The sequence below is a fragment of the Vitis riparia genome, chromosome 6 (assembly GCF_004353265.1).
Source record: "Vitis riparia cultivar Riparia Gloire de Montpellier isolate 1030 chromosome 6, EGFV_Vit.rip_1.0, whole genome shotgun sequence".
NCBI lineage: Eukaryota > Viridiplantae > Streptophyta > Magnoliopsida > Vitales > Vitaceae > Vitis > Vitis riparia.
Genome location: NC_048436.1, coordinates 4,207,901 through 4,352,079, shown reverse-complemented (window position 1 = coordinate 4,352,079; position 144,179 = coordinate 4,207,901). Strand labels below are relative to the sequence as shown.

General features: G+C 31.9%; 7 protein-coding genes and 1 long non-coding RNA gene across 10 annotated transcripts; 5 read left to right on the top strand and 3 right to left on the bottom strand.

Annotated features, from left to right (window-relative positions):
- Positions 1–992: 992 nt before the first annotated feature.
- Positions 993–6,782, bottom strand: LOC117915663. The gene is made up of 10 exons (XM_034831292.1): positions 5,792–6,782; positions 5,174–5,304; positions 4,963–5,025; positions 4,725–4,814; positions 4,481–4,646; positions 3,909–4,098; positions 2,791–3,626; positions 1,793–2,404; positions 1,634–1,699; positions 993–1,328 (listed from the first exon to the last, which is right to left on the bottom strand). The coding sequence occupies exons 1-10, from the start codon at positions 6,383–6,385 to the stop codon at positions 1,221–1,223; spliced, it is 2,856 nt and encodes a 951-aa protein (XP_034687183.1). The 5' UTR covers positions 6,386–6,782; the 3' UTR covers positions 993–1,220.
- Positions 6,783–37,150: 30,368 nt separating this feature from the next.
- LOC117916817 (transcription initiation factor IIB-like) lies at positions 37,151–48,133 on the bottom strand. The gene is made up of 7 exons (XM_034832998.1): positions 47,568–48,133; positions 44,319–44,343; positions 39,082–39,211; positions 38,867–38,997; positions 38,636–38,724; positions 37,672–37,748; positions 37,151–37,601 (listed from the first exon to the last, which is right to left on the bottom strand). Exons 1-7 carry the CDS (start codon positions 47,924–47,926, stop codon positions 37,468–37,470), a joined length of 945 nt encoding a protein of 314 aa, XP_034688889.1. The 5' UTR covers positions 47,927–48,133; the 3' UTR covers positions 37,151–37,467.
- Positions 44,750–47,439, bottom strand: LOC117916818. Its single transcript, XR_004651607.1, has 2 exons — positions 46,541–47,439; positions 44,750–46,424 (listed from the first exon to the last, which is right to left on the bottom strand). It is a non-coding gene; the product is annotated as an uncharacterized LOC117916818 (long non-coding RNA).
- Positions 48,134–54,414: 6,281 nt separating the features above from the next.
- LOC117916553 (ABC transporter G family member 15-like) lies at positions 54,415–60,005 on the top strand. The gene is made up of 9 exons (XM_034832642.1): positions 54,415–54,846; positions 55,475–55,554; positions 56,214–56,675; positions 56,845–56,967; positions 57,447–57,578; positions 57,799–58,083; positions 58,472–58,744; positions 58,842–58,949; positions 59,366–60,005. The coding sequence occupies exons 1-9, from the start codon at positions 54,591–54,593 to the stop codon at positions 59,723–59,725; spliced, it is 2,079 nt and encodes a 692-aa protein (XP_034688533.1). The 5' UTR covers positions 54,415–54,590; the 3' UTR covers positions 59,726–60,005.
- Positions 60,006–68,977: 8,972 nt separating this feature from the next.
- On the top strand, positions 68,978–79,662 carry LOC117916465 (ABC transporter G family member 12-like). Of its 2 annotated transcripts, XM_034832520.1 has the most exons (9): positions 68,979–69,296; positions 69,649–69,722; positions 75,583–76,044; positions 76,296–76,418; positions 76,609–76,746; positions 77,934–78,224; positions 78,331–78,603; positions 78,710–78,817; positions 78,987–79,662. In XM_034832520.1, exons 1-9 carry the CDS (start codon positions 68,984–68,986, stop codon positions 79,341–79,343), a joined length of 2,139 nt encoding a protein of 712 aa, XP_034688411.1. In that variant the 5' UTR covers positions 68,979–68,983; the 3' UTR covers positions 79,344–79,662. The 2 variants fall into 2 exon arrangements, with proteins under 2 accessions (XP_034688412.1, XP_034688411.1); XM_034832521.1 differs by lacking the exon at positions 78,331–78,603 and having other exon boundaries at positions 68,978–69,296.
- Positions 79,663–101,205: 21,543 nt separating this feature from the next.
- LOC117915993 (ABC transporter G family member 15-like) lies at positions 101,206–110,502 on the top strand. The gene is made up of 9 exons (XM_034831783.1): positions 101,206–101,535; positions 101,769–101,848; positions 106,395–106,856; positions 107,009–107,131; positions 107,267–107,398; positions 108,924–109,214; positions 109,341–109,613; positions 109,752–109,859; positions 110,069–110,502. Exons 1-9 carry the CDS (start codon positions 101,211–101,213, stop codon positions 110,411–110,413), a joined length of 2,139 nt encoding a protein of 712 aa, XP_034687674.1. The 5' UTR covers positions 101,206–101,210; the 3' UTR covers positions 110,414–110,502.
- Positions 110,503–112,186: 1,684 nt separating this feature from the next.
- On the top strand, positions 112,187–117,293 carry LOC117915732 (ABC transporter G family member 15-like). Of its 2 annotated transcripts, XM_034831399.1 has the most exons (9): positions 112,187–112,643; positions 113,203–113,282; positions 113,990–114,451; positions 114,557–114,679; positions 114,888–115,016; positions 115,252–115,536; positions 115,626–115,898; positions 115,986–116,093; positions 116,748–117,293. In XM_034831399.1, the coding sequence occupies exons 1-9, from the start codon at positions 112,412–112,414 to the stop codon at positions 117,102–117,104; spliced, it is 2,049 nt and encodes a 682-aa protein (XP_034687290.1). In that variant the 5' UTR covers positions 112,187–112,411; the 3' UTR covers positions 117,105–117,293. The 2 variants fall into 2 exon arrangements, with proteins under 2 accessions (XP_034687290.1, XP_034687292.1); XM_034831401.1 differs by lacking the exon at positions 113,203–113,282 and having other exon boundaries at positions 112,432–112,643.
- Positions 117,294–139,629: 22,336 nt separating this feature from the next.
- Positions 139,630–143,538, top strand: LOC117916344 (ruBisCO large subunit-binding protein subunit alpha). Its single transcript, XM_034832296.1, has 8 exons — positions 139,630–139,775; positions 140,211–140,394; positions 140,750–140,871; positions 141,017–141,224; positions 141,331–141,476; positions 141,570–141,876; positions 142,338–142,789; positions 143,017–143,538. Exons 1-8 carry the CDS (start codon positions 139,722–139,724, stop codon positions 143,302–143,304), a joined length of 1,761 nt encoding a protein of 586 aa, XP_034688187.1. The 5' UTR covers positions 139,630–139,721; the 3' UTR covers positions 143,305–143,538.
- The last annotated feature ends 641 nt before the right edge of the window (positions 143,539–144,179 follow it).

The window sequence follows — 144,179 nt, the reverse complement described above, 5'->3', positions numbered from 1 at the left end:
AAACAAGAAGAGTTCCCGTTACCACCTTGACTAACAGTTGAGACTGAGGGTCTCCCTTTGTTTTAGGCTTAATAAAAAGGCAAGACAGGGAAAGGGTGGGAAAAGTTCTCGTCCTCTACCTAGTAGGAGATGTACCATGCAGGCATCCTTCTCATTCTGGAGGAGTTCATAGTTGGACTCTTTCCTTGAAGCCCGCCCTGCTTGTCAATTAGTGCCTATTTCATAGGATTTTATATGTCAAGCTAGCATGATTATCAATTCCTCATTGCTTCATAATCTATATCTCTATCTGAATGGTTAGCCAGAGCCCTGGCCTGGCTGAGCTCTGCAGCAGCCTGAACTTGGGCATTACATGGATTTGAACTGGATGATTTTCATTAACTTTTCTGTCATATGCATGCATAAATCCCTAAATGGTTATTTCCAACTATTTTCTTTCCCCCTTTTTCAGGGATGAGTATGACATAGCACCTAGTGTTTAGACAGCTCGTGGCAGTCAATACGTTCTGTCTTCTGTCCAATAATTTGACGCACAAATCGACTGTGTAGAATGTTCAATTCTAACTGAGTGTCAACAACCACAGCAATAAAGATAATGAAATTATTAAGCATAACCTATAACTGTATGTTGACAACGTGTCACATGTTATGAACAGTAATACAGAATTGTGGCATAAGCTACATCAAATAAAGTTCGACAATATCATTCCTAAGTATTACCTATGCTCCACATAACTCTAATGTCATGCAACTCAAAAATGATAATCACTTTGCAGGCCCAGCTAACAAACATCTTTTCTGAAATTGAATTACAGTTGATCCACTCAACTACTTTCATAACTTTTCTATGGCAAAGTCATTGGCTGAATTGAAAAGTAAGGATACGATTTTATTAACAGAATCACATAATGAAGTGGGTTATCAGGATTCATATGCTCAATGAAAGGGCAGATAACGATTTGTGGCTTTTCCACACACACACAAAAAAAAACTTCATCATCATCATGTGGACGACCTTGTGTATTGGATGATAATTTATTCAGCTATGGTTCTACAATTGTTGTGATTTCTACATCAAAATCTTGTATGGTACAAGCATCTGAGGTTTAGATTTGCCTACATGGCTCTTTTCATGAACTGTACAAAATTTTTATTGATAAGCAGTGTGTACATTGTAGCTTTCCTAACTTGTGCTTTGTATTTGAGAAGTTGTATTTAGTTTATGATGCCACAGCTGTCCAATAATTTGCTATGCATAAGCTTGTTGGAGTGCCAATAATACGCGACCATACCCATTGTGTCTCCTCTATCCTTAGCATTTCTGCCAACTGCCATGAAGTAGAGGTATTTCGATATCAGAAATATTCTATCTATTACTTTCACAGTGTTACTTCAAATGCTTCTTTACACTAAATATTTCTGTAGATTTTATTTCTGTTAGAGCATGATATATATTGTTGGTCCAAATTCTAACAGCCTAAGCTTTTAGTAAAATTAGTAACTGAAGTTCTTGAATGTCTAAGTACCAAATCTCCTATCTAGGAATTGAATTAAATTGGAGATTCAGCTTTTCTTTTTTGTGACTACTAGGAAAATGAAAGAACCATAAGGGATTGGGTTTGTAATTGCTTACCCTGCCATCTCTTAGCTCGAAAATCACTGAATCTTCAGAAAATGGAATTGGCCGAATTGATGCTACCTGCATATGATGATTTTTTCAGTGTTTATCTCTGTATGAGGTTATATCCTCCATTGTTTCAGATGATACAGATTAATCCATACATAGACTAACCTTTGGGTTGCAATTTCTGTTGTGGTTGTTTAGGTTTTCATCCTCCTCCAAGCTGGCTGCAAAATCTTCATCAACACAGATTTCTTCATCACCATTGTTTCGTCCTACCTTTTCTTGTTTTTCAGCAGCCATATTTTCCATATATGGGAAACCACAGTTTTTCCATTTCCATGTTGTTTGATCCAAATGCCTAAGGTAGACTTTTCCATCTGAACCTATCAAAAACAGTTGATTACCTTCAAAGCATGGGCCGGGTGAGCCTACCAGGGTCACACTTTTGAATGGTGTTCCATGTTCAATCCAGTTCCACCCATCCACTGCACTCCAGTGATATTCGACTAGCCCACCATCTTCTGAAACCATGAAAAGAGAGCCTGTTAATGATACTGATGATGACCTCATAGCAGTTCCGGGCAAGCATGACAGAACCAAATGCTGAGACTGGTAATGCTCATGCCACAATTCAGTCACTTTGTTATACTGATATAACCGCCCATCCCTTCCAATAACAAACACTATGTTTTCCCTGAACACTTCCTTATCTACTATACTAGCAATTTTAGTATTTGGAGGGTTTCGACAATCTTTCCACTTGAACTTCCTCAGGGCAACCTGCACAACAGTATTTTTCTCATCAGTCGGTATCTATTTGTTCCACTAAGCTGAAAAAAATGACAGGAAGTGTTATACCTTGCTCTCTCATTTTGGCTACTGCTCTTAAGAGCGTAAATATTCATATCTAATTCACATTTTTGTCCTACATAACCGCATTCTTATTTGCTCCTATTTCCTACAAAATCTTATATGAATGATGATGATGATGATGATTTCTTAATTTTTCAAAAAAAAAAAAAAAGAAAGACAATCCAATTCTCCAAAATGATGGTAAACATAACACTTCTGTCTTTTTTTTTTCCACCTAAATATGTTTTCTAGTTCAATACTCGATGTAATTGATCCTGAACATAAGCTTAATGAATATCTATTTTTCAACTTACCGTGAACTGTAGTAATTTTCCATTTTTGCTCACAAAGAAGAGCGCATCTTCTGTTGTAGCTTTCATAGCTCTACCTGGAATTCCATCCCATGGCGGGCCTGCAATAACCTGCCTTCCTTTCCTCATAGAAGTGCAATTTGTCCATGTTAGGTCATTGCTGCTCCTTTCTCTGATAAGTAAACTCCCATGAGCATCAACTAAGAATAAACTACCATTGTAGTTTCCTAGTGCACCTTTCATTGCAGTTGGGTGTTCATGCCTGAGCCAGAGCCATACATTTTCAGCATAAACATATTCAAAGATCAGGCCGCTGTCTGTTATGAGGAAAAACGATTTCCCTCCATGCATTACTCGCAGACGGAAATTAGTATTGATCCAACTATCTGGGTAACTATATTCTTCCCAAGATTTTGCATGGCTGCTTCCTGATGCTCCTAGAGATAAGTAATTTTGCTGTTCTTGGCTCCCTTTTCGCCTTCTTGTGATTGACCTTGAGGCTCCCACATCATTTGTCTCATCTCTGACACCTGTGATACAATTTGATGGCCCTCGTTCTTCTGTGCAGTACTCTGAATTCCATCCTTCAGTCTCTGGGGCATCTAGAATTGACCATACATACTTAACTGATGCTTTTCTCCGGAGATTAACCTGAGCCAGGCCTAAACTTTCACCCCCAAGACCTGATAGATGCAGTTCTGCAAGCCTACCATCATCAAGCACAAACATGATCCTGCCAACTTGAAACTGTAAACCTGCTATACCTCTTGCAACTTTTGCATCCAGGGGATGCATATGTCTCACCCACGTTTGTTCAATTTGATTCTCTTGAGTACTACCTGTCTTCACATGAAGGTTTTTCATTCAAACCATTGTTTTTTCAGTTTTTAATTGTAAAACAGAAAACTGTAACCCTGGATGTGAACCGGTCACTATTTTAAGGTGCAAAAAGAAAAATTTAAATTCATGGTCAGTGATATCTTCTTTTGTATATTGTAGTCATAAAGAATTCATTGAAAAGCTTGCCTTAGTGAGGTGTGTCTATGAAAACTCAGCATTCTGAGTATAGAACTAAGAAATAATGGATAAGTATTTGCTGCATAACGCCGACTTTAACTCACCTGGATGCTTCAGTATTTGATACTCAAAAACATATCCCACAGATGAAGTGAAAAACAAAGAGAGGACTTTCTCATTGAACTGATCTTGGAAAACTGGTGTGACAGATGTGAGGTGATGATCTTTTGGACTTCCATGGACTATCCATTTCCACTTCCTTTGGTGCAGTCGTCTTTCAACCAAATTGCCACCCTGGTAAGAAATCTAGTGAGTAAAAGTGCAGATCATGTTGATATGAAAGATAGTCATGACTATAGATATCTGCATACCCTATATCATGATTCTTGATTGAATGAGTATAACCAAATTTTACCCTGTATAATTACAGAGTCTGATTTCTGAATTTCGTTCTAGGACATTACTCAAATTGTACACAAATGTTTCCCAATCATACTCATCTTTGTGATGATGTTTTGTCATTAAAACTGGCTTCCCAACCATTTCTTCCTCTTCTTCTAACAATGTTGTTTCAGAGTCATCCTTACAATCTTATTCTTTGCATCACCTCCAATGCTAATCAATTTCCAATCCTAAAACTAAATTTGTAATGAGTTGAGTAGTACTTCTGTGGTACCTTGGTTAAAAGATAGAGCGATAAGGAATTAAGTCCAATCTGGCCTTGAAAAGTACTGGCCATAGATGGCATCAGGGAAGCATCTTGTGCCAATTTTTCCTTCCATATATGCTTCTTCCATGATGGCTTTGAGCTCCTATCATATTCATAAAGATCTCCGGTAGAGCTGCAGTTGACAGAGGGTAATGTTTAGCTCATTATAGAACTTCCAAGTTGCTTCATAAATGTATCTCAGAGAGATTACCTTATTGTAAAGACAACTTCTGGTCGGATGTTAGCAGCATCGGCTATTGCTGCAACATCTGCCCCAGGTGGCCGGCCATGATGTACCCACCTGTTCTATGTTTACATTAGAAACATCAAAGTGAATATTAGTGTCTTCCCATTCAGAATCTACATGGTAAAATGATACTAGAAATCAAAATTTAAAGGCATTAGCATAAGCTATAACGCCATTTTCTGTTTGTCTACGTGAGTCTTACCTTGGAGGCTCAATCTCACTAAGTTCTAACAGTGATCCATTCTTTGTGCAGAAATAAACTCTCCTGGTCGGCGATCCAGCAAAATAAAGGAGGTCTTGTCAGGGGATATTCAACTGGATAAGCTTCTGCAGTATTGGAATTTGACTATTCTCTCCGAGTAAATATAACCCACTACTAAAACAAAATACTAAAGCTAATATGATTTACTCACACCCCATCATGTGAAACAACACCGGACTTTATATGGATAGCAGAACCTTGTTCTGTTTTTTTACTCGTGCTGTCATTGCCAGTAGGTGTGAAATCAACCCAAATCGGGTGTGAGCTTTCACTCAGCTGCATCTGCAAAAGAAAAGACCGTAGAATGGATCATTATAAGTGTAGAACTAATGATCTGTAAAGTTAAATGGGGTCAGTGAATTGGGATTATTTTTCATCCTTGGGGGTCCATATCAAACAGATTCCGAACATGGGTCCTTCTTTGAATTGTCCATCTAAGGTGCTTGGCGGATCAGTAGGTCATTAAAAACTATCATTTACCACCTTCCTAACACCCACCTATTAAATGAACAAAATTGACTTGTAGAATGGATCTAATTGAAATTTAGCAAGTCAACCAAAGCAAAGTAACAAGAACAACAGACCCAGAAAATTTTTGACATCAATTCAGGCTAACTTTAGACTAATGTATCAGTAAAAGGAGATAAATCAATCTGGGGTGTATGAAGGATTCTTTTCTCGCTGCTTTTATCGGTATCTATGAGACTTCGAATGAAGCTTTTATCTGATATACTAACTCCAATTTGAAGCAACTGCTGCAGACTAGTACCTGATATAGATTCCCAGATTCAGATAGAGCAAGAATCGTCTGATTGATGATGAAAACAGATACTGCATGACCAGCTGATATTGGTAAGTCATGGGGGGCAATCACCCACTGCAATCCATTCCAGAACCTTTCGTAGATTGCCCCACTTTCTCCGGTGACCCAAATCGATGTCTCAGACATTTTGGTCAAAGAAAGTCTCTTCCTCCGAGGCAAAACCACATCAGGATTCTCCTCTGGCCCTCCCCCATGACCATCCTTCTTCTTCAGTCTTCCCCTTTCCTCCTCCCCACCAAATTCTCTTCCCAACCTCTCTTCTTCGTCTTCTTCCTTCTTTTTTGTCCCATGAATGGATCCCACCTTGGTGCAATTGCCATCAACACAAGAAACCAAATCAAAGGGGAGTTTCACCTCAACCCAACTGTTGGATTGCTCCTCAAACTCCCAGAACCGATCAGTTTTCTGCAGAAATTCTCGATTCCTCTGCTGAACAAAGCCATGTGGGCACCATGAAGAGGAAGATGAACCAAAAGCAACAGACCAACAACTCTTCGACAGAAACACCCACATGAACCACATAAAAAGGAACCTACACATGATTACTAGAGAACCCAGATAGAAAAAGCCACATATAAAGCTGAATACAACAACAAGCTCATCAGCAACTAAAACACATGAATGATTTTCAATTTTTCATATTAAAAAAGAAAGGAAAAAACACCTCCTTGTTCTGTATCTTTTGGGTGACCCCATATATCAAATAAGCCAAGATGGAAAAACACCAATATAAAATTTCACTCAAAGGACCAACTGCCATTTTTGGAAAAGAAAACAAGAGCTTTGGCGTCTGCCTCTTCCGTCCAAGAGAGAAAAGAGAGAGAGATAGATTGAGTGGTCCATGGTGGGGAAGAGGGTGGTGGCAGTTATTGCAGATACAAATTTCTTTGATCATAACTACCTCTACGGCAGAGCCTCTGTTGTTTTTTATTGTCAACTCTTACGGTAATTATGGCATTTGCAGTCAAGCCTGTTGATGGGTCTTCCATTTTTTGCCTTGTTTTTCAGTGGGTATTACCTTGGTCACGGCCCTGATTACCTTTTTCTTACCTAATTGTCATGACCTTTGAGTAAGGTTCTTATATTTCTTCCATAATCCAATCAACAAAGTGGAAAAAAAGGGGTACTTTGGGTGAAGTATTTGTACCCGTTGCTTTCTAAAGTAAAAGTAATACCCTTTTCTCTACCTACACCCAAAAAAAAAAAGGATCCACTGTTCCATAAGATGTAGACAGATTACAATCACATCAACTCTTTGATTTTTTTTTTTAAAGAAAAAAAGGAAATATTTTTAACCTATTTTTTATATTTTTAAAAATAATTTATGTTTAGATACTTTTATTTTTAATTATTCTTTATATTTTTATAATTATTTTTTAGACCAATTATTAAAAAGCAAGCAAAAATAACTTAAAGATGTTGTTTATAAACATCGTATTTTCTCTTTTAAGAGTAAAAAAATATTTTTTTATTTTATATCATTAAATATGTTTTTCATTTTTTTAAAAGAAAAAAATGCTTTAAAAAATAATTACCAAATAAAATCTAATATTCTTTTAATAAATTTACCATTTAAGTTACTTGAATGCAATTTAGTTATATTTGGTTATTAAAAAATTACTAATAGGAAATATAAAAGAAAAGATTTTTTTTTTTTAAAAATAATACAAAATTTTTCTTTAATAGATTCTCCAAGGAAAAAATAATTAAATTTCTAAAAAAGTACTATTTTTATTTCCCTTGATATTTTTCTATAGCAAATCAAATTCTAAACATCTTTCTTTGACATTTTCCTATTTTTAATTTTACATTCTTATATATGTGCATAAAAACACATTTTTCCCTTTCATTGGCGCTTTCCTTTATATATATATATATATACACCTTGTTTTTCATATCATCCAAACATTAATAATAATACTAATAATAAAATTTTCCTTTATTTTTCTAAAAATAATAATATTTTTTTATTGTCTAAAATAATTTTATTTTAAAAACAATTTTCTATATCTGAAAAAGTACTTTTACCCTTAATTTTTGCATTTTCAGTCCTTTTCATCTTACATTAATTAATTAATAATTAGGTGACATATTAAAACCCATTTTAACAGTGAAAATTTAGGTTCTGCATAATGAAAAAGCAATCTAATCAAGGTATTTTATTGTGAAAGTCATATTAACAAAGCCTAAATGATGGGTAATTAAAACTTAAAGTCAACAAGATACGTTGAACTTGGAAGCATTGGAGTTGGTTTGTGGGGTATAATCGTCAACTGAGGTGAGACATCACTAATTTTCTTCAAAAGACATTAGAATTTGAAAGTGACACATCACAAATGGGATTTGATGTGGCATTTTCTTCTAATATTTATTTATTTATTTATTATTATTATCATCATTATATGCTGCATCTCACACCCATCATATTCCATGGACCCACATTTGATCATCCCTTTCAAGGGTCCTTTGATTTGATGTATTGTTCCCACCTTTAGTGATGATGATTCATGGTGTTGTGGATGAACTATTGGTGGGACCCTACTCTTTTGATTTTTCTTCTTGGACCAATGGAATCTTGAGGCTTAAAGATTCTCTCCATTTAAATATGTGGCTCAAAAGATTCTTGATTCTTTTTCTATTGATAAGGAGGTGGCTTGACTTTCTTTCCTTTTGTATTTGATTATGAATCTTGATTACTTGTGTGCTTTAGATTTGATTGTGAATGAACTTGTCTTATTCTCACCAATCAATGATTCTTTTATTTTTCAAATGGAAGTCTTTGTAATACACCTCAACTTTTTTATATTCAAATAATTTAAAAATATTTAAACCTTTTTTAATTTAATTTAACAAAGCACGTGATCAAAATACGGTCTAATGTTAATTAGAAAGTTTATATAACTAATCTCAATTTGGTTTAGAGTTTATTAAAATGGATATAAAAATATTATTCAAATTTTAAATTTTAGATAGAAGTTCAAAAAAATTAAGGTTTTGTTTGATAGCTATTTTGAACGTGGTTTTTTTTTGTTTTTTGAAACAAAAAAATTGAAAAACATTTTTGATAATTAGAAAATTATTTTATATTTTTTTCCTAAAAATAAAGAACATTTTTTTTAGTTATTTTTATATTTTTTAGGTTTGTTTTAAAAAATAATTATATAAATATATAAAATGATTAAAAATAAAATACTAGATATAAAAATATATATAAAAATATTAAAAATAAGTTAAAAACATTTTACTCTCTTAAACTAATTATAAAAGATTAAAAACAATTTTCATAAATTGTTTTTACAAACCCTTTTTCACAATTATTTTTAAAAACGGGAATAGGGCCTAAAGTTTTTTTGTTGAGAAAAACATTTGAAAACAAAATTTAACTTAAAAAAACAAATAACACTTTTCAAAAATACCATAAATTGTCTATAAAATTTTCATAATAGAATTAAAGGGATAATACCATAAAAGCATAAACCATCAATGTCATCAAAAGTAGGTGTCCAACTTGCATGTCAATGTAAGAAAATTTCATGGGGAAAAGGACATATGTCCTTAGAGCAAGGGACCATGGAATTTGGACATTATGTTATGTGGGTTTGATCCTTTTGCCTACATGGGCATTGGTCTCTAATTGATACAAGTGACCAACTTGTGATGAATGGCAGCTTGAAAGGTTTATTTGTTCAATTATTTCATCATGGAGATTAGAGAAAAGTTACATCATCTATTTGCTTTTGGAGCTTGTGGTTGGCATACGTTTATATCATATTAAAAAAGTTTCAAATTCAAATTGATTACTTTTTTTTTTTTCTTTTTCATTTTTTTATTTTTTTTATTGATGTATGTTGTGATTGACTTTGATGGGAAAAGGATGATAAAAATATGATTCTTATAAATTACTAAACAACAAAAAATACATTAGGTAATAAATAAATGTACAAATATGTGCATGACATAATTGACCTTGCAAATCCAACACCAAAAAAGGAGATATGAAATTGTAAAAATTGTAGTAAAACTCGAAAGTTTGTACATCTTACTTATGGAATACCTAGTAGGGATGAATAACTTAAGATCCAATAAGATAACATTAAGAGGGGTGAGTAAGTGATTTTTAAAAATTATAATATAAGGATTAAAAATCCTGAAGTAATTAAGTATGATCAAAGAATAATCCAACATGCATAGAAGACAGATTTTTACATGAAAACCCTTCACACTAACTGTGGAGATAAAAAATCATGAGACCTAAAACGTATAATATGCTAATCCACTATATGACATCAGGATATATAAATTTACTTGACCACTTTATCCTAAAAACTTGTTTTCCAATACCTATATCGTCATCTATGTCTGCAACGCAATACCTATAATGCTCTAGTGGATTCGCTTTAAACGTTAAGGGGATGTAAGTCCTTCCAACAACCTGATATTAAGGAATTATAGAGTAAGTTAGGATTTTCTCTCATAGAAGCATCCAACCCAAAAACATATTTGGTAGGGTACATATGGGCCTCAAAGCCTATAGAGTTGGAAACAAAATTTTATTAAGAAATAAAATATCAATTTCTAAAGATTAATTAAGAAAAGAATTTTCTTAAAAAATAAAAATAAAATATCAACTTTTTAAAAGTTAATTACGATTTTTTTTTCTTAAAAATAAAATCTCAAACTAGTAAAAAATTAATAAAGACATTTATCACAATTCTAAAACTTTTGATCCAATCCTTCTTTATTACAAAAACTAACTTTTCTTTAATAAACATTTTCAGACTTACCCATGACAACTTGGTTGAATGTGCAATAAAATTAAATCTTCAATGGAGAGTAAGTTACTATCTAAAAAGGTCCGTATCCTAGAATGAAAATGAACAAAATTGTCAATACATAAAACTAGAGAAATTGAAATCCTTACTAATAAGGTAAGTAAAAAGTGATATTAAAAAAAAAAAAAAATCTCTTAAGAAGAAATGAGATAAACAAAAGGAAGAGATAAGAATCAAAATAAACACAAAACATTAGGTCTATACCTTTTGACCTTTAAGAAGGAAGAACTCCCCCTACGAGTCACAAAAAAAAGATATTATAAGGAAATTCTAAGAGAATAAAGGATTTTTGAATAAAACATAGCTTTAAGACAAAAGATAAAATGATAAGCAAGCCTCCTAGGCTATGGAGTAGTGAGCTAAGTAGAGATAGAAGCTCCAAAAGATTTTCTAGGATTTGGATTCCTAAGAGAATCTAAGGGAACATCTTAGACATTTTTAAACCCTTATTTTAAAGTGAAGGGCAATCTTCTTTCTTTACCCAAATTTGCTTCACTTCAGGACATGTGTTACGGGTGTTTTTATTTATTTATTTATTCTTAGGCTTATTGTTTGTTATTCTTCCTTTTCCTTTATTTAAGATCCGATTTTTTAAAAAGTTAGACTCAACACTAGGCTATTCAAATGAAACTCATATATCTCAAAGAGTCTATTATAACATCTATTGTGAGTGAGTCCAAATTTCTTATAATATGTGCATAATGAGAAAGTGTTAGATGAGATTGTTTCTTAGCTTTAACAAATACTATGCCTCTACTAGTGGGAGTCTCAATTTTACTAATATAGCCTAGACCTCGTTTATCTTTATGGGACTTACATTCATCAAGAATATAATTTAAAACTTTAGTCCTAGGATGAATAACCTCATTGGAAGAAAATGAAGATTTTTTATTTTCAATTTCTCGAGTTAGAATAGTCTCAAGGAGAGATTAAACTTAGACGTAAGAAATTTAATTTTCTCAAGATAATTAATCTTTTCTTCACTAAGTAAATCAATTTGAGATTGTTGTGAGTCAAAAACACGAGTTTTCAAATATTTTTCAATCGGATTTTGATAATCAACAATAATATTCTTGAGAAAACTTACATTCTATTCATCAATATACTCATGCTCACTGTTAGTCTCATGTACAAAATTAATAGATGCAACAAAAGCAAGATAATCATTTTAATTATTCTTATTTTCATTCGATGATTTACTCTCACTTGACTTTGAATCAGTCCAAAATCATTTCCTTCACCTTTTTATTTTTCTTGGGACTAAATTTTTCCTAACTAGATGATTCTTACGTTCATGAAACTCATAATTTTCTTTTTTCCAAGAGAGCAACTTTATTAGAAAGTAATAATTTTCTTCAATTAAATTAGCAATTACTTTTTATCACCTTTTTAATAAAGGGAGAAAGATTCACACAAAGATTCTTGTTTTTTAAGTTTTTTTATTCAACCACTTAATATCTTTATGCAATTTTCCCCTGAAAAACTTTTTCACAAGCCAACTTTAAATTCCATGAAAATAAGATCAATGACATGAATCTTGAGAACTTGTCCTCTTCTCCTCAATCCAAAATTCTTTTATATTTGAAATGGTAGTCTTTCATTAATACATGCACTTCAAATTTTTTATATTCAAATGAGATAAAAATGTTTAAGCCTTTTTTTTTTTTTTTTTTTATTTATAAATTTAACTAATCTTAAATTATCTGGTTTAGAGTTTTACCAAAATTGATACAAAAATATTATTAAAATTTTAAATTTTAGATAAAAGTTCAATAACGTAAGGTCTTATTTGACAACTGTTTTTAAAAATAGTTTTCTATTTTCCTAAACAAAAAATTATAAAATACTTTTAGCAACTAGAAAATTATTTTATATTTTCTATTCTTAAAAATAGAAAACATGATGTTTTTAGAGAACATATTTTAGTTGGTTTTAGTTGTTGTCACTTTTTTAAGGTTGTTTTTTTAAAAAATAATTATATAAATATGGAGAATAATTAAAAATAAAATACTAAATATAAAAATAATTTTAAAATATATGTAAAAAATATTAAAAATAGATTAAAAATATTGTAGATTTTGAACAAACTTTTATTTTACAAAAACAATACAGAACAATTTTTATAAATTGTTCTCAAAAAGTATTTTTCAAAATTATTTAAAAAACAATTATCAAACAGGATTTAAAACAATTACCAAATATGGCCTAAAGTTCTTTATTGAGAAGAACATTTGAAAAAAAGATTGAACTTGAAAAACAAATAACACTTCTCAAAACTACCATAAAATGTCTATAAAATTTTCATAATAGACTTAAAAGGGATAGTACCATTAAACCATGGACCATCAATGTCATGAAAAGTAGGTGTCCAACCTGCATGTCAATTAAGAAAAATTAATGGGGAAAAGGGCATATGCCTAGGGGGCCATGGAATTTGCTTTTGGACATTATGGTTTTGCCTACATGTGCATTATTGGTCTCTAATTGGTACACGTGACCAACTTGTGATGAGTGGAAGCTTGAAAGGTTTATTTGCTCCAATATTTCACCATGGACCTTAGAGAAAGGTCACTCATCATCTATTTGTTTTTGAGAGGTTTTGGAGCTTATGGTTTATGACATGTAATTGTAAGTTGAGATCATATAAAAAAAGTTTCAAATTCAAATTGATTTCCTAAACTTTTTTTTTTTTTGAAATTTTTTTATTGATGTGTGTTGTAGTTGATTTTGATGGTAAAAAGATGATAAAAATATATCATTTTTATAAATTACTAAACAACAAAAAATACATTAAACAATAAATAAATGTATAAATATATAAGCATAGGGCAATTGACCTTATGTCACATCTTTTTTAGATCACTCTCTTATCCATGGGATATAATAACCCTAAATTGAAAGTGATAAATTCACTTTTCTTTTCTTTTTTTATTTTCTTAATTTTCTACATTGCTAATTTCATAAAACAAAAAATTTTGATTAGCAAATTAAATTTATAATTAAAAAATATGTATAAAATATACATAAAATAATACAAATATATGTATTATTTAATATAATATTTAATATACACAAATGTTTTATATATTTAACAAAAATATAATATCTTTTATTTATAAATTTCAAAAAATATTTTAATAATGAGTATTATTAATAAAAATAACAATTATTTACTAAATTATAAATTATAAAATAATTTTTAAATAATATTAAGCATGTGAAGATTTTCATACTTTTCAATAGCAAATATTGGAATGGAATATAATTTTTATTTTAAAGAAATATCAAACTTTGAAAAATAATATGTTTCAATTTTATTTTATATTTATTCTTTTTATAAATCAAATATAAGTATCAGGTTATGATATTTTAGGATATTATATCTCCCAGATATAATATGCAATAGTTTCGTATTATTAAAAATGATATCTTAAGATTACATATCATATCTAGAAAGATATAATATCCTAATATATATATATATATATATATATATATTATCTTATATGGTTAACCAAATATAAGCTAATATCAACTAAATAATAAGAAGAAAAAGGTGGATTAAGTAATAGAAACACCTCCACCTAAGTAACTGTTACTTAACTCTTAACTCTTACCCTCTAGTCAACTAAGTAAGAAGAAAAAATACCTCCAACAAAGTAAAAAATAAAAGGTCAACTAAGTAACAAAAACACCTCGAACTAAGTAACTATTACCCTCAAACTATATTTGATTGATCAGATAAAATATGTGATAAGATAAGAGATGAGATTACATATTATATCTCATGGTTGGCTAATCATATGATATGATAAGTTATCATATCACTAATTATATTTCATGTTTAACCAAACATAAGATAAGATAGGATAAGTGAGGTATATTGTCCAACCTCTTAGTTATATCCCATATATTGATAGGTAATAATCGTAAGTTGAGATATGAGATATAAGCTATTTTTCCATTACATTTGCTATTTCTTATACAAACCAAAAATAAACATTTATGACATATCTTGTACATATTTTCCAAGGATAACGAGATATGATATTTTTGGATGTGCATATCTATCCAATTAGACATGATATCTTAGGACATGCATATCTATCCTATTTGGAAATGAAATCCTAAGATATCCATATCCTATATATCTATTAGAAATGATATTTTAAAATATATATATCCCATTGAAAATGATATTTTAAAATATGCATATCTTATCCTATCCTACTAATTAAACATAGTCTAAAAGTCATGTTTGAGGGGATATATCATGAAATTAATAAGATTTGATGAAAATTGGAATTTTTTATTCATGTATGAGTTATCTGTAATATATACATATAACAGGGGAGTGGAAATGGTATTCTGCACTGATTACGAGTGATTACGAGTTATGAATTTCAGTAGAATATATTCCAAAAATATATAAGGAATTACAATAAGAAGGCAAATCTGCTTGCTGAATACCTACTTGTTGAATGTGTTAATTGGGTGGGAAGGTGTTGACTGGAAGGATTCTTTTCTTTCATTTCATGCCCCCGCAAGATTGGGGTTTCGTTGAGAACTTCAAGCTTGGAATGATGAGAGGTAAATGATGTTCGAGTTAAAGGTTTCGTAAGGGAATCAACAAGTTGATAAGAGGTGTGCACATGTACAACACGTAACTCCTTCTTGGCAACTTGATATTTAACAAAGTGAAAGTTTATAGCTATGTGCTTCATTCTAGAATGAAAAACATGATTTGCACAAAGGTAGGTGATTACTACTCAAAAAGAGCATATTTTAGATAATAATTCTCATGAGTTTCACGTCTTTTGAGTAGTAATTATGCCTAAAACACTCAATTAACATGGTGTTGCCCTTGCAAGAGTTACTAACTAGTTTTATGAAGTTTTGGAGTCATTTCAAGGTATGTTTTTGATAAATTTGTGACAAAAGAAATGAATCAAATTGAAGAAAACAAATAAAGTTGATGATGATCCAAATGCATAATGAAAGAAGCAATGAAATGCACTTGGACCAAGCTTTGGAGCTTAATTGAAGGTGGTGAAGATGGATTAAACATGAAGAAATGAGAGAAATTGTAAAGAGGAGCCGAAATAGCATGATTTTTTTATTTCGCATGACCATGCGAAATTTTCGCATGACCATGCGAAATTTTTGCACAGTCATGCGAAATGAAACAAAAAGGAGGTGGCTGCAGCACATAAGGAAATTGTGAAAAAGTGATTTCGCATGACCATGCGAAATTTTCGCACAGTCATGCGAATCGCTCCAGAATAACGAAATTGAAGTTGTTGGATTTTCCACTTCGTACCATCATGCGAGATTGCTAGGGGCTTGTGCGAAAATGCATTTTCTCCAGATTCCTTGATGAAGAAGCATCTGGAAGACCTCTAAAAAGTTGCCAAGTGTCCTTTTTACCTTGGCCTATAAATAGAAACGAGATAGACTCATTTAAGAACTTTTACTTTTGATACATTTTCTAATTGTAGAACTTTTTAGATTTCTTTTCTCTATATAATTCTCTACTTTCTTTCATTTTCTCTCATTTTCTCGGTAGCCAAACATGTCTTGTGAGATCAAATCTCCAAGCATGAGTGGCTAAATCTCGTTTTTCTCGGAGGAAAGAAGATCTAAAGACAAGATCTATGGTGAATTAGAGAATTGAGCTTGATTTACAAAGGTAATTTGATCCAATTGATTGATTAATTGAAATTTGGGGATTTTTCTCTTCAAATTATCTTGGATGATTACTACAATGCAAGCTAGGTAGATTCATCAAATTCTTAATGCTAGATTTGATGAGATTGAATAGTTGCATTGTGTGAATCATTGGAAGATAATTTAAGATGAATTGAATATATGATTTGAATTGATCTCTTGGATTAGATTATCTAATTTGAAGAGAAATTAGATCTAGACCTAAAGCTAAATCAAAAATCGGTTTAGATGAAAATTTAGGTTTTCAATCTAACTTGATGAAAATTAGATCTCAACATCTATTCACCATTTGCTTTCTAGAAAATCCTAACTCCGAGAATCTCACATCTTATTAATTTTCTTCTCTTTTACACTTCATTTTCCTCTCAATTTGAATACATTGTTATTTTGGAATTTTATCATGCAATTTCAAGTCAATTTCACTTGATCACAATCATTTCTTATCATCTCATTCAAGCCTTAATTTCCGAGAATAATCCATACTTGTGGACGATACCTAAATACCACTATACTACAGTAGTTTGTACTAAAACCTCTTTTTGATCGGGTACAAATTGCTATAGAATAGTGAATTAGGTTATAAATTTTGTTTTGATCCAATAAACGACAAAATCCGAGCGATCAGTAGGTAGCACTGATATTGTTGCAATAGATGACTGGAGGTGTAGTGAATGACAAATGAGCTTCTCGAAGTAGATTTTGTACCCAATTCAATTCTGCAGCAGTGGATGCAACTGACCTATATTCAGCCTCTGTTGATGATCAAGCAACAATTTTTTTGTTTCTTTGAACTCCAACTGATAGGATTAGGTCTAAGGTAAACAATGTAAGCAAATGTTAAGCTTCTATCATCTAGATTCCCAACCCAAATTTAAGTCTAAGATAGAGTGGATGAAGAGTGACGACGAATAAATAACCCATGAAAAAATGTATGTTTGAGATATCGAAGAACTCTCTTCACTGTTGTCCAATGAGATAAAGTAGGGTGATGCATCAATTATGATAGGTGATTAATAGTAAAGGAAATATCCGACCTCGTCAAGGATATATATGTAAGGAACAATACAATCCAAAATGGATGAAAACAAACCATAAGAATCAAAACTGAAAAGTTTAGGATCAAGTATTACCTCCATCCATTGGGGTTTGATTTTATGATACTCACTATTTGCTACAAGTCTTGGCTCTTCCAAACTTTGATCTCTCACGAAAGATGGTGTAGCACTGAAGAAGAGAACAATTGAGAAACGAGTTCAAGGACCAAAACAATATATTTAGAGGTGTGGCTTCCCATCAAAACCACGCCGTTGCCTTTGTCACCATTATAGAGCAGTTGTGGGTCACGTTCCTAGACTGTAGGGAATATGGAAGATGTGTGGAAGACTTGGTCAAAGGTGTTGGACCACTTTAGAGGTGTTGTGGGCGTGTAACAGAAATAACATTCTCCCACTTGGTCCATGCCTTTAACCAATGTCTCATCTTAGTCCATCAATTATCCGCATTAAGTAACAAATACATAAACCATGACGATAAGTCCTCTATATAACGAATGTTACTTTCTTTGTATTACATTATATTTATTTCTTAACATTATACTTTATGTGGCAATATTACTTAATGAATAAATCCTATGTTCATTCTTGGTCCAATGAAGATACATTTTCTCAAAATTAAATAAAGGTGCACATCAATATGAGAAAAACATCATAATAAGAGTTTGTACAATATAAACTATTAAAGGGAACTAAGTCCCATGTTCACTACATGATCCTTGAATTTCAACGGTGGCACCCCCTTAGTCAAAGGATCAACAATCATCAATTTAGTGCTAATGTGCTCAATAACCACTTGCTTTTCTTTAACACATTCTCTTATGACTAGATACTTAATGTTGATTTGTTTGCTTCGACTTCCACTTTTATTGTTCTTTGTCAGAAAGACAACAGTTGAATTGTCGCAATATATACTCAATGGCCTAGATATAGAATCCATAATTCTAAGCTCGAAAATGAAACTCTTAAGCCATACACCATGTGAAGTAGCCTCAACACAAGATATAAACTCAGTTTCCATAGTAGAAGTAGCATTCAAGGTCTGCTTAACACTTCTCCAAGATATAGCTCCACTGACCAATATATAAATGTATCCGGATGTTGATTTACACAAATCAACACAACCAACAAAGTCTGAATCTGAGTAGCCAACAACCTCTAAATTGCTTGTCTGTCTGTACATAAGCTAGTAGTCTTTGGTTCTCTGAAGATATCTCATCACTTTCTTTGCAGCTCTCCGGTGGTCCAAACCTGGGTTACTCTGATATCGTCCTAACATTCTAACAACAAATGCAATGTTAGGCCTTGTGCAGACCTGAGCATATATCAGACTTCCGACTGCAGAAGCATATGGAATGTTCTTCATCCGTTCCCTCTCAAGATCGTTTTTCGGGCATTGGTTCAGATTGAACTTATCACCCTTCACTATAGGAGAAACACTAGGTGAACAATCCTTCATCTGAAATCTCTCTAAAACTTTATTGATATAGGTTTCCTAAGACAGACCTAAGATACCTTGAATCTGTCTCTATGAATCTTAATGTCAATGACATAAGATGCCTCACCCATATCTTTCATGTCAAAATTTTTAGAGAGGAATTGTTTCACCTCATGAAGTAAACCCTTATCATTGGTTGCAAGTAAGATGTCATCCACATATAAAACAAGAAAACATACTTTACTTCCACTGACCTTAAGGTATATGCATTGATCCATAACATTTTCTACAAAACCAAATGAAGAAATTATGTTATGGAATTTTAAATACCATTGGCGAGAAACTTGTTTTAAACTGTATATGGATTTTTTAAGCTTGCAAAACAATTGCTCACCATCACTAGAGGGGAATCCTTCAGGTTGTTTCATGTAAACCTCCTCATCTAGCTTCCATTAAGAAATGCAGTTTTCACATCCATTTGTTGCAACTCCAAATTAAAGTGGGCTACTAAAGCCAATATAATGCGTAAGGAATCTTTCTTAGATACAGGAGAAAAGGTCTTCGTGTAATCGATTCATTCTTTCTAAGTGAACCCCTTTGCAACAAGTTTGGCCTTGTATCTCTCTATGTTGCCTAATAAGTCTTTCTTTGTCTTAAAGACCCATTTACAACCAATGGCTTTTGCACCATTAGGCAACTCAACAAGGTCTTAAACATCGTTGCACCTCATGGAACTCATCTCATCTTTCATGGCATTGTACCACAATTCTGATTCTTTGCAACTTATGGCTTGTGAAAAAAATTCGAGATCATTTTCGGCTCATATATTGTTGTCAGATTCTTGTAGATACACTACATAATCACTAGGAATTGTTGACCTCTTAGTTCGAGTAGACTTTCTTAAGGTTGCACCATTATGTTCTAGGGAAGTATGAGGTTCAACTTGTTGTTCAGAAGTGTCAAGCAACTCTTGATCAACTTGATCTACTGAAATGTTGTCAACAACTTGTGGAACTTCAATGACTAGTTGGTCTTCAATGATTGGTTGAACTTCAGCGGTGGTTTGTTCTACACCCGTTTGAACTTGAAAAGTGTTATGAACAACAAACAATTTATCATCCGAAGTGGAAGGTTGGGACTTTGTATGATTAATATCAGAAACTATGTTTCTGAATTGATTGCTCCCACTGACCAAGTCATATTCAAGAAATTTAGCATTTCTTGATTCCACACTTCTAGTGCTATGAGATGGACAATAAAATTTGTACTCCTTAAACTTTTCAGCATATCTAATGAAATACCCACTTATAGTCCTTGGGTTCAGTTTCTTTTCTTGTGGATTATAAATTCTCACTTCAGATGAGCATTCTCAAATGAGCATATGTCTCAAACTTGGTTTCCAATTTTTCCATAACTCAAATGGCGTCTTCGGGACAACCTTGATTGGAACTCGGTTTAATATATACACTGTTGTCTTAAGTGCTTTAGTCTACAAGAATCTAGGAAGTTTTGAGCTGCTTAGCATACTCCTCACCATGTCCAATAAAGTTCGGTTTCTTATCTCTGCTACACCATTTTGATATGGAGAACTAGGCATGGTGTATTAGGCAACAATCCTATGCTCTTGAAGAAACTTCGCAAATGGCCTTGGTACTTGTCCATCTTCCATATATCTACCTGTAGACCCTCAATTTTGTCCCTTTAGCACATGTCTTTAAAATTCCTTTTCAATGCTCCACAATAGTTCCTTGGTGGCCCATGGCTACTCATACCACTTACCTTTTTCTGAGTCACCTCGGAGATTTTGGTTGAGGGATTATTTGATCTCTTATTATGACCCTTGGCAGCCCTAACTTAGACTTAGGTTTTTCTTGTTTTTTTTTAGGATAGCTTTTAGACACACTTGGCCCATTAGGCACCACCCTAGGCTCACTTAGTCTCATCATAGGCCGTTTAGGCACACTTGGCCCATTTGGACATTTTTAGCGTGACTTGTATGACTTGCATGGTTACATGGCTTTTGGGTTCGACTTTTGTTTATTGGTTTATTTTTATTTTATTTTATTTTATTTTTTAGTTTTAGTTTTATGATTATCATTCACTTTTTATTGGTTATCTTCCTCTTTATATTATTTTCCTTAACTTATTTATTTATTTATTATTTATTTTCATTTATTTATTTATTTATTTTTACCGTTTCCTAATTTATTTACTTGCTTATCTATTCATTCAATTATTTAACTTAAAAAATTTCATGTTTTTGCAAGGAAACTTACCATTGGAGTTTAAGGAAGGTGGGACTCTCGTTGGAAGGTTTTGGAGGGGAATTTGAAATTGGGAAGATTGCTTTTGATTGGAAGATTTTTTTTAAAAAAAAAAGACAAGAAGAAAGGAAATAGGAGAATTTTCCTTTTTGGAAACAAATTTAGGTCTTGAGGGGTGATATATATAGGTGAGAAAAGGAAAAGAATAGAGGGTGGAAGCACGCATTGGAGGATTGGGAGAAATTTTGAGGATTGATTTTTTTTAGAGAACAAGCAAGAGAGAATTTTCGGAGCAAAGGGTCATGATATTCTTTTTGAAATAGAGAGGAACAGAGGATTTTCTAGGAGGAGCTACTTTAACGCATCAAAGACGGATTTTTTCCATAACACAGGTTAGTTTTTGAAAGAGTTTTCATTTTTTTTTATTAGATATCTTTTTTTTCTTTTTAATTCCAATTTAATTTAGTATTAATTTATTTGTTAGTTTGGCTTGAATGAGTTTGTGTGTTTTAATTTTGATTCATTATATTAGAAAAAAAAGAATGATTTGATCCCTATTTAATTTTGATTGATTGCATCAAATTGAAAACATTTGAGTTTTATTTATTCATTTATTCATGCCTTTGCTACTCTTTTAATTACTTGTATTTCATTTATTTATTTATTGATAAAGTTGATCCCATATTTGAAAGTTCATATTTTTAGTATTCTTTGATTTAATGTGATTCATTTTAATTAGTTTAGATACTTGTGTAATTTTAGTTCGTTAATAAAATTGATTCTATATTAAAAGTTCATGTCTTTAGTTTACTTTTGATCTAGTTTAATTCATCTATTTAATTCAAATATATTTATAGTTTTAGTTCATTGATAAAATTGATTTTATGTTTGAAAGTTTGCGTTTTTAGGTTGCTTTAATTTAATTTGATTCATTATAGTTAGTTTAGATATTTTTTATAGTTTAGTTCATTAATAGAATTGTTCCCATGTTTGAAAGTTTCAGTTTTTTTTTAGTTCGCTTTGATTTAATAATTTGTATTCATTATTTTAGGTGTTTTTATAGTTTTAGTTTATTAATAAAATTGATCCCATGTTTGGAAGTTCATATTTTTAGTATTCTTTGATTTAATGTGATTCATTTTAATTAGTTTAGATACTTTTATAATTTTAGTTCGTTAATAAAATTGATTCTATATTAAAAGTTCATGTCTTTAGTTTACTTTTGATTTAGTTTAATTCATCTATTTAATTCAAATACATTTATAGTTTTAGTTCATTGATAAAATTGATTTTATGTTTGAAAGTTTGCGTTTTTAGGTTGCTTTAATTTAATTTGATTCATTATAGTTAGTTTAGATATTTTTTATAGTTTAGTTCATTAATAGAATTGTTCCCATGTTTGAAAGTTTCAGTTTTTTTTTAGTTTGCTTTGATTTAATAATTTGTATTCATTATTTTAGGTGTTTTTATAGTTTTAGTTTATTAATAAAATTGATCCCATGTTTGAAAGTTCATATTTTTAGTATTATTTGATTTAATGTGATTCATTTTAATTAGTTTAGATACTTTTATAATTTTAGTTCGTTAATAAAATTGATTCTATATTAAAAGTTCATGTCTTTAGTTTACTTTTGATTTAGTTTAATTCATCTATTTAGTTCAAATACATTTATAGTTTTAGTTCATTGATAAAATTGATTCTATGTTTGAAAGTTTGCGTTTTTAGGTTACTTTAATTTAATTTGATTCATTATAGTTAGTTTAGATATTTTTTATAGTTTAGTTCATTAATAAAATTGATCCCATGTTTGAAAGTTTCAGTTTTTTTTTAGTTTGCTTTGATTTAATAATTTATATTCATTATTTTAGGTGTTTTCATAGTATTAGTTTATTAATAAGATTGATCCCATGTTTGGAAGTTCATATTTTTAGTATTCTTTGATTTAATTTGGTTCATTTTAATTAGTTTATGTGTTTTTATAGTTTTATTTATTTATTGATAAAATTGATTCTTTATTTAAAAGTTCATGTCTTTAGTTTACTTTTGATTTAGTTTAATTCATCTATTTAGTTCAAATACATTTATAGTTTTAGTTCATTGATAAAATTGATTTTATGTTTGAAAGTTTGCGTTTTTAGGTTGCTTTAATTTAATTTGATTCATTATAGTTAGTTTAGATATTTTTATAGTTTAGTTCATTAATAAAATTGATCCCATGTTTGAAAGTTTCAGTTTTTTTTTTAGTTTGCTTTGATTTAATAATTTATATTCATTATTTTAGGTGTTTTTATAGTTTTAGTTTATTAATAAAATTGATTTCATGTTTGGAAGTTCATATTTTTAGTATTCTTTGATTTATTTTCGTTCCTTTTAATTAGTTTATGTGTTTTTATAGTTTTATTTATTTATTGATAAAATTGATTCTTTATTTAAAAGTTCATGTTTTTAGTGTACTTTGATTTAATTTAATTCATCTATTTAGTTTAGACACTTTTATAATTTTTTGGTTCATCAATAAAATTAATTCTATGCTTGAAAGTACATATCTTTAATTTGCTTTAATTTAGTTTGGCTCATTTTAATTAGCTTAAGCACTTTTATAATTGTAGTTCATTAGTAAAATTAATTCTATGTTTGAAAGTTCACGTTTTTAGTTTAATTTAGTCAAACTCGTTTTAATTAGTTTAGGTACTTCTATAATTTTAGTTCCTTACCTGAATTGATCCAGTTTTAGTTTTTGTTTCAAAATCATTAATGTTAGATCCTGATCACCCTTATCTAAATTTATATGCTTTTAAAATCCTAGCGGTTAGTTCATGAATCGATACCTTGTTAGTTTGTCTAATCTAGAATGCCTTGCCCGTTGCTTTAGTGATCCTTCATTTAATTTGATTTTCTTTCTAAGGCTTTTGGAAACTCATGAAGATTAGCCTCTATTTTCACCTTCAATTTTCTTGGTTGTCAAAAATTCTACTTTGTGATTTTGTTCTCTTTTGTTTTGCTTGGTATTTTGATTCATACACTTTATTGCTTTCAAATTAATTTCTTTTTATATAACACTATTCTCAAAATCTTATTTCCTTAAAAATCCATTTCAAAAATTCATTTAGAGTTCTTAGAATCAAAATCTCATCTTTTTTAAAATAATGTGCAACCATGTTTTGATCGGTTCACGTCTTTCAAATAAAATTACAGTTTGGAACAAAAACACGAATCAAAGCTTGTGGTCCCAAATAATGGGATAATTCTGGGCTAAATTTGTGTATATTAATTTGGGGAATTGGTGAAACCCCTACATAAGAAAATCTTTTCAAAAATGATTTTTGTTGCCACATTTGTCACTTGTTGAAATTATGTCTATCTTTTTTAGGAATTATATATAAGATGTGTGTGATAATTAATGTTTTCATATACTTTGATAATTTTTGTTATGCTAATTAGATAACAAGCATGCTAGGGTTTCTTTATTTTATTATTATCTAATCCCTCATGTCTTATGGAAGCGCATTGTAAGTTATCTATGCTATCCAGGTACGCCTCCCTATCACCTACTTTCTAAATTTTGTAAACAATCATGTCATTGTAAAATAATACTTATGTCTAATAATGCTTGAGTGTTCTGCTATATATGTTTCATTGTTTGATTATTTCTAATAAAATACATGCTGGATGATATATTGTTTAAATTAACTATCGATGTTTTATGATAGCGCTTAAGAAGCGGTCCAGGTACGCATCCTAACCTTTCTTTATTATGATTTGATCTTATTTGGCATGCTATTTTTTTTTTTAACCACCTAGCCTACTTAGGTATCCATAATTAACCGATTAATTGCCACGTTTCCCTCAACTTAGTCAGTAGAGACCTTTTTTGGGGCTTAGAGGGGTGCTACCTCATAGAGGTATCTTCCCAATAAGTAACCTGATCCCCAGACCAAGACTCGGGTTTTTCAAAGACATGTATTTTTTCCGAAAATTATGGAGTCACATTTTAGGGTTTTTCTTTCTTGTTTTATTTTCCCTTTAAAATAAAAATAAAATAAGTGGCGACTCCAATTTCTCTAAAAATTAATTTTTCACAAATAAAAAGCGAGTCTCGCCGATCGAGTGGGAACGCACGTGAAAAATGCGGGTCCACACTACCATAATACTCTTCACCTCTATCTGATCTCACGATCTTAATTTGTTTACCGTATTATTTCTCTACTTCTGCCTTGAAAACCTTAAAGGCATCTAATGCTTCGTTTTTGTTATGAAACATGTAGAGATACATGTGTCATGAGTAATCATCTATGAAAGAGATGAAGTATTTCTGACCATGAGAGTTCATGTCTAGACTACATATATTAGTATGTATGATCTCTAATATGGCAGAACTCCTAGTAGCACATTTTTTTGACTTGTTGGTCTGCTTTCCTTTAATGCAATCCACACAAATCTCAAAGTCAGTAAAATCTAGAGTACTTAGTACCCCATCATTTACCAACCTTTTGATTATATCTATGAAGAAATGACCTAATCTCTGGTGCCATAATGTAGAGGAATCCTCATTTATAACACATGTCTTAATGCCAGTTTGAACATGTAATGAATTATAAGTGGTATCATTTTGTAAGAATATGCGATAAAGACCATCAAACAAAATACCATTCCCAACACAATCAGATTTATAAGTCATACTGGAAGATGTTTTTGAAAAATGAAAGAAATATCTAAAAGGTACAAGTCTAAAAACTGAAATCAAGTTTCGTGAGAAACTTGGTACATAAAAGGTCCTTTGCAATTCTAAAACGAAACCACTATCTAAAGTTAAATAACACATCCCTATTGTTTCCACATGAGAGCCCATCTTATTTCCTGATAAGATGAATTGCTCACTACTCACTAGCTTCCTTAGGGTTTGCATACCCTACAAGGAATTTGAAATGTGGATTGTAGATCCAGAATCAATCCACCATGTATTGGTATTTACGTTAACCATATTAGATTCATAACAAACAAACAAGGTAGGGTTACCTTTCTTCTCAAGCCATTTCTGGAATTTTAGACATTTCTTCTTTACATGTCTTTTCTTTTTACATAAGAAACACTTTTTGTCTTTCTTAATGTCAGCTTTGGGAGGAATTTGATGCTTCTCTTTTTGTCTGGCTTGAGATTTTCCTTTCTTTCATTTCTTTTGCGTTACCGACATAACACTTTCTCCTTGCTCCATCATTAACCATCCTTCCTATTGAACACACATGGTCATCAATTCATTGATAGACCACTTATCCTTATGTGTGTTGTAAGAGATTTTGAAAGGTCCATACTGAGGCGGAAGAGTGTTGAGAATAAAGTGCACCAAGAAGGATTCAGACATTTCTACCTCAAGCTTCTTCAGTTGAGCCACTATGTCCCTCATTTCCATGATATGTTTGCGTACACCTTTTATACTGATGAGCTTCAGGGATGTGAACTTCATAATTAGGGTGCTTGTAAAGGCTTTATTTGAAGTAACGAATTGCTCGTCAATAACCTTTAGCAATTCGCGGACATTCTTGTGCTGCTCAATTGAACCACATATACCAACACTAATCTTAGTCTTAATATACATCACGTTGAGGTGATTAGATTTCTCCCAACATTCATACAGTATAATTTGATCAGGCGTGGTGGTATCAGTGATCTTAGGTGGTTCATCTTTCCTGATGACATAGTCTATGTCCATAACTTAAAGTTATCTCCCCTGAGTTCGGGAACCTCACAACGAATATCAGAAATGCTAGGTAAAACTACACAAAAAGATTACAAGCTTATTAATATTTGAGGCTTTAAATAAATTCATGTTTTACTAAAGTAAAACATGCTTAAAAATGAATCTAATTTATTAAAAATTGTCTGTGGGCTAAATCTATAATTCAATCAAATTCATTATCTTTATGACAATTTTTATCAAACTATTTTTACTAAATTCATAATTTTAATTTTTATTATGATAATAGTTTGATGTCTTATATCTTTAAGGTATATGATAAACTATTAAATTAATTCTTCCTAATTCCTGTGAGTAAATTAGGAAAAACTAATTTTAATTTTTTATCCTAATTAATTATATAAACATAATGAAATCTCTGTGGGGTAAAATCGTTATATTTATATAATTAATTACAATTAATGTTCATTATGTGATCATTATCCACTTAATATATAATTAAAGATGTTGTGGCTATTCCTTAATTATTTAAAATTATATGGTTTACTAGACATTAAAACTATATTTTAGGCTCTACTTAAAACCTAAGAATAATTATGAAGTAACATAATAAGCAACCACAAAAAGTTTATGAATTATTCATAACTTAATTGTTCACACTAAATAATTATTTTAATTAATTTGTGAACATTTTATGAATCTTAATGTGCTAAATAATTTTAACTAAATGTAACTAAAATTATATGTTATAACGATAATTTATCTAGCACAATTTAGGCAATATTGCATGCATATAAAGCTATAAATTTACACATACAATAACTTATACTAACATAATATTGGCATGAGTGATACAAACATACAAATTAGCACAAAATAACCATATTTGCATGTATAAAAAATACCACATAATAATTTTTTTTTTATTTGTAAAGGTGGATGTTTGATTGTGATTGGACGCCCAAGCTCATACAGTAACACAATCTAGGTCCATTGAGGCTAGATACCTAGGTCCATGCCTAACAATATTATTGCAAAACAGGTCATAAAGGCTTGAACTGGCCTACACAACCTCATTGAGCCCCATGGCCCAACAACTTACTAAAACTAGAAAGAAACCCATAAATAATTGCGCCGTCGAGAAATGAAACTGAGTCTCCGTTCTTCCATCGACGAGAGCGGGAAGTGGATGTTGCTGTATGAAGCCAGCCTCATATCTCCACCACTATAGGAGCCACGCCACCCAAGCCTTTGCTTGAGTGCCGAGACTCATCTCTCACCTTGGCACGGGTAGGCCAACTAGTTAACCCTCCACCGATGGGAGTGAAAGGAAATGGTGCATTGTGAAAACAGTCTCACGGGGTGCCCTCCCCGCTCTTGGAACCTAGACACCCAAGCCTTCTTACCCGGATCTCAAGACTCGATTTCCCACTTGGAACGGGTGAACCAGTGTCTCAACCCCAACGTACCCTACTTTTCCAACCAAACTAACCTTCAACCACCTCCATACTCCTACCATTCTACTTAGTCTCAACCCAAAGTGCAGGCCCAACCCCACTACCAAACTACAAAAATTCTTTGGTTTCCGTTATCTATTGCCATATAAGTTCATGTAGATGTGGTATTTGTTTTTATGTACCAGATGTGTGGTTTGAATGTTTGGTAATGGGTCGAGACAAGTTTGACGTTCTCGGCAGCAAACAAAGGTATTTTATTTTAAGCAGTGATTTTAAGATATCAAAAAAATGATGTTTATCATGACTGTATCTCATAACCACATCATCAGTTTAATGTTTTAGAAGAAATGGACCACTAACTAAGTTTTTGGTGCAAAATAATACCAAGGCAGAAGCAAAATTCGATGCTCTGATACCAAATGTAAGGAATAGATACAATCCAAAATGGATGAAAACAAACCATAAGAATTAAAACTGAAAATTTTAGGATCAACTATTACCTCCAACCATTGGTGTTTGATTTTATGATACTCACTATTTGCTGCAAGTCTTGGCTCTTCCAAACTCTAATATCTCACGGAAGATGGTGTAGCACTGAAGAAGAAATCAGCTAAGAGACAAGTTCAAGGACCAAACCAATATATTTAGAGTTGTGGTTTCCCATCAAAACCACGTCGCTGTCTTTGCCACCATTACAGAGCAATTGTGGGTCACGTTCCTAGACTGTAGGAAATGTGGAAAATATGTGGAAGACTTGGTAAGAGATGTTGGACCACTTCAGAGGTGTTGTGGGCATATAACAAAAATGACAAGATATTGTAGGGCACCAATGGTTTGTCGATAAAGAGTTGGATTAGTAGAATGAGACCCATCATTATGTTTGAGAGATTCACAAGAAGATAAAGGTGTGGTCACCTCTTTAGCACCTGCCATATTGATTTTGTGATGGAAATCTCTAATATATTTGTGTTTTGATAGAAATAGGCCTTCTGTGGTAGAAATTGCTTTAACTCCAAGAAAGTAGCTTAAAGCACCGAGATCTTTCAATGAGAATCGATTGGCTAAGGTAGTGACAAATTGATTAATGAAGCCATGAGAGGTGCTTGTAAGAATTATATCATCCACATATACTAACAACAAAATAGTTAAGTTGCTACGATGAAATATGAAGAGAGGTATCCGATCGAAGATTAATGAACCCAAAATCAAGTAAGAACCTGCACAATTCATTATACCATGCTCGAGGAGCCTGACATAAACCATAGATTGTTTCTCTCAATTTACATACATAGGAAGGCTTTTGGGGCTCAATAAAACCATGTGGTTGCTCCATGAAGAGTTCATCTTCAAGTGTACCTTGAAGAAATTATTAATGTCAAGTTGATGTAAGTGCCACCCTTTTGAGACAGTAATGGTGAGAATCACACGAATGGTTGTGGGTTTCACAATTGGGCTAAATGTGTCATGAAAATCGACACCTAGGCATTGATTGAAACCTTTGGCAACTAATCGTGCTTTATATCGAGCAACTGAACGATCGAGATTTCTCTTTACTTGAAATATCTATTTACATCCAATGATGTTCTATGTGGGTTGATGAGGTACAAGGGTCTAAGTGGAATTTCTCAAGAGCGCATCAAATTCTTCACTCATGGCTTTACACCACTGAGGAATATTTTTTGTTTCTAAGAATGATCTTTGTTCAAATGTATCAAGTGTTTATGAGGTGGTAGCATGGTAGGTGTAAAAATCGTCCATGTTTTTTGGCTTGAAAATATTGTTATAAGAATGGGTAATAATGCGAGTAGGACTATTGGATTCTGGTGGAAGAGAATATGGAGATGAGAGTTGAGTTACCTGAGGATGAGAGTCATCATTCTACGAGCACGGGGATGAGGTTAGTGCATGAGGTATGCTAGATGGTTGCATGGTTTCTTGGTTTGCAAAGGAAGAAGGTGACTAGTGGGATGATGATAGATTAGGAATGAGAATCTCTTAGTTTAGAGGGAGTGAAGAATATGTGGAAAAATTAATCTAAACTCTTTCAGAGTACCCATTTTCAATTACCCTTAACTCATGGGAGTGAATTTTTGAAAAAGAAAACTCATTCTCAATAAATACTACATGTCTAGATGTGAAATTTTTTTTTTGGTGTGAGGATCAAGACAATGATAGGCATTATGGGATCTAACTTATGAGTAGTGTAGGGTTTTAACCAGGGATAACACAATGAGCCAAAAATCTTGAACTTGAGATAATTAGGGTTAGTGAAAAATAACTTGAAGAATGGATATTGGTGTTGAAGGATTGGAGTTGGGAGACGGTTGATGAGGTAAACTGTAGTGGAAAAGACAACAAACCAATAACTAAGAGGGATAGAGGCTTGATGTAGAAGTGTGAGATCAATCTCAACAATGTGCCGATGTTTACATTCCACGATCCCAACAAATTATGAAGTATGGGGGGTTGAAGTGAGATGTTGAATACCATGATCTACTAAGAGAGAATGTAGAGCTTGATATTCACTCCCTCCATTAGAATAAACTATGGTCATCTTGATATTAAAAAAACGTTTAACCAATTTTTGAAAATTATCAAAGATTTTGGGAACTTCGGATTTAAATTTAAGGTTGTAATACCAAATATATTTGGTGCAATGGTCGATAAAAATCACCTAATAGCGATAATTATCAAATGAAATAACTGGTGTAGGACCTCATACATCAGTGTAGATTAATTCAAGAGGTCAAGAACTAGTCAAAGAAGAAATCTCAAAAGGAAGTCAATGGCTTTTATTACATAAGCAAGAATTACAAAAATCAAATGTGGTTTCAAATACATGTAATGAATGACTTGACACAACATTTTTTAAAATTTTGAGAGCAGAATGACCTAAACGTCGATGCCAATGGTTAAAAGATACTTTGGTAGTGATGAAAACATGTGGAGAAGATTTTGATGAGATGGTTGGTGATGGCCATTCATACACATTGCCTCGATTCCGTCCGCGCACGATTGATGCCCCTGTGCTCAAGTCTTTCACAAGAAAATGAGTAGGAAAAAATTCAATAGAAGCTTGATTATGTTTACAAAATTGAGAAACAAATAAAAGATTTTTATGAATGGATGGTGCACACGAAACATCATTCAATGTAAAATTGCGAGTAGGTGTAGAAAGAGTAGTAGAACCCATATGAGTTATGGGTATATCATTACCATCACCTATGGTTATGTCTTCATTGCCACCATATTCTAAATGAATAACCAAATTCTAAAGATCCAAAGTAATGTGATGAGAGTCACCCGAGTCAACAACCCAATTGTTGTTAAGGTTTTGACTATTATTATTGGCATAATATGCTTGGGCTTCATAGAAATTGGCGGGAGGCTTGAACGATAGGTTTTGGCACTATGACCCAAATGATACATAATTGGCATTGCACTCGTGGTTAATTGAAGGAGTGACAATTGGCTTGTGGGTTGTAGTTCCTGTTAGAGTTACTTTCTTGATTGAAGTTTTTTGTTGTTTATTTGAAGTTGATTGGAGTTCTGAAACTTAAAACTTGATGAATTCCCTTTATTGTTGTGCAAATTGCTATTATGTGATCTGTTATTCGATGTCCTCTGATTGTATTGGGCAGTGGCATTGAAATTTTCTTTCATTTCCATATCTCGCTTGAGATAGATTTCATGTTCAATCAACTTGTCATGTAATTCCTCAAATGAAATAGGAATATCCCTTGCACGCATGGCAACACCAAGTTCTTTGTATTCTTTGGACTAAGGCCATTAAGGACATGCAACAAGATTTCATCTTCACTTAAGAAAACACTAATCAAGGCAAGTTCATCAGCCATATGCTTGATGGTCATTAGATACTCACTAACCGACATAGTGTCCATATTGGTTCTTGCAAGAGTGGTTTTCAGATTAAGAATCTGGCTTCTTGAAGCTTTAGCATAGGTCTTTTTAAGACAAGACTAAGCTTTTGTAGAGGACTTAGTTCTTGTGATAAGAGGAATGATGTTGGGATCAACAGATCGATGATTGCAAGGCGGAGGAGATTATCTTGTCTCATCCATAACTTGTAAGCCGAATTTAGTTCAGGTGATGATGTTGGTGTGGCCTGGATGGTGGCTGGAGGGCAAGGGAATGAACCATCCACGTAACCAATTGGTTCATACCGATAGAGAAGAGAATCAAACTGGGCACACCATGAAGCATAGTTGCCTTTGACAAGTTTCAATGGCAATTGTACGCACAAATTTCGTAAAATTTTATCCTGTGAAAATTAGCAAAATAAAATAGGAAAAATAACGCGAACAAATGATTTATTAAATTTAAGAATATTGCGAGTACAATCTCAATATATATATATATATATATATATATATATATATTCTTTCCAAAAGAATATTTTCCCTCTGATTCTTTTGCCTTGATCACACTTTGGAAGACGACGATGACGTTTTCTTGATTTCAGAGATCAATCAAGGGCCACAAGTGGCTTATTCTCGAATGACCTTGTTGGATGGCGAAGAACGCGTGTAGCGGTTCTTTTGCCGTTTATCGAACTTGCAAGGAGATTTGATGAAGCTCTCTATTGTTGTGAAGCCCCTTCTCCTGTACGAAGTTACCTTTGGATTTTCTCCTTAGGATTTTCCTCACTAGAATTTTCTGATTTCTCTCCCTTTCTCTTGATGGAAGACACCTCTATTTATAGGTGAAAATAAGGAATTTGAATTTCAAATTCCCCAATTTTAGTTGCTTAATTCAAGGGATTTAGTTCCTTAAATTTAGCAAATTTTCTTCTTCGGGAGGTTTTACCAATAAGATAATAATAATAATAATAATAATTTTCTTCTTATTATTATTATCCTTTTTATAGTTGGAGATTAGGGAAACTTGTCCATAAGAGGATATATATATATATATATATTTTGAAGACCGAATTAATGATAATTTAATCCACTAATTTTTTTTATGTTTACATCAACTATATAGCAACATTGATGGTTATCAAGGTGGTTTGATTTGAGATTGTAGAAATAACAAGGGTGATGCTTTCTAGGTTGTTTGAGTTGGTTGCCATTTGGTTAGATTGGAAGGAAGAACTGAAGAGGAGGATTAAGTCTTGTTGGAGAGTTACTGCTCTGATACCTTAACAAGATTTGATGAAAATTGGAATTGTTTATTCATGTATGACTTATATATAATAGATACAGATTACAGGGGAGTGGAAATGGTATTCTACACTGATTATGGGTGATTACAGGTTATGACTTTCAGCAAAATATATCCCAAAAATATACAAGGAATTACAATAAGTAAGGAGGCAAAATTGTTTGCTGAATGTGTTAATTGGTGTTGATAGAAAGGATTCCTTTCTTTCTTTTCAGAAATATCTCATTGGAAATGGAATTTTAAAATATAAATATTCTATTAAGAATGATGTTTTCTAATATGCGTATTTCAAAATATACATATTTTATTTTATCATATAATGTAAACTAATCGTATGATAAAGTTAATATTTGATTAGTCAGATATAGTACGTGATATGATGAAATAATAGTCCTATATTTGATTGATGTATCATATCTCCTCAACAATCAAATATGAGATAGAATAAATATATTATATTTTCGATACATAAGATATGATAATTATTAGTTGAGATACGAGTTATAAATATCCCCTAAATCATAAACTTATTTGTTAGCTATTTTCTTTTTTTCTTTTTTTCTCAATTTTCTATATTACGCATTTTGTAAAACAAAACTTTTGATTAAAAAAATTAATTTGTAGTTAAAAAAGAATTTTAAAAAATATGTATAAAATAGACCATAAAATAGTACTATTATATGTATTATTTAATATAATATTTAATACATAGGAATTATTTTATATATTTAAAAACATAATATAATATTTTTAATTTATGAATTTTAAATGTTTAAATAATGAATATTATTATAAAATAAAAATCCATTATTAAATTAGAAATTATAAAATGATTTCCAAATAATAGTAAACATATGAAAAATTTTATACTATTTAATTGTAAATATTAGAATGAAATATAATTTTTATTTTAAAGGAATATTGAACATTAAAAAATAATATGTTTTCAATTTTATTTTTTTTATTTTAAAGCATAATGTAACATATCTAAATATAATACCTTAAAATATTATGTCTATTCTAAAATATACATATCATATCCTTATACATCATATTCTATTGTATCTAGCCAATTAAACGTAATCTAATGTGAACTAAGTAATAATAATAAGAAGTTCAACTAATTATTGATAACATAAACACCTCCAATTAAGTAACCGTCACCTTAAACATTGCCCTAAGGTCATATAAATTCTTGTACACCCTATCTACTACCATAAGAAAGAATTCAAGTGGGTGTTTGGTAAATCAATTTAATAACTTAATTTAAGTCATTAAATAAATTAAGTATGTTTTATAAAATAACAATGGTATGACTTCAAATAAATAAAAAAACTTTAAGTAATAAGTAAAAATAATTAATTTATTTTTAAGTTTATATCTTCATTTTATTTTTTTATACTCATTTGCCTTAATTACTTTCACAATTTCTTTTACTACTCTACAACATCCATTATTATTTGATTTGTCCTAATTATAATTTATAATAATAAATATATCAATTTGATGATTTTGAATAAATTTAAAATTAATTTTATCAAACAACATTAATACTTAAAGTAAGAATTAAGTAATAAGTTTAAGTTAATAACTTAAAATCAACTTAAATAATTAAGTAATAAATATTAACTTTTATCAAAGAACCCGTAAAATTAAATTTAAATCATTAAATAATAAAAATCCAATTTTATCAAATGTCTTTTTTAAATGTGATTTTTTTTGTTACAATTGTTGAATTCAACTAATTCAAAAATCACTTCTCAAGAATCTGATGTGGGTTTCTTGGACAACATTGAGCATTGGCTCAGGTTTGAAACCTCTTCATCGTGAGAGCAATTGGTAGTGACGTTGAATTTCTATACGACAAAGAAATTGAAATCTAATTGGACGTATGGGCTGGTGCTCATTATTTCATTGTAGACAGGCCTTACCCAAAGTATGTTAGGGTCTTCTATGGAAACATTAAATTTTCCATTGACGCAGTCTCCTAAAGAGGTTTGGAATGATTTAAATCAGAGACGCTTTTATTTATTATTTATTTATTTTTTTTAATATAAAGGATTACCTTTTTATTATTAAGTATTTTTTTCTTTTTATTTTTTTTTTTAAATTCATAAATTGTTCTTGAAGTAGAAAAACGATCCATGAGGATTATGTTTGGTTTGAAGGAAAACATGATAAAAAGAAAATAAAGAAAAAATAGGAGAGAAAAAGCAAAAATAAAATCTTAATATGTTTTTTATAAAAAAAAAAAAATATTGCATAAAATATTTCTTATATTATAAATATCATTATGATATTAAATTTTATTATAAAACCTTTTTACCTATATGACCCATTTAATCTATATAAATTTTTTAATTATATATATATATATATTTTTAAACTATTAAAATTTTAATTTTCTTTAATTATAAATATCATACATTTAAAAAAATTAAACAATTAACCAAGTAAAATTTTATATATTTCATTATAAAAATTAAAAATGTTTTATAATTAAAACATTAAATAAAATGATAAACAAAAGTAAAGTTAAAATTTTAATTTACTTTTTATGTTTATATTACATAATTCAAAATCCAACCATAATGTCTTTTAATAACTTTTTTTCTATATATCTATGTTAAAATTTAAATAATAATATTTCAAGATAATAAAAAATTATATATTGTAAAAGTCCGAGTTGTTTGAAACCTTTGCTTGAGCCAATTAGTATTAATGTGAACTCACCAAAAAGTTAGATTGGGTTCATGTTGGGCTAAATCAACCTTCCCAAGTTGCTTATTAAATTGTTCATAATTGAATTGAATAAATTTTCATTATTTCTTACTTGATATGATATGGCTTATTATCACCCTTGCCTAATATTCTCTATGAAATAATTAAATAATTCTCTTTGACCCGTGAATGTAAATATGATTGGTTGAACTATATTAAAATCTTATGTTTTAGTATTTTATGTGTGAATTATTTTATCTTTATCTTCTTACACTAATATATTAGCATTAAAGTTTTCAATTGCACAACATCCAAGTCATCCATCATATGATGATCCATATTTGCATAACAAAGGGAGGCCAAAGAGATGATATGAGCTACCTAGAAGCCCTCCTCATTGACTGCATTATGAGGTAATGGAGAGTGGGCTTGGTGTATTATCATCACAAGGCAGACGATTAGAGTGTGGTAGTGAAGGGACTGCTGGTTTACCGTTTGCTCAGCCATTCTAGACTCACAAGGATGGGATATTCTCAGACGGAAGCAGGTAAATGGATGCTCAATAGGATGAGGAGGAAGAAGTCTAGAAGAAGAGCACGAGCAGGAGCAAGATTTTGATCATATGGAGATTGGAAAGGGATGGCAACTCTTGTTTATTGTCTACTAGTTTCTGCATAATTACCCTTAAAAATCAAGTCACAGGAAGCAGAAGCTGATATTGATACAAGCCCTTCACCAATGGCAACTGCTGGAACCATACCCCAAACAAATGGAGAGAACAATACTCTCAGAAAGCCATTTACCTGTTTGCATAGAGTTGCTAGGTCTACCTCTAGCCTAGCTTAAGATTGGAATCAGATTTTTTTCTTCGATGATCTTACTAGGCAGATATTCATCAGCATCTTAACATCCCTGGAGTGGAAACAAATTCAGCCTAGGGAAGAAAAGAAAAGACCAGATAGCTGTTTCAACAGGCAATCATGTTATCAGCAACAGAAAAGAAAGGAACTGAAACATATAAACTTAGGAGCTATGGGATGTCCAGCCTCTACCTATCAACAGGCATCTTCATGGGGTGGGCAGAACTTCCCCAAACCTTTCCTGATATGACATCCCTTGGCACCGACTCTTGCTGTTATGGGTCAAAGAATACATTTAACGCTTGCTACTAATTACATTAAGACTACAAGAGCAAGTCAAGTTTGCGAACTGAAGCAGCATCAAACATTAAAAATGGTGCCATGGCGTATATTTCTAAGGGCTGCAGAGATTCCTGAGGTCTTCCTCCTTGGCATATGAACTGGGTATTATCCTGGAAGCGTAAGGATAAAGGTCCTTATAGGAGTTCCGGATGGTCCCTTCAGCAACTCCAGTAGCAAGAGAAATATCTGCACCCATAGGGCTTCTCATATTAACTCTGTAAAATCAACAACAAGAACTGAGAAATATCATGCTAACCTTTGAGAAGCTTCTTGTCATCCGATAATTGAGTTATCATGTAAATAACAGCTGCTGCCACTGAAATTGGGCTTCTCCTACAAAAGGTAAATGAGATTTAAGGGTTTGTACAAGCCATCTAACTCTTTATCTTCCTCCCTTTAATTGTCTCCAAAGTTCCCCTTCCCCCCTCCCAACCTTCTTCCTGTACAAAGTAACTAACTACACAAGAAAGGCAGTCAATTCTATCATTCACAGGCCCAAGCATGTGAATATTTCATCTTTTACTGTTCAACAAGAAAATATGGTCGGCTTCATCCCGAGAACAATTCCATTCTAAAAAATACCCTTAATTTTAATGCTAGGGATAAATAGTTATTGACAAATAGTTATCACATCTCCCCCCACCCATCTAAAAAACAACCATCTTTTTCGAAGCAAATGTTGAGAAATAAAATTTAAAAACACGTGTGGAATGTTGCACTGTGTAGGCGCCACCACTAGTTTAAGATCTATAGTCTACCAAAAACGAGTGACAGCATGTGATAGAGAGTATTTCAGAGAGGCAGTAAGGACTGGAAAGATTAGTTGCATAGCCAAAATTTCATTAGTTTCTTGAAGACACTTCATGCTTTCTTTGGTGAATGTTATGTCATCTATTTTTCATTCACTGTGGAATTGTGTGAAATAAAGCACAATCCAGCTTATTTAAAAAGTATACTAGCTTCCCTCTATTAGTAATGCAAATACATAGTGGGGGGCACAAACAGGCAGCTCATGTGCTAAAAGGAGATCAAGCAGGCAAACATGTGACAGCAGGAGTTCCCTGAAGTAAAAGACATTTGATTTTGTGAAGTTGTGGACACCCATTTAGCATAGAGTTCTTTATACATAAAAAAAATAAAACCAAAAAAAAATAAAAAATCATAAAATAAACTGATCTTTGGCACTAAACAAGAAAATCGAGGTTAAAAAGAAAAACTACCTTATATCAAGCTCTTCAGATTTCTGAACAGCCTCTTGGGCGGCCTTGACTGCCTGATTGGTCATGCCAAGATGGGAGCAAAAGCGCCGCTATAAAATTTTAGGTGGGAATAATTAGTGGTTGGACTAGACAAATTATCAACAGAGAAAATTTAGGAGATGAAACACATGCTACATACCAAACACCAGAAACACGGAAAAAAGATGAAGAGCTACTTCAATAAAAACTTACCAGAAAGTCCCCAGCATGAATGGTTCCCATTTCCATGGATTGACCCATCTCTACCTCTAGTTGTTTTACAATGTACTCTTTGGCTCGGCCAATTTCCTTTTTTGTGGCTCCATTGGCAACCGAACAAATTTCTAGTCGAAATCATATGTTAAGATACTCTCATACACAGAGACATGACCACAAAGTATCAAATTGTTAGGAAACTTGCATTATACCTTTTACAGTGCGGGGTTTATCTTCTTGTCGACAAGCAATGTATATGCATGCTGCCAAAATTGCATCCTGATTTCTTCCTCTGAGGGGCTTTTGATCTTCTACTTTCTTATAAATCTCATTGGCCAGGTCCTTAATATGGAAGTCACAGATACATCAACACATGGCCAGTCTAAACCAGAAGGACTTTCAGTTGAGATCAAGATAGACACAAAGCATCCAAAAGTAGAAACACTTTCTTAAGTGATCATTCCTTGGACATGCAAGAACACCACATAAACATGTGGAACCAAATACATATCCCCAATTAAGTTCAAAACACATTCAGACAGCAGAGTATTTTAGAGAAATGATAAAGATAAGATTAAGTTCAAAGAAGGAATGCAGCTTCACGCTAATATTTGAGGACCAATCAAACCACTAGTAGCAAATATTAAACACCAATCTGCAAGCATAGGCATAATGCTTAAGAATTTACATCAAAACCATCAACCATACTTCCAATCAATGGTTTTTTCCATAAGTTCCTATTCGTGCAAAAAGCAGAAAGAGGTCAAAGAAACACACAAAATAAAAAATCAGGAATAAGATAGTTCGGCCAAGCATGATCAGCCATAAAAATGAAAGATGAACAAAATCATAAGCCACACTTTCTTAGAATGCTTCACTGCAATCTTGGATATAAGAATGCATCAAGCAGGGCTTGTCAACACAACTCATTTACCAATGGTGAGGTTCATTATATTCTTAGATATCCCATAAATATACATGCACTAAAATAAAATAAGAGTCCAATCCCCATTCAATTGACCTTTCCTCCTGATGGCATTTTAGAACCACCTTTAATGTGCCAAGTTAAATTCCTATTAGTAGAGGAGACTTGATAAAATGGAGTGGAAACATGAGTTGGCTTTTCCAATATCAATAGAATGAGCACTACAAACTATATGCTTCAAAAAGAGAGTCATAAAAATGAAAATTAAAACTTTTTTTGATAACCTAAAAATTCGAAAATTTAACTTCTACCTTGTGGCTGCTGGGATTCGAGCCCAGGTCTCCATGGCCACAACGTGAAATTCTCACCACAAAACTACAGCCACCACATGAGAAAATTAAAACTTTAACTTGATCAGAATATGGATGATAACAAAAAAGGACAAAGGATGCAATAGCTTTGGTTAGAGTAAACCCATATTCCTTTCCTTATAGACCTATTGACCAAGGATGAAAATATTGTTTTTTACGGATATATAGGTAGTTGGATTTTATGGGTATATCGGGAAATATCAGTGGATATTTTGACAAAAGATATTGATAAATGAAAATTAATCAAAACTTTTCAATTATAGAAAAAACAACAATATATACATTGAAGTTATTTTAAGGAAGAAATTGATATATTTATAATAAATTTATAAAATTAGACAATAATATATTGAATTTGAAAACACATTAATAATAAAATGAGAATATATTTAATATTTTTATTTAATAATATTAAAAACTTTATTTATAAATTTCTATTCCTCCTGTATGCAATTACTATATAAAATACATAATAATATAATTAAAATTGAATTTATTTTAATTGATTTTCAATATATAAATTACATGTGCGTTTTTAGTGACAAAACACATTTGGGGGTTCATATGCATCACACTTAAGGACCAAGGCCCTTGCAGTTTTTTATGTTTTTTTCTCTTCAAGAGAGAATCCCACATCGGATTTTCAAAGGAAAGAGATGCCTTATTTAATAAGGCAGAGCATCAGGTGGCTTGATGGAACGCATTTAGGCCTAGGATCATTGAGTCTTAGATGGCTGGACTGCGCTGCACTATGCACCTAGCAGCCCAATTAATTTTATCATTAAATGGTAAAAAGGTGCTGACATGGCACCGGAATATCAGCGATAATATCGAAATATCACTAAAATATCAGTATATTGTCGAAAAGGAGTGCTAAATGGCAAAAAAAATGGAAACATAGGCCAATCAAGATATCTGCCCCATATTTCACTGACAAATTCCGACATTTTAATCGATGCTATTGACTGATTAAATAAATATTATTCGGAAGCCCAAACCCAAGGATGTGGACTGCATGCCTATCAAGAAGCCGTCTTTGGTGGGAAAAAGAGTTAAGTAGTTGGTATTATTATGCAATAACGAGTCACTGTAATGGGTACTATTCTGCATTCATGCTACAGTAATGAGTTAATGTTCACTTAATGTTCACCCTAGCTTAGCAAGAAGTTACTAGGTGTTCCATTGGATACACTTCTTATTTTCTGTTTTTAAAATTAGAAAATAGTAATAACTTTTATATAAGATAGAAGAAGGCTTAGATGCTTACATTAAAAATGTAATGGTTTTAAAAATCATTTAAAAAAATCGAGGTATAAAATTTTTTTTACTAAGTCAAATTTTTAAATTTTTAAATTTTAAAAATATAATTTATTACTATTTTTTTATTTTAAAAATAGAAAATAAAAAGTATACCCATATAGACACTAGTTTTTTATTTTCAGTTTTCCCCTTTTAGTTTCTTTTACTTTGGTTATATATTGATGACTGAGATTAGCTTGATTTAAGGGTTACTATTAATTGTTGTAAGGGTTGTACTCATCGCTTTCCAGTTACTGAACATTGAGAGTTTCAGCTTCACCCTTTGTTCAGAGTGTGAGATTATTATTAATTTGCTCTTATATCTGTTCTAGTACTACATCTCTATCTTCATCATCATTTTCTTCCTTCTCCTACACCTGCTCTTCTACTACATTCCATCTTCAATTTTATTTTATTTTTGGATAAGAAACAATGATTTCAATGCAATGAAATATTAAGTATAAAGAATGATGAGAAATCCTTCCAAAAAGTACACTAGTGTACACTACTTCACAAAGGCAGATCTAGCTATAATTCAGAGGTAAAAATTCTCCTATGAAAGAAACCATGTGTCTAGCTCCATATTTTGTTAACACATCTATTGCATGATTGCCTAAGCGAGGAGCCCAAGAGAAGGAACATCAAACTTGTTCTCATGATATAATAGTAGTGGAATCATCTTCTACTAGAAAATTGGAGGTACCCAAAGCTTTCACTTGTAACAACCCTTCTAAAAGAGCTAGAATTTCTATCTCAATGGCTAAACCCCAACCTGCAAGTTTGGAGAATGTCTTAACACACTGCCACAATAATCTCTAAGCAACCATCCAATCCCTAAATGCCTTGAGTTGTCATTCCTCAAAATTTAGCTAAACAAAACCCACTGGAGGTGGTAGTCATTCACAAACTGTCTCCTTAGTCAACCTCATGGTTCTACAAATCATATTCCCATCTAGTAGAATGAGGCTCAAAGAAATATCAGTAAAAGCTTCACTGGTAGAAGCCCACACCGAAGACGGGAAGTAAAACAAGCAAAACTCAAACTGTTTCTTGAGTCCATCTGTCCCATAAAATTTTTGCTTTCCTTTCCCACCAAATGGTCCAAATCAAAGTGAGGCAAACAATACACCAAAAAGTCTTGCCTTAAGGAAAGTCGACCAAAATCTCTAAATGATATAATTAACATTTCCATTACCCTTCTGGGTGGAACTCAATCAATCCCTAGAAGTCAAATTAATCTACACCATAATGTTAGTGCTTCAAGGCAACATAAAAAAAAAAATGATCTATTAGACTCTCCACTCCCCCTGCATATGACACACCATTCCTGGCTATGTGCTTTGTATGATTTTTCCCATTAGAGCAAGTCATTAGTATTGAACTTCTTATTTTCCATAAGCTATGCAAAGGCCTTTACTTTTGGTGGAGCTTTGAATTTCCAAATTAAATATCCAAGAATAAAATGAACTGAAATGGTCAAAGTCGGGATAGCATTAAAGAAAAAGCTAAACTGAAAACAATCTTGAGGATGTCCAGGAACAAACTCTCATGTCAAGAAAAGTGAGTGACAAATAGACATGGCTAAAACAACCATTAGACAAGCTAGTCCCTCAATTTCTTGCTAAGAGATTACGATGAAATTTGAAGTTCCAAGATATAGACAAGGAGGAAGAAACTTGCACTGAGGAAATAACAGTTTCTCAACCTCAACACTCTATAGATGTTTGGGAACTACTCACTAAGAGATTTATTACCTAACCAAATATCTTTTTAAAAGTGAATTTTTGTATCATTACACACAGAATAACAAGTGCAAACAAAGAATTCTGAGGAGCCCTATGTAATAGCCTTCCAAGGGCATTTATCTAACCACCTAACAATATAGTTGACATCCCATCCATCAGCGTTTGAAAGATACCCAAGATGACCTTGTTCCATAAAGCATCACTCTCCCTAAGGAACCTCCACAACCACTTCCTTAGAAGGGTTCTATTCCTCAAGGATATTCTCCCAATGCCTAACAAAGTGATCTCTCCTCCCTTTCCCAACACCTGACCACATAAAATCTCTCAGCAATCCAGGAATCCTGAAGGCTACTATAATTGGAGCTTTGTGCAAAGATAAAAAAATACAACGGGATAAGGGATAAACATGACTGCACTAGAGTAATCTTGCCACCTAGGGATAAGTAAACTTTCTTCCAACCATCCTCACCTTTTCTTCTTTTCACTAAAATTTTCTGATTTCAGCATAGCTTTCCCCATCTGGGATGAAAGCTTATCTTCAAACCTACTAAAGAAAAAACCCTATAGATGCTAATTTTATTCCCAAGATTTCCCTCACTCCTACACATCCTTGGTCCATTTAATATCAGCCCCTAACACCAATCCCTTCAGAGAAAATCTGAATCATATAAGAAACAAAATAAGGCAACTAAAGAATCCAACAAATACTGATATTGTAAGGGGTGGGCCTTCAAAGAGAGTATTTATTGCCTATCAATCCATGTCTACGACATGAGAGTGGACTCATGTGGCTTACAATATATATGACCAATCAAATTAGGCCTTTTACACTATCGAGCATAACACTTTCAAACTGGCCTCAGCCAGAATTGACTTTTTAGTGGGCTGAACTCCAGCCAAGCTCATATAGGGTTCATTTTACTCCTAATACACACTATACAATCATAGAAAGCTCAAGGAAAACCCCCAACACAAGATATACAGCATAAACAACAATCAGGAAAGAACACCATGCCTTATACATTGCAGAAAATTCTAGTTAAATAATATGAATGTTCCAACACATGATGAGAATGAAAAATATGTGAAAGGTGAGTAATTAGCAATACCTTTATGGTTGCAACCAGGCCCAACCTGAAATAGCAAATTATAGCATCAGTTACAAATGCAGCCATAAACCCACAAAATGCAATCTTTTAACAAAAACAAGAACACCTAACAAGTTAAAAAAATTTCTTCAAAGGGGAAAAAACATTAATCTCAGTTTCTTCTTCTTTCTGAAAAGAAAACAAAATTAATCTATAAATACAAACAAAAGAAAATGAAGCAGATGAACATCAAGAAAAAGAAAGATGGGAGAGAGCACAAAAAACATAACCCCTTTACAATTACACCTAAGAATAAAAGAAAACACAACAAGCTCCAATGTCTATGGAAGCAAGGGATATCAACACTCCTACCTGAGACAAACAAGAACACAAAAGGCCACCATTTAACAATACTACTCTGTACTTCCTTACCGTGCTTTCTTTCCCTTAAATTTTTTTTTTCAGTTTCTTCATCCATATGGCCCACAGAATTTTTGACAAAAAGTGATTCTTCCAGATGATCCTATCCCACATTCCCATTGATCTTCCAGACCATGGTTTCATAACCATTATTAAAGATGGAGACATAACGCAATGAAGCTCAAATTTCCTTGAAAAACTTCACAAGATAGAGTAAGAGATAGATGCTTGACTGATTTAGATGAAACTTGCATAGAACACACCAAGTAGGAACCATCTGATTTCTCAACTAAGTTATCCACAGTCTAAATTATTATTAACTGCTAACCAGAAAAAAAGGAAGGGGAAAAACTTGAAAGGAATCATGGTCACCAAAAACCATTGAAGGAAAACATGACATCATCATTCACAGCTAAAGACATATGGAAAGAATTGGCTAAAAACCCTCAATGCTAGGTTTTGTAACAGACTTCATGTCATCCCAAGTCATAAACCTCCCTAGGATACACATAAGAATGAACCTTCCAGTTTCTTTGAAATGAGACATTCCACCAGTGCCACTAAGATTATTTTTGCAGCATTTTCATCTGATCCAATTGCTAGTGAATTCAGCTGAAGGGTGAGTGATATTATCACACCATACATCCTCTTGAAGCCTGATTTGATGCTCACTACCCATCTTTACACAGTAGTGTTACTAAAAGGATGCCCCATTGTAGGGAAACCTCCCTCCAAAGCCTACAATCATATCGGAGAAAAACACACCTATTCTCCATTTAATTGCCACTGCACTCATTTAATGCCACTACTGTAATCTTCAACTTTCATTATCCACTCCAACTTCCCTAACAGTACTTATCCACCAATTTCAAATTTAGATTTATGATCAATTAAATTTCCAAATCCCTGTCTTTGTACAGAAGTGCAAATTGTCCCAGCTTATCAGATGATACTTCAACTCCTCCACCTTGGCAATCCATGGGAAGTTCCTTTATGCATTCTCAAATCTCTCTGCTATTGAGAAAGGGATTCTGACAAGTGAAATGAAACATGTAGTAAGAGTATCGACAGGTGTTACTTAAAGTCAGCTTCCTCACTTTAGATGAATAGCAGGATGCCCATGCCATCAACAGTTTTCAGACTCAAACATTCCCACAATAGACTCCCACACTGAAGCGAACATAGATGGGGCAATGAACAACAATATGCACCATAAACTGGCCCGAACAAGTACAAGGCACTTGCATTCAGTGCACCATAACGTATTGTTAATATTAACTAATTCCCCTATTTGATTGTTGAGAAATCACACGAAAATAAATTAAAAGTTGGAACATAGAAAAGGTCCTCAGTTAATCCACTATCCTGAATTCAAAACTTTTTTTCCCTATCAATTCTTGTGGTGCAATCTTGCAGTAAATAGTTAATTTTAAGTTCAATGCTTCACAGTCAGTTCAACTAGAAAAAAAAAAAATAATGACATTGAAACTTACAACATAAAACAATCCAACAAAATCCAAGTTTTCTTCTTTGCCCTGAATTTTCTCAACAAGCAAACAGTCATAGTAGGATTTGAAAGAAAACTGAACTTACTGCCACACAATGTGACAGAGAATTAGAAAGCAAACACTGAAAACAAACCTGTGAAAATATTAAAGTTTGAATTCAAAGCATTCAAGAAACCTTCCGAGAAAATTTTCTATTTTTCTGGCAAAGCAAGCCACATCAAAGGAGAGGAAAAAATCAATCCTACAAGACACTGCAGCAATCAATTAGGAGAATTAAAAGAATAATAATCATAACACGTCCATTTCTAAATTCACCTTCCAACAAAGAGTTTTCCTCCCAAAATTTCTGTTGAAACTTTTCCAGAAAAATTCTTCTGCTTTTCAGGGAAATAAATCATGCCTAACACAGAAAAGTCTGGAAAAAACGAGAGCCAATTTCAAATCCAAAACCTTCTCCAAAGAAAAGGGACCTCTTTCAGGACTAGACTAAATTTTCCATTGAAGCTTCCCTAGAAACTTGTTCCACTTTTCTAGCAAAGCAAGCGAGCCTAAAACAGAGATACAACAAAAATTTAAAATTCAACAATGTGAAACTCAATCTCAAGACTAGAAAAACCAATACGGTTTCAAAACAAAATATTTCCCTGAAAATGCCCAAATTTTCTATAGAAAAAAGCTCTATGTTTTTCTAGCAAAACAAATGGAAAAGAAACAGAGAAAGGGACGAAATTCAAAATTCAACACAGTGGCACTCAGTTGGAACAAGAACAGACGACGCCAATTTCCTTCTAAAGAGAAAACTTTCCGAGAAGTTACTAACATTTTTCAGGAGAAACTTTCCCGGAAAATTTTCCACTTCTGCTACCAAACAAACCAAACCCCGACAGAGGGGAAAACACACAAAATTTGCCATTTTCCCGAGAAAATGCCCATACTTTTCTCGGATAACAAAAGCAGCCTAAATATAGAAACAAACCAAAATTCAAAATTTAACTTACAACACAGTGGCACTGAATTTTTATTTTTATTTTAAAAAAAACAAAACAAAACAAAAAGACCCTTCTTCAAAGAACGAAAATTTTTCCCGGGAAACTCCCAAATTTTCTATAGGAACAAACAGAACCTCCGACAATGAGCAAAATTTTCACTTCTCTGGCAAAACAAACCAAGCTGAAACAGATAAGGAAAAGAAAAGGAAAAAAAAAATACAAATACAAGTACAAAACTCAAAATTGAACACCAGGGCCCCCCCCAAAACCCTCAAAAACTAACATTTTCCCGGGGAAAAAAGAAATCCCACACTTCCCATAGAGCCAGACAGAAGAAAGAAAAGCAAACGAACCTATCACACATGGTGGCGATGGTCTTGAAGGCCTGAATCAAGGAGCGGTCAGGGTTGGAGCCGCGGTTCTGCCACCGACCCAGTGAGGAAGAGAGGAAGTCATTGGAGGGTCCGCCATTGGAGGGCTTGGAGATAAGGGTGGAAAGGCCGCCGTCGGCGAGGAGAGGGTTGGAGGGCCCCCCGACTCGGACAGGGTCGTTGTCGGCGGACTCGTTGGCGAAGGTGCGCCACTCGGAGGCCTCGTCGATGGAGTGGGCTTCGAGAACAAGACCGCACTCGGAGCAGACAGTGTCGCCGGCGGAATGGTCCAACACCACCTCCGTGTACCTCTTGCACTCTGGGCAATACGTGTCTGTCATTACCTTCTTACTTGCCTTTCTGGGTTTCTGTAAAGACTGTAATCATCTCTCTGCCATACCACCGACCTTCTTTTTTTTTTTTCTTCAATTTTTATGGCTTGATTTTGATTTCACAAGTTCCTCGATTTCATGCTTTGCATTCATTCTCCATATCTCATGCATTTCCCCGTGTGCTCTTTGGATAACTCATTTTTTTCTGGGTCCTTTTCCCTTGCCGTTTTAGGCATGTTTGGATATAAGGAAAATATATATTTTTTTAAAAAAATATTAATAAAAATAGAATGATGAAGATGAAGAGAACAAAATATATATTATTCTTTTGAAAAGAAAAAAACAAATACAAAAACAATTTTTTTCCATGCAAAGAGAAAATGTTTATAGCTGTAGTTGGTGGTTATTTAAAATAATAAATTTTTTATATTAAAAATAAAAACTCCTATATAAAAATTATGTATTTATCTTATAATTTCTTTTTAAAAAAATACTTTTAAACATTTTTAAATTTGAGACAATAATTTTTTTGAGTAATTTAATTTTTTAACTAATTTTTAAATTTTATCATTTTTTTCAGTATAAAACTTTAAAAATAATTTTAAGAAATTAATTTATATATATAAAATTTTTAATGATATTTTATTTTTTATATTTGATATGTTAAATTAAATGATAAATAATAAATATAAATGTAGTAATATATTAAATTAAATAGAATATGTATAATATTTAAATATAAAGATATATTTAAGATGAAAAGAAAGTTATGAGATTTAATTTTATCTACATATTTATGTATGTTTTATTTTAAAATTTTAAAAATTATTATATTAATTAATTTATATTGTTTATTTATCATTAATAATTATTATAAAAATAAATGTATATATATATATAAATATTTATATTTGTTTAAATGATTTATATGATAAAAATTGAATAGGAGGATATATAAATATTTTTTATAATATTGATCAAAATGATTGTGTAGCACAATGGTCATTTGTCAACAATAGTTACATGGTTCAAATCCCCATCTTTTCTATTATAACCAAAATCTATTGATAATCGGTTCAAGCACTTCGACAACAATCCACTGCATCAACATATATTATCAATTTAATAAATAAGTCATGTTTGACTTTGATACCTCAATCTATATATCTTATTAAATATATTTATTTAATTGTGTCAAAATAGTTTGTGATTGATACATCCTATTATGGCTTGTTTAACCTATATATGTTATATTTAAAATTCATTAATTTTTAATAGGTCAAAAAATAAATAGTTAAACCACTTAAAGTAAAAGTTTATATATTTTAAAAATTATAATTATTAAAAATATTTTATAGGAAATAAATAAATAAAATTCCAAACAAGTTCAAAATTTAAAGGTTTAATTTATCTTATATATGAGTCATAGACTCATAAATTAAACAATTAAATTAATTGATTTTTTTAAAAAAATTAAATTTTAAAACTTAAAAGCAACTAAAATGTATTTTAAAAACAATACTTTATAAATTGGAAAGCATCAATGTACTAAAATTCTTGTGTTACTTGTGTAATAAGTTAGTTATGTTTGTGTTTGCTACGCTACCGAATCAATATCTATTGTAGATAGAATTTTGGGAATTATGGTATTACATTATCATTGATGATGGTAGATATTTATAAATAAATACATTTGAATTCTGCTATAATTTAATCTTTATCTCCTACTCTAATTCAAACCAATAGTAAACTTCTATTATAATTTAAGTTTTATATTTTATTTTAATTCAAATTAATAATTGACTTCTATTTTAATTTAAACTAATAATAAATAAATAAATATTAATAGTTAAATGAAGGATGAATATTTAAATAATTTGTTTTCTCTATTATGCTCTAGCAAGATGGAGCTCTGGGAGGAGAGCCCAATCTTGACTTGAAGAGTGAGAAATCATGTTCACGAAAGATGCTTAGTAAGCACATTGGCTAACTGATCTTTAAAAAAGATATAAGTCACACGAAAAACACCACTTTGAACCTGTTCATGAATAAAGTGATAATTCAATGCAACATATTTCATATGAGAATGAATGACCAGATTAGAACAAAGATGAGTGACACTAACATTATCGCAATATATCACAAGCATTTGGAGAACATAAACACTAAGTACAATAAAAAGTGAACATACTTAATGCAATTCAACAAACATTGACAAGAGGTGCAAACTTATTCTTTATGATACCAAGGTGGCAATTTGCATTTTATTGGATACATAAATGTTGATTGGGAAGTTGATGTAGACGAGCGCAAGTCAATATTGGGATATATGTTCTTACTTGATCATGATGCCACCTCATGGAGTAGTAAGAAACAAACATGCAAAACCTCGTCAACCATGGAGGTTGAATTTATAACATATATATTGAGATGTAGTATAAGAAGCAATTTGGTTGAAGAGAATTTTAGAGGATATGGAAATCATTACTAAGGGATCTAAATCAATAACATTATATTGTGATAATCGAGTATAAATTACCTACACGAGAAATCCTAAATACCATGACAAGTCAGTCGAAACATATAGAGATAAATTGCAATTTCATGAAAAGCATTATAGTGCAAAAGGAGGTTACCGTACACCACATTTCTATGTATTAGATGGTAGTAGACTTTTTTTATTAAACCTATGGCTAGAGATGTATTATACCTTGTAAGTCACTATGCTTGCATGGGTTGTAATGATGTATTATTAGGCTATCATTTTCTTTTTATGATGATGAGTTACTTTATTCCATATGCCTCAAACTTGACTAAGCATGTACATGTTACAATATTAAAAGTATATCTTTAGGTTGTGACCAACTTTTTCATACAAGTGGTCCTCATAGTTTCTATAATAATGAGCTAAAATGAGACATAATTTAAATCGCACTCATGTGGGCTTGATCAACAAGGGCCTCTCCTCTCATTTGTTTGGTCAACGCCCCCTCTTTGCTTGTCAAAGCCTTAAAAGTAAAATTGAAATTAGCTTGGGAGTGAGGAATCAATCTAAGATGACGAAGGTTCAAAGTAAACCTTTGATACCCTCTAGGACAAATTCACCCTCAATGATATGTATGCACAAAAGTATATACATAGGAATCCATCACAAAAACAAAATATTAAAAGAATTTTTTAATAAATAAATTAATTCTAATTATTTTATTTCTAAATTTCATTTAATTGATTACAAAAAATTACCATGATAATTTTCTCAACAACTCTTTCTTTATATCATTTATATATTAATTAAATATTAAAAAAATAAATATTAAAAAAATCATACATATATTATTATTTATTTTATATCATTGAATATATTTAAATTAAATAAAATTTTATTAATATTAAATATATTTTCAACCTGGACATATTATTATTCAAATGTCACAAATTTTAGCCAATATGTTGATACTTGGGCAAGATGAATAGTTGTATTTCTTTGTAGCATGTGATCATACCATGTGCGCAATATGACCATCTAGAAAAATGAAGAAATAATTGTTGCTTAAGTATGTTAGCTATGGATATGAAATAATTCATCCTTCGAAGCCTTTCCAAGAAAGTGTTTAGCCTAAGATAGAAAAACATTTGTATGAGAGGAAGATTTTATTTTATCATACCTTGGACCGTATGTTTACTAGTCAACTATTAGATCTATGATGTAAATATTGATTTTCATGGATATATTGATAACTCAATTTTATAGATATAACGAGATGTATAAAAAAATATAGATGAATATTTTGACATAAAATTATGATTCATTTTAATTTAAATGCATTCAATGATATCAAATATTTTTTTAATATTCATATTTTTTTATTTAATAAATATATAGATTATATAAAAAAGACATATTAAGAAAATTATGTTTTTATATTTTTGATAATAAATTAAATTAAATGTAAAAATAAAATAATCATAATTAATTTATTTAATAAAATATTCTTTAATGTTCTTTTTGATATATATATATATGTTAGTGGATATTTATTATCAAGAAACAAATTTAGGTGATGTTTGTTTTTTTATTAAATAGAATAAGTCAAAATATTTGGTTTTTTCTATTAAGTAACTTATTGGCATCAACCTAACTTAATAACTTTGAAGTACAATGAACACATGCATGCATCCTCTCCTTGATATTATTTTGTTAATACATCGCACCGGTATAGCCTTTAAGGGATTAGGTATACTTGGAGTAATGTCACTTAATAAATCTGAAGTACAATAAACACATACCTACATGCTTCTTGATATTATTTTGTTCATGGGTCACACCCAACCCCACTTATATGCATATGGGTGGGGTTGGGTGCCCATGCTGGTTGACCCGACCCGGCCCAATCTCTTTTGCTTTCTGTTCTCTTCGGTCTGAAAAACTTGATACAACATAAGAAAAATGACAGGGTTTTCTGCATCAGAAATTCAGAATGGGATTACACATCATTTTCATCTGCTTTTAGGCCCATAATATTTTTCTTAGGCTATGGGGTTGAATTTTCTTTTCTTTTTTTTTCAGTGGTTAGGAGTTGGAATAAGGCATTTATTGAACAACAAACTTTCAATCAGGATCATGTAACCACTCTTTAACACAAGCACACATTTTCTTTGGACTTTTATTTGTACTATTAATTGCTATCAAGCCTAAATATCTGGACCTCAACGTAATGAGAAGACCACCTTTTATGAATGTTAGATGAGGTCACTTAGCATTGTAGTTGTAGATTTTAAATGGGTCATCTCATAAATTGACTTCGCAGTTGGCACCCACCACCAATTTCTTTTAATTATAAGTAGCTTTTAATTTTATATTATTATATGATCTTTTTTTCTTTTTTACAAATTACCTAATTCAAATTAAAGGATAACATATTAAAAAGATACATCCAAAACTATTTATCCTGCTTAAGGTTGGTTAAGGTAGCAGGTGTTGTTTGGTTGAATAGAAAAATATTTGAATTTTTTTTATTTAATTAAAAGTAACATATTACTATCAACTAATATAATTAAACTAAACTTAATTATTATATTAAGATTGGTCACATTTAACTTATTTAAAAGTGAATTACTTGTTAATTATCATTTGGGATTATGACTAATTCTATTAAGAGTCTCTTTGACAGTAATTTTAGAAAGTATTTTTAACTTTTTTAACATTTCAAAAATTTTATCAGTAAGTGTTAAAAATATTAAAAAATATTTTTTAAAATTATTGTCAAACATACCTTATAAGTTTTTTAATTTTATAGTACTTGCTTTTTTTTTTTTTTTGGTCAAAATGCAAGAAACACACATGTATGCATGGGGGATTGTAATGATTATAAGCTTTGTGACCATTAATTTGAAACCTAAAAGAAAATGAAGGTTTTTTTCTTTTCCTTAGAGGGTAGGTGATTAATTCCTTTACCTAAAAATGGGACTTCTAAATTTTAGGTTCAAAATATTTAATTTAGGAAAATATATTTGGTTGGAGCATAAATAACACCGCCATTTTCTTTTGTCTTTTTTATTCACTTGTCTCATATAGTTTTTTTTATCCCTTTGTTTTACTTTTGTTTTTTCTTTCTTTTTTTATTTGGTCCAAATCGAATACTGTTAGATTGGTTGGCTCCACTGTGATAACGACAAATCCGACGACGAAAATTGATTAATGATCCGAGATAACTCATACGGTCCCACACAAGGGGATACCCATATTGCACAGGGTCCATTACCCATGTGGGCATTCAATGGCCTACTTGCTTTGCAACTGCAATTGTTCAAACATGCTCTCAGGTGAGAATGAAAATATGTACCGTATTTTTTTATTTATATTTTTATCAAAATATCCATAATTTAAAGATATTGATATCATCATACTTTACAAAAATTATATAGAATTTCAAATTATGATTAACAAGAAACCTAATTGAAATATGTTTCTTTTTATATTTATAAAAAATGTATCATCAATTAGATGATATAATATATATATTTTTAGTTCCTATTATTTATATCACAATCTCATTTATTTGTAATTTTATATCTTAATCCATTTGATTATACCCTTATTCAATTGTCTAGATTTCATTATATACATAAGTTTATTTTGTGATATGATTATTTAGAAAATCGAATTTAGTATATGTGTTATTAATTATTTTTTTTTTATGGTTGATAAAAATTTCAAGCAAAATTGTGACACTTTTTTGTTGTTCTATTAAAATTTATTTCAAGTATAATTCTATATTTTCAACCTCTAACCCAATTAATTCTCCAACAGCCACCGTCTCTAATAATCCAAGATCAAAAGGTCGCCAGCGACACCCATATCCAACAAGGCCCATGACCCATGTGGGCATTTAATGGCAGTAGCATTGCAACTGCTATTCTACTTTTTCAAACATGCACCCAAATTAATTCTCCAACACCAACCAACTCTCTCTCTCTCTCTCTCTCTCTCTCTCCCCTTCTTTCTTTGTGCATGAAGCCCCATTCATGACAGCATTGATGAGTGGTTGTTTGGTGAAAGCTTAATCACTCATTCACGAATTATCATAGTATTAGCTCTGTATATGGGCTTCCAGTAGGACTTCATCTCCTGTCTTCCACAGTTGTATACTTCAGTGTTGTTGTTTCTTTGGACATGGGGAGGGGGATAGAGATGGCCAGTGGTGGCAGTGACGGTGTGGAAGTGGAGGATGGGTGGTCTAGAGGCAGAGCTCATGAGGGAGGAACTTACTTGGTGTGGGAGGATCTCACTGTGGTGCTGCCAAACTTCGGGAAGGGACCCACTAAGCGGTTGCTTCAGGGGCTAACTGGCTATGCTGAGCCTGGTAGGATCATGGCCATTATGGGTCCTTCTGGCTCTGGGAAATCCACTCTTCTTGACTCTCTAGCAGGTTTGGAATTATCTCCCTTTCCGTTTGGTTGCCAAGAAAGGTTTTTCTTGGGTTTTATTTTCAAATGGAATGGCATATCCCTGTACCCTACATCACAGCAAATTGTTTGGGTGCGTAGTCAAGGGCACCTGTTTTGGCCTTTTTAGAAAATACAGTAGCTTCTTTTTTAGTCTTGGTGAAATTGAGGTGACCATTTTTTCCTTTCCTTTCCTTTTCCAGGAAAATCGAATTCTTTCCTTTTGGTTATTGAGAGCTGATAAATCAGGAAGGAAAATTTTCTTGAACCAGAAAAATCCAGGGTCTTTTGTTACCCTAGGAATACCATTCCTCAATTATGATCAACTGAGAAAATTCTCTTACCAGGTTAATAGAAAAAGGTGTTTGTTTTGTTACTATTTAAGTATCACCTAACATTTTTTCTAAGAGAACTTACAAATTTTTTCGAGGCCTCTCTCTAATTTGTCCCCCTAAAAGACGAAACAGATGTTGCTAGTTGTGTGGGTGTGTCTGCTTTTAGATTTGTACATCAAATTAGTCTTGATTGGAAGATATGGATTCTTGTAAGTTGTAATTCACTTAAATACTTGGATTAATTCAAGGGTTTATTGATGTTTGAATCTTCTCACAGGTAGACTCTCAAGAAATGTGATAATGACTGGAAATGTTCTTCTTAATGGGAAGAAGAGGAGGCTAGACTGTGGATTTGTTGTAAGTGTGATTGTGTATTCTTGCAAATCAAGCCTTTCCAGTTCCTAAAAAGTTTCAGATAAGATTAAAATATCTATATCTATATCTATATATATCGTGGAGAAGGGGTAATCCACAAAAGTTTCCAGAGAGGTTTCTCCTAGATACCGACTTTCCCACTGTGGGAACATGTCCAATTTGTAAGCATCCACACCCCCGCATCAAATTGAGTAGTCTAGTAAATATCAGCTATATAGGACAAGTTATCAAATGACCGTCATGTGATCACACTGAACTTTAAGAAGGGAGGCCACCGATCATTTGGCTTTTTCTTTCAGCAATTACTGCTTCCTCTAGTATAAGATGACCCATGAATGACTCTGAAAATTGCTAAGAAGGCTAATATGAACAGAATTTTATCAGTCTGAATCGGGCAACTAGAAATTAGAACAGGACAGTTTCAAACTTTGGTTTTGCATTACTTCTAATCCTGAAAGAGGACTGAAAAGAGAGTACTAATTTTTCAGTCTTGAAGTTTAAAAAAAATGTGAAAAAGTCATTGTAAAAACTTGCGCGATATTTGTGAAATGGCCATGTCTTTGCTTCTCCTTTTCTCTTCTAGTTCTGCAGGTAGTGTGAACTTTTTTCTTGTTGCCCTTGTTGTTGTTTTGAGAAATCAGGCTTATGTGACCCAAGAAGATGTACTGCTGGGAACGCTCACGGTTAGGGAAACCATAACATACTCAGCACATTTGAGGCTTCCAACTAGCATGACCAAAGAAGAGATTAATGGGATTGTAGATGGAACAATCATGGAAATGGGTCTACAAGATTGCTCTGATAGAATGATTGGGAACTGGCATTTAAGAGGTATAAGTGGTGGAGAGAAGAAGAGATTGAGCATTGCCCTTGAAATTCTTACGCGTCCCCGTCTTTTGTTTCTTGATGAACCTACAAGTGGCCTAGACAGTGCCTCAGCTTTCTTCGTTATACAAACACTTAGAAATGTTGCTCGCGATGGAAGAACTATTATCTCCTCAATTCACCAACCAAGTAGCGAAGTTTTCGACCTCTTTGATGACCTTTTCTTACTCTCTGGTGGTGAAACAATCTACTTTGGAGAAGCAAAAAAGGCTTTAGAGGTATGCAAACATCATTATCAACTTGAAATAATCAAAGTTTTGATAACAATTATAAAGCTTGGCACATCTTTTTAATGTTTGTAATATATAGTTTTAAGACTTTTTTATAAAGATTTAGATGTTGTATCAGTTTGATTTTAATCTAATTTTTGGTTTTGAATTTTTACAGTTCTTTGCCGAAGCGGGCTTTCCATGCCCAAGCAGAAGGAGTCCTTCTGATCACTTCCTTCGTTGTATCAATTCAGACTTCGACATTGTAACAGCCACCCTCAAAGGATCTCAAAGACTTCGTGTATGTCTTATTTTTCACCATATATACCATGCTAATTTTCAGTTTTCTTTGTTTTGTACAAGGTTGCATTTTCAGTCATTTGTTCATGTTGTCTTGTATTTGAAGAACAGTACTTTAGATACCAAACACCCTGCTTTCTGAATATTTTGCTAGAAAACAAGTAATACAACAATTTTTTTCAACTGTTTACTTGCTGGTTATCCGAGAACAGAGCCAAATGAGGGCTTCAGGTCCTTTTCCAATAGGGTTCATGGGTCATCAATTTTCTCATCAACCAAACTTCACTCCCGAAGATTAAGAAAAAAAGAAAAAAAAAAAAAAAAAAACACCTTCATTTATGCATGTCAAAAATGTGTTTAGTAGTAATGCATGCCTTACTAAAGACAGCATAGTTTCTACCTTTCAGATCCTAAGTTTACAATATTTTATTTTATTTGGTATGTTGAACATGATTCTTACTAATTTCCGGGTTTTTATAGGAAATCCAGCAATCATCAAATTCTGTCATGGAATTGGCAACAGCAGAGATCAAAGCAATTCTTGCAGATGAGTACAAGGGCTCAAAGTATCAAAGACGGGCAGGGGAAAGGATTCAGGAAATATCAACTTCTGTAAGCATTTGAACCTTATTCTATTCTGTTTTCATTTCTTAAGCATGTTCACTTTATGCCTAATGTAATACAACTATAGATCGCTAACACTTCATAGAACTATAAGCTCCTAAACCAGTGACCTATATTTTGCTTAACATTCAGATGTGTATCATTCAAGAAAAAACATTCTTATTAATGTGTCATGAAAATGGTTTATGAACGAGTTCATGAATTGCAGGAAGGACTTGTGCCTGGATCACAAAGTGGGAGCCAAGCGAGTTGGTGGAAGCAACTTGTCACATTGACACGGCGATCTTTTCTGAACATGTCTAGGGACGTTGGATATTACTGGCTGAGGTTAATGATCTACATAGTAGTGTCAATTTGTGTGGGTACTATCTATTTTGATGTTGGCACTAGCTATACTGCAATCTTGGCTCGGTGTGCTTGTGGTGGATTCATATCAGGCTTCATGACCTTCATGTCCATTGGAGCCTTCCCGTCCTTTGTCGAAGAAATGAAGGTACACAATCTTACTAAAAAAGTACTCATACATGTTGTGTCGGTAGAAGCTTTAATGCAAACAGTGTTAGTTTAAAAACAGAAAGATAAAACAACCCACCCAAAGGTACATAAGTTTTTAACATGATTCAATCTAATATGAGTGAGAGAATCATTCCACTATAAATAGAGAATATTATTGAGAACAAAAATCAGATGCAATTATTGGGTTTTTAAAACATTTCATGTTTTCCTACTTGTATATGCATCCTCAACCACGAGCCCCTCACTCCATTAGTTATCAACTATTCTTTCTCGCATCTTTATCCACCTCATATAGTTTATTGTAACTTTTGAAGGGATGAAATCGATAAGTTAAGGTTTTGATTCATGTTTCTTTTTTGATACAGGTCTTCTATAGAGAAAGGCTCAATGGGCATTATGGAGTTGCTGTGTTTATACTATCAAACTTCTTGTCTTCATTCCCATACTTGGTGGCAATTTCGGTGGCTACAGGGACTATTACATTTTACATGGTGAAGTTTCGGTCTGAATTTTCTCATTATGTGTTCTTCTGCCTCAATCTTTTTAGCTGCATTGCTGTTGTTGAGAGCTGCATGATGGTTGTGGCTTCATTAGTCCCAAATTTCTTGATGGGAATCATAACTGGGGCTGGACTTATTGTAAGTGGAAACACTGAACTCCTTGATGAGTTTCATATTTTTCATTTTCAGGATCAGTCTTTAGATATGTTAACATCATTTTTGGCTGTCAATGCAGGGAATCATGATGATGACTTCGGGATTCTTCCGTTTGTTGTCTGATCTTCCCAAGCCTTTTTGGCGCTATCCCGTTTCATATATCAGTTATGGGGCATGGGGACTACAGGTAACTCCATGGAAAAATACGAGGGGGTTAGAAACTTTTATCGAAGAACAGTTTTTGATGATAGATTTCCTGTTTTCATAACAAGTTCTTAAAAAATTGCTTACCATCTGTTTGAGTATGGAAAAATGTCATTCTCTAGAATCATTTTCCAGAGAAGCAACAAAAAATGGTAGGAAAAGTCATGTCTCCATGACAAATAAGTTCTCAAAAAATTATTTTCTATAAAAAAAAATTACCTAACGAGCCTTCAAGTCTCGGAAACAGTTCCTAAATAGACTCTTATATCTTTAACCATGGAAGAAAATTAGGAACATCTTCCATTGAAACAACCAAAAATGGTAAGGGAAGCCATGTAGCCCTGGAAAAAGAAGTGCTCATATATCTTGAACTCACTGCTGTGGTAATGTGAAATGCAGGGAGCATACAAGAATGACTTGATTGGGCTGGAGTTTGAACCTCTTATATCTGGTGACCCCAAACTGAAGGGTTCAGAAATCATCACAAACATGCTCGGAATTCCACTGGATCATTCCAAGTGGTGGGACTTGGCTGCTTTATTTATCATTCTCATATCTTACAGACTCATCTTCTTCCTCATCCTCAAGTTCAAGGAAAGAGCCTGGCCATACTTTCGGACACTTTACAGCAACAGAACTCTGCAGCAACTTAATCGCAGGCCTTCATTCCATACCAAGCCTTCTTCATTTCCTTCAAAAAGACACCAGGCCCTCCGTTCACTGTCTTCTCAAGAGGGTCTCAGCTCCCCAATCGCCTAGTGTGACATATCTATACTTTACAAGCTATAACCGTTATCTGGCGGTTTGTTTGTATTGATTAGTTTATGAGCTTACTATTTATTGCTTGTAGAAAGATAATCTTTCTTGTAAACCCCATAAATCTCCCTGTTATTACACCATAAATCACAGCCCCTGGGGTACTGGGGGGTGTTGTGCCAAAGAAAATCTGGTGATCAAAACTCCCAGCCTGTGACCAAAATAGAACAAAGATACAAAGTTGATTACTTCTATATAAGAGACACGTGTTGATGTTTGTATTCTTGCTTGATGAAAAAGATGGATCTGTATATCTTATAGGAGGACATGACAGAACTGAAAACAAAGCAATTTTTAGGTCGAGGCCCGATCATTGCACTTGATATAAAGGATTTATTATGGCTATAGTTTTAATTTGATACCTATTGAAAAGAATCAACAACCAATTAGTGTAAAATGTGTAGTATGGGTTCATTATTTTAGACCCAAATCTTATTTCTTTATACCTTATACACGATTGATCTTATTAATTTATACCTTAATTTTATTATTTTGTGTCTTGGTTCTATTTATTAAATTGTACCATGATCAATAAGTTTGTACCCCGTTCAATAATCTAAGTTTCATCATATATTTTGAATGATCCAAATTTGAACTTTGCAAGATTGATACTAATTCAATACCTTATATTTTTCCGAACTAAAATAATGGAACAAGTTTTGGTTTGTGGTTAGGGGCTGATGATGTATATGCAAGGATTAGTCACGTTTTATTTATCAAAAAATATAATAATTATGTCAAAGTTTAATTCAAATGTTTGCATTGCATGGTATCATTTCTTAGATATGAAAAAGTTTGTGAACTTAGGTTGAATTGGACTCAAAAACTACCTTTCCCGTGTATAAATATGATAGTCGCTTGGTAAAACTTTTAGTTTTATAATATATGTCCATGTGACTTTACAATGAGTTAATGCACCATTATTTACCCTAAAAGAACTAAGTTGGTTTCGTAAGATTCTTTCGGATCTAGTATATTGTAAAGTATCATTTGCATAGAATCAAATATTGATAGTAAGATAGTGTGAGATCTTTTGGAGCCTATAATTAATTTTTTATTTTCATTACATCATATAATATTATCGTTTGTTATCAATGTTGTGTAATTAATAAGACAAGAATTTCATTAAAATGACGAGTCATAAAATATGTCATAAAAATCTCACTTTTACAGAATTGAATAAATTTTATTATTAAGGAAGAGTTAAAGTCAACAAAAAATATTAATGATCGATGATGATTCGACTTAATAAATTGTGTAAAAGTAATGATAATATATATAACAGAGCAAAAAAATATTTAAGAAAGAATTAAAGTTATATATCACTTAAACCTATGATGCATTTGATTTCGTAAGTGTAGTTTAATTACATGAAATAATTAAAAACTATTTTCTATTCAAATATTATTATAATTTAAATTAATTTGTAAAAAGTAATTCATAGATCAAAATTTTGAGGGAGTGTATCATGATCTAAAACATCTTACAATTTGTTCATAACTCAAATTTTTTAATTAAAACATCCCACGTCTATCTAAAAATATATCTGTCATGATATAATAAAATATATTTAAAATAATAATTAAACTTATTGTAATTTTAAAATTATTTTTAAATAATAAAATTATTACATTAATAAGAATACTATACATGACAACATGTAATAATATATAACTCAAAAATTTTCCAACATGGGTAAAACATATGTTACAAGAAAATTGACATATAAAATCAAATTGTTAATTATATGATCACTAAGTCATATATTTTACATATGTTCAAAAAAGAAATTTTGTAGTCAAGATTTTAAAATTTGTCTTTAGAAAATTCAATTATAAATCAAATATAAACTTTATACATATTTGTATAAGTTTTTGTATATATCAAAATAAAATCTTTATTTTAACCAAACATGAAATTAAAATATGCCTGCTAGAATCAATTTTTTTTTTTCTTACATTCATGTCATAAAATCAAAATAATATTATTTTATGAATTTGAAATCTCTAAAAATTATAGATATTTGTGTGTCGCATATATTTTCTAAAATATACTAAAAACAATATATATTTTCAATATTACAACATTCAAAATAAAATATTTCCATATCCGAAAAAATATAATCAAAATTCAAATAAGGAAAAATAAATATATTAATATGTATCTATTGACCCATTTGCAAACCAAATGTATTAGTTTTTTTATTGCTTTTATTAAAGCATTAGAAGGATATTTTCTCACCACCCGATAAGCTGGAGCTTTGACCCAAAATAGTGTGTTTTAAAAAAAAAATCCAAAAAATAAAGTTGTTTTGAAAATAATATCCGATCTAATGCGTCTGTGCCACATAAGCTGCCATGTCATAAAACCGTAGTTGGTGACTACAGTTTTATTTTTCTAAAGTGGTTAGAAACCGTAGTTACCAACCACGGTTTTAACTTTAAATTTAAAGCCGTAGTTGGTGACTACGACTTTGACTTTTTTTAAAATGGTCAAAGCCGTAGTCACCAACTGCGGTTTTAACTTTATATATATTTATATATAACTTTAATTTTTTTAATAAAAATATTATATTATTTTGATTTTAAATATATTTATTTCATTATTTTAAAAATAATAATATACGAAATTAAATAATTGATATTTTTAATTTGATATAAAAATATATTTTTAAATTTTATTAAAACAATAGGCACTATATTTAATATAAATATAATTAATTAATTAAAATATAATATAATAAATTATATTTATTTAAAATAAATAAATTATAAATGCCTATTTAGAAAAATAAAAAAGTAATATAAATTATTATATTAATTAATAATTTTTTATATATTATATATAAGTGGTATATAATACCTCTCTCACACACACACACACACATACCTCTCACACACACACACACATATATATATATATATATATATATATATATATAAAAGTTTAATTTAAGTTTAAAATTTATCACATTTTTATTTAAATATATAAATAAATTTTATTAAAACAATTGACACTATATTTAATATAAATATAATTATTTAATTAAAATTAAATATAAATAAAATATAATAAATTATGTTTATTTAAAATAAATAAATTATAAATGCCTATTTGGAGAAAAAAATAATATAAATTATTATATTAATTAATAATTTTTTTATATATTATATGTAAATAGTATATAATATCACACACACACACATATATATATATATATATATATAAAAGTTTAATTTAAGTTTAAAATTTAGCATATTTATTTAAATATATAAATAAATTATTATCATAGATATAATATTATGAACTTAAATTAAAATATGATAAATTTCAAACTTAATTGAACTTATATACATGTGACATTATATACCACTTACATATAGTATATAAAAAATCATTAATTAATATAATAATTTATATTATTTGTTTTTTAATAGGCTTTCATAATTTATTATATTTTATTTATATTTAAATATAATTAACTAAATATATTTATATTAAATATAGAGTATATTATTTTAATAAAATTTAAAAATATATTTATATCAAATTAAAAATATCAATTATTTAATTTCATATATTATTATTTTTAAAATAATGAAATAAGTATATTTAAAATCAAAATAATATAATATTTTTATTAAAAAAATTAAAGTTATATATAAATATATATAAAGTTAAAACTGTAGTTGGTGACTACGGCTTTGACTAGTAGTCACCAACTACGACTTTAAACTTAAAGTTAAAATCGTGGTTGGTAACTACGATTTCTAACCACTTTAAAAAAATAAAACCGTAGTCACCAACTATGGTTTTATGACATGGCAGTTTATGTGGCACATACGTATTAGATCGGACATTATTTTCAAAATAATTTTATTTTTTGGAATTTTTTTTTTAAACACACTATTTTAGTTCAAAGCCCCGATAAGCTGGCAGCACCTTGGACAAGTGGAGGACCGGCCTGGAATCCTTTGTTACGGAATGCGGCTTGAAGCTGGAAAACTAAAGGAATCCATTGAGTGCGTTTGGGAATACCTTGGTAACGAGGATGGTGAAGGTGAACAGGTGGCTTATGGGTCAGATGACATAGACATGGCTGGCATTGGTGTTTGGAAAGGTTGTGAGGTGATGATTTCTTTGACTTTAATACCCAAAAAAATGAGTCCCGAGGATGCTGGAAGACATGTCATGACCTAGGCTGCAAAAGCCTATTGTGATCATGAAGCTTGGAGTGATGGGAAATGCATTCAAGGAAACCGTCTGAAGGGTTTCTAGTGGACTCTGCCACCACTGGAAATGCATTTATTAGATATTATGGCTTTTTTTTTTGGTTCGGAATGGAAGCTAATTGATGATCACAATAAAGTTGCTATTGGACCCCACTACCACCAAATTTTCCACCCCTGTTTACACTTGGAAATGGCCATAGAAAAAATAATTATTGTTGGGACCACCGCATATTGCCCACGTGCCTTTATTTATTTATTCATTTATATTTTTAAAATTTTTATATTTATTATTCTTTATCTTCACGCACCAAAGTCTTATTTTCTTAAATTCTCTTTAAAATGATTTTCAAAATTCCGAATTTTCAAATAATCTTATTTTCATTTCAATTTTTAATTTAATTTTTCAAAACTCCAATTTTTAAATTTAATTTCCAAAAAAAATAAAAAATCCAATTCTCAAACTATTTTTCAAAATTCTAATTTTCATAATTTCCATTTTTAAATTTAATTATTCAAAATTCAATTCCCAAAATAATTTTTTAAGATTCTAATTTTAAATTTAATTTTTCAGGATTCAAAATTTTAAATTTAATTTTTCAAAAATTCAAACATTCCAAAATTTAATTTTTTAGAATGTCACATTCAAATAAATTTTCAAAACTCCAATTTCTTTCAAATCTAATTTTCAAAAAAATTTCATTCTTCCATTTTCAAATAAATTTTTGAAATTCCGATCCTCAAATCTAACTTTTAAAACTTCCATTTTAAAATAATTCTTCAAAATTCTAATTCCAAATTTAATTTTCAATTTCCAAAATCTCAATTTTCATATTTATTTATTTAATCATTATATTTTCGTTATTATTATTATTATTCTATTTATTTATTTTTAAAATTTCTTCTTTAAATAATTCTTCAAAATTCTAATTTCCAAATTTAATTCTTAATTTCCAAAATTCCAATTTTCATATTCATTCATTTATTTAATCATTATATTTTCGTTATTATTATTATTATTATTATTATTATTATTATTATTATTATTATTATTATATTTATTTTAAAATTCCATTTTTAAACAATTCTCAAAATTCCGATTTCCAAATTTAATTCCAATTTTCAAAATTCCAATTTTCATATTTATTTATTTAATCATTATATTTTCGTTATTATTATTATTCTATTTATTTATTTATTTTTAAATTTTCATATTTAAATAATTCTTCAAAATTCTAATTTTCGAATGTAATTTCCAATTTCCAAAATTTCAATTTTCATATTTGTTTATTATTATTATTATTATTTTATTTATTTTTAAAATTCAATCTTCAAATAATTTTCAAGATTCCAATTTTCATAAACTTAATTTTCAAAACTCTAATTTCTTTCAGATTTAATTTCCAAAATTCCAATTCATAATTTAATTTTCAAAACTCCAATTCTCAAATAATTTTCAAATTTCCAATTTCTTTTAAATTTAATTCCCAAAATTCCAATTTTTAAATAATTTTCGAGATCTCAATTTTCAAATAAATTTCAAAACTCTTGTTTTCTTTCAAATAATTTTAATTTCACTCTTGTTTTCAAATATTTTTTAATTCTACCACTTTTCATCATTCATTAAGATTTTAAGTCGCTAAAAATCCCCGTTTTTAAATAAACTTGTTGCCTTTCCTTTTAGATAAACATTTTTTTCAAATTTTCTTTGATTTTTAATAAGCATGAATGAATTTTCATAACTTTAGAAACAATGAAATTTATGAGATTGGTTCATGCAAAATCAATTGGGTTTTGGTGGGGGCCCTACATATGAGTTTTCTCTTTTGATTGTTAGCTGTTACACGTTTTAAGGGACTTAAAGAGGTGCTACGGTCTTTACTGTACCTTCCTAATAAGTAGCTTACCCCCAAGCCCTAATTTGATTTTTCACAAACCATCTTTCTAAAATAAGGAATCATATTAGTGTTTTCTTTCTTATTTCGTTTACCCTTTAAAAATATAACAAAAATAAGTATTTTCTAAAAATCATATTTTTCATTAAATAAAAAAAAAAGCTCACCATCGAGTAGAAGCGCATGAGTAGAAATGCGGGGTCCATAATATCCAAAAAAAAGACTAGTTTTTTTTTTTTTTTTTTTTTTTTTCAAATATAATCCAATCGACTCAACTTTTAACACAAATAATTTTTCTTCTCAATGAATTACTATTTCATTATTTTCATCAATAGAAATTTCATAAATTAACAAAAAATAAAATTTTAAAAACAAATATATATCAAATGATATGTAGAAATCACAAATATAAATACATTAATCTCACAACGATAATATGTATGAGGTTTTTATTTATTTTTTTCAAAATGTATAAAATAAAAATTTTAGGGATAAGCCACCCAAAACCGAAATTCCAACCATTAACTTTGAATTATGACTCCTTTAATGTTGTCCACATGAAATAAAATATCCTCATAAGGTTTCAAGCCAAACGGAATACGTTTGATCGGTCAGAAGTCCCATGGTACGTGGCCTCTTGTCTTTTTCTTGGTTCCTCCGTTGACCTTTTCTTCCCCTTTCTTTTTCTTCTATTTCTTTTTTTGTTATCTCCCCACTTCCACAGCTTCATGCCACCTCTTTCTTTCCGTTTTGTTTTTAATTTTTTCCTTTTTCTTATTCCTTTTGCCGGTAGTGGCTTTCCTTCTTTTTATTTATTTATTTTTAATTTTGCATTGCTATTATTATTATTTTACAACTTCATCATATTAATTCTTTTTATACATATCCCCAAACATATTTAATTCCCAAAATGTTATTTTTATCATAGTATACATTTTTTAAACTATTACATTTTTTAAAATTAAAATTTTTATTTCTCCATAAAATATAACTTCTAATAATACTAAATCACATATTTACATTTTTTTAAACTTAATTAATAATCCAAAAACCAAAATTATTAATTCCAATAATAGGTAAGAATTCCTAACTTTGTAAGAAATTCTCCATAAAACATGAGACAAATTCAAACCCCCCAACTTTGACTTTTAAGTTTTCTGATAATTAGCTATCTTAACACCAAGTTATATTAGAAGTTTGATGCTATTTTGCCCCGATAGGTTCATATAATGCCTCCATCAATCACTTTCTTGCTCTGCCCTTAGATAATAGATTAATTTTTATATTGTATACGTGTTGGTAATAAATCCAATAAATCTAAGTAGAGTGATGTGTGATGCTTTGATAGAAGTTATCAATTTTAAGAGTAGGTAAGGAATGTTTTCTTTGGTTCTTTTCTCTTTCCTTTTTTAAATATTAAAAAAAAAAATAGGAATACAAGGTTGGATAATGACTTATTTTGAAGAGAAAGACTTGAAATTTCTTGTATTTTTAGATGGTTTAATGCATATAAAAATAAAATCTAAGGATATTCACTCTTTCTTTTTAATCAACTTCTCTTTTTTTTTTCTTTATATATATATATATAATTATAATTTTTAGATCGGTTAATTTCTTCTCATTCACTTTGTGTTAAGAGAAGTAATCATTTTCTTACCATAAGTTTGTAAAAAAAAAAAAAAAAAAAGGAAATAAAAATTTCAGTAAAGTCACCTGAAAACAAAAATTTAAATAATAAAATTAATGCATTTGAGGAGTCACTATACATTGTGGTGGCCTGACAATAGCTTTATTGTTACCTGTAACTTTCATTGATATGATCTATCATTAATACTTATGTTACGTGTAGTACATCCTGATGGGTCTTAAAACAACTGTGTTGTTGCCTGTAACTCTCATTGATATGGTCAGCCATCAACATTTATGTCATCAGGTCCTATACATTTAAATGATACTGATACATAACCCATTTTTTTCCTTCAAGTTGCAAACAATATTCATTTCCTGGTTATATATATAGGATTTTTTCCTTAGTATTTGTCATTAATTTATTGATCTTTTGTCTTTTTGCGGGTTGGTATATCATATTTCATTATCCAGGATTATAATCTAATGAGCTCGATATATATCATTAACCTGAAATTACACAAAAACCTTTTTACGTCAAATTTAATATGATATAACAGTTTTTATTTTAGTCTCATAAATGATTCCGTTTAGCCTATCTATTCCTCTTATTAGAAAATATGATATATATTTTTCTTTTACTTTTTTATATTCAAAGCTAGTTTATTTTGTATTTTTGTTATGTATGTTTGGTACTATATATGAGTCCTATGAATGTATCACAATCATAAAGCCCTAAAGAATGTCATATATGTGACATTTTAATTTCCTTTTATCACTCAATTGATATATAGATAATAAGAAGAAAAATAAATAAATAAAACAAAATAAGGGTCTATAGAAGAAGGTTTGGATAAAGATGGAACAAAAAAAGTATGGATATATTAAAAGAAGTCGCTAGTTGGTATATCATATTTCATGATCATGGATTATAATCTAATAAACTTGATATATATATTATTAATTTATAATTATATAATAAACTTTTTATGTCAAATTTATTATGATATCAGAGTTTAGTTTTAGTCTCATGGATGATTTGATTTGGCCTATCTAGTTCTCTTATTATCGGGCTTTGAAAGAGCCTTGTTTAACTTGTATTAGAAAAAATAAAATAAAATAAAAAAGAAAAAAAAGAAAAAAAATGATTCATATGTTTTTTCCAAATACGATATAGCCCAAATACAATTTATCTCATCTAATATTGTACTTTGTCGGTGGGAAACCGGTGGTAGGTTTGAATGTATAGAATCTCGTGGCCTTGCTATGCTATGTCTGGCCTTGGACAAAGACTTTTCAGTGGATCTCATCTACTAACGCTCAATGTGCATGAACATGTTCAAATTAAATACCATCCATATCCATATATTGATTTGACTACTTTTCAGCAATATTTAACTGTACACGTATAAAGGGTGCCTTAAAGATAAGATGGTTTAGAACTTGACCACATGTTAGATATAAATTCTGGCTTATCTTCTTTCACTTTGCAGCAGAATATCCTTTGCAGGAGCATGGAGATAGAAGTGGAAGGCGACAATGGTGGTGGTGGTGTTGGTGGTAATGGAGGAGGTGATCATGATCACCGGAGGTTGGTGGCTTACTTGGTTTGGGAAGACTTAACAGTGGTGGTGCCAAGCTTTCGGGGTGGAGCCACCAGGAGGCTGCTGCATGGAGTTACTGGGTATGCCGAGCCTGGTAGGATCATGGCTGTTATGGGTCCATCTGGCTCCGGAAAGTCTACTCTTCTTGATTCATTAGCAGGTTTGTTCTTTTTCTCTTCTTCTGCGAAATGATAGATACAATATTGCAATAGTATCTTCTGTAATTTTTTTTTTCTTTTTATTTTTACATATTTTCTAGTATTGATGAATTTGTTTGATTAGAGATATGTAAAAAAGTTAAATGCTCTTTTCTATTTCCATACGAGAAATAATATTTAAATTATTATAAAAGAGATTAGAGTAATTCTCGGGGTTTAATTCGGAGTTAGTGTTAAGATAAGAATTCAACAATTTTTTTAAAGAAAAATTTCTATGTATATATAATTATAAGAAGGATGTTTGAAATAAAATTAAAGGAAGAATAAAAGATTTCTTTTCTCTACATGTCACAGGTAGACTATCAAGAAATGTTATCATGACAGGAAGTGTTCGTATTAATGGGCAAAGGAGGCTGCATGGTGGTATTGTAAGTAACCCTGAACATTTTATCAATGAGAATTTTGAATCTAAATTGACACAAATTTTTGAATTTCATGTTGGTAGGAAGTTATAAATTATACAAAATAATAGGTATGAGAATTAATGCCATATTACTACACTGACAGTACCTAACCTAATTGCATTAATGAACTCATAAAGTTCATGTCCTTTGTAAAACGATGTAATAAATCATATAAGTAATTTTTGTAAAGAAGAATGAAATGATTATTTTTATAGATATTTAGGATTTATTTGATTATTTTTTTAAAAAAAATTATCAAAAAATAATTTTTTGATGACAATTCTTATAAATCATTCTCAATTATTTTTATGAGTAAAATTTTATTTAAAAACTAAATATAAAAAATAATTTTTTAAACTTATTTTCGATAAAAATATTATATACTCATATTATATGTATCAACCATCCGCTTAAAGTATTTTGAGAAATAATTGAAAATATAAATAATATTTTTAATAATATTTTTTAAATTATTTCTCAAAATGCTCTAAGCGGATGATTGGTACATATAATATGTTTCTACAACAAATTGTTTTTCAAATGATCCTTTGCTTCAAAGTCATTAGGTATTCCTAATTGTAGTAATTGTATTAGGGTGTGAGACATATGGCAGTTTAATTTTCCAAAATTTGGCATTTAAAAAAAAGGAAAAAAAAAGCTAAAAGAAATGGAAAGGAAGAGAAAAGATGGGATGCCATGCACCCCACAGTTCAATATGCCAACGTTGACCTAATTCAATATCAAGTTAAAGTAGTACACACACAAAAATAATAAAATAAAATAAAACAAACATCATTTTCAGCATTAAATTAAATGCTGAAAACTAGTTAGGAATTTATGTTCAAGGAACGCCCCACGTATCCAATTCCTAGTCCACAAAATTGGATGTTTCCTAAATCCTTCCGGAGGGTTTTGGGTTTGGTATTTTTTTCAAATTAAATTCAAAACATAATATTTAAAAAATAGTTAGATGAAGAAAATAATTGGAATTTTTTTCAAAAAATCATCTTGGGATTTTGGAAAACTTTATGCCAGAAAATGGGTATCTTAAGTTTTCTTGGATTTTAAAAAATTATCGTACTTAGAAAATACAATGGATTCTTCAATTATACCCTTTGTTCTACGGGAGAATTATGTTTTGGGGTAGATGGGCCCCCAAATTAACAAAAGGTCCATATAACTCTTCAAATTGAGCCCAAGACCCAATGAAAGTATGAAAATTGAGTTGAAGGATATCATCCTTCAATATTTTCAAAAATGCCCTTGATTTTGAGAAAAAAAATTAATATTCTTGAAAAATACTTTTATTTAATTTAATATTTTTTATTTAATTTAATATTTTAAAAAATACTTTTATGTAATTTAATATTTTTTAAAATACTTTTATTTAATTTAATATTTTTTAAAAATAAATTTATTTAATTTAATATTTTAAAAAAAATTAATTTAATATTTTTTTTAAATACTTTAATTTAATTTAATATTTTTGAAAAAAAAATTATTTAATTTAATATTTTTGAAAAAAAATTATTTAATTTAATATTTTCGAAAACTACTTTTATTTAATTTAGTATTTTTGAAAAAAAAAATATTGAAAAAAAATTATTTAACTTAATTTTATAAAATATTTTATATGTGTTCTTAAAGGGTATATTTATCCGTTATTATTTCATATCTTTCAATTCAATTTGAAGAGTTATATGAACCTTTTGTTAATTTGGGGCCATCTACCCCAAAAGATAATTCTCCCTTGTTCTACTTTGACCTCCTCCATTATGTAAATGACTCATTTTCTACATTAGCCTTTTATCTACTTAAATCATTTTTTTTTTTCCTTTTTCTCCTCTTTTATTAATGACAAATGTCTTTGTTATTGATATGATATTAGTAGTGAAATCAAGACTAATTCAATCTTTAGTATATTCCTAAGAGGAGGAGAGGGAAAGGGAGAAGGTGAATTGAGTGTTGGTTAAATTTTAATTTTGCAAAAAATTTGATGCAGTTGATGATCCTTGATGTCACCAATAAATATTAAGACAATGAAAGAAAATATACATAGGTAGAAAGAGATGCGAACAAAGCTTTTATAAGAGTTTAATAATGACCCTTGTCCACTCCCTTATACTTCTTCCCAAACATGAGGCGACTCTACTAAATCTATAACTTTTTAACCAAAACCCTTCAATTCTTCTGACTTAGATTAAAGGTTGCAATAGGCATTTACATGTTTCTAAGTGATCCCTTGTACTTAATCAAATTTTCCTCTCTCAAGGTACACCAAAGGAGTTTTCTAATTAAGATTGTAACCACTAGCTTGGGATTTAGAATGATAAAGGGGTAGCTAGGATCAAAAGGTGTATTAAATGAATTTCACAAGTTTGAGAGTAAATGCACTCAAAGAATTAAAATTTATCTATTTTCTAAATAATATAAATGAATTCCCAAAACTTTAAATAGGAATTTTAAGTTAAAAGTATTAGTTAGGTACAAATTAAAGTTACATTGGTTGACTTGATGATTGTTAAGATTGTAACCACTAGCTTGGAATTAAGAATGATAAAAAGGGTAGCTAGGATCAAAAGGTGTACTAAATGAATTTCACAAGTTTGAGAGTAAATGCACTCAAATAATTAAAAATAATATATTTTCTAAATAATATAAATGATTTTTAGTGGTTGGTAAGATTATAAATGAATTCCCAAAGCTTTAAATAAGAATTTTAAGCTAAAAGTAGTAATGAGGTACAAGTTAAAGTTACATTAGTTGATAGGATGATTGCTAAGATTGTAACCATTAGCTTGGAATTAAGAATGATAAAAGGGGGTAGTTAGGATCAAAACTCGCACCAAATAAATTTCATAAGTTTGAGAGTAAATGCACTCAAATAATGAAATAAAATTTCTTTTCTAAATAATATCAATGGTTGGTAAGATTATAAATGAATTCTCCAAGCTTTAAATATAAATTTTAAGCTAAAAATAATAGTTAGATACAAGTTATAATTACATTGGTTGACGATTGATTATTCAACTAGTCATTAAAGGTTATAGGAGATCATTAAGAGATTGCAGATCAATTGGTTGCATTACTGGTAGAGTAGTACCTCAAATAGTCAAGTCTTACCTTAATCGCTTAGTGACTATTATCTATTACCAACCACTTGCATTTCTCACTCTTGGTCAATCGATGCCCTTGAATTTTCTTATTTTGAAAATTTTCAAGTTTTAAGCTTCAAATCAAGAACAACCGACTACTTTTGATCTTTATATGATTTTTGATAACTATTTGAGCTTTAATCATGATAGATGATAGGTTATTTTTTGTTAATCCTCAATTTATCTAATTTTTAAATTTTAAGATACCTTACAATCCAATTGGATAAGAATTTTCTAAAAATTGTAAGACAAAGTGATTTTGAAAACATGCATATAATCGTAACTTAGTGAAAAACAAATATAACTTAAGCTTTCATGGTGCATGCTCTTTCATCCTTAATTCAATTTTTTTATTTTTTATTTTATCTTATAAACATTGATTTTTTAACCTTATGCCTTGCTAAAAAACAATCTAAACACTTGATTAAATTATTAACCTCAATTTGTTTGGAGATCATCAAAATTTATGATGTGAAACATTGAACTAACATTAGTGTATTTGCCTATTCCTTCCAAGAACCTATTAAGTCAAAGCACTAACATGATCTAGGGCCACATGATCCTCTAATTTTAAAGTTCTCCTAAATTAGCTCATGATACTTAGAGATTTTTGTTAGGGTTTTATTTTATTTTGTTTTGTTTTAAACTGCTTTAAAATTCACTAAAGATTGTGGACATGAGATGCAAGCGCATCTCCTATGAATTGTGCAACAAATATGTGACAAGTCAAATAAAAAAGGATGATAATAAGTGGGTGTTTAATAAAACTTAATACTTATTATTTAATAATTTAAATTAAATTATTTTTATTTGTTAAAATTAACTAAATTTTAAGTCATTAAATTGACATATTTACCATTTTTAATTTTAACTAATATTTATCCTTATTGATTTTAATTCATATTTATTTTTATTTATTTTTATTAATTTTAAGGAATAAATTTATTAATAAAACATCCATATTTGAAATGTTGTAAATACATAAGATGATCATAAAATATTTATTATGAAAAATAAGTTATAGATATGAAATTAGAATTCTAAAATATACTCTTACTTTGTGGGCAAATAAGGTAAAGATGATTTAGGATTAGTAATAAATTAACTGTTTTAATTTAATACTAACCAAAAAAGTTTAATCTATTTAAAAATTTAAATTATGTTATTAAGTTATATTAAATCATTAAGTTGATTTATTAAACTACCTCTAGATTATTGACATAATTGAGAAGAATGGATGGTAAATGAGGCAAAAATTAATTTATGGCCAAATTTGAATTAGAGAGTGTGTCCTCTTAGGGAGTCTATTAGAATATCTTATCTAAGGACATAAAATCTCTCTCCTTTATATATATATATATATATATATATATATATATTATTTTCTTATTTATTTATCATTTTTGAAAATGGGACATGCACACAAAAAGGAAGTCCATTTAGAGCAAAGAATTAGAGCATGACTCTTGACCAAAATGTTGTACATAAGATTAGCTTAATTAGAGCATCCATTAGATATTTTTGTCCTTATCTAAATTATAGCCTACAAGCATTATCAATACAAGATCATATTATTTCTTCAATTAGTACTTGTTTAGTTGTTCATGCATGTTAATAATTTATAGTTGTTAAAATTATTAGGAAATACCAAATTATAATAAAAACAAATCTCATATGCACCATGAATAAATTCAAATACAACTTACATTTAATTAAATTTTTATAATATTTAAATTGGACAAGAGTCATTATATTAAATATGAAATTTTATTAGTTCAAGTCAAAAATCTATAAAAAAGAGAAGGTTTATTTACAAAAGCAAAATCAAGAAACTAGCTAAAACAAAATGTTCATACCAACAAAAAAATTTAAATTGAAAAAAAATAATTAAGTACCACAAAAGCTTAAAATGAAGACTGATTAGGGGCAGGTGTCCTCTTGAAACTTTTGACAAGAGATAGGGCCATTGGGCTAAAGCCCGCGTATTTTATAACTGACAAAATTTACACGTCTTAGAAGTTGCTCCCTCTGAATTGAAATCTTGGCTCCACCATTACATCCATGCATGGATTTTTCTATATTTTTCTTTAACAACTTTTCACATTCTTGGTAGAATCTCACTCACCTATGGGAATTAATTAAGGAATGATGGAGTAGAGAAAGAAAAGAGAAAAAATAAAACTAGTAAATATAATTAGATAAAAACCATCTGTCATTTGGCAGCAAAGGGCTTGAACCAAGATTTTAAGATAAATGTGGTGGGTAAACAAAAGTTGGATTAATAGAAAAAGGATATCTCATTCTTTTTAGTCTCAAAGATATGTGAGCATGAAATTGGGACTAATTAACTAGAACAAAATAGACTATTTTCCCTTTCCATTGATGAATTAATTAACATCCCATTTCTTTTTTCAATTTTTTTTTTTTTTAAATGTGAGGTAGGATAGAAAAATGAAAAGAGTGGAGACAATATGAGATGAGGTATGGGAAGAGGATGGAGGAGAAAAGGGCAAAGTGGGGAAGCTTATGGTTCTTGGGTAGGATGACTTGAGATTGAAAAGACTAAAAGGGATAATTTCAATGCCTTTTGATTAAGAAAAAAAAGTTATAAAAGAAAATTTAGTTTCATTCATCTCTTTCTCATCCATTTTTGAAACTACATATTTCAGGCTTATGTGACCCAACATGATGTACTTTTGGGAACTTTGACAGTCAAAGAAACCCTGACTTACTCAGCCCATCTGAGACTCCCTACTACCATGACTAAAGAAGAGGTTAATGACATTGTAGAGGAAACAATCCTGGAAATGGGACTTCAAAATTGTGCTAATGGGTTTATTGGAAACTGGCATATAAGAGGTATTAGCGGTGGAGAGAAGAAAAGGCTTAGTATTGCATTAGAGATTCTAACACAGCCCCGCCTCTTGTTTCTCGACGAGCCCACTAGTGGCCTTGACAGTGCCTCAGCCTACTTCATAATTCAAACTCTTAAGAATACTGCTTGCAATGGAAGAACAGTCATCTCCTCAATTCACCAGCCAAGTAGTGAAGTTTTTGCTCTCTTTGATCACCTTCTTTTATTATCTGGTGGTGAAACTGTCTACCATGGAGAAGCTAAAAGGGCCGTGGAGGTACCAAAAATGCCCTACTATGATCTTTCGTACAATTTTTATTTTTACAATTTGGAATGGAAAAAGCTTTCAGAACTTCATTTTCTTGAAAACCCTGTTGATATCTTTGAAACTATATAAGTATAGTGAGTATTTTAATTGATTTTACAGCTTTAAAATGGAGAATTTATGAAGTCCTTTATGAAGAACAATATTCTCCATAGATATGAACTGAAGTACTAAAAGAACATGCTGAATATTAAATTTTACAGTTCTTTGCGGAGGCCGGATTTCCATGTCCAAGTCGAAGAAATCCATCCGATCACTTCCTTCGCTGTATTAACTCGAGCTTTGACACTATCAGGAACACTTCCATGGGATCTCACAAACCACATGTATGTAATTAGATTTAAAACTCTTTATTTTCTTGTTGAACATGTGAAAAAAGGTGAGCGGCTTTTGGCAGCCTGCAAAATGGGCTAGTTACTACCATCTGGAAAAAATTTTTAAAAGCAAATTCTCATTGATTTTTTCTTTTTTTTGGGTTTATTTCTTTGATTAAACTCACACTTTTCATTTTTGTAGTCACAGGAAATAAAAAAATTATCAGATCCTTTGATGAATATGGCAACAGCAGATATCAAAGCTACACTGGTTGAGAAATACAAGTGCTCCAAGTATGCAACAAAAGCAAGATCCAGGATTAGAGAAATCTCCGTCATTGTAACTGCTTCAACTATGAGCTTAAAAATGGTTTAAATTGTGGAGACAGTGGAAAATTCTGCAGATAAACCATGAAAAAAGATCAACATGGACAAACAAATAAGAAACATAAACGGTTGTCACACACACACACAATAATTATATACATATTTTCTGGAAAAAAAAAATTTCTCAACATTGGAAGATCCTTTATAGAAAACCATATTTTAAGAATAAAAAGGAGATGGGATCTTTACAAGAACCCCACCAAATGGATTAGTAAGATGCAAATTGCAGCTCCCAGTGTAAATATATATATTTGTTCATTTTTTCTTTCATGATTGACATTCTTTCTGCTATTTGGTGTTTGAAGAATTATCCTCTTTGGTGTTTGAAGGATTATCCTCTAGATTGTATTTTGATTTAAATACAAAGTGGTGTTTAAGGAGGTCTATTAGGCTTGTATACATTGTAGGTCCATTAGCTAAAAGCTTAAGTTTTTAGGAAAATTGATAGTTTGAACATGACCCTGACTATGTAAAGGTCCCGAGTTCTATAATTTGTGATCAGAATCTATGATTTGCCTATTTGAGTGTAGGTATAAGCGGGTTAACCTGGTCACTACCTAACTCCAACAATGTTAATAAAAGGTTCAGTGTCATGCCTTATAGCATACCTTGTCACTTACAAGCAGAGTTCACATTTTGTACAAAACTGATTAGTCTAGAAGATATGGGGTAATCGATTTTCTTGTACAAATATTATATTAAAAAAAAATTTTAGTCATTAACATAAAAACTCATTCCCAATTATATATATATTATCCGTTTTGAATTCAATGGACTTACACGACCTTAAAATAGTTCTGCACATACAGGAGTTCATTGCATATTGAGGAAATTCTTTTCATAGCTAACATTTAATATCACAATTATCCCACATGCAGATACAACAATCCTTTTGTTCCATAGGAATGTAGGGTCACTTAGAATACTCAAAGTACTCACTTAGAGTCCTGAAGTCACTCACAGTCCTACGCCCTGATGCCTTGATACCATTTAAAACCACCCACTCCATTATCTACATGGGAGATAGCCCGAGTGGATAATATCTACCTGGGTGAGATTGAGTTGTTACAATTAATGTATTCTTTGCTAATATATATCCTTTTTAGCTTCTTATGATATTCAAAACTTTATATGCTGTAGGATGGACTTGAGATAGAAAAAAAAGGAGGGAGCCAAGCAGGATGGCAGAAGCAACTTTTGATACTAACACAAAGGTCTTTTGTGAACATGTCAAGAGATGCGGGATACTACTGGATTAGGATACTAGTCTATACTGTCCTATCAATATGTGTTGGTACCGTCTTCTATGATGTTGGCGCTAGTACAGGATATACTGCTATCATGAGTCGGGTAAACTGTGGCGGTTTCATTACGGGGTTTATGACAATCATGGCAGTCGGAGGCTTCCCTTCCTTCATAGAGGAAATAAAGGTAGACTTCATTTTATAGGAAAAATGAGAACAGAATGATCCCAGTTAACACATACTGTAATATTCTTCTTCAGTATCGTTAGTCTTTTTTTTTCCTCTTAAAACAGGTTTTCAATAGAGAAAGGCTCAACCGGCATTATGGAAATGCTGTGTATATTGTATCAAACTTCCTGTCTTCCTTTCCTTTCTTGTTTGTTACCTCGTTTGCTACCATAACAATTGTCTTTTTCATGGGGAAGATTAGGTCTGGATTTAACTATTATATATACCTATGCCTTGTTCTGCTTAGCTGCATGGCTACTGTAGAAAGCTGCATGATGGTTGTAGCTTCTTTGGTTCCCAACTATATGATGGGAATCGTAGTTGGTGTTGGATTCAGTGTAAGAAACAACTACTTTCTAACTGTTTGATTTGATAATCGGCTTCGTTCTTTTCGTCGTCGTCTTTGGTTTATCACCATCCCCTGACTAGTTATTCTCTATGCAGGGCATTATGATGCTGGCATCGGGGTATTACCGAAGTTTAGATGATATTCCTAAGCCATTCTTGCGCTACCCGATTTCATATATCAGTTTCATGGCATGGGCAGTGCAGGTATCTCTTTAAGTAAACAAACTTGCAACATTTTTTTTTTAAAAGATTTAATTTGGCAACATAATGAAATTTCAAGAGCTTAAAAGTGTGGATGTTTATTCTCCTTATTCAATCTGTAAAACATAGCCTAATCACTGATTCATAATTAATGTTACAATGTAAAATGTAGGGAGTGTACAAGAATCTTCTACTCGGGCTTGAGTTTGATCCTATAATACCGGGTACCCCAAAACTGAAAGGCGAGGTGGTATTGCGAACTATGCTTGGAATTCCATTAAGTCATTCAAAATGGTGGGACTTGACTGCTATTCTAGTCATTTTTATTTCTTATAGACTTCTCTTCTTGGTTATTGCAAAGCTCAAGGAACGAGCTTCACCATTGTTTTGGACACTTCATGCCAACAAAATTCTGCAACATCTCGATAAGAAGTCTTCAGTGAAGAAGAAGCCTTCTTGCCCTTCCAAAAGACACCATCCTCCTCATTCGCTGTCTTCTCAAGAGGGCCTTAGCTCTCCATTAGCCTAGAAGCAGCAACAGAAACATATTGAGTAACTGCAATTGTTACATTTTATGGCAGCTGCTTATAACACACAAAGATGATCTTTGTCACCAACGAATTGCATATTATGATTCTATTGCCCAAATAAGGTTGATATACATTAATGCTGGCCAATTGCTTAAGAGTCTAAGCTTTCAGGGATTCTAACTTTGATATCTTAATTGTAATTCTTTAGGGATGGATGCTGGGGAAAATGTTTGGAATATTTCAAAGCGAGTTAGGCCAATTACCTTGCTTATTCCTTATTTTAATAGAAAGTTGTACAAAACTGTAGATATTTTCCAACTATGTGGCCGACTAGATCTTAGCCCTCAAGAATTGATTTTTCCACAGAAAATAGATAACTATTGTTAACTGAAGAGTGACAAAGTTTACCATATGATCATATGGCAATGAGGCATTCAAGGAAGCCATATCTTAAAGAGAACTTGACTGAAAAACAATTCAACCCACTATAATGACTTTCAATGACCACTCTCATACATTTAATCCGATGATTAAACCAATCATTATCCGTTTTAGTTTTGTCTATTGCCACAGTTCAAAGTTGGCATAATCATTAGCTTAATGTCAAGAATGTTTTTCCTGATGATTTTCTTAAAGAGAGAGTTTATATAGATCAACCACCTGGTTATGAAGACTCATTTAGACCTAATCATGTTAGTAATTAAACTACAAAAATATACAATTCATGGCAAGCACCAACAGCATTGTTTTTACCTAGTTAGTTGACGTCTTCTTCATTGTGGTTCCAGATGTAGTAAGGCTTCGCCTCGATGGCTTTATCACGGTTCTACCTATATATGTTGATGACATTATTCTTACAAGAAATGGTTCCAAGTCCCTTAATCCATTCTTTCATAAATTGCAGGAGTTCTCAATGAAGATTTTAGTCTTCTTCATTATAGATACTCCAGTGAATATTGGACAAAACTTTTCTCAAAATGGGAATAAATTTTCTAATCCTTCACTATATGACAGACTTGCTTCTCACCATTAAACAACCTGGCCTCACCTATCTTGTTAAATATTGTATTTGTCAATTCATGCAGTCCCCAAAGGGGAAGCTTTTTCCGTGCAGTCAAATTTCTCTTGCAGTACATGAAGGTACTCTTCATCATGGACGACGAAGTTATTCCTCAAGCAATTATCATCTCCATGCCTTCTTCGATTTTGATTGGGGATGGTTGTCGTCATACTCGAAGATCAACAGTTGGTTTTGTTATCTTGCTTGCCAAGAATCTTACTTGGAGTTCTAAAAGCAACACAACATTGCTTGCTCAAGCTGTAAAAGTAAATATCATTCATCTCTTGTCTGCAGAGCTGTCATATAGATAACTTTTCTTATTCGGGACTTAGGAGGTCCCCATTATGGTAAAATTATTCTCCTCTGCCATAACAAAATTGTTATCTAAAATTGCACTGTTATAAATAAAAAATAAGAAGATATCTTAAGGGGGCATAGGATAAGAATATGATGTTTCCTATGATTCTCTAGATAGAAAATTGGTTAAGTTTGAATAATGAAAGATAACAATTGATTTTAAGATTTTATTTTAGTCATCTTAATTTTTGTAGGTTAAAATTTTTGTCTGGAAACATTAGCATTAGTCTATGAAGGACAAACATTTAGAAAGATTCTAATTTGAAATCTAGAAAAGAAAAACAACAAACATTTAGAACTAGCGCATACAAATATATGTCACTTTACTAAAGTAAAATCTCATTGTCACAACAAAGTTTGACTTTTATAAATGATTTTACAAGAAAATCTCGGATTTATTCATTAGAAGAAAATTCCAATGCTTTTGGCAAGTTTAAAGAAGTGAAAAAATTTTAGTCACAAACAAAGTGGTTGTAATATTAAAATATTGAGATATGCTAGAGAGAAAAATATAACTCTAATAAATTCTATAATTATATCATAAGTGGAAGGAATTCAATGGTAGTTGATAGCTAGTTATACACCTGAACAGTAATTGAAAACAAAAATAGTATGAAAAGTGTAAGAATCATGGTTAAAGTCAAGTCCATTCTAAATGCCTTTTAGGTTGTACAATATTCATATTTACAATATGACTTATGAAAGCAATTTTTGGGAGAACATCCTAGAAATCATGGTATAGACTATAAAATCTAGATATTTCTTTCTCATAGTTTTGGTGTATTACATATTAATCCCATATATTAGAAGAGCCGGAGATCCATGATAAAAGCCAACTTTATATTTTTGTTAGCTATAATAAGGAAATTGATTGAGATTTTTGATCAGTTTTTAAAGGATGAAATTTGGACATAGACTCATAAGAAAAATATAAACAAACAAAAAAATGAGGAAAAAAGAGTTCTACTTGAAAGAGTTTCTAGAAGATAATGGGCATTTGAATGATTCCATGGCAAATATGCCTTTATCAAGCACATTAATCTTCTCCTATTAGAAATTCTTCTTCACAACTAGAGGACAAGAGTTTGAATTACAAGGATGTTTAAAACATTCTTATATTATTTTTACACATTTAAAGATTATGAAATTACTAATGATAGTTTAGTTAACTTTAATTTATTTATATACTATGACCCAATTTCATACAAAAAAACACCAAGTAATGAGAGGCTAGGTGGGTTCAAATAGAGAATAAAGAAATACAATTAATGGGGAAAAATAATACATGAAAAGAATCCAATTAAATAATAAAAAGTGGGTGTTTAACATTAAGTATAAAATGATATAAGGTTGGTCGATTTAAGACAAGGTTAGTAGCAAAAGACTATAAATAGAAGCTGTATTGATTAATTTTGAACTTTATATGGTTGTCAAACCATATACCATTCACACGTAGTTGCACTTATAGCTTTCAATAGGTCAAAAAATTACCAAATGGATATTAACTCATCTTTCTTATATGGTATACTTGAAGAAGTTTTTTTTAGCAATCACTAAGATATATTAAGAAAGTGTAAGAGAAGCAAGTTTATAAGCTTAATTAGACATTATATGGATTAAAGCAATTATCACTTTTCAGTAGTATTTTCTTGACCACATACTTTAAATCAAGTCAAATTATAATGGTAATATAATTATTGACATACAAGTGTTGTTAATGAAAACATTAATGTTGTGTCTCCACAACAACTAGGTTTTCACCTAGGAACACTTATCGTTCACGTTTCACCTAGGAACACTTGTCGTTCACTACCTTCCTCAAATTGGTCCATTACAACTGGTGGTGGTTCAGTCATTGACGTTTCACACTTCTCAGTTCTTGGGCAGCAATTGCTTAACATGGTCTTCCTTGGCTCCGGGTCGTTTTCCTTCTATAGGATGGGGCTCTATGTTATTATTTGATAGCATCACCATGCCAATAAGTAGTCCCTCTATATGTCAATTTGTCCTTGAGCATTGAGGTATAGTGATCTTTTGGTGGCAAGTAAATGACATTACCTTCATTTTATGGATCTACTCTCCCATCATGGTGATTGGGTTATAACATTATCTTGATGGAAAATTTCGTAAATGAAGGAGATAAATAATTAAAATCAATGAATCAAATTCTTTGAATTAAACAATAAAAAAGAAATTTAAATTTAATTTTTTAACTTCACTTATAAATAAAAAGGTAACCTTCCTAAAAGAAATGAAAAGAAAAAACTTCATAAAATGATTGAAAAAAAAATTCATAAAGAGAAAAATGTTTCATAAGATGTTGATGTAAATTCAAGGACAGAGATGAAATACTATATGCATACTCTTCACCACCTATAGAGTTCAACAAAATCATGTTAAACCCTTTATTAAACTTTGAATTCAAATAAGAGAGAATTATCGAATAAGGTAGGCTGGAAAAAATAATTACTATGAAGGCTCTCTCCTTTAGAGGACAATTTTACCCTTGAATATGTTTTCTATATTATTTATAAATAAATTGAGATTGTCAATGAAGTGGGGCCCATACATGATGATTAGTACAGGTTGATAGGTAATCAACAATATATTTCTTAGCTCGAAAAAATTGTTGTTCACTTTTGATCAATCAAGTGACTGTTTAAAAATTTGCTATGTTTTTTTTAAAAAAAAAAAAAAATTGACATTTTTTAAAGAACCTTGTAAAAAAAAATAATTTTCAATATCTCATAAATAAAAACTATATCCTAAAGTTATTATATCGTTTTATATATAAAACATACAATTAAAAACTTTGTTATCATAATATAATGAATAATTATTTCTTACGAGCACTCGTCAATTGAATAATATATAAATATTCAATTGACTAACACATACCTATTAAATGAAATAACTCACAATTATCATTGGGTAATATAACACGTGAAAAAATTAAATAAAAATAAATTAAATTATGTTGTAATATATTGTAATGATAGTATATTTATATTGTAAGTATAATGCATTTATGTCGTACCTATATTTTATTACAAAAGTAATAATTAAAAAAATATTTATTCATACCTTATTGGTATTAACACATCGTATCAATATATTAACAACATTTATTTAATGTTTTGACATTATTTAATAATTTTGTATATATATATATATATATATATATATATATATATATATATATATATATATTATATATATATATAACTACAAGTCTCATGAATTCAAATTAGTATTTCATTTGATTTCAGAAATTATTTATGATATAAGTATGTTGTGATATATGATATAATCATACAAAATTATCATTTTTATAAAAAATTTCAAAATTTTCCTAATTAGGTTTTATTGTAATGTAAGTGTATTTATATTGTAATTATAACATATTTTTTGTTATACCTGTATTTTATAATAAAAGTAATAATCTTGAGGATCACCTTTTATACCTTATTAATATTCAACATATCAAATATATTAACATCATCCACTCGATGCATTGAAAAAAAAAACAACACTATGCAAAGGAAAAAAAAATCATATAAATTTTTTAAAATTATTTTATTAAAAAATAAAAAATGATTAAACCTTCTCTGTCATTTTCTTATTCCTTTTAGAGAATCTGAATGAAAAATTAAACATTTTATCTTCCTTGAATTTAATACAAAAACATAATTTATCAATTTAAAATTATAATATATATATATATATATGTGAAAAAATCACCATTTTTACTATATAATTATAAAACTTATTTTTTTCTTAATAAAATTAAAAATTAGAATAAAAATAAAAAAATTTAAAAAAAACCATAACAAATTATATATAATTGTAAGGGTTAAACTCAAAATTTTGATTTAAAATAATTACAATAAATGTGGGACCCATGTACCATAAATGTATTGACAAATCAAGTGCTTTAAATGTTTTGAATTTTAAAAGTTTTAGTTAAAGAGCAATTTTGATATATTAAGCCTATTAAAGTCCTTCTCAAGAATTATTAGAAAAACCACCATTTATAGTAATTGTTTTGTCCAACCCACCTGTGATATTCATTCTCTGTCTTTTTTTTCATCATTGCTTACTCGACATTATCCTCATTTCACTTTGAGTGGTGGTTTCTCACACGTCACTGCATGGAGGATTGTCACGTTCCTCCCTCATTCGCGTTATGAGCAGTGGTTCAAAGATCTTATTTTGAGAGGTTGTCTTGTTAGTAAGGATTCATGTTACATCAGTGCATGGGGAGAGTTTATTCATTTGGCTATGTATTTCATGGGAGATCATTCATTATTGATCAGAGTATGCGCAAAATAAATAAATAAATAAATAAATAATAAAAAAAACTATGATAGCACATTATTCATTATATCATTCTTCATTGGGTGTGTGTATGGACGTGCTAGGTTGCTTCATTGAGTTTATGTGTTAGAGAGAGCTCGTATGGGAGCTTATTCTTGAGATTCATCTTGATGTATATTTTAGGTGAGAGTATGAGTCGCCCATTCGATTTTTGCGAGAGAGGCAAGCGACCTTCCTTCAGTATCTCTGGATTCTTGTTCTATCCATCATCCCATCTATTTCAGATGTGACTATTTTCCATGCTTTGATGCGAGTTGACCATCACTCATTTTTTTATCTCTTCGTTTTCTTCTATCTTTATTTTATTCTTCCGTTTCACCATACCTCATCTGATTTCATTCTTTTTTCATCATGCTCGATGTTTGACTTGGGTTCAGCGTCCACACTTCACGCTTGCTTATTCGATATGACCATTCATTTATTGTCACTTTTCATGTGGGGACCTCTAGGTCCAGGACTCATAACGTTTTCTACGCATTGCATCCCATGCACGAGGAGTATGGGGATTATATCATTGGGATCTTTGAGCCTAGTTTACTTTCATTTCTTCCACCCTTACCTTAGCCTACGTTACGTCCCGTGTCTGGAGACCACCCTGAGGCCATGACTTCACACGTTGTGCTTGATGGCTCACACATGGGCAATACTCGAGATTAGTCAGAGATTATTTCTTGGAGCATGATGGATGGGGAGTTGAGATGATGATTTACACTGGGACATACCCCTCTTATCAGTGATGGATTTTCAGAGGTGACGTTATCTACACTGGGGCATACCCCACTCATCGATGACATTTTCTTTCGGGATGATGCTTTGCACTAAGGCATAGTCAGTTTGCTTCTTCACTTGGGTTATGATGGATTAAGAGTTGTGGGATGACCTTACACTAGAGCATAGCCATTTCAGATAGCGCTTTTATTGGAGATACAGTCACTCTACTTGATACTCTGCATTGAGACACACTCTACTCATTGATGGTTGATTTTTGAGATGACGATTTATTTTGAGGCATTGCCCTCTCATCGGTGATGGATTTTGATTTTTCATTGGAGCATAGTCACTTCAGGTGGTTTATACTGGGGCATAGCCACCTCATTCACATTCATATAGCTCGGGGATTCTAATTCATATGGATTATGTTGAGATGTTTCCATTTTTAGCACCAAAAGTAGAGATTGATTGATTTGTTGACTTGGATGCGTTGCTTTACACTGGGGCATAGTCGGGATGGAGAACATTTTTTCATCGGAGCATAGCCACCCTATTGGATCCTGTACACTAGGGCATATCCACCTTTTGGAGGGAGATCAGATTGATTCTTGACGTTGGAGCATCTGACGAGTGATATAGAGATCATTAGATTATTTCATGTTGTCCTCATTTCATATTGGGGCATAGCCACCTTGTTGGAGGTTTTAACATCGAGACTGGACCTTCTGTTTGTGACTGCTGCTTTTGATGGATTATGGAGCTATTGACACCTTGGGTCTAGTCTTCTCGGCATACTTAGATGATCTCAGATACTTACGTACCTTTCATTTCGTACTCAGACATTTCACCCTGGATACTTTCATGCCTTCTATCATACTAGAGCCTGATCATTACCTTCTTTCACCCTACACATCCCACTGTGACACATGACCTCACCTCTCTCTCGATTAGGAGGAGATGTAGATCAGTCCTCGATCACCTTGGTTGTGTTTTCATATATATTTCGGACTTTAGGTTCAACATCTTCCATGATAGCAGGGTTTGACAGATTGTTGACTTATTAGTGACGATGCTTTCATTTTGATAGTTGGTATGTTGGGTGTTGTTTTGCTCGCTCTTCGCATTTTGAGCACTGGTCATTATCTGTTTTATTCATCAGCTAGTTTTGTTTGGTCAACATGGTGTCGCGATACATGGTCCTGTTTGGCACTACCTATCTGAGGTTGGACATTTTCATTACATGACAGATGAATGTATTTCAGAGCACATTAGGTTTGAGGCATTGTGTATCCCAATTTGTTCACCATCACATATTGGGGCATAGCATCAGACCTTCCACATGCTTCATTCACTTTTCGATCTAGTTGTTGACTCCCTCGAGTTGCATACCGGGCCATACCTTCCTTCCTTAGGATCATCGGACTTTTCACAGGCTTTATTATCTTTCGACCTAGTTGTCGATCCTATTGAGTTGTCATACTGGGGCATATCCCCTCCAGCTGAGTTTGCTTGCATCATTATCTGGGTTATTCTTTGGCTTTAAGTCATTTGATCAGATCATTCATCCTGTCAGTTTGAGTTTTCGAGTTGGGACCACACCTATATCGATCGGTCATTCATCCTGTCAGTTTGAGTTTTCGAGTTGGGACCGCACCTATATCGATTGGTCATTTTCCATGTCAGTTTTAGTTTAGTTTGAGTCGGGGTTGCACCTATATCGATCGGCCATGTTCCTATCACTTTTCATGTTCAGTTTTCTAGTCGGGACTGCACCTATATCGATCGATCATTCATCCTATCAGTTTCAGTTTAGTTTGAGTCGGGGCCGCACCTATATCGATCGGCCATGTTCCTATCACTTTTCGTGTTCAGTTTAAGTCGGGACCGCACCTATATCAATCGATCATTCATCCTGTCAGTTTCAGTTTAGTTTGAGTCGGGGCCGCACCTATATCGATCGGCCATGTTCCTATCACTTTTCGTGTTCAGTCTAAGTCGGGACCGCACCTATATCGATCGGTCATTCATCCTGTTAGTTTGAGTTTTTAAGGTCGTACCTATATTGATCGACCATCTTCCACATCAGTTTGAGTTTGAGTTTTTGAGTCGGGGCCGCATCTATATCGATCAGCCATGTTCCTATCACTTTTCGTGTCAGTTTGAGTCGGAGTCACACCTATATCGATCGGTCATGTTCCTATCATTTTTCGTGTTCAGTTTGAGTCAGGACCACACCTATATCGATCGGTCATTCATCCTGTCAGTTTTAGTTTAGTTTGAGTCGAGGCCGCACCTATATCAATCGACTATGTTCCTATCACTTTCGTGTTCAGTTTGAGTAGGGACCGTACCTATATCGATCAATCATTCATCTTGTCAGTTTGAGTTTAGTTTGAGTCGGGGCCGCACTTACATCAATCGGCCATCTTCCTATCAGTTTGAGTTTTCGAGTTGGGACTGCACCTATATCTATCGGTCATTCGTCGTGTCAGTTTGAGTCTGGGCCGTACCTATATCTATCGACCATTTTCCTATCAGTTTGAGTTTAAGTTTTCGAGTTGGGACCGCACCTATATCGATCGGTCATTCGTCGTGTCAGTTTGAGTCGGGGCCGTACCTATATTGATCGACCATCTTCCTATCAGTTCGAGTTTGAGTTTGAGTTTTCGAGTTAGGACCGCACCTATATCGATTGATCATCTTCCGTGTTCAGTTTGAGTTGGGGCCGCACCTATATCGATCGACCATCTTCCTATCATTTCCATGTCAGTCAGTTTGAGTCGGGGTCGCACCTATATCGATTAGTCATCGTCTTATCTGTTTGAGTCTGAGTTGGGACCACACCTATATCAATCGATCATTTTCATTCATTTTGTTTGTTTAAATCTGAGTCGAGACCGCACCTATATCAATCGGTCATTCATCCTGTCAGTTTGAGTTTTCGGGACCGTACCCATATCAATCGGTCATTATTTTGTCAGATTGAGTTGAGTCTTGTTCACCTCCGAGTCGCGCTTGCATAGTTGAGTCTTGTTTGATTTTGAGTCACCATCTTTACTTGTTTTTGACGTTTAGAGTCATCTCTCCTCAACGATATCATTCAGAGTCATAGTTCTTGGTATTCATATTCACTGGCATTGGACATTTGACCTTCATGGTTTTGCACTTGTCCTCATTCTCTTCACCTCGTCACCCTGTGCTTGTCACCTATTATATTTTGCTCTTCCAGGTTCCCATTTTCATTGCACATGACATGGCCCTTCGAGTTCGTGACACATATTTCAGTCATGTTGTTGGACACCCTACGCTTGGCATTCTCATGTAGTTCACATAGGGAGTCTCCTTTGGGCGCATTCTTTCTTGTACTTCAGTGTGGTTCGACTGTTACTCATCTTTACATTAACTTTAAGCCTAATTTTGTCATTAGATTTTAAATTCCAATTACATGTGTTTTTTGGTCCACTACCATTTAATAACTTTTATTATTTTGTATATTATTATTTTTATTTATTGTATTTTTATTTTGTTATATTACTATTACTGTTATTTTATTATTATTATTATATTCTATTTTATTTTTTTCTTTCTCCTCTCTCTTCCTATTCCCCAATCACCCTACCCACTCCTTCTCTCTCCTCCCATACCCTTCACCACCGGCCACCATCTCACCTCTCATTTTTTTTACTTTATTTTTATTTTCATTTTTTATTTTTTTTCCTTTCCCCAATTTTTTCCCCGTATTTTTTCCCTCACACTCTCCTTGCTTCCTTTTTGGTCCGCCCCCCTTTTTCTTCCCCAACTCTTTTCTCTCCTCTCTCCTCTCTCCTCTTCCCACACGATCAGTCCCCTCTCCATTTCACTCCATTCCCCCTCCATTTTACTGCCCCTCGCAATTCCCAAGGACGACCGCCATTTTTCCCCCCATTTTTTTTCCCTTTTTCCCGTCCGTTCTTCTTCTTCCCCTAGGCTGTTACTCTGGCCACTACCAGAAAAAAATTGAGGGACGGCCCGAGGTTTTTTTTTCGCTCCATTTTTTTTCTCTCCTCTGTCCTTTTACCCATTCCCAAAAGATCGGTCGGCCCCTTATTCCCCTCTTCCTTATTTTTCTATTCCTATTTTTCCTAAACTCTCACACGGCAGTAGCAACCTCCTTTTCCCCATTTTTTTTTTTGTTTTTTTTCCCCTCTCTTTCTCTTCTTTTTCCCATGACACTCCCCCCGTTTTTTTTTGTTTTTTTCTCCTGTCGGCCCCCATTTCTTTATTTCCATCATTTTCCTCCCCTTTCTCTAGATCCAAACACTATTCTTTTGATTTATTATTATTATTATTATTATTATTATTATTATTATCTGTTAGTGTCGCCGGCAAACCACCGGCCAGTCGCCGCCGACGAGCCACTGCTGATCAACGACCCCCTCCCATTTTCACTCATTTCATTATTATTATTATTATTATTACTATTTTTATTTATTTATTTTATTTTAATAATAATTGTTGTTAAAGTTGAACTTATATATTTATGTTTATTTGTGGGTCTTATATTTGAGCTTTATTAATTAGTATGAGATTTATGTTGATTTGTTGTTGGTAAGTAATATGAAATTTGGGCTAATTTATTGTTGGTGAATTAATTTGGAATTTATTAATTTGAAATTTGTTAATTTGTGCTAAATTAGTTGATAATTTGTATGGTTGTATTCATTTGAATTATTTAATTTGAATATAATATAATATTATAGTATATTTTGGATGTGGATTTGAATATTAAATTAGGTTGATTTTGGTTGTGGATCTAGGTTTGTATGTTAAATTGGGCTTAAATGATGAGATATTAAATTTAGGCTTAATGAGATTTATTTTAATTTATTATGTTTTTGGTTTGATTAATTGAGCTTATATTTTGGCTATTAATTTGGAAACTTTAGGTTATGATCTAAGAGATGTGAGATATTTTTGTTAATTAGGGCCCATTTTTAATTGCTGAAATTTATTAGATTAATTTGAAATTTGAATATTTGTTTGAGATTTTGTATATCTCTAGATACTCAAAATTTTGATTTAAAATTTGAATATCAATAATTACAATAAATGTGGGATCCATGTACCATAAATGTATTGACAAATCAAGTGTTTTAAATGCTTTGAATTTTAAAAGTTTTAGTTAAAGAACAATTTTGATATATTAAACCTATTAAAGTTTTTCTCAAGAATTATTAGAAAAAACTACAATTTCTAATAATTGTTGTCTAACCCACCCTATTAGGTAATTCTCCCTTCAAATAAGTACTTTCTTTCTCATCTTATGAGTCGGGGTCAAAGTGATCGAATTAAAGTAAATAATTTTTGCAAAGAATATTATTACAAAAAATTGTGTCCACAAATATTTTAATATAATTAATTTTATTTGTATATTTTTCTTATTGTTTTATTTATTTTTATTATACAATTTTTTTTTTTCATGAAAAATATCTTACTTCAAAAGTCCAATTAAGAAGTCGAACGTGGTTATTAATGGCAACACGAACCTTTCTATAATATAAAAGGACATCCAACAACATCCTTGCAAAGGGACCTTTCATCCTTACAGAGGGACCTTTCATCCTTGTGGTCCAGAGAAAAAGTCTAGGCATGTGATAAGGCCAGTGACATGATAATGATGGATGCGTAATCCAGCCACAAATGCCAAATTCCAAAATTATAATCCCCTAAAAAATCAAATAAAATAAAAAGGAGGATGGAGCTGATCCATAACATCCCCCACGCGGTCCCTCCAAAATGGGACCTAGCAAGAATTGGAATATATTAAGCTTTCCAAATCTCGATGAAGTTCAATTAAATTTGATTAATTTGTTTGATTTTTAAAAATTTATAATACCGTTTCACTGTTGTTCTCTATTTTCAATTTTTGAGAACAAAGTGAAATAAGGAATAACTTTTAAATAATAAGTAGAAGTTGTTTTCATATGTTTTTTAAAACAAAATAAAAAAAGAAAGGTGAAAATTTAAAAAATCATAAAAAAAAAAAAACAAATAAACTTAAAACATGATATCATTCTTCTTTGTGTCTTCGATTCAATACCAATATAAAAAATCTTCACATGTGATTTTCCTTTGAATTACACGTATTTTTCTAATTTTTTTTAACTTTTCTAAATTTTGTCATGAAGTAAATAAATTCCAAATCAATTGATATATGAAATATATTAATTTTTAAAAATAAATTTAAACTCAAAATTGATTTTATTAGTAGTAGAAAGTTATATAGCTCAATAATATTAGAAAGTACTAGACCAAAATTTATTATAAATGACTCTGTTAGTTTCTTCTTTACATATATCATATTTTTACGAATTTTTTCATTAGGCAAATAAACTTTAAATCAATCAAGACGTGTTGGATTTATTAACCAATCTAGTAATTTTTAAAAATAATTTAAAACTCAAATAGTCATCCAATTAATATTTGCAATTTGTGGACAAATATTGGTTTAGAACAATAATATATATATTTTTTTTAGATAGAATCATATTTTTCTATTTTTTTTTTCACTAAGCAAATAAATTTTAAATTAAACAAAATTTAATGTGTTGAATTCATTAACAAGTCTATTAATTTTTAAAAATAATTTGAAACTCAAATAATGAACCCATTAATACCATAAATTTATCGATGAAAATTGGTTCGTAATGACTCTATTATTATATTTTTACATATTATTATATTTTTATAAAATTTTTCAATAAAGAAATTGTAGATCCTCAATTTTGTCCTCCCAGCACATGTCTTATTAGATACTTATTCGATACTTTACGGTAGCTCCTTGGTGGCCCATATCTACTCACATTACTTACCTTTCTTGAGCCACCTCGGAAACTCTGGTTAAGGGATCGCCTAACCCCTTTATTGAGACCCTTGGCAGTTTTGATTTAGACTTAAGCTTTCCATTCCTTTTTAGGATAGTTCTTAGGCATGTTTAGGTCACTAAGGCAATATCCCAATCACTTTAAGACACCTAGTTCATTAGACACTCACGTAAGCACACTTGGTCCACTTCGTTCGCCCTAGCGCACTAGGACACACCCTAGGTCACCTTTAGATGTTCCTGCATGGTCTGCACGGTTGCATGACTCGTATTTTTGGTGGTTACATGGCTCGTATGGCTTGCATGTGGTTGATTTTTATTTTTTGTTTTAATTATTTTTTATTTTTTATTTTTAGGTGCGTGATTTAAATTTTTTTTGATTTTCAATTTCATGATATTTATTGATTTTAATCTTTATTTTATTTTACTTTATTTTTCTTTCTATTTTTATCTTTATTTTATTTCTTGCATGAGGAAACGGTTGCCATCTATTTGGAGGGAAGATCACCAAAATTTTAGGAAAAGGAAGAGATTGCTGCCCATAGAAGAATATATGGAAACTTCCATACAGAAAAGGATTTTTAGAGAGATGCAATCTCCATGGACAGACATATACATGGAAAGAAAGGCGAGATTTTATGATTTTCTAATGGGAGACACGAATAGCAAGGGGATTCGATATTGAGATCTGGCACTAAAAGGAAGGCATGCATTGCATAAAAAGGAAAGAGAAAAAGAGGATTTTAGAGGAGGCTAGCAGATTGGGAGGATTCTTTGATGGTCAATGGCAGAAAAGCGCACGAAGGTGGAAGAGGAGCAATTGCAACCGACTTTGTCCAGGTATGCTTCTGGTTACTCTGGGTATTCTTACCCATATTTGATTTCTCCATTTTGGTCATTTAGAAATATTCAATGTCTTGTTGTTTGGTGTGGACGGAAATGGCCACAAGTTGTTCTGCTGGGATTGGTCGTTTGCTACTCCACCTTGATTCGATTTTGATTATTTTATATGTCATTGATGTCTTTGGAAATATAGAACTCCATGCTTGAATGTTATCACGCTTGGTTTTTTTCGTTTAAATCCTATTCTGCATAGTTCCCTCCGCTCTTAACCCATGGATTAATACTTGAAGTGGGGTTATTTATGCTTACCGATTCAACATCTTCTACTCTTTCCTTCTCTGGATATCTCACATCCGGAATTCTGTCCACCGACGTTCCACCTTCTCCGAATATCTCACATCCGGAATTCTGTCTGCCAACGTTCCACCTTCTCCAGATATCTCACATCCGGGATTCTGTCCGGCCAACGTTCCACCTTCTCCGGATATCTCACATCCGGAATTCTGTCAGCCGACATTCCACCTTCTCCGGATATCTCACATCCGGAATTCTGTCCAACCAACGTTCCACCTTCTCCGGATATCTCATATTCGGAATTCTGTCTGTCGACATTCCACCTTCTCCGGATATCTCATATCCAGAATTCTGTCCGGCCAACGTCTCACATTCTCTGGATATCTCACATCCGGAATTCTGTCCGACCGACGTTCCACCTTATCCGGATATCTCACATCCGGAATTCTGTCCCCCGACATTCCACCTTCTTCGGATATCTCACATCCGGAATTCTATTCGGCCAACGTTCCGCCTTCTCCGGATATCTCACGTCCGGAATTCTGTCCAGCCGACGTTCCACCTTCTCCGGATATCTCACATCCGGGATTCTGTCCGGCCAACGTTCCACCTTCTCCGGATATCTCACATCCGGAATTCTGTCCGCCAACATTCCACATTCTCCAGATATCTCACGTCCGAAATTCTGTTCGGCCAACGTTCCTCCTTCTCCTGATATCTCACATCCGGAATTTTGTCCAGCCGACGTTCCACCTTCTCCAGATATCTCACATCCGGAATTCTGTCCGCCGACATTCCACCTTCTTCGGATATCTCACATTCGGAATTCTGTCCGGCCAACGTTCCACCTTCTCTGGATATCTCACATCCGGAATTTGGTCCGCCGACATTCCACCTACTCCGGATATCTCACATCCGGAATTCTATCCAGCCGACGTTCCACCTTCTCCGGATATCTCGCATCCGGAATCCTGTTCAGCCGACATTCAACCTTCTCCGGATATCTCACATTCGGAATTCTGTCCGGCCGACATTCCACCTCCTCCTCTATTTGCTTCTTTGATTGGGGATTTATTGTTTTTAAATTGAATTTTTGAATCATTTTTCAACTAAATGTTCTCAGCATTGAAAAATCCACCTTTAATAATCCTTTGCTGCCTTTTTTTCCTCTCGGCATGCACTTTCACTATTTTCTTTGACTTTCAACCATTTTCTTGATCTCCTTGATTTTTCACAAGCATGAATAACTTTCATGATTCCAAACATTGGAATTCATAGAATCAACTCATGTGAAATTGATTAGGGCTTTGGTGGGGGCCCGACATTCATGATGCTCTCATCAATATTGTTTGCTTGATATTTGATGGATCGTGCTTCCTCTTTGTGGCATTGACATTTATTCGCACTTGTTACTAAGCAAACTTGTTTCCCATAGAGGAGTATTAGCTTGCAATCCAGGTACGCTTTTTCTACCCTCAAACTCTAAAAATCTATGAATGTGTATGTTATCATGAGCCATGTCCGTGTTTGATGCCATAATTGATTGCCTTGATGCTTGTTTGATCATCTTTGATAAAAATGTATATTATGCGTCGTACTTTCAAGCTAATCTTTGATGTCTTATGATAGCGCTTAAGAAGCAGTCCAGGTATGTACCTTAAATCTTCTTCATGATTGTGATTGGTTTTCCTATTAAGCATGCTATTTTTTGAAATCACCTAACCTACTTAGGTATCCATGATCAACTATTTAATTGCCACGTTTCCCTCAATTTAGTCAGTAGAGACCTTTATAAGGCTTAGAGGGGTGCTACCTTTTAAAGGTACCTTCCCAATAAGTAACCTGATCCCCGGACCTAAACTCAGGTTTCTCAAAGACATGCTTTTTTTTCAAAACTATGGAGTCACTTTTTAGGGTTTTTCTTTCTTGTTTTATTTTCCCTTTAAAATAAAAATAAAATAGGTGGCGACTCCAACTTTTCTAAAATTAATTTTTCACAAATAAAAAGCGAGTCTCGCCGATCGAGTGGGGACGCACGTGAAAAATGCAAGGCCTCTCTAGGCATGGAGCCCAACTGCATGAGACGTGCAACAGCAGGAGAAGGTGATGGCCTGCCATGCTTGCTGACGAGAAGAGCAGTAGAGCTGATGGTGGCTTGCTGAGCAAGGAGAGGGACGAAGGTAATATCTGAGGAGGAAAAAAAAGAAAGAGAAAAGTGGGAAGAGGCTACTGTGGAGAGGGGTCCAGGGAGGTTCTCTGAGTTAGAGGAAGAAGCTTGGAGTCTTGTTGGTTTTTGCTGGAGAAAAACTTCCTCAGGTACGATTTCTGCAGGCTTATTGATGTTTTTGGCTATTATCTTTCTTCCATATCTCTTGTTGATGTTTGAATATTCGTTTGCTTGGTGTGGATAATGAAGGCCACCTGTTGTTGGTTGAGATATGATCTTAAACTCATGTTTTTGAGGTTGTTAATCTTAATATGTCATGCTTCTATTGTGAAATATTCCACAATCATGCCAATAGTTGTATTTGATGTGTTTATTCTCACCTATGCATGGTCATTTCTATTCCTCACTACTCTACCTTCATTACTTCATACCTGCCAAAACCCATCATCATGCCCATTGCCAATGTTCATTTCCCTCCCTAACCCTCTCGTCCATTTCATACATGCACGCGTGAAGCCCCATTGCATGGCCACCTCCATTTCATACCCGTTTTCCTCATACCCATGGACGCCTTCACTCACCACCCCTTCCTCATCCGTCCACCTCTCATCTAAACCCATTTTCTTTCCACCTTTTCCATACCCACCTTGCTCCCATCTTCTAATGCCCATGCATATACCCTTTCAAACTTCACGTGTCCCTCACCACATTCTCTCTCTCTACACCACACTACATGTCCCTCACCACCTTCTCTTTCTCTACACCACATCATATACCCGTCTTCGTTCATGACCACTACCCATCCCCGCACCATGCAAGGATCACCCCGAACCCTCTTCCAAGCCCTCCATTAAAGTCCCATTCCCGTCATGCCTAAGTCCTCATGTAGGATCGCTCCATGCTTGAGACGCCATGTCACCCTCATCCTCATATTCTTCACGCCCATAACTCATGCCACCCTCATCCTCATGCTCCCCATACCCATTGTACCTGACATGCCCATCCCCAAGCCCAAGCTGTGATGGAGAATGGGTCTTAGGCTTGCCCATAGGTGGAGGTTTGAGCCCAAGCCCAATGCTGTGGGGGGGGGGGGATGTTTGTTTTGGGCTTGCCCATGGCACGAATTTGGGCTTGAGTTTAGAAGCCCAACCCAAGCATATAAATGGAGGGCTTGAGAAGAAGTGGGCTGTGATGGAGTATGTGTTGGTGATGGGTTTGGGCTTGAATTGGAGCCCAACCCAAGCATATTGATGGGGAGCCTCATTGCTCCTCAAACTAATCACTCTCATGGGCCATACCCATTTTAGGATAGCCCATTTGGCTATTTCATTTCTAAATAAGTTTTTTTTTAAACCTCTAATTTAGTAATTTATTAAGTCATTCATTCATTTTTATTTTTTTATCTTATTTCATTTTTACCAATTTAGTTAACTCAAACTTAAAGACAACTTAAAGACGAATTATTATTGTTAATTATATTTTTATCTCGAAATTTATACTATTCAATTTCACTAGCTTAAACATTATGATTGTTAATTATTATTATTATTTCGTATGTATCTATTTATCATCTTTTAAAATCTTATTCGTTAAAACCTAATTCTATTTTTTCAAAAATCCAACATCCCAAATTTAATTTTCAATCTCGAAATTTACACTATTCAATTTCGTTCGTTTAAATATCATGTTTGTCAATTATTCTTATTATTATTATTTCGCATGTATCTATTTATGATCTTTTAAAAAAATCTCATTTATTAAAGTTAAATTCTAATCCTTCAAAAATCCCATATCCTAATCTAATATTTCAATAATTGGTTTAAATCTTATTTTCATCAATTGGAATTATAATCCCATACTTACCTAGTTATTTAAAGTCTAAGTCCTTCAAAAATCCCATGTCTCAATTTAATTTTTCAATAGTTCGTTTAAATCTTATTTTCATCAAATAGAATCATTATCCCATATATATCTAGTTATTTAAAGTCTAAATCCTTCAAAAATCCCGTGTCTCAATTTAATTTTTCAATAGTTCGTTTAAATCTTATTTTCATCAAATAGAATCATTATCCTATATATATATAGTTATTCAAAGTCTAAGTCCTTCAAAAATCTAATGTCTTAATTTAATTTTTCAATGACTCATTTAGATCTTATTTCCATCAATTGGAATTATAATCCCATACTTATCTAGTTATTCAAAGTCTAAGTCCTTCAAAAATCCCATGTCTCAATTTAATTTTTCAATAGTTCGCTTCAATCTTATTTTCATTAAATAGAATCATTATCCCATATTTATCTAGTCTAATCCTTCAAAAATCCCATGTCTTAATTTAATTCTTCAAATATTCGTTTAAATCTTATTTTCATTAAATAGAACCATTATCCCATATTTATCTAGTCTAATCCGTCAAAAATCTCATGTCTTAATTTAATTCTTCAACTATTCATCTATATCTTATTTTCATCAATTAGAATTATTATCCCCACTTATCTATTTATTTAAAGTCCAATTCTTCAAAAATCCAACGTCCTAATTTGATTTTCAATCTTAAAAATTCCACTATTCATTTTCTATTCGTTTAAAATTTTGCTTCCGTTAATTAGTAACATTATTCCGTACTTACCTATTTATTCTTCTTAAAGATCTCAACCATTAAAGTCTAATTCTTCAAAATTCCGATTTCCAAATTTAGCTATTTGAAATTCCAATTGTCCTATCTCCGAACTTAATTTTCACTTCTCAATATTCCAATTATCGTATTTATCCGGTTACTCACTTATTGTTATCACTATTATTGTTATCATTTTATTCATTCGTTTCTAAAAGGTTCGCCTTCAAATGATTTTCAAGATTTCCAATTTTTATAAATCAACTTCCATAATTTCTACTTTTCAAATAACTTACAACTCTAATCCCTTTCAAAATTCAACTCCCAAAGTCCTAATTCTTGTAAACTCAATTTTTCCTAAAAAATCCCGAACTTTTAAATAATTCCTCAAAATCCCAATTTTCTTTCAAATTTAATTTCTAAAATTCTCATTCTTACATTTAATTCCTAAGAATGCAATTTTCAAATAATCTCCAAAACTCCAATTTTCAAATAATCGCTAAGATTCCGATCCTCAAATGAATTTCAAAAATCCAATTTTTCTTCGAATAATTTTAATCCCTGCTTAGTGATGCATGTGATATGTTTCGTGCTCTATATTGTGCACTGACTCCATTTCTATGATAGCGCATTGTTCGTTCGTGGTCCAGCTACGATCCACTCCTATTCTGGTCATTCTCTATTGCATGTTTCGATTCCCATATGCACCTAATCGATTTGAGTATCCATTGATTTTCCTATTGATTGTCATGTCACCTTCATTTTATTAGTAGAGACCCTACTTTAGGGACTTAGAGGGATGCTACGGTCTTTACCGTACCTTCCCGATAAGCAACCTGACCCCTGAGCCCGATCCGATTTTTTGTAGATCACCTTTTCCAAATAAGGAGTCGCACTTAGGGTTTTCTTTCTTATTTTGTTACCCTTTAAAAATAAAATAAAAATAATTGGCGACTTCAAGTCAATTTTTCTTAATCAATAAAATCACTTTTCAAAATCAAAATCGAGCTCGCCATCGAGTGGGAAACGCATGAGCCGAAATGCGGGGTCCACACTTTTATAAGAAAAATTGTTTTAAAAACAACTTATCCAAACAAGTTTTTGTTTTTTATTTTTAAAAACAATTTCTCAAAGACACTTATCTGTATCTTGTTTCCACACATGCCCTCAATTTTTTAAAAATGCCCCAACGTATATGTGAATTTTATTGCTCACATGGATGAGTTAATGATGTGAAAGAGAAGAAGATAAGAGGCATTAAATCCTTGGAAAAATAATGAATAATTTGTGATGATGAGAAATGGCACTTCGAGGTTGGTAGGTATTGGAGAATTAATGCAACTCTACTGTTGAATCCCCACGTAGCTCATGGACCACATGCAAGTGGAGCCAATTCATCTACCATTTTGGAATTTGGAATGTAGTTCATATTTTTAGTTACTCCAAACGAAGATTATGCAACATCCAAAAACTTTTTAGATTTTTCTTGCAAAGCTCCCTCAGGGTAGCCCAACCAATCTATTTGTCATCCTACGCAAATAAGTAATCATAATTTTTAAATTCAATTTTTTTTCTCAGTTATAGATTTATTTAGGCTATATTTGATTCTCGTAGAGTTTAAAGAAAAACACGAGGAAAAGGAAATAAGTAAAAAATAATAATAATAATAATAAAAATTAAAGTCAAATTATTTTTAGATGTTTTTTCATTTTTTTTATTTAACCCTTTTATATAAATGTTAAATAATTTAAAAATATATAAATTTCTTAATAATTAAGTTATATTTGATTATCTTTCACATTTTTCATAATACAACTAAACATGAGAATAACATTTTTCTTATCATTTTTTTTCCTTAATATTTTTCAGAAACCAATTATATACTTAATTTACATGTGATATTCAAATATTATAATTAAGGTTTAGGTGATGCGTAATAATTTATATTTAAATATCATAATTAAGGTTTAGGTCATGCATCAAGGTGTATATGAATGATTGATGTTCATTATTAGTACCAAATCCATTATTCATCTGTTCATCCAGTTATCAACACCACCCCACCCCCCAACTTTACATTGTGATGCGCCCTACACTAAATTCGTTGGACCAATAAACTAATCATATGATATGATCTGTCATTGGCAAGGTATTTTTAATTTTGAGGGATACATTTTACATTTTGAAGAAATTTTAGAACTACTATCAAAATGTTACCCTATCTAGCCATTTTGATAAACGGCTATCTCCTCTATAAGCAGATATGCTTGGCCCCTACATATCAAAATCCTTTCATTCACAAATTTTATATGATGTGCTTTTTCACTATCTAGCCATTTATTTTGAAGCCTTATATGCATGCCTGGCAAGTTGAACTACTTTTGCATGCAGTAATGTATAGTATATCATGTGTAGATTTAATCCATTCTACTATGGTGAGCTTATAATCTACCTTTTATGGCAAGGACTTCGACCAGTCAATTCTCAATGTGAATCAACATCTTCAAGAACTAACAAAACGCTATGTCTGCCCATTACTGTTCACAGCTTGAATGGTGCGGTTACTAAAGAAATCATTAATGCATGGAAGATTGGTGGTGTGGAGCCTATATATTTTTCTTTCTGATCTACAGATTTATTCTTCCCTTCCATAGCGGAAGATTTTTCTCCAGGAGCATGGAGATAGAGGTGGAAGGTGGTGATGGTGGTGGTGGTAGCGGAGGAGGAGATGTGGGGGTGGTGGCTCACTTGGTTTGGGAAGATTTGACAGTGGTGGTGCCAAGTTTTGGGAGTGGAGCCACCAGGAGGGTGCTGCAAGGGCTTAGTGGGTATGCTGAGCCTGGTAGGCTCATGGCTGTTATGGGTCCCTCTGGCTCCGGAAAATCCACTCTTCTTGATTCATTAGCTGGTTATTATTTGCTCTCCTCCTCTCTATTTCATCTCCCAACTGCATGACACATAATAAAGAAAAATGATTAAAAACTTCTATATATAAAGTTAAAAAAAAAAAAAAAAGTTTTTAACTTCTAGAGGTATTGTGATGTTGAATTATGGTGATTGTTTAGGTTGTTGATTGCTTCATTGATTAAGTTCTATGGATGTATGGATGTTAAGAAAAAGTTTCTTGGACTTTTTTTACAGGTAGACTATCAAGAAATGTGATTTTGTCTGGAAATGTTGTTCTCAATGGAAAGAAGAGGAGCCTCGATCATGGTGGAGTTGTAAGTAACCTTCCACTTTTTGCTAATTAAAGATTTTCGTTTAAAGTTTGTATAAAAATATGAAAAAAGTCTTGGAAGTTAAAAATTAGGTATTTAAAAGAAATGGCAAGATCAAGTTGATATTTTTTTTAAAACATCTTTCTATTACTTGTTGTGATTCACTTATTATTGGGATCCTTTGTGATTGACATGAACGTAATTTTAAGAGACATTTTTAATTTAAAAAGTATTTTTGAAAAAAATATAGTCTTTTTTGAGGAACTATCTTTTAGAATAATTTTTTATTCTTCAAAACAAAAAATACAAAAAACACGTTAGACAATTAAAAATTATTTTCTATTTTATTTATTTATTTTAAGAACATAAAATAAGATGATTTTAAAGAACATCTTTTAATTATTTTATATTATTTTTACTTATTTCCTAATAATTGTTTTAAGAAATAATTATACAAACATATAGAATAATTAAAAATAAAATACTAGATATAAAAATTATTTTTAAAATATATTTAAAAATATTAAAGATAATTATTTTAAGTTTTCAAATAGACTTTTATTTTACAAAGATCGTAGAACAATTTTCAAAAATTGTTTTAGAAAACTATTTATTAGAATTGTTTTTTAAGATAGTTACCAAACATGTCATAGGTATTTGATACAATCCAGGAAACACTTTTAAAAATCTAAAAATACGTTTTAATTGAAAGTGTTTTAAAAATAATCATTTATCAAAACTTTTACAGAAAATAATATAAGTGATTTTCCAACATCACGGGTGATTTTTTAGATTTTCAAAAATGTTTCATAAATTTTGTCAAACAACCCTTTTTTTTTCAAAAAATATTTTTTAAATTGAAAATGCTTATTAGAATCACTACTAAATAGACTCTTGATTTAGACAACTTAAAAAAGCATGTATAATAAAAATAAAAGAAAAACAATCATAAAAGAATCCCACGTTATTTTGAAAAAGGGGTAAAAGAAAAATAAATAATATAAGTTAATACAACACTATTTTTATATAATAATTTTTAATGTATATATAATATTAAATATTAATGATATAATGTAAAATTTATTTATTATGAACAATATTAAGCAATATTATTGATAAAAGTAAAAATAAATCACCAATTAATTACAAATATTTTACTAGTAAGGTTTGAGGATTTTGTGTTTTTCAAGAAATCATTAAAAATCTATTTATAAAATAATTGAATTAGGAAATGTTGAAGTTAAAGACACAATTAATTAGGAAAGGAACTTTTCAAAAAAGGGAAGTCCTTCTCAATGTGGCAAGGTTTGAAGTCTTGGATCAATTGAGAGTGCCTCTGAGTCAATCCCAGTGGAAAGTGAAAATTCTGCTTGGATAAGAGAAGTTGCAACTTGCATCATATGGTCATCTCATTTCTTACCGTTAAATTTTAAATATATTATTAATTTTTGTATGATAAAATAATTTATAAAATATGTAATAACTAACTTTAATCTTCAATTGCAAATATGATTTTTTTTTACATCATTTACCATTGTAAATATACTCAAATACTAAAATATAAGGACCTATTTAGTAATTATTTTTTAAAATAAATTTGAAAAATAGTTTTTAAAAATAGTTTTTTAAAACTGTTTTTAAATTTTTGTAAAATAAAAGTTTGTTTAAAAATTTAAAATATTGTCAACCTATTTTTAATATTTTTAAATTTTGTTTTAAAAATTATTTTTATATCTACTATTTTATTTTTAATTTTTCTACATATTTATATTATTTTTTAAAATAACAATACAACTCAAAGATATTATTTGAAAATATCATGTTTTCTACTTTTAAAAATCCAAAAAATAGAAAACAGCTTTTCATTATCAAACATATTTTCTATATTTTTTTTTATGCTGGGAAACAAAAAATTGTTCTAAAAAATAGTTCCCAAATGACCCTAAGTTTTTTCTTTCTTTCTTTCTTTTTCTGTATGAATGTTATGATCATAGGTTTAAATAATTCGCAAAAGGTTTGAAAATTTATGAAATTTTTTTTGAAGATCGAATATTATAGGAGCCCAAAATGGAAATAGGGGTAAGGTTCAATTGCCATTAATTGATTAATCATAAATTGTTCATCAAAACCTCACAATAATTTTGATGCAAGAATTTTTTTTTTCAATAAATGATTGATTTTTTTTTTCAAATATATACAATGCTTTTATCAATTTAAATATGTGATACTTATATTAAAAAAAAAATCAATTTTAATATATATATATATCAATTTTAAAATCAATCCATCATTTTTTTTTTTTTTTTTTTGTATATCAATATTCAAATACTTATTATCTAGAATTCTTTTAACTTATGAAAGATTATAAAGATGGTTTGAAGAAACTCAAATACAACTTCTTTTTTATCTTTTTTTTCTTTATAACAAAAATGAAAAATTCCAACAAGGGATATGACAATATCATATCGAAATGCAAACTCCACAATATATAAAAAGTAATTCTCAAAAGCATGTGCCCTAAGTTATTAGAATTAGGAATGTCATCTCAAGCGGGAAGAGTTTATAAAAGTTAGGCTAAAAATTAAAAGGGTGTAATAAAACTTAATAATTATTATTTAATTATTTAATTTGATTTTAAGTTAAATTATTTTTAATTTATTGATTTAACCTACTTAAAAATTTAAATTAAGTCATTAAGTCATTAAATTAATTTACTAATCCTCAAATATAAGGTAGTGTTGTTTTTTTATTTTTTAACTTAATTATAAATAAAACTTAAAACTAAATAGTACTTAATAATATTAAATATTAGGCTGTTTATTTTTATAATATTTTATTTCTATTAAGTATTAAAAAATAAAGAAAAACCAACATATTATTTTTCTATTAAGTAAAAAATTTATAATAAGTTATAAAAAATGTTAAAAAAAACAAATAAATTAAAGTATTAAAAGTAAATTGTTTTTAACAAAAAGTTAAAAAAAAAAAAATACCCTCTAAGTCTGACAATCTCCAAAGCTAACCCCAATTAAATAGCTTTGGCGAAAGACCTATCTTAGTTATGAAATTACGAATATGCATTGGGTCTCACTATTCATACTTAAAAATACATGTTCAAGATTACTCTCCACTAACATGATATCATACATCTTGTCTTTGATCTTTCATGCATCTAAAGATCTATATTGTCTTTAAACATCTCTTATGTTATGATGTTGTGTCATTTAGACAACAAAGATGTTCTAAATACATCATAGGGTCACCTAGATGCTCATGGAATATGAATGTCCCCCTTACAGCAAATAATGAGGATCTATCCTACTTCACCTCTTGGTGAAGGCAATATTATATGCACCTCAAGGAGATAAATATTTCGTTCTTATTATAGGAAAGAGTACATATTTCTTCTATTTATGGCTAGACAATCCCTACTACACTCCCTTGAATGTGTCATTCTTGAGACAACATCTTGATGTTAATATGTTTTGTCTAAATCAGAAGTAAGCCTCCATGGATCCAAAATGGATTCGGTACATTTCAGTGGTAGATTCGACATTTCCCATTATTAAGCACACTAAAATTGGTTTGAGGGACTTGATTTGGTGATTAGATTAGAGGTTCATGAAAAACGAGATTGACATGTATTGAGCCCATTTTGACCAAAATAAGATTAACATGAAACCATTGTTTCTTTGTGATGTGTTATCTCCAAGAGTTTTACATTATCTTTGAACAATTAATGTGAAAATTACTATTTTAAGTACTATAAAAATGTTTCATTTTTTCGTAAAAATAAATAAGAAAGAAATTCTTGTTGTCACATAGTCCCGTCCTTGATTCCAGTGCTATTCTCTCAAACCTTCTCTCACCTTTCATTCTACGTTACTCTCCTCGCAAGCTCTTAATATTTCATTATCTCACATGGCCAGCCTCCTGCAGGTAAAAACTTGGCATAAACAATGAGTTTCAAAAAGAAATTTGAAATTATAAAAAAAAAAAAAATAGTTATTAAATTCTCAACTTGTACCCAAGCTATTCTCCACCTGAACCCAACCCAGCCCAACTCATTTATAAGCCTACGCCTCAAGTATCCACACCACAACCTTGGGTTTAAATTAAATTTCTAGCCCAACCTAAGCCCGAACCAAATCTCAAGCCAAGACGGCCTGAACCCAACGCGGCCCAACTCATTGATATATGCCTAGGCCTGAGGTACACTCAACACAAACCAATGTGGCCCACAAGTTAGGCCTAACCCTAGCATTAAGGCTTGGATTAGTCGAGGTATATATCTAGGCTCCAAACCAAGTACACGCCCCAAACCTAAGTCCCAACAAGGGATCCGATACCAGCCAAATCCAAAAAGTCCATCAGGCGAAAAAGATAACTCTCATGGTATGTGCCCAAAATTATTTATTAGATAGGGATGGATGACAACCCAATTAGGTGGGATTGTCACAACTCACAAGTTAGACAAAGTGCAAGCTGGAACAGCCTCTTAAGTTGGTTTATTTGATCACTTGCTCATCCATTCTTGGACTTGTTTCAGGCTTATGTGACCCAAGAAGACGTACTTTTGGGAACTTTGACAGTTAAAGAAACCATGACTTATTCAGCCCAACTGAGACTTCCAACTACCATGACCAAACAAAAGGTCAATAGCATTGTAGAGGAAACAATCACGGAAATGGGACTAGAACATTGTGCTGATCAGCTCATCGGAAACTGGCATTTAAGAGGCATAAGCAGTGGAGAAAAGAAGAGACTGAGTATTGCCCTAGAGATCCTAACACAACCCCATCTCTTGTTGCTGGATGAGCCTACTAGTGGCCTTGATAATGCTTCAGCCTTCTTCATAACTCAAACTCTTAAAAACGCCGCTTTCAATGGAAGAACTGTGATTTCTTCCATTCATCAGCCGAGCAGTGAAGTGTTTGCACTTTTAGATGACCTTCTTTTATTGTCCAATGGCGAAACCGTGTACTTTGGAGAGGCAAAGATGGCTTTACAGGTACCAAAACGATACTTCATTATTATTATGTGCTTCATTTTCTTCGAAAAAGATATGAATATTCTCAATTGTCAAATTTCTAGATTGATATATTTCGAAGCACCCTAAGAATATTGCGTGTGCTGATCTCTTCTGGTTATTAAATTTTACAGTTCTTTGCCGAGGCGGGATTTCCATGTCCAAGTAGAAGAAATCCGTCTGATCACTTTCTTCACTGCACCAATTCAAGCTTTGACACGGTCAGGAGCACGTTAATTAGGTCCCATAGAATGCATGTATGTTTGCTGCATGCCATTGTTTTTGAATCAAATCTTCCATGTTTAAGACTCCTTTAGGAGTCCAACTTTATGGATTTCTGCTAACTATACAAGTTTTCTATGGTTCATCCCTGTAAATTTTGTTTCCCACAGGAACCCGAACAGTCATCGGATTCTTTGATGAATTTGGGAGCAGTAGAGATCAAAGCAACACTTATTGAGAAATACAATTGCTCAAAGTATGCAACCAAAACAAGATCCAGGATTCGAGAAATCTCCAACACTGTACGGAACCTTTCAACTATATATGAGCTTAACTGATGAGTTTAGATTAATATTTTTGCCCATTTTTTTGCTTCTTTGGTAGTCGTTCTTCTTTGATAAAATTTTAAGACCTAGTCTTACTATATCCCAGATCCAACTCCTCTTGAAAGATTAATTCTCCATCCCACTAGGGTTTTCATTTATGTCCTCGACATCTTTCCTTTCTTCTGAAGGGTGAATCATCACTCGATGTCAAATTAATATGGTTTTGGGAGAAGATTTTCTTTTTGAATTTTTTCTTCTTCCGTTATCATGTCATTCTAGTTGTTTACACTTTGAAAGGCTTTATAAAAAATATATGACTTTTTGACCAATCAAATAATTGTTTAAAATTATTTGTATTTTTCTAAAATATTCATAGATAGCTTAATTTTATTTTTATGTAGGAAAGTAGGAAGTTTGTGGAACCTCTTGGAGTCATCTACACTAGTGGAAGAGTGTGGAAGACTCTAAAAAAACTTGGAGATGTCCACACATAGCTATAGTAAAGTGGAAGATAAGGAAAGAGTGTGAAGCTATCTAGAGAATTCTAGACAAGTTTTGTAAATACTTGTAAATAACCTCTCTATAGAATTTTGTAGAAAATTCTTGATTTGTAAGGAACCTTTAACGTTCCAGAGAGTTCCTAAGGTGTTTATAAATAAATGAAAACCTCATTTGATCAAGACACCAAATAAGCGAAAACTTCATAAGCAACTAGCCTTGTAAAAGCCTCCTTGTGCAATAACATTTGTTTTCTTTAAGTGTTGCCTTTCCTAAGTTAACGTGCCCCTTATGCTTAGCTTGACACTTTTAAGGAATTAAGCTTTATTGATTACAATTTTGTAGTAGTTATACTAAGCATCATTAATTGCAATTTTGTAATAGTAATCATTATTTAACCAACATATCACACATCTCAATGTGTCAATTTACCATGAGTCCAAACCTTTCTAATACTTGAAAAATAAAATTTTCAAATATAAAAAAGATTAAAAACATTTCCTAATTAAATTACTGTTAAATATATTTTAAATTTGTTTGTTCAATTAAACTTTGTCCATATTACAAATTGAAAACTTCTTCTATGGTTAGATCAGTATTAATAATTTACCCGATTAAGTCCATAATTATTGAAGATGACAAAAAATCTCTCACTATCATATGGAAGGTGATAGATCCACAGCTTTTGAATTTCAAAACCCCCGTAACCACACAAATAGTATTTCAAATTGTTTTCTCATTACCCTCGTAATCCAGGGATACGTAGAAAGAAACAATTTCCTATTATGGCAAAAAAAAAAAACTATTTCTAGAAGAAAAGCCTCAAAATAAAAAGGCCTATTACATGAATATTAAACCTTCCGGTCTATCGGATATATCATACAGATATCATTAATCTTGAAGAACCCCAGATCAGTTATTAATGTGTTCTATCTTTTGATAATACACTTTCTTATAGTAATTAATGCCTATATATATATAATCAAAACTTCATGTGCCATAGCATGAACTTGTGACTGAAAGAAAAGGACGAAGCAAGGCAAGATGGTGGGTGCAACTTTTAACACTTGTGCGAAGGTCTTTTGTAAACATGTCAAGAGACTGGGGATATTACCGGATGAGGGTATTAGCCTACATTCTTCTATCTCTATCCGTGGGTACCGTCTTTTATGATATTGGCACCACTACAAGCTTTATTGCACTCTTGGCTCGTGTAAATTGCGGCGGTTATGTAATGGGTTTGTTGACATTCCTATCAATTGGAGGCTTCCCCTCCTTCATCGAGGAAGTTAAGGTAAATAACAATTTTTTATAGGGAAAATTAGAAAAAAAAAATTAAGCAATCAATGATTAACATCATTAAAGTATGCATGGCATGGCACTATACTGGTTCTAATCTTCTTTTTTCCTTGTCTAGCAGGTTTTTAGTCATGAAAGGACCAAAGGGCATTATGGAAATGCTGTATTTGTTTTATCCAACTTCCTATCTTCATTCCCCTTCTTGGTTGGAATCTCAGTTTCTTCCATAACTATTATTTTTTACATGGGAAAAATTGGGTCTGATTTCTCACATTATGCCTACTTATGCCTAGTTCTATTTGGCTGCATTGCTGCAGTAGAAAGCAGTATGATGCTTGTTGCTTCTTTGGTTCCCAACTACAAGATGGGAATCCTAGTCGGCTGTGGATTTATTGTAAGCAAAGCTACATCTTGAACCCCAAGCAATCAGCTAGCTAGCTTCTTTGTTTATCCATCCATCATCTTCTTCAGTCTAGCACGGGCGGTCCATTATCGATTATATGTCAGCCCTAATTAATGGTTGTCTATGCAGGGCGTTATGATGCTGGCCTCCGGGTACTACAGAAAACAAGATGATATGCCCAAACCTTTCTTGCGCTACCCCATTTCATATATCAGTTTCATGGCTTGGACATTTAAGGTACTTCTTAAAAACAAAATTTTGGATCCTTTTCTTGGAATGATTTAGTAAGATAAATCATTTCAAAGCTTGAAAGGATTAGTGCTTCTTGTCAGTTAGGCCTTTATAAATCAAAAGAGAAGAAATAATCAATCATTGAATGATTTGAGACCAAAGGAACTATATATTCAGATAGCTAATTTGCATTAATGTTATAATGCAAACTCTAGGGATTATACAAGAGTCTTCTGATGGGGCTTGAGTTCGATCCTCTTATACCTGGTAATCCAAAATTGAAGGGGGAGTTCTTATTGAGAACCATGCTTGGAATTTCATTAAGTCATTCAAAATGGTGGGACTTAGCTGCTGTTCTAGCCATTGCCGTATCATACCGACTTCTCTTCCTTGCTGTTCTGAAGCTCAAGGAGCAAGGTTCACCACTGCTTTTGACACTTTACACCAACAAAATTCTGCAACTTCTCCGTAAGAGACAGAAGCCATGTTTGTCTTCCGAAAGGCACCATCCTTCCTATTCACTGTCCTCACAAGAGGGCTTTAGCTCTCCAATAGTCTAGAGCCAGCAAGAGATCAACCATATATTGAATCACAAATTACATGTATTACATATTTTATGGAAGCTAATAATTAACGGACACCATCTCAATCACCAACGAGTTTCATCATTTTTGGCTTTGATGGGTGCAAGCATGTGGGTGAAGATGTTGAAATAGTATCACAAAAAAGCTAAGATGCTATTTGATAAGGGTTTCTTAAAACAATTTTAAGTTCTTGGAATAAAAGCACCGAAAAATACATTTGATAATAAAAAAATAAAAAACAAGGTGTTTTCAAATAATACATTTTAATTGTTTTCTAATTATTGTTTAAAATTGAAGTATCCTAGATAAAAATGCTTTTAATAAAAGTACAAAAAATAGATAAAAAAACATTTAAGGTTCTAAAACAGATATTTATTTTATAAAACATTAAGAAACAGTTTTCAAAAACTGTTTTTCATAATTGTTTTTAAAAACACTTGTGACACGTATGCTTGAAGAATTTTATATGTGAGGTATCAATGCTCGATCTTCAAAAATTAATGCAATATGCATACACATATATGCAATGTATTTATTGAATAAGACAGAAATATTAATTCGCTTCACACTCATAGGATGGGTATTGTTTCCAATTAACTAACTTATTAGTACTGCCAAACGCTTGACCAAAACCTAACAAAAATTTAGTATGAAGCTAGAGCTGAAAGTGGTCCAAAGTGGATACAAATATTAAAAAGGAATCTGAAGAGAGAATTGAAAAGCAAAGATCTAGAGACCATTCCTCCCTGCTACATACATAGGTTAAAACTAAAACCTACCATCGTTTAGAAAGCAAAATAACTGTGTATGGTCGGTTGAATGAAATTTATTGCAGTGTTGATAAAGCCCCACTCCAAACTGCAATGAAGTAAAATGGGCATATTTGTCCTACCTAGCTAGCAAACTAAGACAAAAGATGGAGAAGTTCATGGGCTGTTTAGCTAAAAATTCATAAGTCTAAATTAAATTGAGTTGATCATTCAAGCCAATATGACCTTCAATAACTATTGCAGCTGACTGATCATGTGCCCCCTCTCTTTTTAGACGTGTACTGTATGGTGTCGTGGCCTATGAAATAAAGAGTGTTGACTGATCATAATAAAAGTATACCCCAGCTACCTAGGGTTGGCAGATGGAAATATCCAACCCATCTTCCTAGTTCCTCAAATTAACTTCTTTGATTAGATCAAAATTGGCCTATCTTTCCATGACACATTTGAAATGATGTTATCGAAATTCTCTTCCTAGATACCAAGACCTACTGTCACAACCTTATACTTGAGAGAATAATAATACAAAATAATCAGTGATTAAGTATACCAAATTTTTTTGGAACCCTTATTCAACTCTTGATAAAATATGGAAGGATCGACCAAAGATAAAGAGTTAAAAAATATTGTGGGTGTGTAATGTTTCATCAACAATTAATGAAAATCAAAATAAGAACCTTGCAAAAAATCATATTACCTTGAGATTCATGGTCCAACAGCCATTTAAAGAAGAAAGAATATGGGTCTAGTGTATGGAGAAATACCAAGCTAGCTTCATATCAACTGAATGTTTTTAAGAGGACATATGGTGACTTTAATGGTTTCCTAAACCACCTTGAATGAAGGGGTGTGATAGCACATAAGGTAGGTAGGGTCCTTCTCATACGGAGTCAAGGAACATGCGCAGTATATGGGTCCATACTTAGGTCATGGAAATCTATAATTTTAGCCTCATTGCCATGTGTAGCCTCTCTCTCTCACTAACACAGAGACATACTTCATTTCTGCAGAACTGCAGCAGTAGCAGCCTATTCATAGCAATATTAATGGGACTTTGCCGGCCAGTAGTTACTTGGCACATTACTTCTTTCATCAGTCATCAGTCTATTTGTATCTACCATTACACCTTCTCCCTCTTCTTCTCTCCTCTTTCTTTTCTTATATTGTTCTATTCTAGCTCCTTTGTGAAGAAGGGGAGTAGTGCATGGAGATAGAGGTGGCAAATGGTGGTGGAGGGGGTAGGAGTGGTGAAGGCCATGACGGGAGAGCAAAGTATCTGGTGTGGGAAGATCTGACGGTGGTGCTGCCAAATTTTGGGAATGGACCCACAAAGAGGTTGCTTCATGGGCTCAGTGGGTGTGCTGAGGCCGGTAGGATCATGGCCATTATGGGTCCTTCTGGCTCTGGCAAATCCACGCTTCTCGATTCCTTGGCAGGTCCATCTTTCTGTTTCTTTCATTAACACTAACCCATGATCAATACACTCTTATTGCACAGCAAGAGGGGCCTTTTCTTTCCATTTTTTTATTTTGGGTTTTTGAGATAGATCTCATTGTTTATTCTTCTGGGAAAGCATATTAAAGATAGATCTCATTGTTTATTCTTCTGGGAAAGCATATTAAAGTTGCCTGCTTTTCCTTTCCTTGTATACATATAGATTTGTGCTCATCCTTAAGTGTCAGAATGCTTGAGTAGTTTCGCATTGAAGTCATGAATCTTGGACAATAAGTTTATTATTGGTTTCATGATTTCATCCATTTGATTCATACTCATGCCATATAACTCAAGCTTTTATGCTGTCCTAGTATTTTTGGTTGGAGGGTGATGAGCCTTTTTTTTTTTTAACTTTCTTATTAGCATGATAACAAATATGTTACAAATAATATGTACCGCATTCTTTCTTCTTTCTGCTAGTCATCATGGAAATATTGTAACTTTTTAGAATTTTTTTTTCTCATTTAAATTATGTTAACATAAGCTTTGAGTCTGCGGCAGGTAGGCTTGCAGGAAATGTTATTATGACTGGAAATGTGCTACTTAATGGGAAAAAGAGGAGACTAGACTATGGTGGTGTTGTGAGTATCCATGAATACATCTGTTCTTCCATGGATTTCAAATCCAAACAAAATATTTCAAGGAAAAATGTTTTAATTTCCAATGATACTTTACTTCAATTGCTTTACTGGTCATAAGATTTTGAGTATGAAACATCACCTTTCAAATGATTTCAGCCTTAACGCAAGTAATTTTAGTATAAGAATACATTTGGGAGTGATGTTAAAAAATGTTTTTAGCATTTTTAATATTTTAATGATAAATTTTTTAAATATTAAAAATATTAAAAACGCTTCCTATAATTATTACCAAACGGGTTCTAAGTGCTTTTAACTTATAACATTTTTTTTTTACCATAATGCTATTATATCATAAATGAATTGGGAAAAATATTGGTGATTTTGTTGGCATTTTTTTTAAAAAAAAGTACCTACCCAATAATTCTTGAAAAGCCACTTCTAAACATTAAGTGCTTCTAACCCTATCTTTATTTCAGAAGGGCCTTTCTGGAAACTCATTCTCAGAGTAAATTGGGAAATGGAAAATCACAAAAATAATAGGAATAGTAATAATACATGAAATTCTTCAAGAACTCATGAGATGCGACCAATTTTCCATTGATTGCAAGAATTGAAGTGCAAGTAATTTAAAAAACAAAATAGATCAATAGGATTCATTATTCACTTTCACTCTGTCTTGTCTGAAGTCTCAATTCTATGGCTCTCAGGCTTATGTGACTCAAGAGGATGTTTTGTTGGGAACTCTAACAGTGAAAGAAACACTGTCATACTCAGCTCACCTGAGGCTTCCATCTTCCATGACCAGAGAGGAGGTTGATGAGATTGTAGAGGGAACAATCATGGAAATGGGACTCCAAGATTGCTCTGATCGGTTGGTCGGAAACTGGCATCTCAGAGGCATAAGTGGGGGTGAAAAGAAGAGAGTCAGCATTGCACTAGAAATCCTATCGAGGCCTCGTCTCTTGTTTCTTGATGAACCTACTAGCGGCCTTGACAGTGCCTCAGCTTTTTTCGTGACTCACACTCTGCGAAACATAGCTCGTGATGGCAGAATAGTCATCTCTTCTATCCACCAGCCGAGTAGTGAAGTATTTGCACTCTTTGATGACCTTTTCATGCTTTCTGGTGGCGAGACGATTTACTCTGGAGAAGCAAAGAAGGCTGTAGAGGTATAAGACTGTGCATTCCTTACAACTTTAAGCCATAGCAGTTTTTCAAATCTAACTCAAAAAGTTGAATTATAATTATTCTGTCAATGTGTGAGATTCTTACAGTTCTTTGATGAAGCTGGTTTTCCATGCCCAAGTAGAAGAAATCCTTCTGATCACTTCCTTCGCTGTATTAATTCAGACTTTGATGTTGTTACTGCCACCTTGAAGGGATCTCAAAGAAAATATGTACGTATGATGTAGCAGCTTTACTACCATTGATTTCTCTACATGCTGCACATGTATGCAAACGAATATAAGTTCATCGAGGCTCAAACTTTATCCACAACCTGAAAAATATGCTAAGAAAATGCAATTCTAGTTCACGCATTCTTCAAATACTTTTCCAGGAATTTGTATGTTAATCATCTATATTTCTTGAACTCCTGAACTGCAGGAAATCCAATCAACAGATCCTTTGATGAACTTGGCAACAGCAGAGATCAAAGCAATGCTTGTTCGAAAATACAAACTCTCAGAATATGCAAACAGGGCAAGAGCTAGGATTCAGGAAATCTCAACCATTGTATGCATTTCAGACCCTTTCTCTATGTATAACAACTCTCTACTTTTTGAGAAAAGCTGCATGAATTCATTGACCACTTGCAAGAAAATAACATTCATTAGGAAAAAGAGAGTTCAATTACTCTATTGTGGAAAAGAAAAATGGAGAAATACAATCTACATTAATTTGTTATTTACCAGAATGTAACATGCATCAATAAACGAACGCTGGAAGTTTACAAGTACCTCTTTTGCAGGAAGGACTCGTGAGTGAATCTGAAAGGGGGAGCCAAGCAAGATGGTGGAAGCAGCTGTCCACACTGACACGACGCTCTTCTGTGAACATGTCTAGAGATATAGGTTATTACTGGTTAAGAGTAATAATATATACAGTTGTATCTGTTTGTGTTGGTACCATCTATTTCGATGTTGGCACTGGCTATACTTCAATCCTTGCACGGGGAGCTTGTGGCGGATTTGTATCAGGCTTTATGACATTCATGTCCATTGGAGGTTTCCCATCCTTCATTGAAGAAATGAAGGTAATAATCCCAGTTCAGGAGCAAAAAACACCCCACTGGGGAACCATGATACTAAAGCTTTTGATGCTTCTTTTCCTTCTATGAAACAGGTGTTTTATAGAGAAAGGCTCAATGGGCACTACGGAATTTTGGTGTTTATCCTATCAAACTTCCTCTCTTCACTCCCATTCTTGATTGGAATGTCACTTACTACCACAACTATCATTTACTACACGGTGAAACTCCAGCCAGGATTTCTCCATTATACGTTTGGCTTCCTCACTCTTCTTAGCTCCATTGCTGTTGTTGAGAGCATCATGATGATTGTAGCTTCGCTGGTTCCCAACTTCTTGCTAGGAATGATAACCGGTGCTGGAATCATCGTAAGGAAAACTACTACCTAAACCTTTTTATAGATTTATTGTTTTTGTGTATTATGTAAGTTTATAATTCAGTAGCTGTTTACACAGGGAATCATGATGATGACATCTGGGTTTTTCCGATTGCTGCCTGATATTCCCAAGCCAGTTTGGCGCTACCCAATTTCATATATCAATTATGGAGCATGGGCTTTGCAGGTAACTTCCCCTGAAAATCACACTGCTCCAAACAACTCACAAAGAACCATAGGAAATGCTAACACAAAACGTAGAGAAGAAAAAACAAGTCTTAAGAGATAAGGCCAAACAAAATAAATTCAATAAAAATGAAATTCCCTAAAAGGTTTATTCTATATGCATCATACCATGTGCAAGCACGAAAAGACTAAATGTGGCAGCATACAACCACAGAAAATGAGACCTGATGTCCCATTTGTTCAGCTTACTTGACACACATATATCAAAATCAACCTGCAAACAAAATCACGTTTCCACTTAAGTTTTGCAGAGTCATTTATTAGAATAGAAGGCAAGAGAAAACTGATTTGGATTTCAAACAAAAAGATACGAAAAGAATATTCATAGCTCTATATAGATATACATACATATAGATATATAGAAAAGGATTCAGAGTACCAAATATTTAGATCAGATCATAATCATATCCACAGAAACCAAGTCAGTTTCCTTGGAACAGATCATAGCATACCTTGGTGAGCTTCTTGTAGATTAGGTAGATCATGCACCATGCTGGATGACCCAATTTTGTGACATATTTAGCCACAAATTCTTGTAAATAAATGCTTATTATGTTGGTTAATTTGGGTATTTCCTTCAACATGGTCAATATAGGGGGCATACAAGAATGAACTGATAGGGCTCGAGTTTGATCCTCCATTTCCTGGTGAACCAAAACTGAAAGGCGAGCATATCCTCACAACTATCCTGGGTGTTCGAATGGATCATTCCAAGTGGTGGGACTTGACTGCTGTTGTAATCATTCTCATATCATACAGAGTTCTCTTCTTCACTATTCTCAAGTTGAGGGAGAGAACTTCACCATTGTTCCGAAGGCTTTACACCAAGAGAACTCTGCATCATCTTGAGAAGAGGCCATCATTCAGGAAGAAGCCATCATTTCCTTCAAAGAGGCACCAAACTCTCAATTCGTTGTCTTCTCAAGAGGGTCTTAACTCTCCCCTTCATTAGCAGCAACATCATAATCATTATTTTTATTACAAGTTTAAAGGATGTAATCCACTTCTATTGTAATGAAGGATCACACATTTTCGAACACAATGGGTGCTATGGTTTGGTTGTTATTTGGTTTTTAATACCTACAATGAGAGTGAAACGCTCTTCATGATAAATGAATTTCATCATGTTTTCACCACTTTATTTCATTGCACTATGACTAGTTCATTTTTGTCTCAGTGACAGTGCATGCATAAAGTTCAATATCATATGGTGAAGAAACAGTAGGACATCAACCTATGAGACCAATATGGCAACACACTAATAAGAAAAACAGAACAAATATAAAGTTTCTGTTGGAATTTTATGTTATGGAAAAGATTGGTATGCTTCTGAACAAGAAAACAGAAGTCATGCCAGTTTTAAATCCTAGATGTTACTTTGTTTTCTTACTCCTGACGTCTTCTTGAATGATTTTAATAACCATTAAAAGTCTAAGACGTGCTCAATTAAGATTTGTGATGGCAACAGTAGAGTTAATTTAGAGTTGAACAGATCCAAGATACAGAAATATTGACAAGGATATGAAGATAGTAAACAAGAAAAGATATAGAACTACTGCTTAAATCCAAACTGTCCCTAAGAGTCGTCACTAATTATAGCTGTGCTTAAAATTTTAAATCTATCACCAAAAAAAATAAACAATAATCCAAAAGAAAGCCAGACATAAAATTTCTGAAGATAGCTTTCATAGAATGATTCCATTGGGTTTACCCATAGACAGCTTCTATCCCATTACATCCTCCCTCTGCTCCTGGTCATCTCAACCTCGTAAATGTTCTCTAAAAAGGAATAGATTCCCTTCAACTTCCAATCCTGAGACTTCCTGATGAAATCTAGATTCCAATATCCTTCAGCTTCTGACAAGATCAATGGCCCACCACTATTGCCTATTTGATAATCACTGCTCTGAACAAGTATGGGAACCCCATTTTCAATGTACCTGCCCAATGCACTCATCGTGCAAAGAGAGTACCATCAAACCATTCCCCACCTTGTAGCAAGTATGCTTTGAGAATGCACCCACCCTCTCCTAAGTCCCTTTCATAAATACAATCTAAAAGATCTCCACACCTCCTTAGAGCACCACTCTCCCTCTTCCTCGCCTTAGTCACTAACCACCAGTCCCTACCATCTATCACATCCCTTTAAATGGCAAACTCATACATCTTGTCCAAATTCCTGACAAACTCCCTACTATCTCCTGGAAAACGTAGCACCTCCCACTAGATTAGGTGATTTTTTTTTCTCTCCTCATCCTGCCAAAGTCCCTCTATGACTTCTGTTAACCTCTTCTTGATACTGAGTGATGAAAACCAATAACAACCAAGATGGCATTGCTAAAGTGTTTCTAATCAAGTTTCCAGCTATCTTTACATTCCCTTTCATATAAGAAACAGAAAATTATATTTTGAAAACAAAGAATGGTTTCTAAATACTTTGCCTATATAGGTTGTATAATCCAACAACTACTGCATGGATTTCCCAATACTCCCCCTCTAGCTGGTAAGTAAATGTTCTTCACTCTCAGCCTGTTTGTGATAGGTTAGAATACTTGAGTTGCAAGTCCCTTGGTAAGTATGTTGGCCAATTGTCTTTCTGAGAATATATAATGGGTGAATACCAACCCAGTATCCAGTTTTCCCTTAATGAAATGACAATCAACTTTAACATGCCTAGTTTAGTCATGTTAACTAGATTGTGAGCTATACCGATAGCCAACTTGTTGTTACAGTAAAACTTCATAAGGCCTTCCCAACTTATTCTAAGATCACTACAAATAATTTTATCTAGAGAACCTCACATAGCCCATGCGCCATGGCTTGAAATTCTACTTTGTAACTTAACCTTCTTAGGATTATGCATAAATGACTCACCACACTCACAACATATGCTATATCAGGAGTAGTATGTGATAGGTAACTTAACTAATCTACCAACCTTTGATACTTCTTTCTCTCTACTAGAGGACTCTTAGAATCCTTCATCAAGCTTGTGACCAGCCTCAACTGGTGTATCTAACTACCTACACCCACTAGTATTGTTTCTCTAAGAAGACCTGAAATATACTTCTATTGTGAAATCACAATTCCCTCATTTAATTGAGCAACTTCAATACTTGGAAAGTATTTAAATATTTCTAGGTCTTTAATTTGAAACTCCTTTTTCAACTCCTCTTTCAATTTCCTTATTTCTTCTTAATCATCTCCTATCACAACAATATCATCAATGTATACAATGAGAGTAGTTATTTTCCCATTCACAAAGTATTTAAGAAACAATATATGATCCCATTGGCTCTGGATATAATTCAAGCTCTTCATTGTCTTAAAAAACCTTCCAAACCAAGCTTGAGAGATTAGTTAAGCCCATATAGAGCCTCCTTCAATCAACAGACCTTGTTTCCCAAGACATTTTCTTCTATACCAGGTGGTTTCTCCATAAAAACCTTCTTTAAATTCTCATGCATGAAGGAATACATCTTTACATCAAACAATTGCAAAGGCCAATCAAAGTTAGTAACAAAGGACAACAACATACAAATAGTACCCATCTTTGCCACCAGAGCAAAGGTTTCTTCATAATCTATCCCATAAGATAAATATATCCTTTAACTACCATTCTTGCCTAATCCCTCTCAAGTGTGTCATTTGTCATATATTTTACTATAAATACCCACTTGCACCTAACTTGTTTCTTTCAAGTAAGTAGATCCACAATTTCCCAACAATTATTTTTTTTGAAGGCACTTATCTCTTCTTGCATTGACTTCCTCCACTTCTCATCACCTTTAGTGCCTCTTGAGTAGTTTTAGGTATGTTGAAGGAGATAAGTTTAGTAGCAAATGCTCTATAAGATGCAAAAAGGTTATGAAAATAAACAAATTTGGTCAAAAGGTGTTGAATTCAATGTTTTTTCCTTTTCTTACAACAATAGGTAAATTAAGATCATCAAACACAATGAAACTATGCTCAAGTTGAATTTCAACAATTTGGAGAATCAGAATTCATTAATTCTAAGAATTGAGAAATTACAAATAAATAAGAAAAAACAATCTCATAAAAGATTCAACAACCTAACAAACCCAAAACTAACCAGATTTGATGAAATAGAACAATTAGAAAAATAAAAACCAAATCTTATGCCTACAAAATAGGAATTTGAATTTCTATCCCAACTAACTCTTAAATCTTCGATTATTAACTAACTCCTAAATCTTCAATTCTTAACCAACTCTTAAATCTTAGACACTCTTCCTTAAGTCGGTGCATAGATGTCTATCATTCCCAACTTGTGAACAAGAAACTCGAAGTTAGAACTTAGCAATCCTTTGGTTAGGATATTTGTTATTTGTTTCATTGTAGGAACAAAAAAAAAAAAAGCATATTGCACCAACCTTAAGTTTTTCCTTCATGAAATGTTTATCAATCTCGATGTGTTTTGTTTTGTCATGTTGTAGTAGATTGTGTGCAATACTGATAACTACTTTATTGTCACAATACAATTTCACAAGAAGAGTACTGAGTCTCCTTAGTTCTTCTAGGACATGTTTCAACCAGAACATCTTGCAAATTCCATGTGTTATGGCTTTGAACTCTGCTTCAGCATTACTTCGTGCCACCATATTTTGCTTTTTACTTCTCTAAGTATCCAGATTACACCATACAAACATATAATACCCAAAGGTAGATCTTCTATCGATGATGGATATGGCCTAATTAGCACCAGTTTACACCTCAATTTCTTGCTCATTCTTCTTGAACAATAATCCTTTCCCTTGAGTACTCTTCAAGTACGTTATAATCCTATAGACAACTTCAAGGTGTTCTTCATGTGGAGAGGGTATGAATTGACGTACCAATCTCATTACAACAACGATGTTTGGTCGAGTGTATGATAGGTATATTGGTTTGTCAACCAATTTTTAATATTGTGTTGTATCTACAAGCGTTTCTTTGTCATTTTTTTCTTAGCTTCAACTTGTATTCTATAGGAGTGCCAACTGGTCTACAACCACTCATACTTGTTTCTTTTAGGAGATCAAGAAGGTACTTTCTTTGTGAAATGATGATGCACTTCTTGGAATGTGCAACTTCCATTCCAAGAAAGTACCTCAATGACCCCCAAGTCCTTAATCTCAATTTAGAAGCTAGAATCTTTTTTAGCTTTTTCATCTCAAGCAAGCCATCTTCAACGAGAATATCGTCCACATAGACAATTAACATGTTTATCTTCCCTTCGGGTGAGAACTTCATAAATAAGGCATGATCAGCTTGTCCCTTAATATAACCTTGTTTCTTTACAAACCGAGTGAATTTATCAAACCATGCCCAAGGCAATTGTTTAAGTCCATATAAAGACCTTCTTAGCTTGCACACCTTTTATCATAATCTTTCAATGAAGCCCCAAGGAGAGTCCATATAAACTTCTTCTTCCAAATACCCATTGAGAAGTGCATTTTTCACATCTAACTATTGCAATGGTCAATCCTGATTCGCAACAATTGATAAGAGCATGCCCATTGTGTTTAGCTTGGCTAATGGAGTGAATGTTTCTAAATATTCAATATTATACGTCTAAGTGAATCCCTTCGCTACTAGTCAAGCTTTATATTTTTCTAAAGAGCTATCAAAGTTGTATTTCATTGTAAAGACCCATTTGCAGCCAATCATGGACTTTTCTTCAAGCAAACTCACTACTTTCCATGTCTTGTTCTTTTCAACAGCTCTCATTTCTTCAAGAACAAATTCCTTCCATTTAGGAACATTAAGAGCATCTTGTATATTTTTAGGAATGTCTATTCTAGAAAGTTGTGAAATAAATGCAAGAAAAGAATGAGACAATTTTTCATAGGACACAAAGTTAGACAAATGATGTTTAGTACATTGCCTAGTACCTTTACTATAAGCAATTGGAACATATAAATTATTAATAGACTCAATTTAGGAATTAGAAGAATTGGACTCAAACATGAATTTACCTAGAGGACTAATAGAAATTAGATATGTTCTCGAGTTAGGCTCTTGGGGTTACTACAAAGTGGACTTCTTTTTACTTTGTTCAAGGTTCTTCCTTGAATAGATAGTGAACTCATTTGTTTTTTTTTTTCTTGGTTTTCTCACATATTTCAAGTTCTATGTGATTTTTTAAGGACATAATTGTCTATTATCCATTCTTTTTAGTATTTAACCAATTTACTTCTAGGGTTGTTCCAGGTATTCTTGAAGTAGGGTTTGAGCTTGGTATGAGGATTTCTAAAACAAGGGTTGCCACGGGTGTTGGTTCTTTTAAAGGTGATTGAGCATATTTTATTTTATTTTTAATCTAGGACAAGCATCATAGAAGACGTTTCTATGTGGATGTTATTAAAGAAAGAATCTTCATTATAACTCTTCCCCTCAAGATGATGATTAAAACCATATTATTTTGTTTAAAAAAAAGTGATATTCATGGTAACAAACATTTTTTTTAAAATTGGATCAAAATGGACATATCATTTTCATGTTGGAGGATAACCAACAAAAATGCTTTCTTTAACTCTTGAATCAAGTTTCACCCAATTATGATTGTGAATGTGGACAAATGCGACACAAGAAAAAATTTTAAGAGGAATATTGACCAAAATTCTTAATAAGGGAAAACACTTTTTGAAAAAATATGAAGGTGTTTGAAACTGCAAGACCCTTGATGGCCTCCTATTGATCAAATTGGTGGTTGTAAGAATAGTCTCCCCCTACAAATATGTAGGGACCTTAGTTGTAAAGATTATGGATTTAGCAAATATCAAGAATGCGTTTTTTTTTTTTCTTTCAACCACATTTTTGTTAAGGAGCATCATTAAAATTACTTTGGTGCACAATACCATTTTTCTCTAAGTATTTCCCTAGGATTTGATTAAAATATTCCTTCCATTGTCACTTCAAAAAAATTGAATGTTTGTTTGAAATTGAGTTTATACCATGTAGTGAAAAATTTTGAAAACTTGTTCAGACTTTCCCTTTAATAAATATATCCAAGACATGTGAGTATGATCATCAATGAAAGTGATAAACTATCTTTTTCCTAAGAGTGGAAATTATAGACAGTCCCCAAACATCATTATAAATCATAGAAAAAGGTTTTGATGCTTTATGGCTATGGTGGTATTTTGCTAACTCACAAATTTCACATTGAAATGAAGATGGATTTTTATTAATGAATAGTTTTGGAAAATAATATTTTGAATATTGAAAGCTTGGATGTCCTAACCTAAAATTTCATAAATGAATTTCATTACTCCTAATACCAGAAATAGACTTGAAACAAGTACTTGGAGGTTGTCCCTTCAAGTTAGATCCATCTTCAAAGAAGTAACGTCCTGCTCTTTGTTTAGCACTGTCAATCATGTTCCTTGAGTTCAAATCTTGAAATTTACATTGAGAATGTGAGAAATTAACTTGAGAATTTTGATCACGAATTAGTTTACTGACAGACAAAAGATTACATGACAAATTAGGAACATGAAAAACATTATGAAAAGTAAGAGAGAAAGAAATAACCATGGATCCTTTCCCCATAATAGCCAAAAGGGATCTTTAAGCTATTTGAAGTTTTTAATTCTCTGCACAAGTTTTGTAAGAAGAAAACAGATTGGAAGATTCAGTCATGTGATTAATTTCACTAATATCAATGATCCAAGGATGACTAGAAGTGTAATTAATACTGACAAAAACGACTGGTCATCTCAACCTCATAAATGTGCTTTAGAAAGGAATAGATTCCCTTAAGTTTCCAATCCTGAGATTTCCTGATGAAATATAGATTCCAATATCCTTCAGCTTCTGACAAGATCAATGGTCTACCACAATTGCCTATTTGATAATCACTCCTATGAATAAGTATGGGAACCCCATTTTCAATGTACCTATCCATGCCACTCATTATGTAAGCAGAGTACCATGAAATCATTCTCCACCTTGTAGCAAGTGTGCTTTGAGAATGCACCCACCATCTCCTAAGTCTCTTTCATAAATACACTTTAAAAGATCTCCACACCTCCTTAGAGCACCACTCTCCCTCTTCCTCACCTTAGTCACTAACCACCAGTCCCTATCATCTATCACATCCCTTTAAATGGCAAACTCATGCATCTTGTCCAAATTCCTAACAAACTCCCTACTATCTCCTGGAAAACGTAGCACTTCCCATTTTACTAAGTGATTTTTTTCTCTCCTCATCCTACCAAAGTCCCTCTATGAATTCTGTTAACCTCTTCTTAATATTGAGTGGTGAAAACTAATAACAACCAAGATGGCATTGCTAAAGTGTCTCTAATCAAGTTGCTAGCTTTATTTCATTCATTTTCATATAAGAAACAGAAAATTATATTTTGAAAACAAAGAATGGTTTCTAAATACTTAGCTTATATAGGTTGTATAATCCAACAACTACTGCATGGATTTCCCAATACTCCCATTTTAGTTGGTAAGTAAATGTTCTTCACTCTCAGTCTGTTTATGATAGATTAGAATGCTTGAGTTGCAAGTCCTTTGGTAAGTATGTTGGCCAATTGTCTTTTTGAGAATATATAAGGGGTGAATACCAACCTACTAAACAATTTTCCCTTAATGAAATGACAATCAACTTTAACATGCCTAGTTTAGTCATGTTAACTAGATTGTGAGCTATATCAATAGCCAACTTGTTGTTACAGTAGAACTTCATAAGGTCTTCCCAACTTATTATAAGATCACTACAAATAATTTTATCTAGAGAAGCTCACATAGCCCATGTGCCATGGCTTGAAATTCTACTTTGCAACTTCACTTAATAGCCACATACTATTTCTTACTCCTCCAAGTTATTGAATTCCAGTCGAAGCACGTAGAGTAATCATATGTTGAGATCTTGTCAATGATTAATTTTACCTAATCAACATTGATATAAACCATAAGTGTCATCTTCATAGTTTAAAAAAAAATACCAGTTCCAAAAGTTAACTTCAAGTAACTAAGTAATCAAGTAACCACCTTCATGTGTACCTTCTTAGGATTGTGCATAAATGACTCACCACACTCGCAACATATGTTATATCAAGTGTAGTATGTGATAGGTAACTTAACTTATCTACCAATCTTTGATACCTCTTTTTCTCTACTGGAGGAATCTTAGAATCCTTCATCAAGCTTGTGACCAACCTCAATTGGTGTATTTACCTACCTACACCTACTAGTCTTGTTTCTCTCAGGATATCTAAAATATACTTATATTGTGAAATCACAATTCCTTCATTTAATTGAGCAACTTTAATACTTAGAAAGTATTTAAATCTTTCTAGGTCTTTAATTTGAAACTCTTTTTTCAACTTCTCTTTTAATTTTCCTATTTCTTCTAAATCATCTCCTGTCACAACAATATCATCAATGTACACAATGAGAGTAGTTATTTTTCCATTCACAAAGTATTTAGCAAACAGTATATGATCAAACAATATATGATCCCGTTGGCTCTGGATAAAATTCAAGCTCTTCATTGTCTTAAAAAAACCTTCTAAACCAAACTTGAGAGATTAGTTAAGCCCATATAGAGCCTTCTTCAATCGACGAACCTTGTTTCCCTAAACATTTTCTTCTATACCAAGTGGTTTCTCCATAAAAACCTTTTTTAAATTCTCATGAAGGAATACATCTTTACATCAAACTATTGCAAAGGCCAATCAAAGTTAGTAACAAGAGACAACAACAACAAATAGTACTCATCTTTGCCACCAAAGCAAAGGTTTCTTCATAATCTATCACATAAGATGAATATATCCCTTAACTACCATTCTTACCTAATCCTTCTCAAGTGTCTCATTTTTCATATATTTTACTATAAACACTCACTTACACCTAACTTGTTTATTTCAAGTAAGTAGATCCACAATTTCCAAACTTTTTTTTTCCAAGGCACTTATCTCCTCTTGCATTGTCTTTCTCCACTTCTCATCCCCTTTAGTACCTCTTGAATAGTTTTAGGCATGTTGAAGGAGATAAATTTAGTAACAAATTCTTTGTGAGATGCAAAAAGGATATCAAAATAAACAAAATTTATCAAAATGTGTTGAATTCAATGTTTTTTTTTTTTCCTTTTCTAACAGCAATAGGTAAATTAAGATCATCAAACACATTGGAACTATACTTAAGTTGAATTTCAATACCTTCTTCCAAGTTGATAATTGGAGCAGCATTCAAAGGTTCAAGAGCAAACTATATGATAGGGGCCACATATATTCCCAAAAGCATAAACTAATAGGGAATAGAGGTAGCCCTGCATATAAGGCCCAACCAACGTTGGTAATCAACTAATGTAGGACATTGAACTTCTATTCGTCCTATGTCAGACACTCACACCCAATTGTTAACATCCACATCAACGAGCACAAGGTGAGTTAGGACAAACCTCACTCTTATACCATGAGCTTTGGAGAATCGGAATTCATTAATTCTAAGAATTGAGAAATTGCAGATAAATACATAAAGACAATCTCATAAAATACTCAACAACCTAACAAACCCAAAACTAACCGGATTTGATGAAATAGAACAATTAGAAAAATAAAACCCAAATCTTATCCCTAAAAAATAGGAATTCAAATTTCTTTCCCAACTAACTCTTAAATCTTTTATTCTTAACTAACTCCTAAATTTTAGACACTCTTCCTTAAGTTGGTGCATAGATGTCTATCATTCCCAACTTGTTGACAAAAAACTCGAAGTTAGACCTTAGGAGACCCTTGGTTAGGATGTTTGTTATTTGTTGCATTGTAGAAAAAAAAACATATTGCACCAACCTCAAGTTTTTCCTTCATGAAATGTCTATCAATCTCAATATGTTTTATCTTGTCATGTTGTACTGGATTATGTGCAATATTGATGGCTATTTTGTTGTCGCAATATAATTTCATAAGATTGTTGAGCCTCCTTAGTTATTTTAGGACACGTTTCAACCATAACATCTCACAAATTCCATGTGCTATGGCTTTGAACTTTGCTTCAACACTGCTTCGTGCCACCACACTTTGCCTCTTGCTTTTCCAAGTAACCAGATTACACCATACAAACATATAGCACACGAAGGTAGATCTTTTATCAATGATTGATTTTGCCTAATTAGCATTAGTGTACACCTCAAATCTTTGCTCATTCTTTTTGAAAAATAATCCTTTTCCTGGAGTACTTTTCAAATACCTTATAATCTTATAGATAGCTTTAAGGTGTTCTTCGTGTGGAGAGTGCATGAATTGACTTACCAATCTCATTGCAACAACAATGTTTGGTCGAGTGTGTGATAGGTATATCAATTTGTCAACCAACTTCTAATATCATGTTGTATCTACAAGTGTCTCTCTGTCATTTTTTTTCTTAGCTTCAAGTTGTATTCTATAAGAATGCTAGTCGGTCTGCAACCACTCATACTTGCTTTTTTTGGATATCAAGAATGTACTTTCTTTGTGAAACGACGATGCCTTTCTTAGAATGTGCAACTTCCATTCCAAGAAAGTACCTCAATGACCCCTAAGTTCTTAATCTCAAATTCAAAATCTAGAATCATCTTTAACATTTTTGTCTCAAGCAAGTCATTTTCAATGAGAATAATATCGTCCACATGGATAATTAACATAGTTATCTTTCCTTCAGGAAAAAACTTCATAAATAAGACATGATCATTTTGTCCCTCAATATAACCTTGTTTCTTTACAGATTGAGTGAATTTATCAAACCATGCCCTAGGAAATTGTTTAAGTCCATATAACGACCTTTTTAGTTTGCAGAACTTTGATCAGAATCTTTTGGTGAAGCTCGAAAAAAAGTCCATATAAACTTCTTCTTTCAAATCCCCATTGAGAAGTGCATTTTTCACATCTAACTATTGCACCATCAATCCAAATTTGCAACAATTGATAAGAGCACAACCATTGTGTTTAGCTTGGCTACTGAAGTGAATGTTTCTAAATAGTCAATATCATACATCTAAGTGAATCCCTTTGCTACTAGTTAAGCTTTATATTTTTCTAAAGAGTTGTCAAAGTTGTATTTCATTGTAAAGACCCATTTGTAGCCAATCATGGACTTTTCTTCAAGCAAACTCATTACTTCTAAGTCTTATTCTTTTCAACAACTCTCATCTCTTCAAGAACAACTTCTTCCCATTCAGAAACATTAAGAGCATCCTATATATTTTTAGGAATGTCTATTCTAGAAAGTTGTAAAGTAAATGCAAGAAGAGAATGAGACAATTTTTCATTGGACACAAAGTTAGACAAAGGATGTTTAGTGCATTGTCTAGTACCTTTACTACAAGCAATTGGAACATCTAAATTATTAATAGACTCAATTTAGGAATTAGAAGAATTGGACTTAGACACGAATTTACCTCAATGATTGACGGAAATCAAATATGTTCTCGAGATAGGCTCTTGGGGCTACTACAAAGTGGACTTTTTTTTTTTTTTTTACTTTGCTCAAGGTTCTTCCTTGAATAGACAATGAACTCATTTGCCTTTTGTTTTTTTGGTTTCTCACATATTTCAAGTTCTATGTGATTTTTTAAGGGCATAATAATCCATTATCCATTCATTTTAGTAGTTAACCTATTTACTTCCAGGGTTATCCTGGGCATTCTTGAAGTAAGGTTTAAGTTAGGCATGAGTATTTCTGAAATAGGGGTTGCCACGAGTGTTGGTGCTTTTAAAGGTGATTGAGCGGTTTTTTTTTTTTTTTTTTTAATTTAGGATAAGCATCACAAAAGGTGTTTCTATGTGGAAGTTAGTAAAGAAAGAATCTCCATTGTAACTCTCCCCCTCAAGATGATGATTAAAACCTTTTTTTTTTTTGTTTGTTTAAAAAAATGTGACATCCATGGTAACAAACATTTTTCTAAAAAATTGGATCAAAACAATTGTATCATTTTTTTGTTGGAGAATAACCAACAAAAATGCATTTTTTAACTCTTGAATCTAGTTTTCCCCAATTATGATTGTGAATGTGGACAAATGCGACACAACAAAAAATTTTAAAAGGAATATGGACCAAAATTCTTGATGAGGGAAAACACTTTTTGGAAAAATATGAAGGTGTTTGAAACTGAAAAGCCCTTGATGGTGTCTGATTGATCATATAGGTGGTTGTAATAATAGTCTCCCCCTATAAATATTTAAGGACCTTAGTTGTAAAGATTAAAGATCTAGCAATATCAAGAATGTGTTTTTTTTCCTTTCAACCACCCTTTTGTTGAGGAGTATCATTTGCACAATACCATTTTTCTCTAAGTATTTCCCTAGGATTTGATTAAAATATTCCTTCCCATTGTGACTTCAAAAAATTTAAATGTTTGTTTGAAACTAAGTTTATACCATGTTGTGAAAAAATTTGAAAACCTACTCAGACTTTCCTTTTAGTAAATGTATCCAAGGCATGTGAGTATGATCATCAATGAAAGTGATAAACTATCTTTTTTCTAAGTGTGGAAATCTTAGATGGACCCCAAACATCACTATGAATCATAGAAAAAGGTTTTGATGTTTTATATGGTTGTGAAGGGAATAAGTTATAGTAGTGTTTTGCTAACTCACAAATTTCACATTGAAATGAAGATGGACTTTTATTAATGATAAGTTTTGGAAAATAATATTTTGAATGCTAAAAGCTTGGATGTCTTAACCTAAAATTTCATAATAGAATTTCATTATTCCTAATACCAGAAATAGACTTGAAGCAAGTACTTTGAGGTTATCCCTTCAAGTTAGATCCATCTTTAAAGAAGTAAAGTCCTTCACTTTGTTTAGCCCTATCAATCGTGTTCCCTAAGTACAAATCTTGAAATTCACATTGAGAATGGGAGAAATTAACTTGACAATTTTGATCATGAATTAGTTTATTGACATACAAAGGATAATATGACCAATTAGAAACATGAAGAACATTATGAAAAGTAAGAAAGAAAGAAAGAACTATGAATTCTTTTCCCATAATAGGCAAAAGGGATCCTTAGCTATTTTAATTTTTTAATTCTTTGCACAAGTTTTGTAAAAAGAAAATAGATTGGAAGATTTGGTCATGTGATTAATTTCACTAGTATTGATGATCCAAGGATGACTAGAAGTGTAATTAGCACTAACAAGAACGACTATGAGGTAATTACCTTTTTAAGCTAATAAACAAAAGAGAGACAAGTTAGAGCTTACAATGAAAAGGGAAGATTGAAGCAACTTATACAGGCGTTCTAGTTGATCCTTAATGAAAGAAAGCATTTCTAAAGTAGCTTGTTGCCTTTGATTAGTATTGGAAACTTGGAAAGCTCTGTCATTTTCACTTGGCTTATTTTTCCAATTTTGAGGCTTCCCGTGCAATTTCCAGGTCTCACAAGTATACAAGTGTTTTTGTAGTGACTGTACCAAGGCTTTTTTTTTTCATCAATCTCTATCTTAGTTAAGTCCCTTCAATACAAGAGAAGAACCTTCTATATCATTATTTAGTCATGGTTCTCCATTTATCATCACATTTCATTGAGTCTTCTCTTTTCATACCTTAGAAAAAACTTCTTTGATGGATGACAATGGTTTTCTACCTAGAATCTAACCTTTAACCTTGTCCAAATCCTTGTTAAGTATCGCAAAACATGCATAAACTCTGTCATTTTCCATTTGCTTCATATATTTCATGTTGTCACTAGGACAATCCCATTTCTCATCATAATATAAATCCAACTCTTGCCATAGAGTCATGATCTCATTGTAATAAATGATCACCTCTCGATCTCCTTATTTGGATTGGCAGAGCTTCATCTTTAACTCAAATATTTGGGAAGAATTTTCCAAATTTGAATAGGTGTCACAAATGGCATCTCAAACTTCTTTGGTTGTCAATAAGAACTATTAGGACATTGAGTCTTGTTTATATGTTGGCAATTTTGTTCCAATTTATGTATGGTCATAGAAGTCTTTCTAGATAGTGACTTAGTTTCCATTGAAGATCAAGGGTTGTTGTTCTTCCAATCAGGAACTCATAGATACGTCTAAAAAGATTTGGCTTATAGCATATAAAAGCTTATTTGAGGTACAAAAGTTTTGGTATCATTTTTTAGTATAAAATGTTTTTAAAAATGATTTTTTAAAAAACAATGGATGCTTAAGCGGTCTAAGTCCGCTTAAGTCGTCATAACAATTCTGCCAAGTTTAGAAATGTATTTTGAATGAATTTAAATCCAACTCTAATTTTGAAACTTAAAATACTGAAATTCTTATGGTTTTTGCCTATAAATACCTCTCTTGTAACCCTTTGAGGATTAGAGATGAAGATCAGTAAAATCATAGAGATCTTAGAGTTTTTTAGAGACCTCTCATTCTTTAGAGGCACTCTTTGAAGAAAAATCCTAATTTTTCATATTATTCTCGTTCTCTCATTCAAGGATTCAATTCTTTGAATTGTTGGTTGAAGACCGTAATCAATTTGGAGGGATTGAAGGATCTATTAGGGAGCAACAAGTAGTTGTTGTGTTGCGTACATGAATCAAGTTGTAGGTACTGGAGAATAAGTCTTTAAGGTAAAACAGTCAAGTGAATCTGTGTGACTTGATTTCAATTAGTGGATTTCGATTAATAGGTCTTAGACCTTGTAGTTTTAATTTTATCTTCACAGTTTATGAAGGTTTTCCACGTAAAAATTTTGTGTCTTATTATCTATCTCTTTATATTTGATATTACATTTGAATTGTCTAGAATAGGTTAATTTGTTTTAACATAATATCTTGCAAGGTTATTCTAAGAAGTTTATATTTATTCTTGTATATATTATGGTTGAAGATATTGAATACATTGGATTGATTGATTAATTGGTTGTTGAGTTTGTTGGGTTGGTTTTTCTCGTGGTTATTATCATCTCTAACATTTTTCAACATATATTGTTAATCTTTGGATATCAATTAACCATAAAAATCATATTTTTATTGGGGTGAAATCCTTTTAGAATATCTAGATTATCCCTATAATATCTTAGGATAAGAAAAAGTAATTATAATTCATAAATATTAATTTAATTTTTTAAATCACTCATTCACCCACCTCTGGGTGTTCCCTATTGGACATTTAGTTATTCAAGGGGTATTCAGAGCAATGCCCATATTTTTCCAAGTACATATAAGGTTTCCTAATTGTTATTTCCATAGAATTGATGAGCCAAGTAATCACCATGGAATTTTTTAGACCTCCATGTTTTCAAAGTCAGATTGTTTGTTGCTAGTTTCATTTCTTCATCTGTCAAATGGCCAAGTTTCCCTTTACCACCAATCACCAGTTTCACACACTAGGCTTATTCTAGGTCATTTTTACCATTCAATTTGTGAATGGTTAATTGTAGAGAGGAATTCAAATTGGCATAATCAAATTGTTAGAGTAGTGTCAAGGAGATAGTTCGAGTCTTGTCCACATCTCCTCCTAAAGTGGTCAGGCCTTTAGTGGCTCTAATCACGAAGGTTTTTACCATTTGAAAATTTTTCAATCAAGACTCAAAGCTCAAGCTTTGATAACATGTGACCTTTTAATAATCAAAATTAATTGATTATGACAACTGAGAAATTACAAATAAATAAGGAAAGATAATCCCGTAAAAATCTCAACAACCTAACAAATGCAAAACTAATTGGATTTGATGAAATAGAACAATAAAAAATAAATAATAAATAAATAACCTAGATCTATACAAAATAGGAATTCGAATTTCTTTTTGAACTAACTCTTAAATCTTTGATTCCTAACTAACTACTAAATCTTTGATACCAAATTATGTGGGACCACATTCCCAAAAGCTTAAGCTAATGAGGAGTAGAGGTAGCCCCATATATAAGGTCCAACCAATGTTAATTAGTCGATGTGAGATATTGGACTTTTGTTCATCCTATGTCACTATAAAAGCCCCAACCAACCTTAAATAGCATAGCATATCTCTACCCTTTGTCTCATTTATATGACAAAACTAAGAATAACATATCGCGGATCCATGGGTGTAAGTCAGTGGGCTCAAGTAAGCCTTGAGGATGACTAAAGGAACAACTCAAAAAGCTTGGAACAACAATAGGTACTAGTTCAAAGTAGGGCTTAGAAGCAATTTTCGGATATGAAATAGTCTTAAATAGACAAACTGGGATCTTTTGCAAATAGCTCCCCTTGAAGATAAGGTTGAGAAAAAAAATGTACATTTTCATGAAAGGTAACATCTATTAATAAGAAAATTTAATTAAAAGTTGAATGATACCACTACATCTCTTCTTGTTTATTAAGAATGGCCAACAAATACACACCTAAGGGCTTTTGTACCAAATTTTGTTCTTTGGCAAGCATGAATATGAAGAAATGTTACAAAATCAAAAATTATGGAAGGTATACAACTTGTAGTCATCAAATTGGGTATATAAATTACAAGGTAACTCACAGGTGATTGGAAGTCAAGAACTCAAAAGAATAATTTGTTAATAAGATGAGTCGCAATAAGGACAACTTACCCTCAATAGGTTTTGGGAATATTCATTTGGAAAATCAACGTTTTAGTAATTTCAAACAAAGGTCTATTTTTTCTCTCAACTATCCCATTTTGGTATGAAGTATCATGACAAGAAGCAACATGTATGAGATATTTTTACGTGAAGTATTATTTGGGAGGACTTCTTAAATGCTAAAAGCAACATTTGAATCCCAAAAATAACTTTTAAAGATATTTCAATAAAATTCCTAACCATAGACTCCATATAACCAACGTGATTAACTTGCATTTTGAAAAAGCAGGAAACTTCCTACTTTTAATAAATAAAAAAAAATGTGAGAAAATGTATTAGAGTTTAATGAAATTCTTGAAAATATTATAGTTGTCCTTATTTTTATGAAAGCACATCTAAAACATAGTTCTCATGCGCAAAATTAGCAATACAAAAATAGCTTTGTCTTCTACCTTTTACTAAAAGCTACCCCAAACAGGCACTAGATGTTTGCCACTAAGAAGATAAACAACCATAGATCCCACACTACAAGATAATAAATAAAAAAATACATCATCAACAAACTACTTACTAGCCCCACAAAAAGTGTGCTTGTTGGGGCTAGTCATAATTAGGGATTAAAATTTTAGGAAATATAGTCGATATTTCATCAAAATTTGAATGCATCAATTAATAATGATACAAAAATTTGGAAAAAAAAATCCTAACAATTTTCAAAGAAAATAGGGCAAAATTAATTTTCTATTAAAATCGCTAATGGTTAGAAATTTGATATGAGGGCCAAAATTGCTCTTAGAGGCGATATAACAACTATGAATGGTTCCTCAATGACTATTTAATGATCTAATGGCTAGATTTCAATCTAGATACAATTCAAAGGTTGGAAATGTTTTCTAATAGTTATTTGGCATCCCAACGACTAATTTGGTCTAAAATTTTCCTCTACATACCTCAGTTTTATCTCATTTCATCCACAATTCATTTGAAATCCTCTTTACTCTCATATTGCTTCAAATTCTTATGTGATTGCTCATAAAATAAATTTTATAATTTTGGGAATTTTGTTGAAGTTGTAAATTAACTATAACTAAGGTTAAAAAATCAGGATATATCTTCGATACTCGGATATCGGTAGATCCTAACATGAAATATGGGGAAATATATCGATATTTTCATTTTTTTTTCACCTCTATTGGGATTTTTTTTTCCTATTTCCACCAATTTTTTACCAAGTTATCAAGATTTTCCCAATTTTTTTATGGGTCAAAGCAAGATTTGGTCAAAATGAACCTTTATGCCACTACGGCAAACATGCCTTTATTGAAGATGATGGTCCACATCTTATATATTTTATGTTTACACCTAAATTTTATATATATTTAAAAAAATGAAATATTAAAATAAATTTGTAATAAATTTATTAAATTTAATTATTTCTTTTTAAATTCCATTTAACTTATTATTGAATGCACAAAAATCATGAGTTAAATACAAAAATATATAATTTGTAAATAAAATTAAAAATATTTTTAGAAATATTTTTCAAAAAGTTAGAAATAATTTTAGCATATTTGAATTTATAAATTTAATAAAACTATATTTTTTAGGAACAACTCAAGAAGATATAAAGGAACTCACAGTATATCTCCATCAATTAGAACAATTGAAATTATGTAACCTTTCGTATATAAAAGAATATGAACAAAAATTTAGGAAATATGCAATTCTTGTTAGAGTAGATAGAATCCCTAAATATTTAAATAAATATATATTAAAAATACAAGGACCTATAAGACTTAGATTATGGAATAAATTTTCAACATTTGAATATAAAAACTCTCCTTATATAGGTGCTAGAATAGAATTTGTAAAAAATTGGTTAGAAAGAGAATGTGTAAGTATGGGAGAAAGAAGTCAAATAAAGAAACAAGATATAAATCAACTTTGTAGAAAATTACATATAGGATAAAATCTAGATATAGGATGTAGAAAATATAAGTTCAAAAAACCTAAGAACTATAATAAATTTTTAGGAAGAAAGTCAAAAACCTTTTCTAAAAAACGACCTTATCAAACAAGATAAAAAAAAACCTGAAAAGTTTTGGATAAAAAGAAAAAGAACTAAGGAAATAAAAAGACAGTGTAAATGTTATTTGTATGGTTAAGAAGGCTATATAAGACCTGAATGTCTTGAACTTAAAAAACCATCAAATGAACGAAGTAGAAAAACCCAAGCAAAAATCAACCTAATAAATGAGTATCAGGTAGATAATGAAGAAAAAGAACTCATTAGTGAATTAGATTTTGAAAGTGAAAATTCAAGTGTATATAGTATAGATGATAGTGAAATTGAAAGAGAAAAAATTTGTATGATTATTGAAAAAAAATCAACCTAAGAAAACTTCTTTAAATTTAGAAAAACTTGTACAACCTTTAGAAAGTAAAATAAATCCTTATAATTTGTGGAAAGATTTACAAATAATAATTAATGAAAAATCTCGAAAGAAGAGAAAGACAATTCAAACTCTAAAGAAATAAAAATAATAATAATAATAATAAGTCATGTAAAAACAACTATACAAACAATAGAACAAGCAAATACGGCAAATAAAGTTAAATCTATCATTTTCCCAACAACAATTAAATTAAAAACCATAGAATCAAAAGTAAATGCAATGTTAGATATTAGAACCAGTAAAAACCTTTTATTTGAAACTTTAGTATCTCAGGAAGACCAATAAACACTGCTCAACCAATAGAATTAGTCCAATATAGTCAACAAAAACTAATATTAACCAAGTATATTTCAAATTTACCAATCATAATTAACAACATAACCTTAGTGTTACCTCAAACTTATCTTGTAGCTACTATAAGTTTATATCCTTTCATTTTAGGTTTAAATTTTGTACACTCTATACAAGGAGGGATAACAATACAAAATAACCAAGTTAGTTTTCATCCTAAAACCAATACAAAATTATGATATGAATAGGTCATTTCCATATAGACCTGGTTTTTGTTGGGAAAATGATAGATTTAACTTTATTTGTCGTATTTACTTGTTATGTTGTTTATATAGTTGTTTTTACAGGACTTAATGGTTCTTTTATTTCTTTAGTGTTTGAATTGCCTTCCTCTTCTTCCGAGATTTTTCATTTAATTATTATTTATAAATTTTTCCACAATATAAGGATTTATTTTACTTTCTAAAGGTTGTACAAGTTTTTCTAAATTTAAAGAAGTTTTCTTAGGTTGATTTTCCTTTTTTTCATTATTCATACAAATTTCTTCTCTTTCGGTTTCACTATCATCTATACTATATACACTTGAATTTTCACTTTCAAAATCTAATTCACTAATGAGTTCTTCTTTTTCACTATCTACCTGATACTCATTTATTAGGTTGATTTTTGCTTGGGTTTTTCTACTTTGTTCATTTGATGGTTTTTTAAGTTCAGGATATTCAGGTCTTATATGACCTTCCTGACCATACAAATAACATTTACACTGCCTTTTTATGTCCTTAATTCTTTATCTTTTTATCCAAAACTTTTTAGGTTTTTTATATCTTGTTTGATAAGGTCGTTTTTTAGAAAATATTTTTTACTTTCTTCTTAAAAATTTATTGTAGTTCTTAGGTTTTCTGAACTTATATTCTCTACATCCTATGTCTAGATTTTCTCCTATATGTGATTTTCTACAAAGTTGTTAATTTACATTTTGTTTCTTTATTTGGCTTCTTTATCCTATACTTACACATTCTCTTTCTGACCAATTTTTTACAAATTCTATTCTAGCACTTATATTAGGAGAGTTTTTATATTCGGATGTCGAAAATTCATTTCATATTCTAAGTCCTACAGGTCTTTGTATTTTTAATATATATATATATATATATATATATATATATATATATATATATTTAAATATTCAGGGGTTCTATCTACTCTAGCAAGGATTGCATATTTCCTAAATTTGTGTTCATATTTTTTTATATATGAAAGGTCATATAATTTCATTTGTTCTAACTTATGGAGATATATAGCAAGTTTCTTTATATCTTCTTGAGTTGTTCCTAAAAAATATAGTTTTATTAAATTTATAAATACAAATATGCTAAAATTATTTCTAACTTCTTGAAAATAACTATTGTTTTCTTGTTTCATGTTTCTAAAGAATTGTAATACGGTTCCTCCAAGGGTGCTTTTACAAAATTCATAAATTTCTTGTTGATTTTCAAATGATACTACTACACCAACCGGATTTAAGGATTGTTCCCAATTTTCTATGGTTTTCTTAAGGTCTTATGTATTATCTATGTCTAATATTATTCCATATTCATATATTGGTTGTAAAGAACTAGAAGGTTCTATTTTGGTTTTCCATTGAGGTTTTTTTGGCTTACTGTATGACTTGCTATACCTTACTATTTCAGTTTTTACATTTACAAATTCCTTTTCTACATTTATTGTATTTACTGACTCATTTGAAATTGTTTCTAGGTTTTCTTTAGTTTTTAGTTGATTAATAAATTGATTTATTGTTTTTATATCGGTAAGTTTTTTTTATCAAATTTGTTTTATATAGTTGTTCAATTATTTGTTTGTCTTTATAGTTTTTGCACATTATATCAACAAAGTTTTCTTGATCCACCTATTCTTCTAGTAACATTGGCTTATTAAATTCTTCTAACATTATATTAACTAGTTCTGAATTTTTGTATAGGTTTTCTACTATTTTGATGTTTAATAAAATATCTTCTTGTATAATATTTATAAATTTTATCTCACTATTTGACTCTACCTCTACATTTACGGTTTTATAGTTTCCAAAAGTTATACTTGCACTTCTATCTTGATTTTCATATAAACTATTAGATGTTGAATATTTTATTATTGGTTTATTTATTTGGGGTAATTCTCATTCCCATCCTAACAAATAGTCTATCTTTACAGGTTTTGCTTCTATCATATTTACAGCCTTATTTCCAAAGGTTTTTACTATATCATCAAATTCCATCATACATTTCAAACTAAGAGCATTAGTGGTTTTCCTATAAATCCTATAATTATGTTAAGGTTCTTACTTCTTAATTCCACATCATAACTTTTAGTATTTATAATTATTTTTATTTTTTCTGTGAATTCCTTAAGATCTATACAAATTTGAGGTATACAACCAAGAACTACATAATTTTGGTTCATATTAACTTTTGTCTTAGCTAAAAGAGCTCGTCTTAGTGTATTATTTCTAGTATTTAAAAGGTTAATATTTGTAAGTGCTCCAATTTCTTTACGATGGAGTTTTATTATTCCTATTAGTATTATTCCTAAATGCATATATTTATTGATTTTATTTTTTAATAGTTTATGTTTTGTTTTTTAAGAGACTAAGTCTAAATATACAATATTTCCTATTGAACTTATAATATGTTGATTTAAAAATCTAGTTATTTTAGAATTTTGAACTAATTATTTTTTGTAAGGTGTTACTTCCTTTTCTACCCTTTTTAATTTTTCTTCGATAAATTCTTTTACATTATCTTTAGGGTTTATAGCTTCCACTATTTCTATTTCTATGGTTTTATTGCTAAACTTTTTTTGTTCAAAATGATTTATTTTTCGTTTGGTTCTAATTACTAATTTTTCTTTTAAATTAAAGTTTTCAAATTGTTTTAAAAGATTATTTAATTTTTGTTCTTTCGATAATCCTATCTTTCTTTGTTCTAAAAGTTCATCTACTTTTGGTTAACCTGTTTCTTTCAAATTTTATTGTTGTAACTTTATTTGTTTTATTTCTTTTCTAAACATATATATTATGTATTTATATTTATATTAAATTTATTTAAAAAATAAATAAAAATATGTAGACCGGCACGAAGGGCGAGTCCATAGAGCCTCAACGGCTCTAGAAGCGTCGGAAGCTTCTGGAAGCCCCCACACCCCCCTTATTACAACAATGAAGCCCTAGTTCTCCCAAATACTAAACACTATACTCTGTTCGCCTCCTCGGTCCTTATCCACAAACCACCACCCAAAAACCCTTTCACCACCGAAAGGCCTAATGGCTTCCGCCAATGCTATCTCCACAGCGTCAATTATCCGCTCTCCCAAACAGGTATGTACCCAACTGACTGTTTCTGGGTTTCGGATTTTCTGTTTGGTTGCTCTGGAAACGGCTGGGAAAATAAGATAAAATCATTTCTTGAGTCATTTGTTCTCCGTGGTTGAAGCAATAGTTTTGTGAGTTGTGTTATCCGTTTTGGAAGGTTTGGGCATTTTTGCTTTGTAATTTCTCTGTATTGTCAAAAACTTATCAAAAAAAAAAAATCTCTGTATTGCCAAAAGGGTTCTATAGCTCAACCGAATTCTAGATGCTCGGGAAAATTAGGGGATTCTCTGGAAGTAATACGGGTAGCATACACAAAATTTGTGCAGGGTCTTTGAATTGTTGTTGTTCCCAAAATATTCGTTTCTTCATTGGGTTTTAATCTCAAAATTATCATTTCTGATGATTGATAGTATCCTCATTATTGCTATTATATCGACGCAGGAGAGCTTCAGAAGGAGGGTGAACCAACAACAAGGGCCGAAATTTAATTACAGGCCATCAAACAATCGGTTTGTGGTTCGTGCCTCCGCCAAGGAAATTGCATTTGACCAAAGTTCAAGGGCGGCGCTTCAGGCTGGCATTGATAAGCTTGCAGATGCCGTGGGGCTTACTCTTGGTCCTAGAGGTTTCTTTTCTTCTCTCTTCACAAATCAACGGCATGAATATTGTTGTACTTTGCCTTCTAGTTTGATGTTTGAAATAGATTTGCGAATTTATGGTGTGGTTAGGTGCTATATGATTGGAAACCTGATTGTTGCAAATGGGATGTCTTTGTAAATAGTAAATTTTTCTTTTGTGATTTGCGTTTCTGGGTTTCTTTTCTTGAGGTATTATATTGCGAGGATGGTTTGATCATTGTTGTCATGGAATTTAGGCTAGGAAATGGCCCTATGCTTGTAGCCTGGCTTATGGATGATTGGGAAGAGGTGATAGGGATGAATGCTTGAATTAACTGATAAAACTTATTTTGCATTTTGAAGGAAGGAATGTTGTCCTGGATGAATTCGGGAGCCCCAAGGTGGTGAATGATGGGGTAACAATTGCTCGAGCTATTGAGCTAGCTGATGCTATGGAAAATGCTGGTGCAGCTCTCATTAGAGAGGTTAGACCTTTCCTTTTTCTCAGTTTTCCCACTCGAAAATAGTGGTTATGTTTTTTCTAATCTTCTATAACTTGTTGATGTCAAATTCTGTTACTTTGGAGTTTAGATTTGTTTGTTTACTAATGTGTTTTAACCTTTTATAAAGGTTGCAAGTAAAACCAATGACTCTGCTGGTGATGGCACAACAACTGCCTCTGTTCTTGCCCGAGAAATAATCAAACTGGGCCTGTTGAGTGTTACCTCTGGTGCAAATCCAGTCTCCATAAAGAAGGGAATTGACAAAACAGTACATGAGTTAGTGAAGGAGCTGGAGAAGAAAGCCCGACCTGTTGAAGGCGGTGACGATATCAAAGGTAGTATGCTAGCTATGTGTCTTAGGTCAATTTGCTCCAAAATTAAAGGACTCTATTTATTGATTCCCTTCATGGATAACCTTTTTTTTTTGTTTTTGCATTGCAGCTGTTGCTTCTATATCTGCGGGAAACGATGAGTTCATTGGGTCCATGATTGCAGATGCAATTAATAAAGTTGGGCCTGATGGTGTTTTGTCCATTGAGTCATCATCCTCTTTTGAAACAACTGTTGATGTCGAAGAAGGAATGGAGGTCTGAATGTTCTTCTAATGTGTGACTAGATTTTATTTTTTTTCCTTTCTTCTATACTTTATATTTGACTGTTGTTGTGACCCTTTGCCACAGATTGACAGAGGATATATCTCCCCACAGTTTGTTACAAACCCTGAGAAACTGATTGCTGAATTTGAGAATGCAAGAGTGTTGGTCACAGATCAGAAGATCTCAACAATAAAGGACATAATTCCCCTGCTAGAGAAGACCACTCAGCTGAGATCTCCTCTGCTTATAGTTGCTGAGGATGTCACTGGAGAAGCTTTGGCTACTCTTGTTGTGAACAAGCTGCGGGGAATACTTAATGTTGCTGCCATCAAAGCCCCTGGTTTTGGTGAGAGGAGAAAGGCCCTCCTTCAAGATATTGCTATTATGACAGGTACTGATGTTCTCTGGAACATAATGTGCTTAAAGTGTGATTATTATTTTACTTTGTACGCATGAGCTTCTGCTGTTTCCATATCCTTAAGTGTGCTGTGGTTAGACTATTTACTGTTATTTACCTTGGATCATGGATACTTCATGTGGTCTTTGGGTGACATTATTAAAATGGTCGTCTGGCATTTTCTTGTAGAATGAGAAATTTAGTAGAAGAGGTTGTAACATGCTGAGTTTCTTAGAACAATTTTATTTTGTTTCAAAAAGGTGTTGATACTAGAGGACCTTTTCAATTGAAGCTCATTGATTATAGAGAACCTGCCAAAGTGACTTAACTGTTTCCCTTATTCAAGAAATCTGCATATCATGAGAAGCCACACAATCTTAACTTATCAGACTGATATGAATGCATTTCATTTTGTTTTTACTTGGTGGGCTGATCTTATTCCTTTCATTGTTTAGGAGCTGAGTTTCAAGCCAGTGATCTGGGTTTGCTTATTGAGAATACCTCAGTTGAGCAGCTTGGTTTGGCAAGGAAGGTGACCATTACCAAGGACTCAACCACCATCATTGCTGATGCTGCATCAAAGGATGAGATACAGGCTAGGATTGCTCAGATAAAAAAAGAGTTGGCTGAGACAGATTCCGTTTATGATACAGAAAAACTGGCTGAGAGAATTGCCAAATTGTCAGGTGGGGTTGCTGTTATAAAGGTGGGGGCTGCAACAGAAACAGAGCTTGAGGACCGTAAGCTTCGTATTGAGGATGCTAAGAATGCAACTTTTGCTGCCATAGAGGAAGGGATAGTGCCTGGTGGTGGTGCTGCATTCGTTCACCTGTCAACTTATGTCCCTGCAATTAAGGACAAGCTCGAAGATGCAGATGAACGTCTTGGTGCTGACATTGTGCAGAAGGTAACAATTGTAAAATCTTTGTTCCTATCAGGCATTTTAGGAAGGGCATGCTCTAGCTAGCAGCATTAAACTGAACTTAAATTAGCTTGTCCAACAATTCAATCTGTTGAAATATGGACTTTGATGGTAAATCATTCTCATGACACCAAACAAGGACTTTAGTAATTGACCATGTCTTGTTCTGCTTGTTTTTGGGAGATGGAGCTGAACCAATCTGTTCCATGCAGGCACTGGTGGCACCAGCATCATTGATAGCCCACAATGCTGGAGTTGAAGGAGAGGTGGTTGTAGAGAAGATAAAGGCTTGTGAATGGGCAGTCGGGTACAATGCAATGACAGACAAATACGAAAACCTGGTGGAGGCTGGAGTCATTGACCCTGCCAAGGTTGCCAGATGTGCTTTGCAGAACGCAGCATCGGTTGCAGGAATGGTTCTGACCACACAAGCCATTGTTGTGGAAAAGGCCAAGCCAAAGGCACCTGTGGCTGCTCCCCCACAAGGTCTTACCATATGATTGCTAGTATTTCTTAGCCCTAATTAGGATTTCAGAGATGAGGGTTTTTCAGGGGAGTGAATCTGCGAAAAGAAATGCTGGAAAAAAATCTGCTCTGATTGAGGCAAATGGGGCCTTTTTGTACGGATTTAGACATTGATTATCTGTTTTAATATGGTAGTAGCAGGTATAGAACTTTGTTAATAGCTTTTGCATCATAAAATCCACCCTGGTTGTGTCCTTTATTATTGGTCATCATTATTTAGTCAATTGGTTTGGTTTTCTCTTTCATGTGTCTGGCCTGGTAGAGGGTTCAACTTAAACCGAATGGTAGGGATTCCATATGGGCTGGCGGCACTGCATACTGACAAACTAAATTACTGTTAAAGATGGCTTTGGTATTATTTTCACAGGAGGCAGAGAAGGCGGAAAATGTAGCTATGATATTTGATATCATACTTCTTTCACTTTTTTTTTCAAAACACCTATTTTCCTGGGATTACTTTTTAAAGGATTGAAGTTTTTGGTGGGTGATATCTGCCTAACGAAGAACCTGGTGTGGCTTGCTTAACGCAACATGTGGTTCCTCCTTTAATCCTTTCAAGAGTCTTCAGATTCTTATTTAATAAGCAACTTACCCAGCCTACTGTCTGGACTTCTACAAGCTATTCATGGACCTCCCAAGAAGATACACATGGAAACGCCCTAATGGCCTATGTCAGCCAAGTTTTGTGCATGTTATAGTAAAGGTTCGGTCCTTCAGAGCGAGCACTAAAATGTTGGAAATCTTATATATATATCAGTCCATGGATTTTATGGAAATATTGGATGAAAATTTGGAAAAAAAAAAAAAAATTGTTAAATAAAAATTGATCAATATTCATATAAAGGTTTAA

Coding starts and splice junctions, on each gene's coding strand:
- LOC117916344 (XM_034832296.1), top strand. CDS start 139,722: ATGGCTTCCGCCAATGCTATCTCCACAGCGTCAATTATCCGCTCTCCC. Junction 141,225..141,330: donor AGGCGGTGACGATATCAAAG/GTAGTATGCTAG, acceptor TTTGCATTGCAG/CTGTTGCTTCTATATCTGCG. Junction 141,877..142,337: donor AGATATTGCTATTATGACAG/GTACTGATGTTC, acceptor TTCATTGTTTAG/GAGCTGAGTTTCAAGCCAGT.
- LOC117915663 (XM_034831292.1), bottom strand. CDS start 6,385: ATGTGTAGGTTCCTTTTTATGTGGTTCATGTGGGTGTTTCTGTCGAAG. Junction 4,815..4,962: donor AGTGAGATTGAGCCTCCAAG/GTAAGACTCACG, acceptor AACATAGAACAG/GTGGGTACATCATGGCCGGC. Junction 1,700..1,792: donor ACAGAAATTGCAACCCAAAG/GTTAGTCTATGT, acceptor CATCATATGCAG/GTAGCATCAATTCGGCCAAT.
- LOC117915993 (XM_034831783.1), top strand. CDS start 101,211: ATGGAAGATTGGTGGTGTGGAGCCTATATATTTTTCTTTCTGATCTAC. Junction 106,857..107,008: donor AGGCAAAGATGGCTTTACAG/GTACCAAAACGA, acceptor TAAATTTTACAG/TTCTTTGCCGAGGCGGGATT. Junction 107,399..108,923: donor TTCGAGAAATCTCCAACACT/GTACGGAACCTT, acceptor CATGTGCCATAG/CATGAACTTGTGACTGAAAG.
- LOC117916465 (XM_034832520.1), top strand. CDS start 68,984: ATGTTAGATATAAATTCTGGCTTATCTTCTTTCACTTTGCAGCAGAAT. Junction 69,297..69,648: donor TCTTCTTGATTCATTAGCAG/GTTTGTTCTTTT, acceptor TACATGTCACAG/GTAGACTATCAAGAAATGTT. Junction 69,723..75,582: donor GGAGGCTGCATGGTGGTATT/GTAAGTAACCCT, acceptor TACATATTTCAG/GCTTATGTGACCCAACATGA.
- LOC117916817 (XM_034832998.1), bottom strand. CDS start 47,926: ATGACAGACACGTATTGCCCAGAGTGCAAGAGGTACACGGAGGTGGTG. Junction 38,725..38,866: donor TTCATGCTGGGGACTTTCTG/GTAAGTTTTTAT, acceptor AAAATTTTATAG/CGGCGCTTTTGCTCCCATCT. Junction 37,602..37,671: donor TGACAAGAAGCTTCTCAAAG/GTTAGCATGATA, acceptor CTATGGGTGCAG/ATATTTCTCTTGCTACTGGA.
- LOC117916553 (XM_034832642.1), top strand. CDS start 54,591: ATGGGGAGGGGGATAGAGATGGCCAGTGGTGGCAGTGACGGTGTGGAA. Junction 55,555..56,213: donor GGCTAGACTGTGGATTTGTT/GTAAGTGTGATT, acceptor TTGAGAAATCAG/GCTTATGTGACCCAAGAAGA. Junction 58,745..58,841: donor TAACTGGGGCTGGACTTATT/GTAAGTGGAAAC, acceptor CTGTCAATGCAG/GGAATCATGATGATGACTTC.
- LOC117915732 (XM_034831399.1), top strand. CDS start 112,412: ATGGAGATAGAGGTGGCAAATGGTGGTGGAGGGGGTAGGAGTGGTGAA. Junction 112,644..113,202: donor GCTTCTCGATTCCTTGGCAG/GTCCATCTTTCT, acceptor AGTCTGCGGCAG/GTAGGCTTGCAGGAAATGTT. Junction 116,094..116,747: donor ATGGAGCATGGGCTTTGCAG/GTAACTTCCCCT, acceptor TGGTCAATATAG/GGGGCATACAAGAATGAACT.